Genomic DNA, 144,179 nt, shown 5'->3' on the forward strand with positions numbered 1-144,179 from the left:
TGACATTTCCCTTCAGCTTACATGCACGTATGCACACAGAGTGGTGGAGAGCACAACCAGCTGTTACAGGCCATGTTTGAAGTTGAAACTTGCAGTCAGTTGCACCTGTAGAAAAAACAGAATACCCCAAAATCAAGAACTTCTAGTAAGTTCTTTTATCATACTAAACTCTAAGGCTGAATCACATCCTACCAAGCAGCAGACACTGAAGTCATAGCTATGCCCCCCCCCAGGCCCCTGCTGTGATAAGTGTAGAGAGAAAGCCACGTCTCCAGAGACTAGTTCATGGCTTAGGCAGGATGAATCACCCCCTCTTGTCTGAGAAGCAAAGGGTGACACCTCTTTTATCTTTCTGAACAGTCTAACGCCCATAGTTATATGAGTTGAATCTAGGCTTTAAACATTTGTGTCATATAGCTATAAGACACAAGTGCTCACATTAAGCCAGCATGGCATGGCCTCCTTAACACTTTGCATAGCCATTGCTGTGAGGGGAACGCTTCTTTATCCCCAGATGACTCTTTCAACCATCCCCTTATGTGCAGATGTGAAGAGGACTGACAGTTTCTCCAAAGTGAGAGTATTTTCAAATGTCAAGAAGCTTTATTTTTTAATGTGTTAAACTGTATAAAATCCCCAGCTAATATAGCTCATAAATGGAATGAGACTAATTAGTAGGAAAGTAATGAGAGAGCATTTACAGAGGTCACATCCTAAGGTCCAGTCACAGCTATGGAAAATCTGGGAGAGGGGTAAAAACTGCAATCTACTTTGTTCCTGTAGCACTGGCATTCATAGTTGTTAATTAACCCCAGCAAGGGCAACTTTAGAATGGCGAAATGAGGAGAAAAGTGTTAAGGGACTATGAACTTTGTCTTTCCTTTCTCTCCCCTTTGTCTCTTGTCAATGTCCCCAGGAACAAGCTCCTTATTGCTGAGCCAACCTGCCATTGCATCCAATAGCAGGGCTAGGGCTCAATCCTTCTTTCTCTTTGTTACAGTCACACTCCAGGAAACTCTGGTTCAAGTGCTTTTTCCAGGAAAAACTCAAGAGCTACTAGGACACTACAAAGTTCTTTTGGCACAGGTCATGAAAGTTATCTAGCTGCCCAGTTCCTTTTTAAATAAGTCTATCACTCATCTGGAAAGGCAGAAAGAAGCACTTCTTGACTTTTAGATTTGGAAGGGTAAGTCTGTTATGGGTTTTTGAGCACTTGCATACAAAGGTGTGGAGAGTTATGTGAAGACTTAAAACAGACCGTGGAATTGGAATACCATCTGTGACAGCAGAAGTGGATGCTGTTGTACTGTCTGCACAGTAAAAGTTCCAAATGGCAAATTTATGTTCAGGGCTGCTTAAGCTTGAATAGAAGTATAAGGTCTCTTTCTTAACTCATCTGAGTCAGTAGGGCCCTTCCCTTGACTTTAATGAGCATCTATATTGAGCTGAAAGTCAAACCTTGAAATAAAACCTTGGCATCCAGGTAACTGAGATTTTAAAAGCATGAATTTACAGTTTGTCAAAATATCAAGGAGATACTGCTGATGAAACAGCATCTATGCTACGTACTAAATCACAATATACTTAGGGAAACACAGATGGCTCTCGAAGGAAAATGCCTATTGAAAACCAGACCCATGTTGAACTAGGGTCATCCATTTGCACAGCTTTTAACAGCCACCTACAGCTGAACAGCTACAGGCTCTCTCAGAACAAAGCAGAATTCAAAATGTTTGTGGCAAGTGCAACTGAAGGAACATGCAGTAAAATTGGTGTTCACTGAAAAAAAAAAATCTGTGTCTATAGAATGATTGAAGGAGCTGGATGGAAAGGGAGCAAAATGATGAGAGGAATAGATGCCATGGCGGAATCAAAATTGATGAGAAGTCAATTAAGATAAAAAAAATAGCACTGATGTCAGCTGTCACAAAAAAAAAAAAATTATTAACAAGGTGCCATGAAAAAAATGGTATGTTGCAAGGAACACAATCTAATCACTGTGCCAATCTGAAGATTACCAGGTCATTGTGGAGAAAAATCACCAACAGGCTGCCAGAGAACATTTTCTTCCTTGTTTCCTCTCAAAACCTGTTTACATTTGTTTCCTCTCAACTTTAATGGATGTGCTCTCTTCATCTTTTTATTTTTAGTCCAGTCTTCTTGAATATGTACATTAATTGCACCTCAGCTACCTTTGAATTTTTCACTAGCCTAATTACTCTTAGAGTTTTGCTCATGTTTAGGCTGAACTTTTTCTTTCTTTGCTTATGGCCATTACTTCTTTTTCTGTTTTCTTCTGAGACTTGGTGTAATTTCCTTCCTTCATTTACATTGTTACCTTGAAGATATTTACAGGGAATGTTCATTTTCTTCCTGAGGTTTCTCTTTTCCCCTGTGTCGATCCTTTCAGTTCCTTTCTTTTTTCTTCTCTCTCTAATTTGTATGCTCTCCACCTCTTATTACCAGTACAGCTAACATTTTGACTAATTTTTCATGCGATTTTTTTCTCATGTATTTAAGATTAATAGCTAAGTAGCAGAATTGACCTTAAAAATCTATGAGGGACATTTCCATAAAATATACTGGATAGTATCTCCTTTTCACGCTGCTTCATGCTTTAAATTTCCATCAATAGCAAGCTTGTATTGCTAAGCCACAATTGCACACACATACGCAAATAAATATCTTTAGCCTTCAGTTTTTGCAAGTAGCACTTTATATTCCCATTTCTTTAATTGCTCACTGGTGCATGTCTTATATTCAAACTGCCCAGACCTGCACAGGTTCTGCATAACTTGTGTTCATGCATGAGACCGGTGTGTGCATGGAACAAGGAGAGTCTGTGCTCAGCTAGGAAAGACTGGAATGGCATTCAGTGGGCATGTCCTCCTCCAGATGCTTCTGGGATGCCAGATCTGGTTTACAGGTTTGCATACTTACAGTATGTAAGTGTATATAAGACCTGCACATGGATGTCCAACAGGATTTTCAGAAGTGACTAGGCAGGCTCCTCATTTCCTGATTTTTACACTAAATTCCTTCAGATGTTTGCTGCCTATAGATTGCTGGGGTGGGAGCTGCCATTTTCTCCATGCAGTACTGAGAGCAGCAGAGCCCTGCTGTCACCAGTTCCTCAGCAGCACCGGCACGACAGCGACTAACAGCAGCAAAACAAAACCAGAGCAGTGCCCAGGGTACGTGCAGTGGGAATTAGCATGAAGTAGAAGGAGCCAAGTAAAAACACACCACAAAACTGGTTCATCTGATGATGAGGGAGTGAAGAAATGAGGATCAGAAATATCTTAGCACTTCAAGATGAGGCACTGTCTTTCTGTTCTTTGCAATCAGACTGATTAAAAATACCGCAAATAAAGGAAAGTGTTGAATGTATAAGAAGTGTAAGAATGTAATTTTTCCTTGAAATCTTTGGCCTCACATTTGTTTATAAAAATTATCAAACAGACAGAGAGCTGCAACCCGAGAATGTGTCTGTGCAGGTAATATAGTGCCAAGGAATGGGAATCTCGAGTCTGTCAGAAAAAGAATTGTGTTTAGCAAGGCACAAGCTCAAGAAGATACAGTTCCTTTGCCCTGAACCCCCTGCTGTCACTGGCTGCTGTCAACTGGAGGGTTTGATTTCAGTGTTGTGAGAAACCTTAGGCAATCTCACACAGTGCAAGTGAGAAAATGACAGCCCTGTGATGATGCAGCCAGTTTTCCTGATCAGCGTGATTGTATGAGAGCGCTGTACTTAGTTATATCGATTTGTCTCTGAGAGCTCTTTCTGCCACATAAATCTCATCGAAAATCTTTAAAGATCTTGGCCCCAGAAGGCCACTATGTTATTTTTCTCTGTAAAAAGAAGCAGAGCCAGGAATTCATTTCTCACTGTTTTAACTAGAACGGTCCAGTTATGAGGAAGGTGTGAATTCATCTGCTTTACATTTTGAAACATCTTAAAACAGTTCTGCACTTTGTGATTAACCTTTACTTCGAAGCAGTATTACAAAGAACAGTATTTATCTCCTCTCCCTTTCTTTCTTGGATCAAGAGGTTTGAATAAAGATAATCACCTTTCTATTGCATGGGGAATTGGAAAGAGCATTGTGCTTGTGCTTATTGTAGCTCAAGCCTTAAGTACAATAGGCACCACATTAAAAAGGTACTATTAGTTCAAAAGACTGGTAGTCCTTCCCTTATGGAAGTTTTCTTTAGATTGATTAAAATTATTGTAAAAATAAGTAACCACTTTAAATTAAGGATCAAGTCTTTCAACTCAGCCAGAGCTAAGGAAGTTCAAAATACAAATTCACATTAAGTCTCAATAGAACTATCAACGTCTGAGACATAAAATGTATCTTTATGCCTGGCAGACTCGTTTCTTCTAGCATATATAGAAGTAAATATGAGAAAATACAAGAAGTTTGACCTTTTTTTCACTTGACAAAACCACTTTTTTTTAGAGAAGTCACTCTTGAGATTGAATTATCTGTAACACAGGAAGAACCTGAACACCTACATGTATGTGAGTTTTAGACTCTTCAGGTACCGAATAGATTGCATAAAAAGGCTATAAATGTTTTAGTAACACTAAATATTTGGTAATATCAACAATTTTTTCTCTTTGATAGTGTAGTAAATTATTCCTTGGCTTGCTCTGTTGCTCTGCACAGATGCAGTGATCTGTACACATACTGTAATAGGAGTCTGAGAACTTAATTTCCTTCTTCTCTTTTTTCTAAATAAACTAACTCCAAGACCTTTTACAGCCAGAATGTGCCAAAGTGTCTTTTATTCATTTAAACTATGCATCCTAGTGTGACTTATATATAATTACTGTACATCAGAACAAAGTTAACTTCATAAAACTATGACATGGCAAGCAACATCTGATTAGACAATCATCCTCCTACAAGTGCAGAACCATTTGCAGCAAAGGAGGGTACTGCATTAATCCAGGACAATAATAGCAATTAATGCCATATCTACAAACTTGCTCCATTTGGGAGGGGACAGCTACAGTGTTCATTTCATTGAAATTGGCTTCATACAAAAGTACTGGTGTACCCCTCTGCAATAAATGAAAAAATCATGTTCTGCCTAATTTCCTATTATGTCCCAGAATACATTCACATTTGTGAGTTCTCTCCAAACCTTCTTGCTCTAGGTATTCTTATTCTGACTTTATAGTAAATGACTTGAAGTTGCTACCACAAACAGATGAGAAGTCTGATGTAAAGCAGCAGGGTTTCTGAGGACTGAAATCAGCAGTGCCTAACAGTACACTAGTTACAAGTCTACATTTAGTCACAAACAGAACTCTCATACCTGAAGCATATCAGCATATCTATACTAGCGTGGAAGTGTTTTTTAAAGTGACAGTTCAGACTGATTAGAGTTTGAATCCATGTTCCAGACTTGAAAAAAGCAGTGCATGAATCTTGCCCAGATTGATGTACATTTCTCACATTATGCACCAGGACTAGTGCCTTTAGTTTCCCTGAACAGGCAGACTAAATAATCATCATATGCAAAGAAATTAGAAGTCAGTTTCTGAGCCTCCAGGTTTATAGAAGTCAAAACCTTTTATTGGAGTAGTCTTTAAATCTCTGAGCTCCCCTTGACCACCCCTGATACGAATGGTTCAGGTTTATAGGAGAGATGTAAATAGGGCCACTAACACTTTATGACAGTCCAAGTTATATTTCTGCCAGGAGCAATGTTTCTCTAGCTGCCCCTCAACACTCCTTTACATTTCCTTCAGTGGCAACCCTCTTTGCACTTAGGTGAGACAAACACAGACTCTTGTCTCTCTCCTCCATGGCTGATTGTAAGGGAATGGAGGGGTAGGAAGAGAATACTAGCTGGTGGCTTGTGCATAGGAAAAAGGTTTTCCTAAAGCTACTTTTTGGGTCTTCCTTTCAGTGTTGGAGGAATGATATTTGTGTCTTTCTTTCCCAAAATCAACACTCCTTACACCAAACAAAAATGTGTGCCTTATTTGCCAAGGAGCAGAGAAAGCGTTCTGGTGGCGTCTAACTCACTGTTGTCCCAGAGAGACTCGGCAGTGGGAAGGCAGCCTAAATGGGGAAGTGTTTTCCCTTGAATAATCAAAATATCTTCTGGAGAAAAGGGCTTTTGGAGTTTACCAATAATTAAAAGGTACCTAGTGAGTGCCCAGAACTAGCTGCATCAGTGTAATGTGAATAGTCTATTCACACTTGCAGGGGTAAAGCAGAGAGCTGGAAAAGTACCTGCCAGGATTTCAAATGTCAAGAGAAAGTAAGATAAGACTGTGCAATCGTTAGCATAACAGCTTTTTATAAATAATGTATATATATATAAGTAGTTAATATCGGGTATAAATGTTTCTGAAAATATGTAGGTTACCCAGAGGATAAACGAAAGGAGATGCAAGAACAAGAGCTCAGTGAAATAAAAGTTTGCAGTTCAGCTTTGATCCGATTGGTCTGGAGGCTAGGCATGCAGGAGGGGTGATCAGAGCTGGCACAAAGCAACCACTGCCTGCAGGAAAGACATGACCTTCCAGTGGAGAGGAATTGAGAGAGAGAAAGGAGACAGCTGACAGGGTTTGATGATGTCTCAGCTGACATACAATGAGAGTTTTGATTTGGTTTTGCAAGGTAATGGTTAATGGTCTATAACATGGAATGCTGAGTATTTGGCACAATGTTTTATGTATCATGACCTTCCTGCCAGAGATCTTTATTCACACGTGTTTCTTTTATTTCACAGTCTTCAGGAGCAACATGTACTATCTGAATCCCTTTTTGTCCTCTGCTGCATTTAGTGCTGGTCATCAGACAGTTAATCTGCATTGCCTTTCAGGAGTCCCATCTCCCTTCTGCCAGGATCAATGATAAAATTTTGACTGTGAGAGAGCCCATGGGCCAGATGGATCTTTGGGAGCAAAACATTTGAAAGACTCTTTTTGCAATAAAGAGTACTTGCTCTAAAGACAAGCACCAATATCTTGTCTCCATGGTATTTGTAATCAATATTATATTAGAGGTTGATTAAATACAAAGATATTAGAGCGGTGAATCTCAAAAGTACATTTTTGACTTTTCTTTGTTTCTCAAAAACAACTGTAGAAATTATTTAGAGAAATGTTGACAATACCAGAAAACAACAAAATCAAAATAGCATTATAATCAATATCTCTGAAAATGCAATCCTGGCAAGGGGGAAACACCCATGATTGGATCAGTAACTGGCAGATGCTGCAGGTGGACAAGAATATTACAACTTCATGGCCTAAATGTTTGGCCCATTTATTCTGTGCAAATAATATAACATGTGGAATAATTTCTACACATAGCTTCTCAGACTAGTATCCTGAGTGTGCATAAAAGGTAGATGCCACTCAAAAAGGTGATGACATCCCTGGGAAGCCAAATAGAATGGCTTTAATCTGTTGTCTTCACAGATGTGTAATAAAGGATATGTCTGGTATGGATTTGACACTGGAACACAAAAATGAGCAAGAAAGAGAGTGAAGGCCATGTGAAGAGCCACAGCTAACCAAGCCATAACTCGTAGCAGGAGCAGGTGGCTTGGCCCTTTTGTCTCTGGATGACTTTTCTCTTTAGGCTTTTTGTCTTTGGCAGCAGTGGTTAAGTGGATATCTGTTTGAACACAAGTGATAAAGTCTGGGAGCAATGTGTGAGGAGGAGGAGGCAGAGAGAACCTGGCTCTGTACTCAGAACAGTTGAAAAAAGCTAGACCATCACAATGCCCAGCAGTGGCAAAACAAAGAGGCACCTGCCTCTATTTTTAGTTCTGACAGCTACACCTTGGGATGTGAGACATAAAAGTACACGAAGCAGTGCCAGGCTGAGGAGTGGTCCCTCAGTGAGCTCCCAGAGAACAGACTTAGGGGAATGCTGTGTTGGAGACCAAGCCAGTCAGACCCACACCATCTCCTTACAGCCCTATTCCAGCTTACTCACCTCTCACTTACCAGCAGCTCTTTTATTCAGTCCTCTTTTTAATGCCTTGTTACCAAAGTTTAGGTTTGTTCTTTGGGGGCATTTTTGGGTTTATTTTATTAGAGGAGGTTTGAGAGTTTGTTTGTTCTAATAAGCTGGAGTTGTAATTGGGAAATGGGTTAAGCTTGCTTCCAATTAAGATAATTGACATGAAATACCCAATTGCACTCTGAGAGAGAGAGAAATAAGTTCCCCAGCTGAGCTGTAGAAGAGAGCAGCTTTGTCTAACAATGAAGGTAGAAGCAGATGTTTAGAAAAACATGTAAAAGCAATCAGGAGGGGATTTACACATTTGGTTATTAATTAAGATGCATGCATGAGCAGCCAGCCAGCTGAAGTTCTGAGTTAAGAAAGGCAAAATTCCAACAAGGGGTACAAGGAAAGCTGTATTTAGGAAATTCCTGGGGTTTTAGGTTTTTTTTTTGTTTGATTGGGGGAGGGGGGGTGTTGGCTTGTTTTTTTTATTGTTTGTTTGTTTTAGGGTTTTGGTTTTTGTTTCTTTTTTCCTTCTGTAAAGGAGGAACAGCCCCAAAGGTTTTTGGAATTTTCAGACTAGGGTAGTCCCTTGCTTGCCCCTGTCTTCCTGACTCTGTTCTCTTGATCATGGCAAGTTTGTTTCTTTTGCTTAAATAAAGTAGGATATGGTGAGAAGGTCCTATCAGGCCATGAGTGCCTCCACAACTAGTAAAAATATAAATGGTTTTGTGCACTCTGTGGTTTGCCAAGGTCAAAAAATGTGTAATGAGTATTGGAGCAATTAGAAATAGTCACCAAGGACTTCTGATGATGCTCATGTTTGCTTCTGTGTGGGGAATAAAGGAAGTGGAACCAGCCTTTCTGATTAGAGGAACAGAGGTGCTTGAGGATCTGATGTGGAGATAGACAGCTGCTGAGAAACTGTTAGTTGTAGCAGTCAGTTTGGAGAAAAATGCAGGGAGTGGGTATTTGCTAATTACTGTCTATACTGCAATCAGGGAAAGATGTACTAGTGTTGACAAGAAAGCAGAAAATCTTAAAAGATTTTGGAATAGAATATGTTGGTTTGTTTTTTTTTTAAATGTGTGCCTTATCCAACAAACTCAAATTTCAATTACAGCGTTGAAAGGAACATTGCATGAGAGTAAGATTAGGAAGAACCAACACTGAATTTGCTTGGCTGCTCATTTAAGTGATCATTCCTGCAATTTTTATGCAAGCATTAAAGCATCTTAAATGTTTGCTCTTTTCTTTGGCTCTCTTGTTTGAGCTGTCCTTGAAATTCATCGAATCACAGAATAACTTGGATTGGAAGGGACCTTGAAGATAATCTAGCTCCAACTCCCTTACCATGGGCAGGGGGGACACCTTCCACTAGGCACAGTTCTCAGAGCTCCATCCAGGCCTGGCCATGAACACTTCCAGGGATGGGGCATCATCATTTCTTTGGGACACGGGTGCCAGTGCCTCACCACCCTCACAGTAAAGGATTTCTTCCTAACATCTCACCTAAACCTACTTTCTTCAGTTTGAAGCCATTCCCTCTTGTCCTGTCACCACCCCCTCCTGCAAAAAAATGCTTTCCATCTTTCATGGCCCTCCAGGTCCCTTCAGGTACTGGAAGGCAGCAATTAGGTCACATCTTCTCTGCTCTAGGCTGAACAATCCAAATTCTCTCAGCCTCTCTTCCCAGGAGAGGAAGTCCATCCCTCTGGTCATCTTGGTGTCTCTTCTCTGAACTCACTCCAACAGGTCAATGTCCTTCCTTTGCTGGGGATCCCAGAGCTGGATGCAGCACTCCAGGTGGAGTCCCAAAAGACTGGAGCAGAGAGGCAGAAGAGGAAAAAAATTCAACAAGAATTTAAAAAAGTAAAAGCCTGTTGGCTTTAATGGCTTGTTTAGCTAACTTATCTCTGTGATGACTTTGGTAGTATAAATGAAAGATTAATATTTGCAGGAGGTTATGGTTGGTGTGTTGCTTGTTGTGGGGGGAGTAATTTTACATGGATAAACCTGGTAAATTAATGTTGGAAAACCAAATATATTTTTTCTGGCTGAAATGCTAACCTTTATATGACTGACGTGCTCTTTGATATATTAAATCTAATAAGACCAGAAATATGACAGATTTCTCTGTCACATAAATAAAAGCAGTTCTGCTCTCAGTGCATGTGGAGGGTTGCAGAGTTTGTCCCACTTTCAGCAGGTGGACAACCAGGATGTCTTCTGCTGCTACTGCCATTATTTAGAGGATGAAAAGCCCAATCTGATGTTTTGTGAAACCCGCAGTGCTGCTCTGGTGCACAAACAGAGCCGAGAGACGGGGTCCCTGCAGCCTCTCTCAGGCGCTTTCACCTGTGTGTGTTTCTGTGTGTATTTCTGCTGTAGGTGGGCAGCACATGCTTCCCCCTGTACAGCACCGTGCTTGGTTTCCCTGGCTTGGTGTTCAGATAATGAGGTAAATAAAAACTGTAAACTTCTGTATTTACATCCTTGTGATCTCCTGTTTTTAAAAGCTAGTTTTTTGTTTTTGGTTTTTTTTTATGTTCATACAGATGTTTCCTTCTGGAGGTCCACCAAAGGTTGCAGGTGGATATTTGGGCTTATTTCTCATGAGTTACACAACTTAGTCCTTTCATAAACCCCATATGGTTTTCAGTGCTAAACTGTTTGGTTTTTGTGCTTCATTCTAATGCTTTTAATGTAGTACTACTTTGCTGTGACCTTTACTACTCTTTTCTTTGTCCTTGTCCTTTAAATATGATGGAATTTCTGGAGATAGAGACAGTTCTTTTACTAAGGGAGTATTAAAATGACGAATTTTCTCTTGGAGGTTGTTCTTCTTATGTAAAAATATACTGCAATTGACATTTGGACTCTCTGTAAGTGCAATGAGACTTTTTTTAATCTCACATGATGAAAGACAAATAACTGAACCGTGCTATTATAAATTATGTGATCTTTATATGCTTAAACAAAGGCATTCTGCATGCTTTACCTTGACAAAGCTTCTGCAGCCTTCCTGGCAAACCTTGGGTAGTCAAAATTAGTTTTGTGATCATAGACTAATATCCTCCTTGTAGTAAGCATCACTTAATGATGTCTTCTGGAATTACACCACTCTTGGGAGGCCTCAATGATCACAGAATAGTGATCCTGCTGCTTTCATAGCATGGTGCAAGCCAGACACTTAAGAATGGAGTTTCAAAGACTGAGTCAATTTAGCCCTTTGTCTCAAAGTCATTGAAGAATCTTTTCAAAGGTTTATCTTTATGATAGTGTTGTAAATACATAATGTAGATTGAGAGAATTAGGAAAAAAACAAGTTAGAAAAAACAATTTATTAAGTAATATCATATAAATAACTTGTTACAAAAATCAATTTGCAAAAAGGCAAATTCACTCTGTCTGTGAGAAATTGTTGTTCAAATTTGTTTCTCATCAAATCCTTAAATTTCATTTCCCCCTGCCCCCCAACCCCCAAAAAAGAAGCCAGTACAGTGAACAGGAAATATAAGGGAGAGAGTGCACACTTTCCATCTGACAAAACCAAATTGCCCATCCACGCTGCAGAAAAGATAATCCAGCATGGATCCCTTTGCAACACAGGGAAGTTCTAGGTGAAAACCTCTTGGGCGACAAAACTGTCCCCCACAAATGTCCCTCCCTGCTGAGCAATGACCAGATCCATCCAATGCTGAGGCCCCCTTGGCACAACCAGGGGATGACATCATGAGAGACTGTGTGGCTGGAGCATGCCAGCAAGTAAATCTTCTCAGGTGGAGGCATCATTTTCAATTTATGTTTGGAAGTATTTTTAATTTAAAAAAAAAATCAATACCAAAAAGCATTTATTTTAAAGGGTTTAAAAAAATCACAAATTGCAATAGGAGTCAGCCAGATTGATTTCGCTCTGTAACACAGTTAAGATGCACATAGCATTTATTATAAGGCCTTTCTTTTAAGTTTAATTTTTCAAAGCAATGAAAGTAACCACAGAATTAAAACAGTACAGTGATTCTGAAGTTTTTTGTGTCAAAATCCAGAACAATTTAGTGTTTGCAGCGTTCCTTCTGTTGTATTCACCTGAATCCTTAATAATTCTATAAGTTCGTATCTTTAATAAACACTAAAGTAATAGATCATAGAAAACTAAAAGCTTATAGAAAGTGTCTTGAAGTATATTTACATAAATAGTGCAGTCTCATAGGAAAAGTCAAAAGCTCATGGGAATGGAAAGGATTGCTGGACTTATGCCTTGTTTGTCAAATCAACATCATGGTAAGAGAAATTTAAACATAGCAGCTCCTCTTTCTTTCTTTCTTTCTTTCTTTCTTTCTTTCTTTCTTTCTTTCTTTCTTTCTTTCTTTCTTTCTTTCTTTCTTTCTTTCTTTCTTTCTTTCTTTCTTTCTTTCTTTCTTTCTTTCTTTCTTTCTTTCTTTCTTTCTTTCTTAATTTATTTTTAAAGAAAGCAAAAGATACATGAAGAAAAAAAGGATAAGGGCAGGTTCTGTAAAAACTCCTTTGAAATCCAGTAACCCTACACACAAGATGATAGCTTTGTGGCTTTTAAATGCCATGGGCTTGCCTTGCATATGACTGACAACCTGCCCTCACCCCCCACACAATTCACCTCCTGTTCTTCTTCCTGAAATGCTCAGTTCTCTGACACTTGTACTTCTTTTAACCCCAGCCATGGCTTTTGGATACCTACCACTGAATTTTATGAACTGTGCAGGAAACTGTTTTAGTGTATGACAAACACAAGTCTGGGCTCAAAAGTGTAATATTGCAAAATGATGGGCAGGATGAAGATTGTTTCTGCTGGCTTAAATAAAACTGCTGAGGGCTGAGAGTGGTATTAAAGCATTGTGTTGGAGTTCAGTGTTTTTCTCTCTTTCTGGAACAACACGAGTCTGTAGACATTAAATATGCTTTTGTTCCTCTTTAAGTACAGACACAATCTCTGAGAAGAGGACTCTTTCTAAAGACTGAACTGAAAGCAAAAAATATTGTGGCTTTGACATTTATTGGATGAGGCTGCTATTCCACAGGTGTAGATGGGTTGGAAAAATCCTGCCTTTCACAGCTTATTGATATAAGTCATACTCACTGGAAGTAGCACAATGACTGTTTCTTTTTCAGCTCTCATCTGATGGGGAAGCTCAGACTGCAGAGTTAATTGAAATGCAAATGGGCAGGGGATGGCAGCATCCATCTGGGACAGTTGCCTTCTGAAACACTTCCATACTTCTCACAGCCAAAGCAAACAAGGAGAGACCTCTCTAACAGGTGGTGGCAGGTAGAGCTAACACAATTGCAGAGTTACCTGCTCTGACAGAACCACTGTCAGGAATTCACCCTGCAGAAGACCATCGAGATAGTTCTGCTCCAGAAATTTAACATGTGCCTTTCTTTCCGAGAGATCTACATGGAAATGGCCTGGATTTAAGTTGCTTGGTCTAAAAAAAGATGTCTTTCTCCCTGACCATGCAGATCTGCCTCTGGCGTGTCAGTAAATCAGAAAGTGTTAGAAGTCCACTCTTGGTTCTGCTCAACATGGATAATTCTGGTTTTGAAACTGTAAAACTCTAAAGCCGTTTCTCTCTGCTATACTTCTCTGTGACTGTTCTGATTTTGTATGGTACTGCAAATGTTAATTTTCTTGGTTTTTTGAGATAATTTTTTTTGCTTTCATAACAGAGAAATGGAAAAGCTGTAAATTGTAAGGTGGACTGCTACTTCCTAAAGTGGATTATTTAAAGGTTGCCTCTTCCGTTCACATTTAACAGTGAAGAAACACCTGTCCGTAGGATGAAAAATATATCTGTTTCTTAGGAAAAATTTAGAAAATATTTCGGTGGGTACAGGTGACATGCTTTTCTACGACCTGCCTTTTCCAGCACATTTTTAATAGAAATAACAGCTGGGAGAGCCCTGTGCAGAGCTCTCTGCAAGTCTTTGTCTCAGCTCTCTCCCAAGCACTTGTGTGCACTGAGAGATGTCCTGGCACAGCTGCACTGGAGGCACGGGCTGCTGGGCCTCCCCACACTGGGGCTGCTGTGGGATAGAATTGGGTTTAACCTGAAGTAGTTCTCTTGGGGCAAAAAAAACCCCAGCAAACATAAAACAAAAACAACTCCCCACCAGTTTTCTGGGGTAAGGTGACTCTCTTGGGAGTTAAGATGAAATAGTTACTTTAGAAACCTTATTCCCATTCAAACGTAGAGATGTTATTTTCTGCAGAAACATGACTGGAATAGACTCCCAGTTCCCTGCTTCATGTTGACTTCACTCAATTGCTTGGCATTTTTTAATAGATTCCTGCTGTTAGGTCAGATGCTTTTCCAAATTAAAAGCTCACTGCATTTTTATCTCTCTACTTGGCTTAGCTAAACTACCTAATAATATTTCTTCTTCTGAAATAGGTGTGGTTGTAAGAAGAGCAGGCTTAAAACAGCCTTGAAAGCCACTTCATAGCTCATAGTCCTACAATTGGTTATCTACAAATGACAATTGTAGCATTGTGTGAAAGCACTGTTAAATACTCATTTCTATCGTCTAGCACACCACCATGCAACAAAGTGCAAAGAAATACTACTGCAAAGGTTTGTATTCACTGCAATATGGCACTTTCAATATTTAGAATGCAGTACTGATTTTATAAATTGCACTTTGTGGTACTGCCAAGCAAGAAGAAAAGAAAGAATTGAACTCTCCTTGCTGTGTGAGAGATGCTAAATCTGTTTAATTTGCAGGAAAGAAATAGACCTTAAAACCTAGATGCATAAATAATAATTTGGATGCAAGTTTGCCTCAAATTTTCTTAGAAGAATGCATTTTCTATTCAGGCACCATATTTGTGGTGACATAACATAATTTTATATATATAATATATTTACATAACAGGCACGAGTAGCCACTCTCTATTATTTACTGTGTCACTCAATGGACAAGATAAAACCAGCCTTGAATTAAAAGGAATAAAACCCCAAGCCAACTCAAAACTTGTGCTTGGACTGCTACTAACAATCACTAAATCAGACAAAATCACTGTACAAACATAGGAAAATAGTTACAAGGAGCTCACTGATGCTCCTGTCCTGTCATCCCACCCAAGAAGTGACTAATGCAGGGTGGCCCAGCCCCTTCAGAGCACCAGGGGTCTCTTCAGCCAAGTACCATCGCTTCCCTCTTCCCAGTGAGCTGGAGGTGGCTTGCAGGGCTGAACACCTGTGTGGCTTCACAGACACCTCTGGATCCCCTCCACACACCAGTCTGTTTCCATGAGGCTTAAGGAAGGGAAGGGACAGGTCACTGGCTCACTTCGGGCATCCAGCTGGATTCTGAGCTTGGGGCTATGTGCTGGAGGCAACCCCAGAGTGAGAGGTGAGAAAGGGATGTGTTAGGAAGCTGCTGGGGAGAGCCCCTGGAGGGATGTGGTGGCCCCACTGACTGTGTGAGGGCAGCAGCCCAAAGGGAGGCACCTGTGGCAGGTGGTGCTGAGCATCTGCTGCTCCTCCACATATCTGAAATCCAGATGGTCTCTCCTGTCTGCCAGAGCCAGCTTTTCGACAGATTGCTTCCCAGAAGTTCCGATTTCAAAGAAGCCAGGAAGGAAGAGAGCTAGGCTTTTAGCATCTTAAATTACTGAGGGGCCCTGAAGAGGACATAATCAAGCTCTAGCCATGCCATTGCCATTATGATGGGTGCAACAGCTCAGTCCCCACTACGTGATGGAGTTTGGAACCACTCTCTGTGGGACTTAAACACTCTGAGATGCCTCCACCATGGAGGCTGAGGGCTCTGGACCCTTGGAAACTCTGAAAGCATCCAAACTATAGTGCTGGGCATCTGCAAGCCATTAGCTGCTGCCCTACACCTACAGGTGTGCAGTGCTCGAGTCCTTTCCTGCCCAGCCAGGGCTGCAGCATGGCTGGCTCATCCTCTGCCCTCTCTCCACAAAACCTAAAACGCTTTCATTTTAAAAGTCTAATACTTGGAACTCTTAGTGCTCTCTTTAACTCAAAAAGAGTAATGAATTCCAGGGACTAATTTTTAACTACTCTTAGTTTTCTGTTTATGAATTTTTTTGTCATCTCACTTTATTTCTGGAGTAAATTGGAGCTGTTTAATTTTCAAAATGATTCATTAAAAACTGGGGGAGGAGGAAAATAGATCCATTCCTGTAATTCTGGTATTAAATACTTTTTCTTGAAGTAAACAAGAATAGTTACACACGAGGTTTTTAAAAATAATAATTCATTCTTTCCTTGGCACAGTGCCATGGGCTGGTTCCCTACTTTGGGACACAGGTGGCATTAAACTCCTGGAATTGGATATGCCCCATGGCAGCCCCTTAGGGTTTTCTCCAGAGAACCTCTCCTTGATAGCTGGATTTGAAGAGCAGCCACTACGTGTTTGGAAAAGCCAACTGAAATACTGAGTGGTGTGCAAGCTATAAAGAAAACTGTTTTGGCCCAAGATTATGGCAACTTCCCCCACCTCACACCTGGACAAAAATTACTTGGCTTGGCAAAGGAGATAAACACACACACAGAAACTTGTGGTTAAAATTTTACCTTTTGGTGAAGTCTTTGACAACCCTAGCTGAATAGTTTATTAAAAAAAAATTAGTTATAATTATAAACACCCCTTTTCAGGCCATTGGAATGATCATTAATTGTCACTTATTTGTTCATTCAGGGCTCAAGTCTGGAAGAAAAAAAAAGGAAACAACTACCCAAAAGCATGAAAAGTTACTTCCTCCGGCAGAATGCCAGCATTTTCCATTTCTAAAGCATTTTCCAAATGTCTTACATAGTTCTTGCAACATCTTGATGAGGTAGGCATTATTTCCCCATTTTACAGATAGCAAAACTGGGCAGAGAGTCAGTCAGGAATCCACCCTGGACATCCAGGCAGAGAAGGTCCAGACAAAAAAAGCACTTTCCTCCTCTGCAGTTGCTCTTTTTGCCCCAGAGGATGGCAGTCACCTTGAGGTCACTCCTCCTGCACACAAGAACAGGCAGGAGTAGCTGGACATGAACATCCTGACTCCAACGAGCCCAGCACAGTGGCCATCACTGAACTGATGTGCAGGTGGAGGCTGACTGAGGAAGTGCAAACAAAAGCACAGTTATGATCTGTTCCTTCCTCCAAGTCATGACCTAATCTGGAGCTGGATTCGATGCCTTTCCCTGTATCGCAAAGCGAGCCTGGGTTAGAATGGGGAAACCATCAAAGAATTATATATTGGGGCTACTGACCACACACACGTGCACACACACACATCTCTCCAGCAATGCTAGGTCCAAAGAATATATACAGAGCAGTCAATGAGCTATATATATGTGTGTGTTAGTATGATTCAGTGCAATGGGGCAATGGTGAGTTCTAGAGAAACGCTCAGGTTTAAATGACCATTAAGCCTCTCTACCCTCCTCATGAGTAAAATGCGTGTTTGATGTTCTTTTCTCAGCTTACTCTACTTGTATAATAAACCTTCATTCCATCACCACTACTTTTGACTATAATACATAGGGTAAACTAGGGTACCTCATTACATTGGGATGTGCAATACACAATCGACAGAGCAGTTGTCTGAGCTGAATAGTCTGAATACAAGTAAAAAGCAAGTGAGCTTAAATAGTAATATACTCCAATTTACAATATAAGCAGAACAACTAAAAATATTGCTCCCCATCTGATCCTTTTTTTTTTTTTCTCTCCACTACTGCTGTGCCTGTAAGATTGGCTTGGTAAACTGGATGCAATCAAAAAAATAAGGATTTTGCCTCTTGGAAGCTCATAAAATGATACCAGAGAAAGTTTTCTGATGGCTAACCCACACAGACTGCAGTCATTAGACAATTCAAATGGGTAGAATAGAGAACCCTTTCAAACAGCTGTGGAGAAACAGAAAGAAATAGCCACTTCACATATCCCAATGCTGTTTCTGGGAATGAGGAAGAGAAAAAAAAAAGAAAAAAAAAGAAAAAGACAGCATATTAAGAGTCTTTGTCACTGTCCATTGAGCCATACATATCTGCCAGCTTTTTAAACCGAGGTCCCCAGTCACTGAGGTAATCGTAGTCCTGATCTCCGTCCGTAGTCACCGACTCCAAGGAGCTGAGGGACTCGGCCACAGAACCATTACCTTCGTACGCGTAGGTTGCTAATGAGTCATACGGGGGTGCTGTTGGATCTGTATCATTTTCCTTTAACCTTTGGTTAATGAAATCTCTGACATCCGTGTTATCTCGCGCTGTTGCAGTCCTCCGCGGCATAAAAAGTGTTTCCGGCACAATGTCTCTGCGCAATTTGTTATCATCTATGGCTTCGGGATTCCTCAGCGTGCCGATATCAAACGCCTGGGTGTCTTCCTCTCCACCACCTTCATCGTTATAACTGACAATGTTGTCTCTGATGTCTTCTTTGGAAATTATCAAAGGCTCTTTTTTCCGCTGCCGTCTCAGTGCTGCAAACAGCACCACGGTAACTGCAAATAAAAACAAGAGCGAAAGACAAAGGGAAAGAAGGTTAATCCCCAACTCCATTAAAGCCCAGAAGAAATGCAGCGCCTCTGCTGGAGTTTGAAGTTTGAGAGGATGTTTTGAAACACTGAAAATGTGCACATCAGATTTTCAGGCTGCGCTTGCTCTGCCTGTGAGTTCCTTGGGAGATGAAATGGCATGGATACACAGAAGAAAGGAGATGTCAAGCTTGTGGGAAGCCGAGCAGAGTGTCTTTTTGCTGGTAGGCACTTTGTTACCCAGAGCCATATATTAATTTTGTCACCTTCAGAACAGTTTCATGAGAGCTGGGAAGGAAGAAACACTTTCTCCAGAGTAAGTAACATCAGGTATTATTTATGCTGAACCCCTTGGACAATATGGAACTTCTGCAATGGACAGGGATGGTATCTACTGAGCTTAGCAAAGCTGAATTTCAAGATAAGTAAATCCATCTTCCTCTGGGAAAAAAGCTTGGAATATGGTGTGGATTTTCAGCCAACACAAAGTCTAAGTTTTATTAACTTCCCTGGAATGCTTTTACAATGTACATCACCTTGAAAAGCCCAAAAATTAAATAATGGACTGATGAGATATCATAAAGGTATTTTCTAATCTGACAAAGGCAGATTTCTAGAATATATTTTTGTCCTTCATTTTAAAGTGTGTGTTTGCAGGCACATATTTTTCATTTATTTGGAGGGAAGTAACGGTTTCCATGACCCTGATGCGAATTTTAATACTTTTACTCAGTAATGATTTTCAGTAGTGATGGAGAAGTGGACACAGTGTGGAAAGGGTTATGGTCAACACTTTCCTATACAAGCTAGTTTCAGATTTCTTAGCTTGATTCTACATTAAGATGTAAAGAGCTGAATATTGACAAATGAACAGTAGCAAGGAGCAAGGATGTATTTCTGCTGTCAGTGTTGCTTTAGTAGTCTGAGGTCTGCAGTGGCCAGCATTCCAGCTCTGCTGTGCGAACTCCAAGAAAGGACACATCTTGCTGTCTTTACAGTTTTTCATAGCAAAGCAAAGCAGAAATGCCTAAACTCATTGATGTGAGATGATAAGGTGGATCACAATGATTCTTCATGTCAGCTTTGCTTCTAAAATGGCATGTGAGTCAAGCACAGTAACTGTTAACGAAATTTTTTTTCAGTCCTTTCCTCAGTTGTAACCTTTTAAGGTCAACATCAAGGACTAAGGGTGTCCCCAACCCAAAACTTTATTCCATTGAACCTTTTCGTTCTTATTTTCCTTTGACAGACAAATTCTGGTGGGTTTTTTGTTTTGGTCAGGGGAGTTTTTTGTTTGTTTTTGTTTGTTTTCTTTTTTTTTTTTTTTTAATAGTTTTTTTGGGGTTTTTTTAAATAATCAGTTCCCCTGCAGGAGTTTTTAGAGCAAAATACTGTCTGTAGGCGTTCCTGAGCATCTTGTAGATTGACTATGGTAGGTCACCAAAAAGACAGGATAAAGTAGGAGAATGATGTGCCTTACCACAGGAATACTGCGAATGAGGAAGAACATCTGTCAGTATGAGTTGAAAGGAAATGGATGGTGAAGTTGAAGAATTAGGAGAGGTGGTCCAGATTGCATTAAGATCTCAGCCTAATGATGAACATTTACTTATGGTGTCACAGAAGGGTCCTAGCTTGAGTGATGCTTCTTTGTGCTGCTGTGCAAAAATGTAGTTAGAGACAAGTGTCTGCCTCAAGAGCAAAAAGATGTGGCACTGTGTGGAAGGACTGGTGAAAGGTGTGTATGAAAGAAGAGAGATAGCTGGAGAACATTTGGGAGAACTTGAAAAACACGATGTCAATTTGGAATGGGCTCCTGGAACATTGATGGTAAAATGGTCTGAGAAAGCATAGCAATCACAAATTTTACATCAAAGAGTTGCTGAAGTATCTCATTACAAAAACAGTGTTACACAAAACATGCAAGGATGAGACTTTGATAAATACATCACATGTCTGATATGTGGATTTTACTGCTTTGTGCTGAACTTGCAGGAAAAAGAGCCCATCATAAGCTACATGTTGAAGTACATCACCTTTATTTGCATGTCCGTGTTCAGCAGTATCTGAAACCTCCTGATAAGGTGCTAAACTTACTCAAACTGCATATAAACCTAGCAATTTACAGCCACTTTTTGTTGCTGCTAAACTTTGAGTTGTGGTTCAGGTCTGCCCAGAGTATTGTTTTTCACTCAGTAGTGGCTGCACATTCAAACCCTGCAACCAACCTGAAAATAGAAAATTATATAGCTGAGTTAATTGAAAATCTGCTTATGGTGCATGGTGGCATGAGCAGTAATTGACATAAAGTGCTGCTTAGCACACAGAATCAATTATTTTCGATTGACATAAAACAGGAAATCGTTTAATGTCAGATTGATATTAATGAGCACAGTTGTACTAACGAGTGCAAGACTACCTGCAGCATTACATTACTTTTTCTGGTAAGGAACTTAATACAAAGTGAACTCAGCCCTTAGGGGCAATGATACCATGTTTTGAAAAATGAATTTTATGGTGAATTAAAGATCGGATTGTTACTGTGGGAATCTTTTCTGAAAATGGGATAGAGTTTATTTGAGCAAGCCATGACTATACTGTTAGATTCTGAGAACCATAACCTCATCTTTGACTCATTACTGGAGAGGGAAACTTTGTTAGAAGTAAAGATCAGGACGACTCTGCAGTGGTGATAAGCATATCCAAGGAAGACAGGAGTATGGTAAAATGAAGTAGAATCATGAAGGAAACTTTCTCTTCTGCCTGACCCTACTGTTGTAAAATTGGCCTGACTCCCTTCTTTCCTCCTAGCATCCTAGTAACAACCCCTAGAGAACAGCCTATGCTGTATTTTACAGTTGTCCCCAGATGAACAGATACAGATAATGGCTGAGTGACCACTGTCTCTGCAGTACAAGAGATGTGGAACCTGACAGGTATAGGAGAGATGTTACAAACTGTTCTTATTTTTAAATATATATACATAAAAGTTGACCACCTGTAAGTGCCATAGCCAGAGCTCTGCACATCCTCCACACTCAGGGTCCAACCTCTTTTTAATCACAGGTGGCTGAAATGGAGGACCCTGCAGCCTTTGAGAGAGTCCCTCAGGATCATTCAGCATCTTTTTCCAGCAGAAGAAAAGCACTGAGACTTGTTTCTCCTCAGTTTAGAAATGGGAAGTTAATTCTTCAAAACCAATTTATCTGCCCTCTTTCTATGGTCAACAGAAAGGGATGGACACCTGCAGAGGGTTACGAGTAATGTGTCTGGTCCTCCTCAGACACCAATAAAGGATGGGATGGGATGGGATGGGATGGGATGGGATGGGATGGGATGGGATGGGATGGGATGGGATGAATGTCTCTCTATAGGTGTATCTTTCCATTGACCAGTGTGAAGTCCAGCTGTCTCTTCCTCATATATTGCTAACTTAGATAACTAAGGTTAGATTGGTTGTGCCCTATACACCCCATCTGTAGCAGAGGAGGAAATACAATAATATATGTACAGGATAAGACAATGATGTCTTTACTTTTCCTTTGTCCTAGTCTCGGAATAATCATTATAGTAATGCAAAATAACCATGAAAGGAATAAAATATTCCTGAGCTACTTACCAAGTAATATAATGATGCAGAGAAGAATGGCAATAAGAGCCCCAGTGCTAAGACCAGTAGGATGAATCAAGGCTTCTGCATTACAGGACAGCATCTTTCCTCGATGGTCACAAGCACACACTCGAATAGTCACTGTTTCAGTGCTGCTCTGGATGGGGTAATCATTGTCTGATATTACCACTGGCAGGAAGTAGGTACTTGTTTCATGCCGGTTATATCTGGTTTTTCGAGTGAAAATCCCTGCTGTGTTGTCTGGAAACACAAAGCATGCATTAAATCTTCATCAGAAGACTGAAAGCAAGGATAAGATAATAAAGAAAAGTCTTTTTATAAATTCACCTCTGTTGTCCTGTAGTGTAAAGTTTGAGCTGCTGGCTGCCTCAGGAGCTAAGGAGAATGAAAACTGATGTCCATTGTAAGAGTCATCTTTATCAACAGCACTTAATGTTTGTATCAGCTGAAACAATAAGAACAAAATTATCTCCTAAGTCAGTGAACTTTATGTTTATTTATGTACTCTAAAAAAAACCTGTAAAAGCCATCATTTGTATTAATTTTTTTGTTCTGCTTCAAGGCAGAGGATGTTGCTATGGTGAGCTTAAGAAAAGTCATCCACATGCTGCAGATGCTGTTTAGGGTCACCATACTATTATATCCTATACCATCAGGGAGTGACATAATGAATTTGAAAGTTGGTAGGAAAATCATGTTGCTTTCACCAGAAGGCTTGGGTTAATGCCACTGCAGATGGGTAGGAAACCTTCGCATGTGACAAGGAATAGAGATGAAAGGTGAGACAGTCCAAGCTGAATTTATATTTATCTACCCTAATCTCATGTCACAGAAATTGTTTGGCTGAATCTTCCAAACCATCCACAACTTTGAACTACTTCACAATAGGAGTGGTAGACTGAGAGTTATCTAGCAGGATATAGCTGTATCACAGAAAGGACCTGTAACATTTACAGACGAGAAATTGTTTTTGAAGGAGAAGTGGAGGTGCCTGAAAAAAGCAAAGGATGAAAGAATGAAAATGAATGAGGGGTAACAAGGTGCAGTACAGAAAAGAACATTCAAAAACATACTGTCATGTCAGCTGGAAGAATACTGAGTGAAATCAGATACTGTGCAGCCACTGTTTAATTTTGCAATTAAGTTTGATGCAATGCAAAGTACATCGCTTGATGAGGTAATGCAAGAGTAGCAGCAAAACTCATTTAATTTGGAATATTTTCTTAGTACGAGCAGACAACACACCTGTTCTGCCTTTGCGTTTTCACAGACGAAGGTCTCATAAAACATGGCAAATTCTGGAGCGTTGTCATTTACATCCAAAACTTTAATGAACACTGGGACACGGCTGCTTTGTTTTGGGTTGTCTGAAATGACAAAACCAGAATGGAGATTTTATTTAGCCCAGTTGCTGACTCAGTGCAGCAGAAGAAAAGGACAGACTTGGAGGCTCATTGCCTTAATTTTTCTCACCCAGAGCACTTCACTTACTTTCTGTTGATTTCTGGTGAATGTAGTATCTTTACTCTAATTCTTTAGAATTAATTCTAATTCTAAACTATAGAATTAAGATGGAGTACAAGTTCAGGATTTACAAATTCCTTTGATCGTTCCAATGTTGATTATGTATGTATCTGTGATATACGTAAATATAATACTGGAACTAAATTAAATATATTTATTAGCCTGACTGATACTGTTTGGTGGCAGCGAAGTATCTAGAACATATTCCCTCTCTTAGCTGTCTAACAGGAAGAGTCATGGGGATGATATTGAGTGGGTTTTTTCTTCTCCACTTGTTAAATATAATACTCTGTGTCCTACAAATCTTGTGGCACAGTTCCTTAAGCTACCATGATTATCATTATTTTACAGAAATAGTAACTGCAGGTGTGATCACCGATGCTTTCTAACCTGTTGTGAATTGTTTTGTCTGATGTTCTAGAGTAAATACTGAACTCTATCAACTGAAAAACATGAGCGCTATATAGAACCTGCAGATCCCCCTATGTAAAGAATCTTTTTTTTTCCCTATAAGGACTGCATAATGCCAAGAGATTGAAATTGACAAAGATATTCCTAAGCATAGAATATTAATGAAAATACTGTTGTCTTTCTGGATAAAACAAACAAACAAACAACTGGAAGTGCAGCATACTGTATAGACCATTCCTTTTCCTCTTGGGAGGAGGCAAGGCTTTGATCAAAATGATACACAGAATAAGAAAGAAAAGCAGTGGCAGTAACCTTGCCTAGAGCCATGCATGGTAAAATAGGCAAGATTCTGAGGCAGAAAGTCACACCATAGCAGCCACTGACTCCTAAAATGTACAAGATCTGGTCCCAGAGAAATTTGTCATCACTAATCAAAAGAAACCCAGAGACACTGCTGTTGATCTGTCTCCTTTGTGCTCCATATCACACAATATCCACCAAGGAGTATGTCGGTATGGGAATGTGAGAGAGAGAAATCTGAGGAAAGAGTGTGATTGAGATAAGTTTAGATTAAAATAAATACCTTGTCCTCTCCTACATGAGGGCTCACATTGCATTTTCCCAATTTGATTTCCTACCCACGTTAATATACGTTATCAATGCATTTTAACCTATCATTCAAGTGAAAAAGTAGTGCAATAAAATATAGCAGATCTAAGACTCTGTATTCTTCTACAAGTACTCATTATAGTAGCTTGTTGGTTTTATTATTATGTTTATTCATTATAGTAGCTTCTATTTATTCATTATAATAGCTTGTTGACTTTAATAAAAGTCCTATTAATGTGTTTATCATCATTTTGGATATGTGAAAATGCCTTCTCCAAAATTGGCACTGCTTATTTGTATTGCAGAGCTCAGTCATTTGGACAAAATATTGTGCTTTAAGGCTCCACAGTCCCATTGCAGTTAATATGATTCCATTAGGCATAAACCTCTTTCTAATATCAGCCATTGGGCTAAATTCATTCGATGTATAAAATAACAGTTTATGTATAATATGGACTAGGCTGAATTCTTTGCTAAAATACATCAATAAAAGAGTTGAATTTTTATAACAGGCAGAAATCAAAGGCTTCCATTTGAAGTCACAGGACTACTGGCAAGACTATTTTGTAGGGCATACTTTTCTAAGAAATACATTCAAATATATTGGCAAACATGTTTCTTCTCCTCTGAAGAAGGAGAATTGTTTTATTTCCTGCTTTTTAAACCTAAACCTACATATTTTCATTTTACTTCTAGGTGCTTAAGGTTCTCACAATTTAAAATCATACTGTAATAAACAGAAGCTTCATATAAACTCTAGGCTCTGTGAACATAAGACTTTTCTTTGATTTAATGGAAATTAATATACATCTTCAAGTATTTTTTTCTTTTTTTGGATATTCTGTGGCATCATCGTTCAAATTATTTGTGCAAATTAATTCATGTAGGTTCATTTGTTTGCATTATCCTTTAATTACTGCTGGGCTGCATCTCCATAGACTCAACACACTGCTTAAATCTATTTCTCTGCATGGGGATATGTTTTCTGCTGAGCCAGCAACAAAACTGTTAAAGTGGTGATTTTTTCCAGAATACAGCCTCAAAGTCCTGCCAAGGTTTGACTTACTCATAAGTGTTAAGCAACAAATATTGAAAAACATTCTGGGAATTGTCTTGGGTAAATCAGCTGTAATTCTGCAGCTGTGACTCACTAGACCTGTGTCCTGTGTTTTAATGCCAGTTTGCTGCCTGACTGTGGCAGATGTACTGACCTGGTATTTCACCAGCTATTTATGTGCTGCAGTCACAGTGTGATTGATTCTCTGGGCTGCTGAGCAATTGCAGCTCATACTGGTGAAAAACGAGAACATTTAGAAATGGAGCAATCTACGCTTACTGACAATTCTAGACAAAGATAGAACAATTTCTGTATTTTTTAATTTTTTTTTTTTTACTGTGAAACAAAATCAAGAGCAGTCATCACTGAAAGATGTTTCTCTTTATGACTTTATAATTTATTTTTTTTTTCTATATCAAAGGGAGTACCCACCCATTTGAAGGCGTATCCTGCCTGTAACTTGACTGGATTTTTTTTTTAGATTACTTCAGTGAAATATACTTGGAGCTTGATGAGATAATGTCATTGAGAGTAATAAGTGATTCCATGGAATTTAGTAGAATGGGACTTTATGTAGCCTTGCTAAAAATTTCTGGGTTTGCCAGGAATAATAAGCAGTGGTACTTTCCAGTCTAGTCTCTTGAGACTAAAATTAGTGAAGTGTCCTGGATCGGAAAAGTACATTTCAACTGAAAAAAATTGCCTTTGGAAGACATCTATCCTAGTTATTCCAAATTTGGTCTAGGCTTAGTAAAGCACACCCTGGGATGCAGTTTGTTGCAGCCTGAAAAGATTCAGACTAAAGAGGAATGGTAATTAAGACAGAAACCTGTGTCAGACACAAGAGGTTAAGTTGAGAGGGTTTGGTGCAGTAGAAGGTCTGTGCTTAGGGGAGGAAGTAAGAAAGCAAATGAGTACTTCCTAGAGATGCTAAGCTGGCTTTCAGACAATTTTCTATACTGCATGTTATTTCAGCCCAGCTGGGGTGAATGCAAGTGTTCTTGCTATTGTCAATGCTAAATGTTCTTGCTATCCTTTTCTTTTCAGGCATTTATTTTTCCCTTCCGCTCTACCCAGGAGCTGCCTGTATAGTGTACAATTTTTGACCCTAGAACCCACCTTCAAGAACTTAATAGAAACACAGCTACATGACTAACATTCAGTGTTTGGTGTGCTGAAATCCTATACCTAGCATTAAAAGGTGCAAACTTTCATGAGAAGGAGACAACAATTAAAGTTCTGTCATTCCTATAGGCTCATACCCACTACTCCTTCATGTAACTCCATTTGCTTGCCTCAGTAGCATTGTTTTACATTGGTTTTCAGTTTTAAAGAAGACTTACACAATAAAGAAAGTCGAGTCAAGTAGTCTTAAGGTTTTACACTCTTCTCACTGTTAAGTAGACAATCGAGCCATACACACATACAAAAATAGAAAATGGAGCTTACATTGTCTCAGAAAAATCAAAAGCTTTTTAGCCTCTGAGTTGCAGAGAGACACTGACAGTTACAGAACTAGTGTTTATATTAAACTTATCTACTATTCCACCATAAATATAGGCACCGTGACTCTGTAAAAGCAAATAGAATTGCATTCCCTGATATTCAAGCATATGATGTACTTACAGATAATGTATTAAAACACAGCAGGTTGTTTATTAATGCCATCTCAAACACGTCTTTATCTTAGACCCTTGGCATTTCGACTTCTAAAATCAGCATGTCTAGTATTATCACAAGATCACTACTTTGGAAAAATCCTAAACTAAGTGACAGACTGATTTGTAGATGCAGCTTGTAATTTCAAAGGATGCACACAAAGTAAAAAATGGAGATGTATAAAACTGACTAAGATCTGGGCACCCAGCTCAGACCAGCCACTTTAGCCTTATTTGAAAACATCCAGTCTGAATGAGACTGAACTCAGCCAAAGAATGCAGTTTGGCTTTAAACCATCTGTTTTGTTGCATGCCAGTTTCAGAATTCAACAACCATGTTCAAAATTTAAAGTGGCTATAACTGATCAGAGAACATAGAACTGTCACCTTTTCTCCCTGCTAAGTTACCTCTTCATGAACTGTGTCCCTAATAAACACAAAACTGCAGACGACCTCTTGCAGAGTTACTGCTTCTTCATTAGTATTGAGTGGGCTATCCATAAACCTGACATGTGCCCAGCTGCGCTTTCCACACACTCAGCTAGAAGGCTAAATTCATTACATCAGGGACAGGAGTCGTATTTAGGTTTAACTTACTGATCTCTGCTGCTATTACTGTAATGTTGTGCCACAGCAGTGTTTCCCGGTCAAGGGGTTTTGAAGTGAATATCGAACCATTTCCTGAATTGATGTTGAATACTCTGTCCATATCAGTGTGGCGATCTACAGAGTACCTGCAAATACAGAGACAGGGGTTAGAGGAATGCTTTCCTTCTAATTTCTATGCTCTAAAACCATTTTCTAAGACTAGACATCAAACAGCTAGTAAATGGGGTTTCCTTTTGTTTTCAGCACAGGCTTCAGAGTCTTTATGTATTCACACAAAGAGCTAGTTCTGAGCTACTGGAAAATGACACATTGGAGGTTTGATTTAGAAGGTGGAGTATTGTCACCGAATAAATGAATTGCTGAGGAATTTACATACCTCTGAGAATCATCAAAGCTTTGTTTTTAGTGAAAAATGTGAAGTCTGTGTCCTGAAAGATATGAAGTTTATTTTAAGGCTGAGTTGGCTTTTCCTTTATAAAACCCTCTTTTTGTGTTTTGATATCTCAACTGTTCCAAATCATTTCTGGTACAAAATCTGACAGCTGGGGTACATTTGTACCTTTCACCTCCCTGTATTTAAAAAGGCTGCCCGCCCAAACCAAGTCAGCACGGAATAGAGATTCATTATTCCTCGGTACGTATCACACAAAGGTTTGTTGTAACTCATTAAAACTAACATTCTCAGCCCTGCTTGATGGTATTTATATGTGAAAAGGAATGCTAACAAGCTCAGGATGAGCTCAGAGTCTAAATACAGATTCAAATTTTCAATCTGATCTTTTGCTTTTTCAGCTGAACTAAATCCAAGTTTAAAAGTAGAACTCTCCAATTCCCAGGAGTGCTACCACCTTGATCCAAATGCTGTGACTTGGTTTCATCTCTCCTGAAGGGAAAATTGTTGCATGAATTATGGAGGTTTTTGACAGAAATATGTCTCTGATGTTGCCAAAGCAAGAATGCAATTGCATTATTCTGTTCTTATTTCAAGCCCAACTGTGTGCTCGTGTACAGTGCAGGACAGATCCTTAGGAAGCCCAGTGTGCTCCTCGCAGGCCACATGGATGGGGACAAGGCAGCTGCTGCTGTCCCTTGTGTCCAGACAAGGGTAAATATAACAGCTGAGCTGGTAAGCAGTCAGATGAAAACTGGGCCAGGAGAATGACTGGCAGAGTTTACTGCCACCACAGAATTCAAGGGAATGCAGAGGCCGAAGAAAAATTTCTCTCCCCTGCTCTGCCCTAAAGCAGCTGCAAGACACATCCTCTATTCTGCATGGATTGCCTGGTGCCTGTGCAGTGTCTCTTAAATTCTGAGAAAGAACTTTTATGAAAGAAGGAAGGAATAGAAGAAATTAGTTGAAATGTAATTCTGCCAAAATTTTAAAATGATCTAACTTCCTAATTATCTTGTAACTGATTTTTTTTCCCAAATAAAAAAGAGGGATATAATGCCGACAGCAAATTAGACTTATTAGGTCTTATTACAAAATAAGAATTTAAGAGAAGCCTACCTTTCTTACAAAAACAATGGCAAGTATTAATTATTTGCACTAAACTGAATTCCTAGGGAAGCAACCCAATGACATTTAAAGGTACGAGCACAATAAACTAACATATTTTGGTAGGACTTTCACGGGCACACTTTGCTAATTCTTCAGGAGTTCAGATTTAGTTTTCATTCATTGCTGTCTCTTCACTGCAGTACTGCAATTTTGGCTGCAGGAAGTCAGCTGTGGTGTCACTAACTTAGTTCCTTTATGCAGCACTGTGACGTTAACATCAGCTGGAAAAGTGCAAATCTAAACAGCACGTGTGAAATTGCTGACTTCGCTGAAATGCTTAATGGGAATAAGTTTATACAAACTGGTCTGACTTTTTATATTTTGACAAAGTATTTGATATGGTAAACATTTCATTTTAACTTTCATTCATTCGGGCTTTTATATGATATTATGTTGGAATCTTGTGAATTCAATTATTTTCAGATATTCTGCAGCTCATTTCCACACCTTTCAGCTGAAATACTTTGGTATTTCCATTTTGCAGTTAAATCTGGATTCTGTATTCTTTGAAATGAAATATCAGGATTTTCCATAGATTAGCTGTTCAGCTAACTGTAATACTATGTTTCAGACTTATTCAGCAAGACATTTAAATAAGCAACTAGCTTTAGGCATGAGCTTTCCGTTCATTGGGGTTTTTTTCTTCAATTTTACTTTCACTCCAGCTTCATCTTTTGAATGGACTTAAAATATCTTACTGTCTTAGCACATTTTAATGCCTTGGTGTACTGCAATCACTATCTTTGTAAGATTTCCCAAATTCAATCTGTGGTACGGTAGCTGGGAGAAAAAAAAAAGGTTCTGGACTTTTTTCTAAGATTACCAGGGCTGTAACATTGAGAGCTTCTTCTCCAAGGTATTAAGGATTTTAAAGTACAAGTATATGTAAAGCTATATGTATATTCAGTCATTTGTAAAGTGGAAACTCAAACTCATAAGAATAAAACCAGCAGAGACAGTTTCTTAATGGAATGTTAATTTTATTTCTTCATATCCCAAAGAAAATACATACAAGGTCAATGCATTTAAAGTATATTCCAATTATACCATTAAATCTGGTCTAGAAGGATGATTTTAATAAGCTAGACTGTCACTTCTGTTCTCAGTTTGCATAATCCAGTCTCTTTTGATCAAGGATTTTTAATTATGTTGAATTGGTGCTGATTCTGACTTCTGGATCACAACCTAATAAGAATTAAGTAGACAACATCAAACTAATTTTTACATTTATTTAATGAAATTACTGGTGTGTATTTGTCACATTTCAGGATTTCATCTCTTTCAAGCTTTGAGGAATTGACAAGCTAGGAAGTTAAAAAGTATCTATGTAGTCTCCAGTCTCTCCTTGTACACAACAGGAAGAAGGGAAGGGTAAAAGAGACAATCTAACACATGCAAATATGTTGTCAGTAAAACACACAAACAAAATTTAGCCTTACATTTGTTTGCAGATCATTTTCATCTGGGGTACTTTAGTAAATCAAATCACAGCAGGAAGACAGTTCCAGTGACTGATGAACTTCATTATGCCTCTGAGGAGTTACTATAGCAAAAGAACTCAGCTAGCAATTTAAAAAGATCTGATGTACAATACAGCAGCACCAGTTTCAGCATTGTTTTTTTTTTTTTATCAGTATGCAGAGGTTCATATTATTTCTGTGTAGATCAAACACAAGTAGAATGCAAAACTTTCTTTTTATAACACCCCTGGACTGTAAAGTGCTACTCGGGAACGTCTTAATATTACTACACTTGGACACATATTCAAATATAGCCAAACGTGTATTGGGTGTATTTTTGTATTTTCTTAACATCGTATCAGAGTAAAATTGACTTATAAGACTTAGACTGATGCAATTTAGCTCTACCAATACACAGGTCACAAATGGTTATGCAGCCTCACAACCAGGGCAGATATCCTCTTCATATTTTGCCATGGCTTCACTGTCTTTTGATGCTCAGCAGTTTGCTGTCTAATGTAACCACAAGTCAGGAAGATTTGTGGGTCAGGAAGGGATATGTGTGTGTGAATTTTTCATAATGCATTTTCATAATGATATTGTGAAGGTTTCCTTTAATGGAAGATCAAAGGGACTTTCATCTAACAGAGTTAGGGCTCAGTTTGTTTAAGAGGAGAAATCTTCACTCGAGGAGAGGGGAAAATGGAAGGTTTTCATTTTAATATCAAGTGTCTAAAGATTTTATTTTTAACCGTCAAGAAAAATTGACAAGCAAGTGACAAGTCGTATATATACAGTCTAATTGCATCTTCCCCAAAGCTCAGAGTGAAAATCGGATTTAGCATCTCTATTGCATGATAGAAAAAAAAAAAATTACCCTGTCAAAAAGATGCAGACTCAACCCATGCCCCTAAATTCTAGCAGATACCCAAGATATTAGCACCATAAAATTACATTTATTGCAAGTTAACATCTCTCAGGCTACTGCTCTCTACTGATTTCCTTTCTCTCTTACTGATTTTCATGTTTTTTTATTGCTATGTTTATTTCTATTACTCAAATCTCTTTCCGATTTTTATTTTTCTTTTCCTTGCACTTGGCTGTTGCATGCTATTAAGGCAAAAAGTAGACAAGCTTTCTGCTGCACTGCATCAGTTTTGACACTTCTACTAAATTTTGCTCAATAACTATCTGATACTAAAATATGCAAAGTACTTATACGGTATTAAAGAACTGCCCTTTGAAAGTTAGATAAGTTTTAGCACACACATTCAATTAATAGCAAAGAGCCGGTAGGCAGTACTCAACAATGAACAGCCTAGTCCCTATCCACTGTAAATCACTTATAATTAGGAGCTGGTGCTGGTGTGAAATGCAAATGGTTGTAGTTATCACCACAGGGAAGGAGGGAAGCATTCCCCTTACTCTCCAGTGACACTAGATATAAAAAAACCAGGTTTCCATGAAGAGTGCAAGGGGCCTGGGTGTCACCCCAACCAATTTTTCATCTTCATGCTAGCATGCCCATGCCCATGAAAATCTGCCACAAAAGATGTTCATTCTGTCCTGGGGCTTCACCAAAGTCAGCACTTGCTGTTCTTTAAGTGACTATGCTCTGCTGGCCCAGAATACCAGAGAATTGTGCATGTCATGATACAAATTTAAGAAAACTTTAATTAACATTAGAAGGCTTAGTCTTGAACAAGAATTCATGTGTAGAGCATGTTATGCAAAATGAAGATAGCTTCTGCCAGAAAAATTCTAGATATAGCTTGTTCATCTAGGAAATTAAAATTATAAAATTATACTATTTACTGCTCTCACAAGCTAAGAGCTTAAAACTTACTCATTACTGTAAGAAATCTTGATGAAAGATAATTGTTTGCAGAAGTGTAAAGTATTGATGGACTAGATTTTTATTAAACCTGCACTGTTCTATATTGATCAAAGGCTACTATTGAATTTCCAAGGTGCCCAAGTCAGAAACTTGCTGAAAATTGACCTGGATTTAATATTGCTGCACTTTTCAATTCCTCCTCTTGCTGCCTTGTCAGTAGCAATGAACTTTAATTAAAGAACACAACTATTTAAAACTTTTTTAATACTCTATCCAGTATGACTTAAGTACACCAGTATGCACTGAAAAAATACACAATTTACAAAAAAGAAGACTTAGGTCTTAGCTACTCCAACCTTAACATTTTCTCCACTTCCTCTAAGAGTAGTTTATTGATTCATGGCAAGTATAATTTATGAAGCTCACGAGACTGACTCTTATCTTACAAGCCTTGCACTGATACAGGTGAGATCAGAGCCTGGGTGTGCAAATGAGCTCATTTTGAGGCATTTCTACTTGTGATTTAGAAAAGATGAATGTGGCCTCTGTTAAGCAGGTCTGGACAGATGGAAGAAGAAAAGGCTGCTGAATCATTCCTCTGTCATATAGCCAAGAGGATGCACAGCTCTGCACTGGAAAATGTTAAAGGTGGAAAGAAAACACTAAGATTTACTTGGTGGTCTTTTAGCAGTAATTTTTTTTATGGTAGAAATAACCACATACATTAGTTACTAAAGAGATTAGGATATAATTAAAGATGCAAAGGCCATGCAAACACATTCACACATACCTAAATATGCTCAAGCTTGAGAGATCATTTACCATGTACAATACTCCATATTTAAGCATGCCCTACAATTCACATTGTTACAACTGAGCATTTTTTTGTGTGTGCTGACAAGACAGAAGCAAAATCAAGGCTGTAAAAAATTTACAGGCAAGCTGAAGTATTGTATGCTTACTTGACAGGGTTCTTGGCAGCATCTGGATCCTGAGCAGTTACTGTTCCTATTACACTGTTTAATGGAACATCTTCTTTCACTTCCATTATGTATGCTGGTCTGCTGAACATGGGGGGTTCATCTACATCCTCCACCTGAATTCTGACTGTAGCTGAGTCCTTGAATGGCCCCAAGTACAGGAATCGAGGGTCCACATGAGTATTGGTAGCTTCCACTTTGAGAATATACAAGTTTTTACTTTCGAAATCCAAGGCCTGGGAAGGAAAAATAAAGTTTAATAAGTCTATGGGGATTCCTGTGATTCTCAGCCAGATGAACAGGATGAATGGTGGGAAGTCATGGAGAAGCCTGTGCTAGATTACAGGAGCCTAAACTGGAATTAAAATGCCAACAGAAAGGAGAAAGTGTTCTCTGTCCAGATAATACATTAGAAAGAAAACCACTTTTACAAGGAATTCTGTGCCCGGAACTCCTAAACACCAAGCAGTTTTCTCATACAGCCTTAACTCTTCATGTCTGCTATTCTGTAATTTTTGGCATTTTGATGATTTCTTTTCTATTTCTTGCCCATAAGCACTGCACACTAAAAGAGGGAAGATTTTCTAGGTGTTGCTTATTTAGATACTGGCATTCCATCACCAAAATGAAGCCCTGTGGCATCTAGTGTCTGGATATCCATGACAAAGCCAGACATGATTTTATGGCAGGCTATGACCATAGCACACACTGTTAAAACTATGAAGAAACAGCATTTAGAGACTCTTTGTTACTACTTGGAGAAATGTGGGGACAGACAAGTCACCCCGTTTTTCCATTACGCTGTAGAAAATTCACAGCTTCTGTCAGCAACAGACAGAAATGCAAACGGAGTTAGACTGATATCATAATCAGACCCTGGAAGGCATCTCCTAAAAAACAAGTAATGACAGGTGTCGTACTGATATCAACAAGCAAGTGCATGTTCGGAGAATCTACACAATGTCTATCTAGTGATGGCTGAACTTGAATTGATGAAGGATGATATCTGTAACCTTATCAAGTTTGCCTGATAACCCACTGTAAACAATATTTCTCAAACCTTTTCTGACAACCAATGTGCAACCTAGTAGGTGATGTCCACTATGATCTTGCAAGGCATTGATTTTTGGTTTTTTCTAAAGCAAAAGCATGCTGATAGATATATTAAATTTTTACAAAATGTGAGTCAAAATAAATTTGCCTATGTGCTTTAATATATTATAGCTGCAGAATCAACATTCTCTTATAATGAAAAATAGGCAATGTGATACTCATCATTTCTGTGGTCTTAATACAGTATCTTCTACTAAGTGAGCAAAACCTGTGAACACCATAGGGAGAAAATCATAGATGGGTGGTGGAGCTTCCTTGAGTTTTTCTGTGAGTATATTCAGGCTGTAGAAATTTTTCTCAGTTGGACCCCACTCCTTAGGTAATTTAATCTCTCAGGTCCTCCAAAGTTTGTGCATTAGTTTAGTAAAGGAGGTATAAGAAGAAGGATATCAATTGCTTGCAGAAAATAAAATTTACATATGTAGAGATTCAAATAGATAGAATTCAAATTAATAAAACATACAGGTTGCACTAAAAATGAGAAAAAATATGTGCTAGATAAAGGTTTGACTGGTGTTTTAGAGGCTGGGATTAAGTGCGTTGCGTACCTTTTTCACAGTTATAATTCCTTCCTGTGTGTCCTTGTCCGTGGTAATTCCAAACATGTCATATCCATCCCCCTCAGTGATGCTGTATTCAATCTCTGCATTTTCATCCACGTCAGCATCATTAGCTTTTATCCTGCCAACCGGGGAGTCGAGCGGCGTAGACTCAGGAGCCCTGAACTGGTACGTGCCTACAGCAGACAGAGAGGGAGGTCTGGTTAGTCACTCTCAAGGTGCTTTGGACACCTTCTCTCAGTCCCCTGCCCATGCTGGGCGTGGGCAGGTGAGTTAGTGAGCCACTGGGACTACACACCTTCCTGGGGCAAAAGGCCTCAGCTTCTGCCATACTTTCATGTGGGTAAAAGAAAAGTTACTTATTTTTCTGTTTTATCATATGGAGAATGGGCATTTTGCTTTGTTACAAATATGTAACTTTAGCAACAGATGTCCCTTGCTGGATGTTCTCATGGTCTCTGTTGGCTGTATCAGAATGTGTATGAAAAATGCCTTGAGGCCAAAGGGCAAATATTAAGAACTGTCAGAAGCTAGCACAGCTTAGTAACATTAAAGCTGAATACGGATCAAATACCTATTAAAAATGTACTACATTGAACTTTTGTCAGAAAAAAAAACCCTCAACTTTTGGAGTTTTGGCATTATGAAGCTGTATCTTTGGCTTTTACATTGAAGACACTTATGTCCAGAGATGTATAATTAACTCATTGGGTGCAGAGTGTTATATTTCTTCTTAAGCTGCTCTAATTTAAATTGAAATTATTTGCCCACAGCTAAGAACAGACTTTGAACCTAAATGACAAGTTGCTTCCAATAACTTTCCCAGTGACTTAACTGCCAAAGCTCACTGATTTGTCTGATAGTATCTGCAATTATTTTCTGTAACAGCTGCTCTTGACTTTGACACACACTGACACTGTGATACACACATATCATACAGAGAGCAGTGGTTAGACAAAGTAAAAAAGGAAAATAATAGAGAGAGAAAGAAGGAAGTAAAAAGAGAGGGAAAGAGAAGAGGATGAAAGCTGAATCACTTTGAATCCCTTATGGCAATGAATGGTCATTAATATAAATTACTTTCTAAGAGAGCTTGTGCAATTGATTCTTATAAGCATCACACAGATACCTACCAAATTATTTGAGATAAGGAAAGTAAATAGGCAGGAATACTTAGTATATTTATGTACATGCTTTTGTTTCTGTATGCAAAGAATATAGGTAAGCTCATTGTAGCAAATGCTTTCTGGTTATAAATACTCATTTCTATAGAATTGCTCTTGGGATATTTTTGCACACTTAAATTTGTTTCAAAACTTCAATATATTAGATTACAACAGATACGTTAAAATGTAATCAATCATAAAGTCTGAAAGAAGTAATAGTGAACAAGAAATACAGATTACATTGATCAGTCATTTAATAGGTAGGAAAACCAGAAGTTATTTCTGCGCATTAATTCACCTCTCAGACTGCCAACTGCAACAAAAATATTAAATATTAATTTCCCAGTGATTGCAATTAAACTTGGCATGATTCTATTGCTTAGTTATGTGTTCTCTTTTGCTTTCCAAAAGGAAGTTTGATACTCGGTAAATCCACAATAGAAGAAACAATATCTAAGGTGAACAAAAAACAAAACAAGGACCATTTTTGTCCATTTTAATATTAGAACATAGAGTGTAAATATTCCATACTCTGGGGGAAGCGAGGTGGATTGTCGTTGACATCAGTCAGGGTGATGTTCACGGTGGTGGTTCCTGATAATCCTCCCATCTGGCCTCCCATGTCCTTTGCCTGGATGACCACTTGGTATTGCTCCCTGTTTTCACGGTCCATGTTCAGTAAAGCAGTTTTAATAATGCCTGTAAACATCAAAATTAAAGAGTGGGGAGTTCATAGGTAGTGACTTTGATGGAAATTCTTATTAAAAGAACAAATCAATCTCTGTGTAGTAAGTAAACTTTGCCCAGTACAAATATTTACTGTTATGAGATGGTTCACTAAATTACAGACTTGTCATGTCACATCTCAGGCTCCTGCCTATGTGACAGACACAGTATAAGTGGTACCTACAGAAAGATGTTCTACTTATTTGGGAACCATGTTATTTTGCATAACTATTTACCCTCTTTCAGTTCCATGCAAAAATCTCTCACTGAACTGGAAAAAGCTGTTTGCTCTTTATTTTGACAGATGTGGTAAAAAAAAAAAGAAAAGCTAACTTCAGCAAGACACTATTAAAGAGTGCAACAACACTAAATGGAAGAAGAGAAATTAAGAAAATTATGAGCATCTAAACATGCCTGAGTATATATACTTCTATTTATGCATTGACTGAAATGATTTGCCAGTTACTTCCTTCTTCAAAGGCACAAATACCAGTTATAAGGCCAACTACTACTGAAATTCAATCATTCAGATTTACCATGAAGCAAAATGTTTGCATTCTCACTGGGTCTCTCAAGGTAAGGACTGAGTCCTTTGTAGGCAAAAGGGGTGAAATTCAAGTACTGAAATCCATGACAAAATTCACAGAGGCTTTGAAAGAGACATGTTTCACTTTAGGAGTTCTGAAATTGATTTCCATGGCAGGAAGATCAAGACTGTGGTTTACTTAGCTTCCCGTCCCCCACACAAACCTCTTGATAGAGGTTCATTACTGGTGAACTCCCAGCTGCTTTATCCTTATTATAACTCTAGAAGAGCACATACTGTACTATCCAAGTCAGAAAGAGTGCTTCAGTGCAAAAATCCTGGCTTCTGTTATCTAATATCTTATGCTTAAAGGGAAGCTCCCTTTGATCTTGGCTCTCCCTCTTTTCAGAATTGTGTACGCCCTTTCAACTCACTTTTACTTTGAGACATAGAGTCCCTCCTTCCTTTTCCCTGCCTGAGACGCTAAGATTTATGTAAGAAACAATCCTAAACCTGATGAATTGTCTGGGATAATCTATTTCTTTCCTGTAAGGATGCTGAGGAGAACTGATTTCCTAGCTCCCCACAACCTAACACAGTGGATGTTTCCACTGAAGTAGTTTCTTGAGATAGTTTGTTTCTCTTTAGAAAACAGTCAAAAAGCTTGGGAAGAGACTATCTATGCAGCCAGGGAGTCAGTGGTACTCTGGATTCAGTCAGACAGTATACATATGTTGTACGTGCACAGATTCCAAAGCTGTCCGTTACTCAGACCATTAAAAATTCCAGTCACTGTGTATAATTTAAACATCTTCCAAAAACAGAACTCAGAACTTTGGGATTCTATTTGTGATCTTCTACTTTAACGCAACAGTCAATTTTACCTCTTCTATCATTACTCTTAATTAAGATTTCTTTCATAAAATTAGCATTAAAGTGATATGTTGCAGATGTACAGAAATTATAATCACTTTAAACAAGTTCTGAAGAAGCAGACAGAGAAAAAAACTCACCTGAACAAACCCTCAGTCTTAATTTAGCCATTATGAAGATCTATGAGAATTAAGCACTTTTTTCCACACCCACCTGTTTCTCTCTCTCATCTAAAAGCCAACCTATTTGGTTTAATTTAAGCATCCACTGCAGTCTCTGTACCCACTGCTTGTTAAAAATGATTGAAAACTGGTTCACATCCAGTACTAATTGTATTTATTAGACTTTGCTGGTAAGATTAAAATAATGTAGGTGTCATGTTTACCGATGTATCGCTCTATTAAATTTGTCAGATTTTGCACTGAGTAAGATGTAATCTCTTCAAAGTTTTTTTAGTAATAAATCCTAGCTTGGCTTAGGGTGTCATTTTGAATTACAGACATTGTTCTAGAATGACAGATAAGGTCCCCTGACCTGTCTCAGATTCAACGGAGAAATATGGTTGTCCCTGGAGAATGCTGTAGACAACTTTAGCACTGTTCCCATAGGTAGGATCATCAGCATCAGTTGCAGTGACTTGCACAACAAAGGTACCTGCAATGAAAAATTAAAGAAAACAAAAATTATTAGGTTTTTTCCATGGCTGGGATAGTTTATGATGTAGAGAAAAAAAATAATTCATGTTCAGGTCGGACTTGTGGCAGGAAGTTAGAAATATTCTTATTTTGTAGAATTTTCTCTGGTCATGAAGGACATAAAATGATATATGTCTTACTCTTAGCTCATTCAAACAGTTATTGATCGTGTATGTGGATCCTTCCTCGTGTTTCTCATGAAGGAAACAGAAAGGAACCCCTCTCCAGATATTGTAAGCATTCAGAATTTGAATCTCGGTGAAGAATATACTTTTGCAAATCTGCTCATGCTCGTAAGGTAGTTGATATAGGAATGTAAATACGGTTCTTCATGTGTCTTCTAGAGAAATAAATGGTGTTGAATCTTAGGCAAAGGGTTAAGAAGCATAAAAAATTAGCTTAGATTTTGGCATTTAAAACCATTTGTGAATAAAGTGTTTGCATATTAAAATGTGAATATTATGTTCTCACTTCACCAGATGAGTTTTCATCTATGTGACAAGTACCATGAAAGAGGGGAGACCGTATGCCCCAAAGTCTTTATTTTCATATTGTTTGAGCTTTATTTTAATCTCATTCTTGATCATGATTAATTAATGCTTCTCTCCCTGGACATTATTTCAAATTAGAAATGTGCTTCTTGGAATTCAACCATCCATTGCTCTCTGACAAAGAAATCAAAATGACCTCCCTAAGAATCAAAGAATCAAAACCTGTCAACTTCTCAGGAAAAGATCTCAACTTAAAATAATTTTCCAAAGAAGTTTTTTTTTCCTTTTGTCTTGATTTATTTTTACTGCTCAATATATTTTAAATCAATAGAATGGTTTCAGTGGACTTCAAGGGACTTTGGAGTTCTTTTCTTCTGCATGGAAACAACAACAAAGGTCATAGGAAGTTAATGGCAAATCTCAGAACCAGTGAGTGACAGAAATGTGTACAACCCCTTCTGCACCTGCCCTTTTCCATTTTGTTTATCTTCCTGAACTAAACAAGGGTTGCTGAACAGATCTAGGAGCAGTATTACATAGATGACCATGAAATACCATATTACTAACATGTATTAAATGCAGGTATCATGTAACAGAGCTCAACTCACTTTCACTGACATTAAAACAGATGGTATTAACTTGCACTTTTTTTTGTGGTACAACAGAGGGAGCATGTTTCAATCAGCTGACACCTCTGATTCCAGCAAGCTGTTGCCACTGCTTTCCTGGATTTTTATTTTTTTTTAATGCCTCAGGTGCTTTTAGACCAGACTCAATCAGGAGATATCTCTGTTCAACACCTGTAAACTCTGGGCCCTTCAATAACTCCACGGAAAGAAGCCAGACCAGACACTGAAACCAGTTATTAGTTAGCACCTACCAACATCTGACATTTCGGGAATGCTGGCATTGTAAACATCCTTTGTAAACATTGGCTCATTGTCATTGATATCATGGATCTTAATGATGAACTCAGATTCTGGTTCCACTGGTCTTCCAGTCCTTCTGTTTATAGCCTGGGCACGGAGTATGTATACAGGCTTTTCTTCCCTGTCTAGTCTCTTTGTGGCCTGGATGTCACCAGTGTTTTCATTGATAATGAAGAGGTCTCCTGCTCCATCTCCAGAAAGGATGTACTTAAGTGATCCATCTCCTTTATCCTGGTCTGAATGCAGCTGGTGGTGAAATGGGAATTAAAAAAAAAAAAAAAGAAAAAAAAGAAAGGAAAATAAATAAATATTTGGGACACAATTCTAGATACTTTAACCGATACCATGATATATGCTTTCCTATCAGTAATACCCAGCCAGAAGGCTGTACACTACTTTTGGGAAATGAGTTGATACTACAGTCGAAGCAGTGAATAGATTGAGTTGTGTCTTGATGTCAGAATTGAAATGGTCTGCAATATTATATGAAATTGCCTGAGGATAACCATGAACTGAAGCTGCAGATCACTTTCCCAAGCTAAATATACATCAATCAAATCCAGATGCTAGTGACTTAGGTGGAATCCTAGGAATATATAGGACAATGATATCCTACAGTGAAAAACCAGTGGGTTTGGGAATTGCAGTAAGCAAAGAATTAAAAAGTGGTCAGTTAAGTCACTTCTTGAATTTAAATTCTGGGTGCTTGGCTCTTATGCCTCATGGACATCATGTAATATATCATAAAGTACACAAGAAAATAACTTACCAAATACATACACAAACAACAGATAAATACATGTATTCACAGATCTGGTAAACTAAGGGCAGAGGCTGGCAGGTGGAACAGACCAATACAGCCCTGGAAATGAAGAGATCAGTTGCCTTATCCAAAGGGGCATGGATGAAGCTGAAACGTGGTGGGGGAAAGGGAAAGAAAAGAATGATGGTAACTAGCATACAAAGCATGAGCTGCCCGAACCATCATCTTTGATTTCCCCAGATGATTTCCACATCTCTTGGAATGTTGTTGAGTGACACAAAAGGTGTAGCTGATTAAATCATACCCTTATGGATATTCCTTGATAAAGCCTTATTTATTCCCCTGCCCTTAAAATCCAGGCTACTCAACTACAACTTATTTTATTGTTACATTAGAGAAAATAAAAATTAAAAAAAATGAAACATTAAAATGGCTTCCAACGTGAGATCCTAGGTAATAAAGTTAATGGGGGCAAATCTATTAGGTAGCAGATTCCTGGAAATAGTTTCTTTCATAGAGAAAACATATTTATGAGTCAGGAGAGCTGGATTTTCTCAATCAGCTTATCTTTTCCTGAATAAAAATTAGGGAAAAAAAACCCTGGTTGAATGTTTTGCAAAGCACTTAGCATTGCTGGATAGCATGCAGAGGGCAGTAAGATTTGTGGATTTAAAGAATCTTGGCATAGACTTCAGCTGTGCCTGGCTATGCCCCTGCCATCCTGGAAGGGAAGCCTCCAGCATGACCATATGGTCAATGTTTTGGGCTTCCTCCAACTTTCTGCTCAAATCAGAAACCCACAGACAACACACTTGGTGGCACAGTGCTCCACTGTGTGTGCATATGCCAGTGATCCCTAGAGAAAGCATGCTCCAAGCAGAAAGTCTGCCTTTAAGGGCAAAACTCTCTGTCACCACACATTCCAAGACTGCCCAATAATACAAAATATCATAACCGTGGCATGGTTAATCATTAGCAGACATGCTGAAGCATTCTTCTTAATTTTCTCCTTCAGGGAGAAAATTGGGCATTCTGTGTAATTTTGCACGGAGCCCTTTCTCTTGATAATAAGAATAGCAATAATTAGGTTCTGTGCAGAATTTTTCATAAACAGATTTCACATCCCTTCAGAAAACCAGTCAATACCATTTGTTCTGTTTTTTGGATAACAAAGTTTCCCAGAAGGCTAATCTTGAAATTTGGAATAGAATTTAGGTCTCTTGAGTCCTATTCAAGTTAGCCAATTTCCTTGGCCAGGGGGCCTAGAGGAATTATATTATTTAATAGACATTACTTCAAACTCTAAAAAACATCTATCAGACCAGCTTGTTAAGAAGTCAGATTAGAAGTCTACTGCTGGAAGTAATTTCAATAGGTTATTTGAATAGAACTTTCCTCAAAGGCAACCTGCAACAGAAAAGGCATGAAAATAATTTTGTTTTAAAACCACGCATTTTTATGATTTTTTTTCACATCAAAAATTCAACTTCTGTTTGCCTTGAAAGCCTGTTTAACTTTGTCTGTATCAGAACAGGACAAAAACAGCCCTCAGTAAGAGACTATCATTAATCTGTATGAGTCATGGAATAGTGCTGTTTGGAGACTTGGTAAAAGCTGAACTCTCAAACTCATTTTTATCATCATTTTAATTAAACTTGGTTTCAACGAACAAAGTAGCAAAAAAAGGTCAAGATATAAAAGGTGTTGGAACCACTGGGAATAGTTTTCCATAATACTGTAACTACCCCAGACTACTTAAAGATGATTTTTTCATCTCAATTGTTTATTAAATTTCCACTTCTCCTCCAAAATTAAACCACCTACGTAAGACCCACTGTGATGCTAGACACCAAGACAACGTACATCTCAGTGTCATCAACACTGAGAGTGAGGTGATCCTCATTCATGGTTCAATCTTTAGACCTCCATCTAAATCAACCTCTTTTGAAAAAAAAAAATGCTCCCTCTGACAAAATCCTTTCCAACTTCAATATCTTTACTTTTACAACTTTCCTAAGACATGACAGAACCAACTAGGAGCTCAGGTAGCCAGGCTGTGTGTGGATTATTTACTGTGAGAGTCTGACCTGTGGGAGGTCATGGCTTACATGTATATTACAGACAGCTGAGGCTGGCTGAATACTTGTTCTTCAAACCAACAATGAATGCACAGCATATTATCATGTGTGGCCTCATCAATCTGGTTCATAAAGCTTCTCCAAAAGTGTGACTGAAATCTATTTGATTTCAATAAAAGATGATAGCTCTTGCCATAAGGTTTTTGTGGGATAGGCCTGTATCACACCACCTGTGTAATTGCTGGGACAATAACTATATTACCTAAAGTTTGGATTTCATTCCCTTCTATTCAGGGAAAAAAAAAAAATAAAAAAGCCAAGCAGATCTCTAGAGAAGTTTCTCACAGAAGAAGACAAATATGCAACATTCCCTTGTGAGGAAAATATAAAAAAAATCATTTTAAATCACTTTATCTGTACTTGACTGTTTGCTTGGTAGAAAAGTTCTACCCAGGCAAAGAAAATCTTCTCTTTTTTCTTTTTTAAACGTGTCTGTTTATCTTGGAAGTAATATTTTGTTTGTGTGACTTATATGAAGAGGGAAATTGCTACTGTTACCAGGTTAAAAAAATAAATTTGAAAATAAAATTAAAGGACAAAAAATAGTGCAAATTGAGTCCTGAAGAAAGGCCTGGAGATGAGATGTACTTAAAAATACAGCTGAAGGGTTGCATATAAAACTTAATGCCATTGTGAGGTTATGAGAATGAAATGAATGATAGTAACAACCCCATTTTCCTTTTAAGTTGATGTTATTTCTCACTACCTGGACACCTCATTGCAAAGAAAGTTTGCTGTAATGAAGTATGTGCATAAATTATACTGCAGATGCTTTTAGCAAGACTGTTGCTAGCCAATACAGGATATTATAGGTTTACTCTGTTTACTCCCCATATTGCAAAAAAGGTGTCCATTATCCTCTGCATAAATTTAGTCAAATAAAAGAGCCATGGCAGATAGCCATGGAATAGCATAAAGTGTCTGGGACACAGCCCTCATGTAATCTGGGCTGTATCAGAAAACCATTCCACAAGACAAAGTTAGTGCAGCCAATTTTTTAAGTACTCCACTTTAGGACAGATTTTTTACTTCCATTGGAACCCAGTGTTACTCACTGGGTTCATTTCAGTTGGTGGCTGAACTGAGCAGTACCCCAAAGGTAAGCAAAATGATGAAGAACTAAGTCTATGTAATAAAAAGTAAATGCATCAGCAATTGCACTATATTAATATTGTAACAAATTGATTCATTCAAAATCTAATCTGGACACTCTTCTGACATTGTCCATCAATCACTGGCTAAGGCTAAGGATGAACGACAAATTAAAGATTTTACTATGCCCTAGGCATACTTTTACTCATTTTACTTTAATACTACTGTAAAGTGAACCATCTGGTTTGCTTTTAATAACTTACAGTCAGATAAAAACTCTCCAGCCTGTATCTTTCTTCTGTTCCTCCCAAATGTCCTGGCCCAAACCATTCAAATGCATCTGCCTGGACATGGGGAAGGCTGCATTCCTCCTGAAGGAAGAGGTGTTTGTTTAAAGTGCACTCAGGACTGCAGCAATAGCTCCTTGGATTGGACATTCTGCTTGTTGTCATACACGTAATTACTTTAAAGTGAGAGCTGTTGGCTTTTTTGTTTTGTTTTGGGTGTTTTCCTTAAAATTAGCCACAATCCAGAGTAGTCTTGATCTCCACAGCATCTCTGGCAGAGTCTTCCAAGATCTCCAAGGGTACTAGCAATGGACTGTCTTCAGCACAACATCAAAGAAAAGGGAAGTGAAATCTGCTCAAATTATTTTTACACAAACATTTTTAAATTTATTTCTGGACTGAATATATTGACAGCATTTGTGTTCCTCTCCAACAGATAGCACTGCTTCATTTTAAAGTAATGCTCCAGGAAAATTTTATGGGGATTTTAAGAATTAAGTTGGATCCATTCTACACACTCAGAAATTCCTTCAGCAAAGCATATGGGAAGAATTAAAGAGCATCTTCCAAGTGCTGTTGCAGTAGTACTATAAACTGCTGTGGTGCAGGGAATAGCAGCTCCCCAGGTGGGCAAAGGCAGGAGCTGGCAGCCATGGCCTGTCCCCCCACCCCAGACAGGAGCAGGCCAGCCAGAGGTGCCCAGGACAGCCTGGGAACCTCCTGGGAATGGTGATGGCTGGGCAGGGCTGTCGGGAGCTGGAGACTGGCCCTGCTGTGGTGTTTTTGGGGCAGGGCCATGTGGCTGAGCTGGGGTCCTGGCTCAGGGCAGGAGGACAGGGACAGTCAGGTCCCAGTGGTGAACTCGGGGCCCTTTTCTCAACATTCTCAACAATTCACCTGGATATGAAACTTTATGAAACATCAGGACCAAAACTGAATAATCGAAGTGAGATCCCACATGTTTTAATAGGTTAAAACTAACCACTAACTTTTTTGTGTGTTTAAGTGGAATACACCAGAGAGAAGCAGCTTTCTAGCACGGATATTTGTAACAAGGTTGTACTGAAAATGTACTTTTACAGCTGTGGTAATTAAATTCCAAAAAATTGAAATTGCAGGCCGTGACTATTCTCCAGAGTTAAATAACACCTCTCCTCTACCTCATTCTGTAGCACTGATTTAAATAGCATAGTTAATCTCATTTATGAAGTGGCTTTAGGTTATGAAAGACAGCTGTAAATTGCAGTTTAGGTCCCACTAATATCATATTGCTGGTTATGATACCTGGCAATTCAGTGGGTAAAATGGTTTTCTATTCACCCTACAGACCAAGTTCCTTTCCCTTTTGTGAATATTACACACTTGTCGCTGAATTTCAGAGCAGTTACTGAATCTCTGCAAAGATCAAAGTCAATTGACCTTGGGATATTCACACTGAACCATCAGCCTAAAACGTGCACAAATAAGCTGTCTGTTGAGTCTTATTATTTTTTGTGTTTTTATGTAATACTTGATATTCCGGTGTTGGTGTGGTCCCATTTTTGTCTCCTAACACATTAATGATATAGAGACCAACTTTATTATAGAGAACAAATAGTAAGCAAGCAGTCGGTAGTTAGCTAATGAAGAGAATCATGGTTTTACTCCTGGGAATATTCATAGCACATGACTTCACTCCAAATTTACTATATCCAAACACCAAAACACTGTCTAGTAATGAACAAATTCAACTACATGTATTGCTCAAGGTTACACAGTGCAATACTGAAGCATTTAGAAAAAACAAAGCATACAAAAAGAGACTGCTAATACTGTAATAGTAAAAGTATAAACAACCTTGCACTCTTCCTTGGCTCTCCTGGTGCTCTTTAGCCCTACAGCATCAACAAAACCCCTCAATTACTATAATAACCAACTCCTTTAGTATCATCAAATAATCAGCATCAAATTTTTCACTCTACTTGGTGACTGTGTTAAAAGGAAAATGTCACTGGCTTTGCACATTAGCTAATAAGTATTTATATGCATCTTGGTGAAGTTTAAGTACACATTTCTTTCTAATGCACAAAAAATAACCCCAAAACACTACATATGGGTTCCATATACCTCCATATATACAAAATATACCACGTATCATCAGGGCAAACATCTACACAAATAATTTATTTCAAGACAGAAAAGATCCTTTCTTCCAGAAGATATTCCAGAAGGTCCGCAAAGAGATCCAGCACCACCAGAAATACCAGATTTCCTACGGATGTGTGTGCCATGTCTTTTTTGGTCTCAATCATGCTAAGCTCTGGATCCTTGCATACACCATATAACCTATCTAACTCGTGCCTAAGCCAAAGCCACCTGCTTCCCTCATATCACTCACCTCACTGCATGGTGCTGGATGCTTCCCGCTCTGGCCCTGTTCCTTAAATCCTCTAGAAACTGCAAAATAGTGCTACTTCTCATGTTTCTTACATACTTCCTGGAGGAGAACCACCATGGGCCACAGTTGGTGGTGGTTTATATGTGTATCTGTGGAACAGTCACTTGACCAGCCATTCAAGGCAAAAAGTAGGTTTATTTGCCTGGTGTAGTTGCTGTTCTTCAAACTGCACATGAGATTAGTGATTTTGACAACTTTATTCCTCTATAAATAAGTTAATGGACTGTAGAGCTATGTAGAGGAGGCCAATGGGCAGAGATAGATGCTAGACTGTTGAACTTGATGATTAGATGGCTAGGTACTTAAAAATAATTTTGAAAACAATGGGAGAAAGATGCTACAGTGATTCCAAATCTTCTTGGTGCTTACAGAAACTAGAACAGATGATTCCTTTACATTCCTATATAAAGCAATTTGAAGATTATAATAAGATTTATACTCTATAGCCTCCAAAATCAAAAGACAGATGTTGAAATAAGATTCAAACAATGCCATTTTCAAAGAAAATAAAACTATTTCAAAAATTGACAAGATTAAAAAGAAAGGCAAACAGACCCTGTGCTATCAGATCACAGCACCATGATGCCTGATGTACAGCTGTCAAGAACAATGCTTTGACACAGGGGCTGTGTTTAAACTGCTACCATAGGTACTTAAGATAGATTCACACTCTTGTATCTCCTCACTAACCAGAGATCTGCTGTCCTAAGCTATCAGCAGTCTTCATTTTTCATCACTTTATTGCCCTTACAGATGTCACAGTTCATGGAGTAACTGAACTGGTTAACTATAGTAAATGATTAGTTTAGTATGGTGAATACAGGTCTATACCATAGTTAATACAGGATGAATATGGTTCAGTGTGACTGATTCCTGGGTGTTTGAGTTTATCAATGTAGCTTTATCTTGCTTGGCTCTTGCCATACCTAGCAAAGAAAAAGCTGCTACAGGTTCACAGTCCCTTTTTGAACTGGAGAGTAGAAAAGATCTTGTTTCCCAAACTAGATGTGCTGCTCTTGTGGCAGCATTATGTTTCTGTTTTTAAGAGTCTCCTCCCACATACATAAATTCTTCCTCATCCTGCATTTTAGAGATAATAATTCCATATGCTCTTGTTTTGTTTCGTGTTTTTTTTTTCTAGACTCCCTGCCTATATACAGCCTTTGCTTGCAAAATAGGCACTTCTGAGTCCTCAGCTGAGTCCTCACCTGTTTACAACCTCAGTATCTTGTTCTCAAGTCAAGTGGATTCCAAAAAGAGTCAGTGAAGAAAAAAGGCCAGATATGAAGGGCTGATGCTGCTAGCTGGTTTTCTGTAATTGCTGCATTTCAATTGGCCTTCCTTCTGTATGAATGGACATAGATCTCAGAACAACAATGTTAATATTTCCTATCTGCAATAGAAATTAGCACAAATTTTCATTGCTTTATCAAACTAGTTCTTCCAGGTTTTTTGAACTAAAACACTCAGGTTTTTTCTCCTTCTTCTGTTCCTTCTCCTTCCATTTAATGACCATGCATTTTCTATTAGATTTTATTCTTAATAAATCCTATTTCATGAACATTGTGGTTTTTTTCCTGTTTCTATTCCTTCCATTTTCAATAGCTCTCTTTTTCTACTGTAGCATGTTCTCATAATAAATGGTAAGACTGAAATCAAGAAACATAGAATCACTGAATATGTTGAGTTGAAAGAGATTTAACAGGATCATCGAGTAGTCCAAATCCTGATTGAAAACACCCAATCTATATAAAATTAATGAAATAGAGCACTAAAGAATTGCTGAGGTTATAAGAGGTTCCTGCATTTTAGTGTGTTGGTTTCTTTGGAGTTATTGAGAAATACACTATGTCTATCTGAATGTGCTTACATTTTTGATTCATAAGTTAGTTTAGCAAACGCAAGAATACCTCAAAACCTGGCTCATTCAGCTGTGGAATCCTATTAATATAGTAATACATAGCAGACTGTGTTTTTATAGAAAGAAGATATCTGCAAGATACCTTGTTTACAAAAAGTGTATCGATCCTGGTTGCATTCAAACAGGCAGATTAGCAGAAAAACTCAGTAAATATTTAAATAATAATAAGAAAAAATGGTAAAGGATATAGGAATTCAATACTTGAACTATTAAAAATAAGTCAAATACTTTATTAAGATAACCACCTCAGTGCACAACATGCAAAGGGTAAAATAAAAATATACTCTAAGGGTAACCTTTAACTTAGGTGCTGGCTTTTTAAAAGAAAAAAAGAAAGCAGTCATGAGATTCAAAAACAAGAGTAAAAAAGCTAAAATTGCACCCACTGCTAACAGGGAAAAAAGCTATAAGCATTCAGCAACAGCATTATCATCTGCTAAACATATTTTCCTGATATTAAGAATTGCAGGAGAATTAAAAAAAAACATAATGGTGATGCTGTCTTTCTGTTTCTTAAGAGTATCAAAATGTCAGGGAACTTTCTCATTCATTCACAAAAGTAGCAGTGACAATCTGTTCCCTTTAAATGAATGACACTAAGAGAGCCTAATACCAGTTTTGTAGAGATGAACAAATTCAGAAAACAAACACATCAGAAAGCACTAAGCATATTTCAAGATTCAGAAGCAACCAGGTACTCAAAAGGCAAACTGAATATAAAATATGGTGGCATTTGATTTCAAAACAAGTAGAACACTGAAGAGTCACTATAATAAGAATAGAGGGTGCTGGAGTGAAAAATATAAAAATAATAAGAAATATAAAGGGCAATGGAATAAGAATTTGTCATTAGATCAGAGACAAGATGGTAATGTGCTCTCTCATTTTGGAACCTCGGGCTCACACCCTTCAGGCAGGCTGGAAGTCTCTTTCTGTGAGGGCCATATGGGAGGCCACATGGCCTGAGAGAGACAGGGACTACAGTTTGGCTGATGTTGGGATCCTTGGTTTAAGGAATAGGCTGCCCAAAGTGTAGTTGGGAACCTGTTGTTCTGTTTTAAATGTATGGAGCTAAGAATAAACATCCATACTCTGGTGACTCACACCTTTATTACACACCCTTCAAAATCACAAATGAGTTTTCTAACCTGAAGTGCAAGCATGCAGCCACAGTTAATCAGCTTTGCAAAAAATCAACTGGAATATGTCAATCCTTTCAACATTGCCTGGGACCTCTCAAGTCTTCTCCCTCTTGGGTTCCCCAGCTGCTTCTGCTTTTAATTGTGATTAAACAGGGACATTGGCACAAGAGCTTTTGTCCTGTGCTGCAGTACAACAAACTAGCAATGTACCTTATTCTGACAGCCCTTCTCTCTAGGGGCAGCTGATTATCAGATCTTAATGAGTATCTGGCAAAGCTGCAAACTAGGTAAAGGTATCTCCATGTTGGCTTGAGCTGAGTGCTGTTTAGCACTTCTGTGGTAATGCACTTTATTTGTTCTTCTTCCTATTATCTCTAAGCCAAATTACAGCAGAATTTACAAAGTTTGCCCTTACAAAGACAAATAGGTCTTTAATTTGTAACGAACAAGAGACCATGGTGTCAAGTCTGATCTCTATACATATAGGCCCTTGAGTTTCCTGTCCTTTTATCAAACTTCTTGCTTTTCTTTGAAGTACTATATAACACTAGAAAGAAGCAGTCTTCCTTTCAGACTCTATGGAACTCAAAACAATTCTGACTCTGTGTAATAACTGACCTCTTACTTTAAAAAAATAATAAAAATTCCATGGTTATATACTGAATTTTCCCAGTTTTACTTAGAGCAGTTGGGTTTCATTATGCCTTTGAAAGATCAAAGAGCTCTCTTCAGCTAAACAGTAGTGATGGTAACAATACAGCATTATACAGACTTCTGCAATTACCCTCACAAAAGCGCAAAAATCTTGTTCTTCTCTCAAGGAAGGCCAAGGCAGTTTAAAATCCCTGTTTTATGCTTTTGGTCCATCTATTTAAACATCTGGATTTCTTTGTCAAAGCAAGAATTATTTCTTCTTGCCAGTATTTTCAAACTGTGGGGTAGCAAAAGGGCCTGATAAGACATGAGTATTTGCTTCAGTTGAGACATCGGCATTAACTTACTAAAAAGTATAAATGGCTTAGCCAACTCCAGACTTCTCACAGCCTAGCTCAGGTGCTAGGAAAACTCTTGAATAGCTGAGCAGAATATTAAAATAGATTTTTAAAAATTATTTTATCTAGTGTACACAATTCAGTGATCAGGAATGAAAATTCAGGCCTCTGAATTCTCGAAAGAGCTGTACCAGTCATTTTAGGAGATAGACATTTCTAGCACTGCAAATCTACCACATTAACTGGATAGTCAGTCATTGGCTTCAAGTGTTGAGTCTTAAAAGCTAAATGGGAGACTTAGTTGGAGACATCACTGATGATTTTCTTGGTATACAAAAAGAATACAAACAAGGAGTGAAGCACTTTTAAGAGTATCTCTGACAAAAACACAAGATATGCAAGGGAAAGACAGGCTTGTAGCCACAAATACACCGTCAAGTTTTAATATGGCCTTTGTCACAGTCTTCCTGTCTGATCTTAGACAGATCACTATTTGATACTTCTACATTCTCCCTGCAGTAAATCGTTAACAACGTCCAGTTCTGTATGTAATGATTATAACATGATTTGAGAACCTTGGGTGTAATTTGTTCTGTGTTTATGGAAAGACTGAGTATCATCTAACTGGAATCAAGAGTAGCAATACTAGGGCTTTGCCACAGCTTGCTGTATTTAGAGGGTGGGGCGGATGGCCGGTCCTTAATACAGCTGCAATGGTAGAAAATCTAATTGTTCTCAAGTTTTTGCTATTATCCCCCAGCTGAAGATTGCTGTCCAAAGGTTTGAGTGTGTAGGTACGAGGGTTTCTACATTCCGAGGTTGGCTATATTAGCTAAAGTAGCATTTTGAGGTATCTTAAAAATTCCTCAAAAAGGAGTATGTGTGTTTTCATATGAGAGGTTAAAAGAAATAGTGTCTGCTTGTAATGATATTCAATGGGAATACAATGAGTTCATAAAGGGATGCATGCCTAAACCCTATTTTTCAATTAGAATTGTACCTACAATTCAAGAGCACCAATTTTCTTTACAGCTTTTTTCCAAGTCAAAGGAAATTAATTCCAATATCCTGATATCCTTCCACTGACTATAATGGGACTTCTGTCCTGTATTGCATTAGTCAATTAGGAAAGGGAATTCATATAGTAGAAGCTGGCAGCAGGTATTCTGTTGAGATTAGGAGAAAATATTTTTTTTTAAGAGTACATTCAGCAAACATGAATTCAATAATAATTTTAGTGCATGTGCCTTAGTCTTTAAATTATGTGATGTGTATAGTTAGTGAAATAGGGAGTGTATTATATGTCTAGATTTATTTATCTTTGATTTCTCTGGGAATTTACCCAGAGACAGTTGATTACTCTTTATCAGTGGTCAGAATTATCTATTTAATCATTGACAAAATATTTTCTTTGGAATCATGAACTTTCAAAAATGTATCATAATTAAATTGTAAGCAAATACAGCACCTTAATTAAGGTATATCAGCACATACATTTCTAATTCTATGCAAACTTCTATTCTCCCATGGGAGTAGGGGAGAATCTATCTGAAGGATGAACAGCAAAACAAAACAAAATAAAAAAAATCCCTCCTTGGCCTAATATCCAGAAATGTTTTTACTGGGATATAGTTGAATAAAACATCAGGCTTCTTCGGCAAGTAACAGCTTCTGACTACTCCCTGATGGATGCGCTTGAAAGCAAATGCTCATCCTTTGCTTACTGACAAAGGTGACCCTTTGATATTCTGAGTGCTTGATGCTGACAATCAAACCCTGAAATGTGTGTATGAATTTTATATGCTGTATAAAAATGTGTGTGTCAGGGAGGAAGAAGGGGGATGGAGAAGGGAAGACAGACAAACACTAAAACAAATGAGAACCCTCATTCAGATTTAAATGGAGACTTAACAAAAAGGATACTAATTCATATCCACAAGTGTGAGTCTTTAATCTGTATTCATGCCCCTGTCATTTAGTTCTATAGGTCAGAAGCTGTGAAAAGGAGAAATATTTCCATTCAGTCATGTTCTCCATCTTTGTTTCTAAATCGAAGTTTGTGTTTATATAACCAGATAATCAAGGATTTGTGAGACAGTAGATGCAATATGAAAGGCCACACATATATCTGTTGGCAGGACTCAAGACTCCTCAACTAGAAAAATGTTTATGGGAAACGTTAGCCAAGTATGGCACTGAGTAGATTCTTCTTTCAAATAAGTATTCCTCAAAGTGCCATTAGTGAGGCTGTGAAGGACAGCTCACCTGAACGCAGCAGCAGAATGCAGACCCTTACAGAGGCCAGGTCAGGACGGCTAGGAGGTGGCTTAGCAAATAATCAGCACATCTAGGGGGAGCTTTGCTTTGGAACAGGTGACAAATCAGTCGAGATCTTGAGGATAAGGGGAGAAGCCAACACAAGACATCACATTAGGTATCTGCCACAGACTGTCTGCTCAAAGAGATGAAGCAGATGCAGCCTTCTTTAGACAGATGGAGGAAACCCTGTGATTGCAGGTCAGACTACTCTTGGGAGACTCTAATCATTCCTATGTTTGCTGGATGGGCAATATGTCTGTGTGCAAGCAACCCAGATTTCTGCAGAATTCCTAAGACAACTTCTTCACCCAGGTGATTGATGAGCTGACCAGAGGGTGTGTTGTGCTGGACCCATTTGTCATGAATAACGGAGAACTCCTCAGGGATATGGAATGGCACTTTGCCCACTGGCCCCATAGAGCCTTGAGTTAGGCAGAACATTCTGGTAGAGTAAAGCATTATCCACAGCAGAGAAAAACCAATAAATCAGGAGCCTTTTAAGTAAATTAGACACACTCAATTCCATAAAAATTTGGATGCATCTAAGGATGGTGACAGTGATGAAAAGTTTCTTTCTATAATGTCTGAAAAGCCATAGTCTTTGGGGAAGGTACTTAAATTCTGAAAATAGAGGAAGTCACACCAATTCAGGTTCGAGATCCAGCATGGCCTATCTAGGAATGCATATTAATTTTGACTGGAGAACTTGGAATTCTTTTGGTGAGAATACTTGTGTCTGTGCTCTCCTAATTATACAATATCTAGTATTCATGAAAGGAAAGAATTCTCTCTGAAGCACATATAATTGCTGTGATACTATCAATCTAAAAATTCTGAAGGAAATTGTTCATAAAATATTTCTGTAGGTAAAATAACAGATATTTATAAGGTGAATGGTGTAGATCCTGGCAGGATCTTCTTGCAAGTAGCATGAGGGTCAAGCTTACCTGAGTTTACAAATGCCACAAATATACATGCAAGAGTTTTCTTCCACAGGCATTAACTCTTTGCCTGCAACCCCCTTGGCAGTTGTTATTCCGAAGATGTGGGAATGATGTTATTCCCATTCTCTGAGTAATTTTAGCTGTTGTAAACAGCATTAACTGTGCTTTAAGCAACTGACCTGAAATGTGTAAAACTACACAAAGTGGAAAGGAACTATGAATAAATGCTCTGACACATCACTTTGCAGTTTTAAATCCTGTGCCAGTGCCCCAATCAGCTTGATTGCAAGGGTTGTTAGGTACAAGGAAGTATGTTAAAGAGCCAAAGGTACACATATGTTGTTTGGCTCTGTCTTTTGAGGAGAAGGTGAATTTCCACTAATGACAACATGATGCTAAACACATAAGTTATACAAATGATTTGACTGAACTTGATGTTGCCTTCCAACACGAAGATATAGAACGGGCAGAGATGACCAATACACTAAAGATGACTAAATGATCATTATGTGAGCCTGTGCAACACATTAAAACCTCCTTTGTTCCAGCAGACATCTAATATGAAACATCATTTGATGTTTCACAAAGAGACAAAGTATGAAATAATGCCAGAGGGACAATATTCCTATAAAGAGGAATGAGCTGAGCTCATTTCAGCTGAGCTCTCCAGGAGCCCTGCCCTGTACCACATGGCATGAGCAAGCTGGGGATAGAAGGACTGCAGTCTTCATCAAATTATACAACTCCAAAATAAACAACTCTTTCTAGAAAACAGTGGGAATTATAATTCTAACATAAGCATTTCTAATGTTTCCTCTTTGTCCTTTAATGAAAGTTTTTAACTCCCAGCTCGCACACTATTTTATTTCTATACAACCTTTGTTTTTCCTGTTTTGGGGCGTTTTTTTTTTTTTTTTTATGAAATTAGAAGACAGGAGAGAAAGGACTGATATCTTTTCCTTCTCTTTTCCTTCCAGAGAGCAATTCTTTCCATTTCTTCATCTGCCACCTCAGACTTTCATGACAACTACAAGCTTCACTGCATCCTGAAGTACTTGCAAGTGCATGCTGAGGTTTCTTTCACCCTGTTAATGGTGAAAGCAAGCCACAGTCTGCATTAGCGCATACGGATCAACAGTAGGCATTCACATCACAACACATTTACAGTTTGTGTTTTGAAATGTTACACTGACTGGCCACAGCTCTCAACCTGCTGCTGCCCCACTGTGAACTGATGTTCACCAGTGAGGGAAATGGCAGCAAAAGAAAAGGGAGCCACAGACAATATGTTTAATTTAATAAAGAGATTCCTCTATGCTCTAAGGTTCACTATATTTGGTAAGCCAACTGTAAACAACAAATGGTAGAGTAACAATGGTTGTCTTAGGCCTGAAAGAGGGATTTTGTTTTTCAGCTGCCCCTAGCCTTTAAAATTTATATTCATGATGTTGCAGCTTCATAGTGAGAATGCTACTGTGCTATAAAAAAAAATCCAAATAACAGTGATCTAAATAATCCATAATCAAGCATGAACTTCACATGTAGTCTTTCCCTAGAGAGGAAGATTAATATGTTCAGCTGTTTTTCTATAGCTGGAAGTCTAGGGATATGCAATTCAGGACTATGTGAAGACTGCTAACAAGAGTAGAACAGGATAATCTGTGAGAAGATGTCTTCCAAAATGTAAGCATTGGTATGAGTGGGTAATTAGCATGTGGAAAACAAAATTGTTTTGTTTGAGACACAAAAATGAAAAATAAGAATTAACATAAATATTGCCTTGAGGGTCCCAGGATTTGCTTGCTTCTGTAGGTGGAATAGGAAGAAGGGGAGGAGGTTCTGTATCGTTACACTGTAAGTACCATCATGTGCCATAATGTAGGAAATGTGGTTTGTTTGAAACAGATGGCTGTAAGGCTCTTTTTTTGTGTAATATATTTGGATACAAGGTTGATGCCAAGCAGATTCACAATTACGATGATCGTAAACATTAACCATGCTGTATTTCCTGCCTTTTCATTTTCTGAATAACATCCTTGCCCATCCCACCCCTTGCTCATTATCTCCTTTCTTAGCCCCGGTATGATGGTTCAAAACCAGCAAGCTGTTTCTGGATTGTCGTCCTGGGCCTCTAACCTCTCAGCTGTCCCTCATTACAGAGTTATCTCTATTCCACAGAGACCGACAGCACAGGGAACTTCTATCAGCGCCAGTAAATCTTTCAAAGAGGAATACAAGACAAGTGTGTTTATGTGTGTGCAATTCAATATAGAAATGAAGGGCACTTGGGAGAGTCAAGTGGTGGAACATAAAATATGACTGATGGATGAGGAATAAAGGAAGCGCAGATGCGCCACAGCATTTGTTCTACTTTTTAAGAGAATGACAAATAGTCAGCCTATTGAGGAGGGAGGCAGGTGACCTAATCATAGAAACTGGGGGGAGGGGGTGGCAGGGGGGTGGGAGAGAGAGGCTAAGAACTCTGATTTTTTTTTTGTTTTGTTTTGTTTTCCAATCTCAGTTTTGAAATTTCTGACTTTTATCTGTGCAGAAGGCTATTTTACCTCCCTGCACATCAGTTTTGTCACATGCAAAAGGCTGGTCTTAACGCTCACAGTTCTTCTGGATGCAGAATGCAAAATCTAGACACTGAGAGAGGCTATTCTAATAATCAAAAATGAATGGAAAATTGCTTTGAGATACTCTCTGAATAAATAGAAGTTACAAAGGCAACTTTTAACTTCAGGCATCGCAAAAATAGCAAATAGTCACTGTGCATAAAACAGGAAACTGAAGGCATCAAGCATGTATCGTAGTGCAAGTTACAAGTCAAGGAAAACAAATACTGAGCAAGTGTCTGCCAATGAAGCTGCACAAAGGATGTTAAAAGTGCAGATGGGGGACTCATTTTAGTGTGACTTTTCACATCTTGCTATTTTGGGGAACAAAACTTAAAGGTAAGTATAGAACACTAGCACACAAAAATCTGAGAAAAAGTGAAGATTTCTTTTGCTAGTTATCAAGCCACCCAATTAAGATATGATACCTTTTAACCACTGGAGTAATGTTACCCATTACTTCCTAAAATGCTGAAAAGGCATGGACTGTATTACATGACAGTAGTTTTCTTTGTTTAAGTAGCCCCTTGTGTGTGCTCACAGCCAGATAATTTTGCCTTGGTTTGTTACTTAGTCCTTCTACTTGCAATGGCTTGGAGAAATTCTGCCTTTTGTTCCATTTGTTTCTGCTGAAATACACTGCTGTGCTTGCCTTAAGAATAGTTGTAGCCAGAAGTAAAATCAGACAAAGGAAAGAAAAACACTGCTGAAACTATACTGTGATAAAATTTAGTTCATCCCCTCCTCAAAAGCAGGGTCAACAGTACCTTAAATCATTCCTTGATAGAGGGGAATTCATCTTTCCAAGAGGTTCTTTCAGCACCAAACAAAAAGATTCTGGGTTTGCCTACAGTAATACAGTTTCTTTTTTGCTTTGCCAAGCCACATACCAGCAGGAGTTTGACTTTATCTTCCCTGAAAAATGGAGTTGTCAGCAGAGGTTGATTGTTTATGATGGGTTGTACAGGTAGTAACATCAGATAGCTTCCAGGCGAGCATACTGCTTGAACTATATGAACATCAATAAGACACAGCAAAAATGAAAAGTATGTCTGCAAGTTTCCTGTTAGTGCCAGCCAGACAGAGTGTTACAAAACCATTCCACAGTTGTGCCTGTTGTTACCAGGAAAGCAAGCTGGTCCTTTCCATTGCAGACTGCCAGAAGCTGTTCCTGGGTTAATGAGCAAGATTTAAGACTTGTTCAGATCTTTCTTTGGTCCTAAAGAAAGAGGACTCCTACCCGTTTATGTAACAATCATCCTAGGTTTGTGCTCTAAACTCAGTGATGGATGCCAGTACATGGATTTTATGTAGGCAGTAGGACTGCCATGTCAAAGCTGTCAAGTGCATACAAATAGTAACTGTACCTGTGAGTATAATCTTGGAACAGGTCAGATGTTTTCTTTTTTTTTCCTCCCCTGGAATATCTGAAGATCTCTAGGAAACACAGCGTGAATTTTATATACAGTTGCACTACCACTTCATTGTTTGCCTGTGATTTAAGGCTGCATTCACCTCAGCCCTTAAAAATTGTACTAAGCAGACACATGTACAACTAGATCTCTTTTAAAACCCAACTTAGATTTTGCAAATTTTGGCTAGGTAGTAGTGCTAGACACTTCTCTACTTTGATGCTCATGTAATTATTTTATTTTTGAATTGAGTCCCTGCCAAGTGCTATAATTTCTGAACCAGAAGAAAAGATATCTTCAGGTTAAAATGTCACTGTGCCCATCAGTCACACTTCAGTGCATAGCTATAGTTCACAAGTTATTCAGCAGTGCAATGAATAATTCCAGTCTAGAACTTTTCTTCAAGTTCTCTATTATTAGGTCTGAGACTAGAGTGACTGGAGGCGTGAATTTCAACTCTTTTTAAAGAGACTTTATTTCACAAATATACAGGAATGAAATTCAGGAATACAAGGATGGGTAATAAAGTGATCGATGTGGTGCCAGAGCCACATCAAACATCAGTTTGTACTGACAGCACTGCAAGTGCCTCGTTGGCAGCTGCACATCCTTGTCCAGTGAGATACAGCTGCATGACTGGGCTGACAATGAAGTGTGCATACAAAACTGGGGAGCACTTTTAATAGCTGACAGTACCCATGGGCACCAAAAAAAAGGTTTCATATGTGCTTGGACAATTAACTCCTAAAGGATGGAAAGCTCTGGGTTCAATGAATAAAGAGTAAACAGGGTATAGACAACAACAGCACTCTGGTCTGTGACTCAGATGATGCTACAGCATTGTCTTCAGAACTGCCTTGAGCTCTGTCTTCAGAGAAACTACCTTTCTCTTTTATTATCCCAAGCCTGAATGCATACTCTTTCACTGTTCTTTCCCTACTCTCTAAAACTATTTTGATGTACTTTTTGTAGTTTAAACAGTCACAGAATTTTACAACTGTAATTTGGGCAGCTTATACAAATAATGCTGTTTTTCAGAATCTTTCACAACAGATTTATTACATCTCAAATTTTGATGTAGATGTTTGGATTAAACAGATGCTAAAAAAATGCTGAGGCAAAAGTGAAACCAGCATGAGTAAAAGATTTTTTTTTTGTAGCTTATATAGAATCTTTTCTTTCTATGGCTATGAAGTGAAAGCCCATCAGCTTCAACCCCTGAACACAAAAACCCCAGAAGATTAATGTCTGCCTGTTTACACAGTAAGGCATAAGCACAATTCCCTTTTATATACATACATTGCTATTGTTTTAAACTATTTTGCTTTTCACATTTCTTCTTTATATTCCTACCATTTTAAAGTCCATATTTAAGGTTAACATTTTGTCCTCTGAGAAAAAAAAATATGCTTCACAGAAATGTTCATGATCCTCATTTGCCCACATCAGTCAAGTTTAATTGCTCAGTTAAATTGCCTGGTTACCTCAATTTGGAGACATTTAGATGTTTCTATCATTTCCCCTCACACCAGTCCTCAACTTTAATAATAAAAGGCTGTTCTTCCATGCCTCTTGGCTAATTGTTCAGTTAAAAGAGTGTGAGCAGTTCTGGCATTTGAAAGATGTGTGAAAGGCCACTCGTGAATGGCTTAGGAACACAGAATCAATGACATTTATACATTATGTGTTGTTTCTATGCTTTACAATAGAAAGTGTAATAAAGTACAAATAGGTGGAAGAAGAACTTTTAAAAATAATCTCTTTTTTTTTCTTCCTCTGACTCCTGTTGAAACCGTCTTGGGTCCAACTAGACCATCTTTTAATTGTCTCTCAGCAAACTTATCCTGCAAGAATATTCACTTCCCCATGAGTCCCTCTGAATTCAATAGCTTGTACTCTAACCCTGCAGTGGAAAGAATGGGGGGCTGGTCATGTTTAATGTCAAAATTCACAGTGACAATGAGAGGCTGTAGGATCACCTCAGGACTATATGCTTTATCTTTGAACAAAAAGATCCCCATGACCCTGACCACCCTCAGCAGACTGTGAAAAAGGAGAGTGTGTGGAGGACTGCCGTCTTTCAATTTGCAGCCCCTTTTTTCGTCCTTGACTCCATGTTTAATACCTGTTTTTTTTTTTTCCTTCACAGTCTCATCTTGTGTTTTGTTTTTGCTCTCTTTTTGCAAACTTTGTCCCAACTCTTAACCTCTACCCCCATTTAATGGAATTTCCCCCTCCTTTCCATCTTGATTCCTCTTTGTAAAGCTTCCATTCTTTCCATCTCTGTCTTTCCAGTTCTTTCCTCTTATTGTCTTCTCTTTTGGTATATTTTCTTACCCTCTTATCTTCCTTCTTTACTTCTCCTCTCTGAGGACTCTCTGCCTTTGGCCTATTCCAGTAGACTGAACTCAATGGTACCTTTCATGAATGCTGATTATCCTGTATGGAATTCTATGAGTATTACACCAGCTGAGTAGCTCTTCATTTGAATCCTGCCTTGCAGCCATTTAGCAGGAAAGGTGTGTCACATCCAACTTTGACTGACAGCTGACTGGCAGGCGAGAAAAGCAGCCACCATCTCTCATGGGAATGCTCAGAAGCTTGCAGAGGGAGATAAAATGTCAAACCACTGTGATCTGCAGCCTTTGCTAAGAGGCTTGAGAGATCAAACTAGATCAGACACAACCCCATTTTAGTTTGGATAACCAAGCTGCTGTATTGTTTCTGCTTTCAATGTCATCATCAGTAGCATAATTTCTGCATTCTGCAAGACATATTCCTATAGACTGTGGCACCTCGGGCAGTATCAACTCCCTTTAGGCTCTTAAAGCAGGTGCATTAACTCTACAGCTCACATAAAGTTTGTTACCTACATGGGGGTCTGCTGCTCAGGGAGGCAGATGTTCTCAGAGTTAAGCTGTGACTTTTCTTTTAAATTTTTTTTTTACCCTTTCCCAACTGGCAGCATGCTTTGAGATTAGAAATTTTCAGCTGTCTGTTGCTTCTTAGTATATATGTACAGTGTGCTTCAACCATGCCTTGTAGTAGCAAGGTGGGTGGTGTGAAGGTCATGTCACACAGTCCTCAATGGCATCACAAAACCTCTTCAGAAAATGGCTGCAGCATTGTTGTGTGCAGTGGGTAATAAAAATGAAAAAAAATTACCTTTTGCTGGGTAGAGAGAATCCTCACCAAAAATGTAGGAACTGTGAATCCTAACTTAGATCTAAACCTCTCCTGGTTTATATAATTTGACTGCAGCAAAATTAGTGAGCACGAGGGAAAAACACATATCCCAGTTCAAAGCTAAAAATCTGGCCTATAATTAAGCTGCATTATTTCCAGACACAAAATAAAATGCAAAATCTTTAACAGAACTGCCAGTGATTTGCCATGGGACTTTCTGGTTAAACGAAGACCTGTTGATTACAATCTGAAGCTGAAGCGCACTAACCTTTCCGCTGAATTACTCCTCAGCAGAACTGGGCACACAGGAACACGAACTAAAAGTTGTAGCAGGCATTGTTCTTCCCCACTTGCTACTGCTGGCTTTCCAGTGCTTCTAAGATCAAAACATAGATGCATATGAAAGAAACTTACCTTGCCAACATATTGGTAGTCAGTTCCTGTGTATTCCTCCAATAAAAAGAACTGATTCCACATCCAGCTCCTTTTGGAACGATGGAGGTCTTGCCTGCTGTTTCCAGACAACACCAAAACCTTTTCCTTTTCTGGGAAGCCGCTAGTCCTTTTGGATAATGGAGTTAAGAAACTTTGGTGGGGCTGACCAGCCCAAAACAGCAGCCAGAAGCAATGGTAAGTTCTCATCACGGCAACACAAGAAGGTTTAAATAATGATTTTTTGTCTTGTCCTCAAATTAACCTACTTTACTGCACTAAATCCAATCTCATGCCGTCTTCCTTCTTTAAATAGTCTTTGCAGTCTCAAAGGATCTCTGAAAAGAAAAATAACAACTGTTTTAGCATTTCCAAAGGTACTTAAGTGTCATCACCGCAGCAAGTAAGTCCACAAAGTAGATGAGTAATATTGATTGTTGAAAACCTGATTGTTGAAAACCTGAACTATTTCTGATTCAAAACATTGCAAATGGTCCTTCAAATTATCTGAGTGAATCCATATCGAGTATGGAGAAGGAGTCATGATATTAGGGTGTGTGTGGGTCCCCTTTAACCCATTTGCTTCCCTTCATCGATAAAGGCAAGCCAGATATTTCTCTTTTTACTGCCTGAACTTTGGGATGTAACTGATTACTTTCTGACTGGGGATCTTGGTGAGATTACCATATCACATTAAAGAAGTGCTAGCAGAAGTGCACACTGTCTTCCCAGGAGGCATTCTGCTGCTATTGTTATGGACTGAAGAGATTGGACTTAAGTCCAGGAGTTTTCCCTCACATTTAAGGAGTTTTGTCTTTCACTCCATTAGAAAGGCCTGGCTTAAGAGGTTAGTGAAATAAATGTGTGTATCTGTCAATATCTCACACATAATAGACCTGCTAGTAGTTATTGCATAGAAAATGAAGTGGACACTTTGGTTTTCTCATTATCTACTGCCAGAGTTTTGAATCTTTAAATGCATAGTTATATATGTAAATGCTTTCACTAATAACTTCTAAAAATAGAAAACAAACCACAGCTAGTTCATTGCTACCTGTGGGGTTTTACTAGCTACTGCTTTCTACTATTATTAATACTAAATATCGGTGCACCTACAAAATAATTACAAAAATAATCTCTATCTCTGAATACCGCATAATTTTTAACATGCAAAAAGCTACAGTGGACAGTTCTTCTGTTTTTTAGAAAGTTGAAAACTCCTATTCAAAAGGACGAAAATATACTATGTGTCTCAGGTAACCAGTCATACAAAATGCCTAATGAACAGCTTCAGAGCATTTTATAATGTGGAGAAATCAGAATTAGTTGAAAGAAATATTTCACAACATATATTTTTATTGTAAACACTTCATTAAATATTTAGTTCAAACAAATCTATATCCACAGAGAAGGACAATTTGATTAATTTTTATTTGCTTTCTCACTGATGCTCTTTTTAAAAACATTTGGAGGTATTTTTCAGTATTCTGATCAAAACCCAATAAATCATTCTGAACCAGCTCAAAATTCAATACAGCATTTCTCAGTATTTGTAAATAAAGACTGTGGAATGACAATCTGACTCTACGAAACTGAAGAGAAAATTTTTGTTTGTTTCATTGTGCTTCACGGATCATTGTGTTACTTGGATCATATTCTACATCAAAGACCATTTTTTCTCCTATGTATTTGTCTATTTAAAGGTGTACATTAGACAAAATTTAGCCTTTGAGCTGCACTCAAGGAGTTACAGCACCTGCAATGCCTTGGGTTAGCTACTCTTCTGGCTGTCGTTGTTCTTGGTAATGAATTGGACGAAGTAACCTCAAGTTTCTTAGAGTTCCTGTTAGTAAATAATTTTCTATAAAGAAATACCATTTAGTTTTTATATGAATGGTAGGTAAGGGAATAGGATTGCTCTAACAATATTATTTTACTGTTTCAAAAGGTAAAATACTGTTAGGTAACTTCTGTGTTAGAAGGAGTAAGATTTTTAGCAATAAGAGGAAGAATGTAAATAGTACAATTAATTCTGACACAGTGTACTTTCTTCTGGAGAAGAGGAAAGGGTTGTAGTTAGCTTTCTTATTAGCCAGAGAAAGACAACTTGTCCTGCAGGTCATGAGAGCTGTGTCGACACACAGCTGTGAGAGTTTGTGAGAGACATGGAGCCCTGGGTGTATTCATACATACACATAACTGTACACACAGAGAGAAGAGCAGGAACAGAGCTGCCTTCACAACAAGACCTTTCCAGAGGAGGAACAGGAAAAGCTGGCATGACTAAGCTTTTCAATGTGTTCAACAATTGCTTTCAGTGCAACTGATGGAGCAGTGGCAAACTAATATGCAGTTTGCCAGAGCAGGACACAGGCAGCAGATTCAGCAGATTCAGGCACCAGGATAGGGAGAGCTGAGGTGGCTTTAACCCTCTCCATGTCTATAGTCTCTTTTCTCCTCCTGCAGTACTCTTCTGACCCATGTAAGGTCTTGTCCTTTATGGCTCTGCCAACATCGATTATTACCCTGGCTCTCATTAGACTGTATTCAAATGGACATCTTCCTTTATGTGATATGGAAAAGGAAATCGTGTCTCATACAGCATTTTTTACTTCCATTTTATTGCCAGGTTGCTGTGGGGGGAGGTTGGGACCTGCTCGGGTGAGTTATCTCCAAGCAGGTGCAGACCTGGTGAGCTGCCATGTGGCAGGATGTATGCATCACCAGGATGATCTGTGTTTGAAGGGCAGTGGTTCTGGCTGTGCACATGTGTCTTCTCTTTCTGGAGAGGCAGGGTCTGAGGCAGGGAGTGCAGCACATGAGCAAACTTACTACTTTGCTATTAGTAAGGTCTGCATGGATTTTTGAGGCATAAGGGAGTGAAAATCATCACCTGACAGGCTCCTCTAGTGCTCATCCCAACAATTCTATGACCAAATCCTGTGGTGGAGCTCCACACCTCTGCTCCTGCACATAACATTAGCTGAGAAATGCTGTCTGGAGCAGCATTACCTAGATGGGATTTGTGCCAGCCTTTTAAAGGATCAGTCCTTCAAACACCAATTGCCAGGAAACAATTATTCCTGTGGGGGAATTTTCTGCACTTGAAGTCAGCTATATTTCACAGCTCTGATGTCATGGGAAAGGTTTTATAGTGGCTCATGTTGAATTACAGCTTACAAGAATGATATCATAGCTGTGAAATACAGCCCTTTACTCTTGCCCGCAGAGATGTGTCCAAAATGCTGAAGTAAGGGCATGATCCCCTAATGTCCTTCTTGACTGCATAGACTTCATGATGCAGCAGAGCAGCTCAGCCCCAGCAGCTTTCCTGTGAGTGGCAAGAGAGGAGACACACCTTTACAGACCCTGGCTTTAGCGTGCAACTGGGGTAAGTACCAACTGCATCCAGGGTGTCTCTGCCCTATCGGTGCTGATTACTCTTTTAGGGTCATAGGGATAAATTCAGTAGAGTGAATAATAAAAAAAAAAAAAGAACAGAGCACTATACTCTGAGCTGAGCCTTTAGTAGAGCGGGCTCTTGTGGCTCTTAAATGCCATTTTGTGCTCCAGTCCCAGTGTCTCATGCTCCAGAGAGGTCTCTGCAATGGAATAGTTTTTCTCATGCAATCTCTCCTTATTCTGAAAACAAGTCATTCACCAGGGAGGTTTTATTTTCTTTAAGTGTAGATGTGCAAATATAACTGATGGGACCCGGGGAAGGGGGCTAAAATTTGTTTTCTTCTCATTGCACGAAGACAGGTAGAAAGAGGCACTTTAAACATGGCATTTCTCTCAACCATCAGCTGGTCAGGTGGCTGGGGAACTTGCTGTGTAATCAACTGTCAGGAATGAAAAACAATTTTAGTGTACAACAGCCTCAGACAACTGGCTTAGCTCTGCCAGCTCAAATATATAGCAAATCTGGGCTTTTTACAAGAAATAAAGGAATGTGCACATCCAAGCTTAAAAAAATCCCAGTCTGACTTTAGCTATGGTAATTATTAAGATAAAAACAATGTCACCTGCAGCCACAGAACTTTCTTCAGTGTGACAAGTTGCAGATTTGAAGTTTATGTTCATGCCTCTTTGAAAGATTTAAACCTCAGACAATTGCTTAATCACTATAAATATCAATTTCAAAATTATTTCCCCAGGTGATAGTAGTCATAGTTAGCCTTTCTATTCACCCTCTCCAATACTTCATTAATGTAATGTCTTAATGTGAGAACTCAGTGCAAATTTACATCCTTCCAGAGCAATATCCAAGTATTTAAGCTATAAATCAAAAAAGAAATGCATCCATTAGAATTACTACTATGAATCAGGGAGCCCTGCCCTGGAGATGCCTTTCTGGCACAGTGACAGGCATCAGGTACAGATTCCAGACATGAGGAGCCCCAAAGAGGCTCCACCTCTGCTCCTGCACAGCACTGTGGGTTGTAATGGACTTCCCAGCTGGTTGTTAAATAAACCAGAGTAGCAAAGACCACGAGAGGCATCAGCAAGGAGACGAAAAAGAGCTTTTCCTCATTCCTTTCTCTTCAGCCCCATAGTACTCACTCCATCACCAGCTCTCAAAGGAATATGCTTTCTAAAGCGTACTGGAGTCTGGACTTTAGGATAATTTCTTTTCTGAACCCATGCATTCCATTATGTTTCTGTATGAATTTATACATCCTGGATGTTATGGGCTGCTGATAATTAGATTTTAAAAAGCTTCTAAATAGGCTAGCAACCGTCAGCATCTCTGAAGTTTCTGATACAACATTTATTCAAACAGAAGTGCCAGTTTACTAGATCCTTTACTCCCTGGTCATTGGGGTAGAATTTCATTGTCCGAGAACTGCACACAAAGCTTTGCAGATTTGGATTAAGGTCCATCAGTACACTGGAATGAACATCAACTGTGTTTTGAAGAACTGATAATGTACTGCTGTTCTCACATAGAAACTGAATGAGGAGGTGAAAGTTAATATTCGTTTTGGCATAGCATATAGGAAACTGAGCACGAGAAATGTTTTAGGGCTCGAGGCATGTTTATTTATTTATTTATTTATTTATTGCTGTGACACAACAGATTGACACTATCCTTATGGAGTTTGCTTAAGTTCTTAGAGAAAGATGCACAAAGACAGAGAATAGATCCTACTCTCTCATTCTAGCAGATTACGCTGTGAATGCACAAGTATATGTACCTTTACTGCCCCCAAATCAGGTCTAATTTAGAGTTATTGCTAGAAAGATACAAACTACTCTCTGGCTTCATCATAATATGAAGTGTTTACCAGCAGTATGTTTGGAAGAAAAGGAGGGTTCTATCCTTGAAGCTCTAATTGATATTTAATTTTGTAGATGATGTGGGAACACATTAGAAATATTCTGACATTTTCTAGATGCTTACCCAACCAGCACCAATAAAGTCTGTCAGGCAAACTGAGCCTGCTTAAATCCCAAACAATTCTACGGAGCCACCTGGCAGTGACAGTATCTGGACTGCAGGCTCTGGATTCACAGCTTCCCTGTGCAGGAGAGTCACTTCCTAATCCCCCAGCAAGACCCTGAAGCGAGACGAACTCTCTGTACTCAAGCAGTCTTGCTGGAAGGACTCTCCCCTGGCTCAAACATCATGTGCAAGTGTTACATCTCAGGTGTGCGACAGGGGAAAGCATCAACAACTCATTGTCAAAGCCTGAGGAACCAAAGGTGAGGAAAGCATTAATGGAGGAGGAGAAAAAATGGCTAAGTAGTGACTTCTGCACTTACTGTGTCAGATGTGAGAGTCTGTGGTACGGAATAGGGCATTCTAGGTAAGGATCTGGTGATCTGTTGCTTGGATTTTACCTTATTGCAAGGCCAAGACAAAGGAGCAATGTCCAAGTCCCTAGGAGAATGTGAATGAGTCAGAGATGCCAAGACCCTAGGGTGTCCTTGAGGCTGTTCTATCTAATGTGAGGAATGTGATTCTGCTGGCCTGGAGACAAGACTACAAGGAAAATTATTAAGTCTTTAAGGAAAATCTGCAAAAAAATTACTTTCTTACCATGGAGGGGAAAAGGTTAAAGTGACATTAGTTGAATAAAGAAAAAAAAGTATTCCAACTAACTTCAATAAATAGAAGCTTCCAAATTTATCATATTCACTTATTTTCAGTGTCATATTTATATATTTTAATAAATCATATTAATACATTTTCATATATAGCAAAGAATTTCTTGCTGGATATTTTCAGTAATAGCTAAGTTTAATGTGCTCAGAAGCTGTAACACTGCAGACTTGTCCATAATTGACTTGGACTTAAAACGCTGTTGTTAAGTTTGGGCTTACTTTACAATTATGTCTCTCTTATGACCATTTAAATCTGAAAGTCTTCATCTAATAATTTTCTCAAATGTGAATAAGCTTTTACAGCACTGAAACTCAAATGCTTTTTTCTTTATTGTCCACAAGGCTTGCCTTTGTAAATACCAGTCATAAATGGAACAAAATGTCACTTTTCCAGTGTACAGATAACTGATGAAATTTTAATCTTCTGATAACTTTTTTTTGTATCTTTGTTATATAAACCTATACACTCTAGAGATCATTCCTGTAAATACACCATTGAAATAACAAAACAGAATAGAGCCAAGAGAGAATTCAAACTGAAAGATTTGTGGGTTTAAACTAGAGGTGCTTTATAAAGACATCAAGTACACTATGTAATTGCAGCCAGCAGCCGTTGATTATAATGTCTTTCAGTGTCATTTTTTTTTTATTCAGTTCCCTCAGCATGAAACAAGGTGCAGAACTATAAAAATAACTAAATGCAGCAGAAATACTAAGATAACTACTACCTCCATCCTGCACTGGGAACTATTAACATGGTGGTTTTGTACAATACAACTGATTTAATCCTAGTGGACCTAGTGAGAGCATCAGGCCTCACAAAAGCACACACTGACAAAAGAGGGGAAGTGAGACGTGTATCCCCTTCTTAAGTTCATGAACGGCTGTGGCAAAAGATGATGTACAAATTAATTCAATATCTGGTGAGTGAACTGATGATGGTGTTTGTCTGTCCTCAGAGATTTTGATTTTTTTTCCCCCGGGCATTTGAAAGAAGCCTTAGGGTCATCTTCCTCCAGAGATGCCCACTCTCAGTCTCTATAGCTGGCTACACTGGGAATGTATCTTTCATTCACTGAGCAGAAAGTCACAACACACAAGACAGAAGAATGGCACAGAAAAGTGCCATTGTTTTGATTGTATGACTGCATTAAGTGGCATTTCTGTGGTCATTCAAGAAAATCTGTAGAAGGGCTGGAACCTGGACCTAGATTCTTGAGTCTTACAGCAGTATTGTAATCAAGTCATTCTACCTGTGCTTTAAGCACCATGAGCAGCTTTGCTGCACAGTGCTGAACACTGGTATGAGTTGGAGGGCATATGGATAATGAAGCTGGAGCACCTGGAAAAGGATCTGACATTTCCTGGGTGTGAAGGCAAGAGCAGCAGCCTTACGTAGGCATCACAGGCTGGTCACCTCTGCGAGGAGAGGTATGGGAGAGGAAAGACAGACACAGCCCTAGCTGATCTTGTCCTCTTTGTGAGCTACTTCTGGGTGGTAACACAGAGCAGGAGCTGTTCTTGCTTCCAGCTTCTCTTGCCTTTTGCAGGTGGCGTAGGGACAGGCCTCCACAGCATTTCAATGCCCCCTGCAGCAGGAAGAACCCTGGTAATGCTGTGTTCTAATCTAAACCAGGGCAGGTATGTGACTAGCAGATAGTACAGACTAATACTGTAAATTATGTTTAAGTTGTTCCTTGATAAAGACTAAAACAGCCAAGCAATCAACTATGTTTAGTAGAAGAACACATCAATTGTGCTCCTACTGCTATACACATCTGATATGCATATTTTTTATTCCTGATGAATACCTTAATGGCAGAGAGTAGCACATGTGCATGGAACTACAGCCAGAGTTTCCAGCAGTACCTAAAGTAACTCTGAAGCCATAAAAATGCTATAGGAAAATCTTATTTCTTGTTGCAGTACTTGATTTAAGTCTGCAGTGTTGTAATCGTGTTGTGCAAGTTACTGTTTTTCTCAGATATGCAATTAGCTACTACCAAATTATAAGGTTGTGGTTTTCCCTAACCCTTTTTATTTATTTATTTAAGTATGTTAAAACACAGAATTAGCAGTCTCTTCAAAACAGGTGTGTCGTCACAAAGAAATTCAGTCTATCCTATGTATTAAAATTTAATGTCTGATAATAGAAACACTCTTAGGTGACCATCAAGCACGTAATTTAAAGTGCTTTGTCTCCCACTGAAAAAGCTAGTGGTCTGAATACTTGTTTTATTTCTGTTTAGACACTGGAATTTGAAGTCTCCTACACAGGCTCTTAGAAGCGATCAGTGACATTTAGGCTTTTCATTGTACAAAAAATAGAGTTATTTTAAACAAGACTCCAGTCTGGGAAAGGTATGGGATGCCACCACTCAAAAATATCTTGTAAGAAAACTGTTAAAAATCTTTGGATACATTAAAGAAAAATCTGGTCAGCTTCTCCCTTAAAACTGTTTCCCTCGCACTAGGGGAGATACCCTGTCTTGCCTTATTCCACACACACTCAGCCAACAATTTATTAGGTATCTACTCTCATGCCATCTGAGGAAAATTATCCACAAAGTCCCATAAATAAGACAGAACCACAGGCAACAGATCCTTTCAGTGCTGATCAGCAATTACTCAAAGCCAAAGTGTCAGCGATACTCTCCAAACACAGGAGAGAAATCTGGGCTTGCAGATGCTTTAGAGGCATTGCAGCTCTCCCTCAAGTATTGTAGTGTGATAATGAAGGCAGAGGCTACACTGCCACATGCATAGCCAGGAATAAAAGAAAGGAGGAGGTAGGGCGTCTTTTTCAATAGGCACAGGCATATCTTCTCATCAAAGACTGACTATTTTTGACAGTAGCAATTAGGCAGTTCAATAACAGACACGAGTAAAAGAAAATTCTTTGACAGAGGTGTTTTGTATGTGCTTTGGGCAGAGTGCATGTTATTGTAAAATATGATATTAATTGCTGAAATCCTGATTTAATTCCATCAGAAGAAACCCAGATACTCTAGTAACAGAACCATTTTAGCAAGTGAGGGCAAACAGGTAAGCAGAGTTCCCACAATTCTAATTTAGGTATGCTAGAATTTATGCACTTTTCCCGTGTACAAAAGAGATTATTCTTTTCTATTTTTTCTTTACAACTGTCTGTAACGTCACATTTCTAGGATAGCCACAATGCCAAATGGGATGGCTGCTGTCTCACTTCTTTTTTTCTTTTAGTGACACTAATATCTTTTTTTGCCTATGTTTCACAGTTCCCTGCTACAGTGACTCTCCTCACTACCCCTACTCCCAGTGTGCCCCATTGCATCTGTGGTAGAGCAAAGCAGTTGTCTTTCTTAAGCAGTTTTCTACTCACCAGATGCTGCTTGCATCTTCCTCTCTGCTAGAGGCTCAGTGCTCCGTACATTTTTCCTGACTTCTTGACAGAAACATATGCTAATTTCCCACTCTGAAGTTAGGCAAAAACAAATGAGGTGGGATATAAGGTACTGGAACCTGGGCATGATAGAAATAGCAATAGAAACTTTGAGTTTGCATTTGATTGTCAGGAGCTTTCTTATCTATCAGAGACTTTCTTGGCCATTTACCAACGTGAAATGGGTGCAGAGTGCTACCAAATCAGAAATGCATGCAATTCTCAGCTCATTGTGGGCAACTCCATCTGTGCAAATATGCTCCAATGGGAGAAGTCAACTAGAAAATACAGAGATGCCCATTAAGACTGATTTCATTATGAATGTGCTATTAAAAGAACTGTAGATTAGGAGGTTATGTCTCTTCTTTGATGAAAAGGTCTGTTATTTCTTTGATCACGATAGTAACTGGCTACACTAAAACACTATAGATTCTTTAAAAGCTTCTTAATGTTACCCTTATTAACTACGAAGCCTAAGAAGCTGTAGCAAGAGAGGAGAGCTAATGAAGATGGGCTGGCCTCCCTACTTAGATCTTTTGATCCTACTTGTGATCCTGTTAAGGATCTAGAAGATCTTCTGAAGCAGGGCTAGACTGGATGGCAGAGTGTTGAGGTAGCCACGAGGATAGCCCAGGAGAGCTAGCATGAGGAAGCAGCTGCAGCAGCGAGGGGGACTGACCATTTCTGAGTGACTTCAGAGTTATTAGGAACTGAATAATGAGTATTAAAATGGGAATAAGGCATGCTTGTGGTTCATTCAGGGTGAATAAATACCATGCTATGCTGGCAGGGATGTTCTAGCAATTTGACAAATAGGACATTCTGTTTCCAAAAGGATGATATTTATTCATTGTTCAAGTGCGTGACAGAAGCAGCTACACTCAACCTGTGACTTCAGGTGAGGCGATAAACTTTACCACTTCAGTGTGATGACTCATTATTTGACTGCGGTTTTGTGAACAGTGAGTGATGTTTCTGAAACTCTTGAAGTTTCTTGAATAGGAAACATGCATATTTGCTTTTCAAATCACTAATCTAAGAGGTGGCTTTCTTCTTTGAGAAGGGCCTTTTAATATATTTTTGCTAGTAATTTTATGTTTCTCAGAATATGAAAATGTATAAAAGAATAATGTTACTTGTGACTGAATGGCTTCTGAAGTATTTCATAATGCCACTTATGCTACTATTTCTTTGAACAACCTTAATGAGTTGCTTAATTAGAAATACTGAGGAAATTTGAATGGAACGATTTTATTTTTTTTATCTTGGTTCACACAGCTCGGTGTACATACATTGTGAAAATCAAATACTATACAGGTGACTAACCCCTTTGCTTGTACTGTTAAACCATACTCCTCTGGTGAGGAGTTTTCTCTGGGCATTGAAACCAATAAAATACATGTGATTAAATCCCTGTAAAAATGTTTCTTCTTAGGAATGGAAAAAAAAAAAAAGAAAACAACATCAACAGAAGTCAGGAAAGACTGCAATCTGACTTAAAAAAAATTGTGTTTCTGGTATTGCTAAATTCTTTGCAATTATATGTGGAACCTCTTTGGGATATAGAGAGGTTTTTTTGCAAGTGGAGTCTATAATGGAATTACTGAAATCTTCCCCTTGTGTAATGGAGGCTTTAATATGGTGCTTTATTTTTAAAATCTGTTCCAGACAGATTCTTTCCTATTGTTTTCCATGTAAGGGAACTGGAGTCATCCTTCAACTCTTAACTATATTGTTAATGCTAAATAACTATGTGATCATCATATGCAGCAAATTGGGGATTGGAAGCTTCTAGGACGGCTCTGCTTTTATGTTTTAGACAATTGAAGGAGCTAATCCTAAAACTACAGAACGAATGATTCAAGTGGTTGTTCTCAGTCCAGGATTCAGTACAACATTGCTCTGTGCAAGCCAATGAAGACAGCAAAATTGGCCTGTGCTCACCAGAGTTTTTGGTTTTGATTCTGAATGAATTCCATGGAGTTGCCAGGATTGATAGCCAAGATCAAAAACACTGGAGAAGTAGGCTGGGAGCAGCAGAATTAAAAGAAATAATTTCTGTATCATTTGAGCTTTTATGCCTGTAAACAGATGTCCCAGTTAAAAAAAAAAACAAGGAGATACTAATTTGGACAAGAGAGACTTACTTCTGTTTCCGAAAATCCTTTTAATCAGGCATTCCCCATAGCAGTTAATGCTCAAGAAAATTATTTCCAGTAAGAAAAGAAATGTGACCACCTAAGGTGCCAGTACAATCTCTGATGCTTCACATCAGAGAGGGGTAAATCATCTGTTGTTCCATCAATGGAAACATTCCATGTGTCTTAAGTACTTTCTTGAGCCAAATCTAAACTTCTCTGATACTCTTACAGAAAGCAGTGAACAGAAACAATCAGCCTCAGTCATGTTGAAACTGTTAAGAATTTTGTGTCAGTAGAGCCAGCAAGTCACTCCTAATTTTTTAAAAAATGTTTCTTAGTTTTACTATTGTTTCTTTCAATTTTTGTTACTCTTACTGGAAAAATTTCTGTTTGCCTGATTTTCATGACAAGAGCTTAAATGACTGGAACTTAAATACGACTTGAAGTGACCAAATGTTTGATGACTATATCCAGAGAAATCCATGCTTTTGCAACAAAAAATGCAATTAATTAAATCTCAGACATTTCTAAAAATTGGACTTATTTGCACTCAAAATATTTTCCACTTCAGTATCTTAAATATTACATGCACTTCTAGTGCATTTTGACTATCATCAGCTTGGGCTGCTTCCTTCTGGAGAGATAAAAGCCTTCTTCCTGTCAAGGTCACTTAGCTTTGATTCTGAAGTCCTCCCAGTTCCTGCTTTCTTGTTTCCTTCTCACCTCTAGTTATGGGAAAACTGATATAAGCCGAAAATTGTCCAATTGTCCTGCAAACATTAGTGTTAATTCACCTAAGGTACCCATACAGTCTCAGTTACCAAGGAGTATGATCACTTAATAATCTTTGCTGTATTTATTTTCAGTGTAGTACTGTGAGAATTGTAAAGCTATCATTCCTGAACATCGAAAGTGAATGTAAAGACCAGACCTTCAAAGACATTTAAAAACCTAAATCTTACTGCAATCAAGTCAATGGCATTTAAGCCTCTTATACCCTGACATTTTAGACCTAATGTAGAAACAGAAGATTACATGGACACCAAAAAATCTGAGAAATTATTGTAAACAGAACATGGATAAACTCATAAATACATATACATTTCTTTTTCACTACTCTTTAAGATTGAAGGCTTTTCTACAGAAGTCTCGACAACTTTGCTTTTAATGATCTCTTCTTATGATCTCTTCTTAAAGAAGCTGTAAGTCATTTACAGTTTTATGACATTTCTTGCCTGCTGGATGAAGACAAGTTTAAGAACAAAATTGAGGTTACACCAGCAGTTTATTAGCTCTATCTACACATAATGTATTGGATTGTCTTGTGACAAAATGTTGTTTCTTCAGTTGCATAACAAATCCATAATTTTTCTGTTTTAAACCAGAAATTAGATTCTTTGTCCTATTTAAAACCCTTCCAACTTAGCCACCACACAGGTGCTGGGTACACACAGGTAACGTGAGGGGAATTCTTCCCCAGAATTATCTGCCTCTTCTCCCTTCTCATAATCACTAACCAATACCCCTTTCTTCTGATTTACTGCAATCTGTTTCAGCTTGTAGGTGGTAATATGACTGTTTTCCAACTATGGGCACTTGTAAAACAGTAGGGATTACTCAAGATTCAGTCTGTCTATGGAAAAACAAGATCCAATCTACTTCAGTCGAAGATGTATGGTTTTAGATGTTCTTTCCTTTCTGTTTATAAATGCTGAAGTTTGTCGGAAACGTGATACATTGTCACTTGGTACCATATTCCAAGTGTTGAGCTTACAAGTGTACATATATGTATTTAAATATATATATATATATATTTAAGCCAGTATCTGCGTGCTGTACACTACTACCTAAACTGATAATCACTATTTTAATCATAAAGTTCAATGAACTTTAATTTCAGTGCTGAATAGTTCAAGTGATTCCTTAATGTTAGTATTCAGAATAGGATGAAGGCTAAAAACCACAAGTCACTCTTCCTCGAAATAGAAGTGTGACTCTATCAGATGTGAACAGCTTGAAGGAAAACCTCAGGTGTTGGGGGGAATAATATGGAACACTTTGACAGCAGTTTATTTGGCTGTAGCTGGAAAAAGAACGGGTAAGAAGAGTTTTACTGACATAAGCATTGATGTAATTGGCATGTACAAGACTGCATCAGCAGTACCAGTGTGAGCGCAGCTTTTATAGCCCTGCACCTTAGGAAATAAGATGTTACCACTGCTACCGAAAAATTGCAGATTCTGTTTCACCTTAACACAGGGCACTTAAGGCTTTGCCTGGTCCTGAGCTTACATTAGCTTGTTTTGGCTCAATCAGCATTTGCCCAACAGATGACTAATATTCAACTTATTTTGGGTGTTATCTTCATTCTGTAAAATGTCATGGTTTTACCCTAAAGAAATTACAGCATGTATGTTGTTTCCAACACCTCTTCAGTGAGTAACTGGTAGCTAAAGTTGGTCACAAATTTAAAAAGTGGTATTAACAGACTGCATAAAAAACTCAAGCAGCCACATGACTAAAGATATTCCTCCCAGTGAAGAGTTTAAAGTGCTAATTATTTGCTGTTGCTACTCATAAGAAAGGTGAATGTGATACAACAAAAGGAGGTAGATACCAGGAAGTTCATGAGTAACAAACTGGGTTGTACTATTAATGGGAATTAGCAATAAATAGATAATACGAACTATAAATATTAGCATTGTTGTAACTGGACTTGGCATAACTGTTTTATTAATTGTGATTTTACTATTGAAATAATAATTAGACTAAGAATAAACTCAAATTATCGGCTCTGCATAAAATGTGTGTCCTCCTGTGCCCATAACAAGATTTTGACTGTAATACTCTTTGTCAGATGGGCAATTTTTATGCAGCAGAAGTGTGGAAAAAGGGAAAATAATAAGTAGCAGCAAGGAGAAAGAGGAGTGGCAGTAAAGAGGCTTCCAGCTTGGCAGCGCTTCAGAGCAGGGACACAGCTGGTTATCCAGCTGTGATCCTGGGATGCAGCCAGCAAGGAAGACTCAGGGCACACCCCTCAGATGTACCTTTTCATGCATTTATATTAATCTCATGCCAGCAGCACTCTGACACGCCGACCGCCAATGCAGCAGCTGGGTTCCAGCCCAGCAAATTATTTGAGTGGGTGTCCCTCCCCTGTGCCATCCTTTCAGAGCAGCACTGAAGGAAGGGCACTGTGTGCAGTCATGAGGGCTGTGATTGCTCTCTTGGTCACAAGATAATTTTTGCTCTTGAAGCAGCCCCTATTCTCAGCAGTTTTGCACCACAGGGACAAGCCCCATGCCAAAACAGAGAGTGTCAATTCATTAGTCAAGGCTGACTGAAATTCGGAGCTGCATCTCAGAGGTGCAGTCCGTATGGATGCCTGAGGGAAATGTGGATGAGGGTGACTTTAGGGAGCCTTGCTTTCTGCCATGCTCTGGGGCCGGAAGTGTCCTCTGACAAAGCCTAGGCAGTCCTGAGGAGCTCTCTAGTCACCACATCAGCCTGGATTTTGCAGTTTAGACTCCACCTCTCCAAATCCAAGACAATCCCTGGACCCATGGCTGATAAAGTATGTGAGCAGAGCTGCTGAAATTCAGTCCCTGTGCAATGAAGCCTGAGGGAATGTGTCCTTCCTGATGGTGTCTGCAGCTTCTAAAGTTCCTTTATCAGCTCCTTAAACAGACCCTGTGGTAAATACAGGAAATCCGGGAGTGATGGCTGGGTCCCTATTCATATCCAATTGCAGCAAAAGGTGTGAGAGACAAGCTGGTTTCTTTAGTCATAAAAAAATAAAAAGTAACATGCCTCACTGCTCTTGAAAGCTTAACAGGGAAAGAGAGCATTTCACTTCAGTGGAATTGTGTACCCATTGAACTGACATGGTGGGGAAAGGGCCAGGATGCAGCTCCTGTGGGGACTCCCACTTAAAAGGCACTCAAGTCATGAGTCCTGAATAAGCATATGAAAGAAAATGAGTTGTCTTCAAGGAAAAAATGGCAGTGTCTGGCCTGCCTTGCCATTCCTTCTCAAATGGAGGAGTACAATATATCACCCCTGCTTAAACTCTGCATAATTTTTTAAGCTTAACATTTGGATTTATTAATAATGCAACTTCCCTGCTCCATTCCCCCAAGATAAGAATTCAATCTTTTTTTTTTCCCAGAAGCTGCATTTTTATGCATACTTATGGGCAGGCCAGGTTTGCAGAAGGTGACTCCTTACAGAAAATGTGTGGCTTCTTAATGTCAATTTGTTTCTGCATTTGCTGGAGGACCCTGTAGTAATCTGGATGAACACTTGCTGTAAATTGATAACAAGATATGATGTCCTAGAAAGTATACGCTAGCATAAAACATGAGGGAAAAAGAATCCTCATTCCTTTTTAAATTAGCCAAGTTGTTACAAAATGGAGAGATTTCCCTTTGTGTTCTGAAGTAATATATAAGGTGGGATTTTTTATTACAGTTGTTTGGTTAATGGGACGAGAAAGAGGCAGATAATGGATGAATGTGCTTTGTCTGACATGGAGGGATGTAAGCACAGCTTGTGGCTGGGGGTGAAAGAAAGATTAATTGTCAGTTGGTCTATTGTGCAAAATTTTGACAGACTTCTATGTAGTGTAGTGTGGAATCTACACTTTTTAAATGTCTTTTTCTTTCCCTAGGTGTATGTGAGCACAATACTTGTAGTGCTAGGTGTAGCAGGAACGACATTAAAATGCAAAACTGCAGGAAGAAAATCAGAAGTAGAATGGGTTGCTATTTTGCTTCTGAACATTTCAGAGCCTGGGAGGGATGGGAAAGAGATGGCGGACAACTTTGGTTTGGTCAAACAGAATTTCCTTCTGGGTTTAAAAAGAAGTGCATACTTCCATTGCATCTCTTTCACCCACTCTGAGGGGATGGTACCCCATGAACATTCCAGGTATCTAACCCTATTCCTCATCTGCTTGGCTGGGTAAAATCAACCTTGTGGCCATGGGTCAGTCCTCTTCTGCCTTTTGCCTGCAGCTGCTCTTGTTTAGCCATGATTAGCTTTTTATCCTGAATTGCTTCTAATTACAGGCTATTTTATCCTACTTTATTTTAATCCTAATAGTAGAAGGGCAAAATCCATAAATTCTATTTTAGACAAGGAAAAAAGATCTGAACAAAATTTTAAATTGTTTTTTATACTTATTGTTATTTATAGGCTTGATCTCCAACCCCATGCCCCAGCTCACCTCTGTACCAAACCACATTAAGCCTTAATGTGAAAATCTTTAGGGTGAGATCATAACAAATAAATAGCTGTTTACCCATGAGTCCTTTCTATTGTTCCTCTTTTGTGTGTGTTTGTGTGTGTGTGTGTGTGTGTGTTATAGTATCTCTGTCGTTTAACAGGATCAAAGTCATCTGACTTTTGTATTCTCAGAGCTGGTCACAGGCTATGTGAACATTTCTCAAATTCAGCCTTCCACCCAGGACGTGTACTAGCTCTCAAGGAGGCATAAAGGAAACATCCCAATCCAATGACTGCTGCAGATGTGTTCAATAAAAGCAGGGCTGTAACTACACAAATTACCTTTGCTAAGCTGCAGGGTGCTGCAGAACTGCTGGAATGAGTTTCTCCCTGCCACACTTTTCATTCTCTCTGCTGGTTGCGAATGAATACAAATTAAGAAGAAATCCCCAAAAGAGGTTATAGGCCTGTACAAATATCTTACAAGAGAATTGGGCTTCTCACGCAGGTCGTTTTTTACATTGCAGGAAGTTTTAGGAAGAAAGGGATGTCACCTTAGAAGCCTGCGTAGGGCAGGAATGCGAGATGATCAGACTTGCAATTTCATTACGAGTCTTGCAGTAATTGTTATTTTAATTAAAGTCCCAGCTCTTGGAGATGGGTTAATGTTGGAGAAATTCCATTTTCTTTTAGGAAAGCATGTTTCTAGACTGATGTTTGCCAAACAATATTTGGAAATATAACCTCTGTCCCTAGCCTGCTAGCTCAAATGCAATGAAAACTAATCTGAATGCACAATGTGTTTTCATTGTTTGAGACAAAACACCTCTTGAGTGGAAAGCAAAATTAATACACAATGGGGCTGGGCCCCAGACTTTCAAATGTGGCATAGTTAATACTGGATGTTTAAATCCAAGACCTGATTGAGACTGAGATTGAGAGTGGCAGATGGAAGAGGCTGTTATAAAAAGGAGGATGTGGTAGGGGTGCAAAACACTTCTTGTGACCAGAAGGAACAGAACAGTTGTAGCAAACTCAATCTGCTAGGTGTACGTCCAGGACAGAGCAAAAGCACGCTTTCTGCCAGGGAGTGAAATGCTATCAGAGAAAAATTGCTCTGTCACCTTCTACTGCAGAATCCAGTTTCTTGCAGAGATTGATCTACGCGATCTTTTGGCACCAAAATGTCATTAAACAGTGCATTCAAAACTGTATGAAATTAACTAGGTCCTGGTTTCAGTCCATAGAAAAGCTGTATTCTCCCCAGACCTCTATATCTGGCTGAGGCTCAGGCAAGTTCTTTCACCACTGGCACTCCCAGCTCTGAAGAGTTTTAAGAAATACACCTGCTTCTTCTTCTCTGGTAGTGGCTTAGGGAGGAACTGGGTATATTTTGGCTTTGTGGAAGCAGGATTTTAACCATTCTTCCATACTTACAGGTTTATTTCTCCTAGCAACTACTTTGTAGAGCCTCTCCTGCTGCAGAAACCTGGGGAACAAGACCCAGAGTTTACGTACATGAGAGAAATATGCTGCCATAGTTTATTTGTGGGTTTTTTGGTCTTTTTTTTTCCCGTCTTATAAATTTGCTATGCACAATCAATTTCAAAATGCCATAAAAAGAGCCAACATGAAAGAAATTCAAAACCCTTGGTGGAGTGTTGCTTTTAAAAATAACAAGATTTTGGCTTCAGGCCAACCATGCTGAGAACAAATGGAAGAAAAAGTCTCTTAAAATATTTAATATTACACAGTGGATTATATTGGATTACAAATAATCAAACATGTCTGTTTATTTTTAAAAAGACATTCGTGTCAAGTGCAGTTCTGTAGCTTTCACGTTTGCTTTTTACTACTCAATAGTATTTTAATAAAAGCCTCCTACTGGCCAGAAAATAATGCTTTATTACTCACTGGATTTTGCCTTTTTCTTATGCCTACTCAAATTCATAGGATTTCTTACATGGACTTCAAGACGAGTAGGATGAAATCTGTTTCCAATTAGCAAATTGTACTTTCTTCCTTCCCTACCTCATAAAACCTGTCACAAACCCATGGAAGACAGTCATGGAGTGACCTCGTTTGTTGGATAGAATCATTGGTTAAAACATGCCAATTTTCTGTAGTATCTGCCCTGGCATTAGGTAATTTGACGCCTTTTTTTCTTCTAAACATGGCTGATAACAGTCTCCACTTACATAGTTGGCAGAGTTTTAGGAACAAGCTTTATTAATTTCCGTTTTTAAAAGGATGAGCACATCAGGAAGAATGGGAGAACGGGATGGAGTAAGAGTGGCTGTTATATGGGATTTTTAATGAATTAGTGACATTTGAGGAAAAAAGTGGGTTCCTCAAAGTGCAAAAGCAACTTTTCAGATTATTGAAGTAATATTTGTCCAGCCATTGAAATAAAATAGCCAATATGATCAGTGTTCCTGGACAGAGAATTTGGACCCTGAAGCTCAGTATTTAAAGCCTTTGAACCTCTTCTCAGCTGCCAGCTGACCCTGGTGGTGCCAGAATTCCCCAGGCACTTGTACTTCTGTCATCAAAGCCCTCCAGGTGCGTGCACTTCTGCTTTTGAGAAAGGGGAAAATTATGCAAATCTGATGCAGGCAGGCAATGTGGCAGCTAACATTTGGCATGATTCACAAGCTAGACCCTCATCTTCCTATTTCCCCTCAGGAGCCTCAGCTGGGACATCAAACTGTGTCTACCAAATTGGAATGGCATGTAAGTCCATTTCCCACCTCCAGCCACTGTGATCTGGTGGGGCCCTCAAAGCAAAATCCTTTCCAGCCGGGTTGTGCTACAGTCGAGTACCACACTCTAATATTTATAGCACCCAGGCTGCCCATCTGACTGCACAACCACCACATCTGAGACCCTTCTCCAGCCTTTCTTTGGCGTGGTAGCAAAGGGAAGTTTTGGCTCAAGTTCTGTCTCCTGTCTGTTTTCCTTTTCCCTGCTCCTGCCTAAACGGATGCAGCATAAAGAGAGCTGCAGCTCTACCTTACACAACTGAATGGGCTCAGATAGAGGAGCAAAATCTTGTCCACATGTTCTCTCTCAGCTGCAGCTGTGTTGGCTTGGTTTTTGTCACCAAATGCTCATCTGTACACACTGCCAGGAGAGAAGGTTGTTAAGATGCACAATGCCTTAACCAATCTCAGTTGAAATAAACTCATTTTAGCTTGCAGATCTCAAAGCAAACCTATACAGTCAATACAAAGGAGGTGGGGAGGGCTCCCACGAAGGGGTCTATGTGAACAGTTCTGGGAAGGTGGCCTGCAGGTGGAGGAGTGAGGGGGTCTCCTTCACCAGCACAGCATAGCTAGAAGAGGATATAGGAACAAGACATCAGCCACATAGAAAAATGGGGGCTGATGCAGCTTCTGAGGAGAATAGATAAAGGGACTGAATTGTGCCTGAACTCCTGTGCTTGCTTGTATTTCCTGGCCTCGTATGCAAGATGCCAATTTAGCTATTAGGTTCTAATAACAAAATGGAAAGCTTTATTATAAATGATGAAATGTTCCATTAGAGGTTAACAAAATGGTCTGATAAACAAATCTGTTGTTGCATTTCATCTCCCTGTTAAGAAATTACTGGTTTGTCAGTTGTCTGCTTCCACCCTTCCCTACTTTCTTTCTGTATTTTTTGTTTGTAATGCAGTTGGTTGTATATTATCTGTCTTTTCTTTGAAGATAAAAAAGTATAACTAAGACTTAGCTACATAGCTTTAGCTAAAATATCTCCTGTTATGTTGCTGCTAAAACCACCACTCCTGCTTCAGTCATGCAGAAATGGATGAAATGGGAATCAGACTTGGGGGATTTAATTTCAGTGCCAAAAGACAGGGAGAGCCCTGGGGAAGCAGCACCATCTTTTAGCCTTCTGACGTTGACACCTGGGAAATTTGAGATGAATGTATCGGGTAGAACAGAGCTTGCACAACATCTCCGTAAAAATCCCCACTGCTTTCAGTTTCACTGAACACTGTACACTTAGGCACTTCTGCCAGAGTTTAAAACCACTTTATAGGCACTGAGAAGAGCCTTGCAACACATCTTTATGCTGAGTGCTATCTTTATTTAAAAGATTGAAGGGGGAAGGAGAAGAGGGAAGGGAAGCCAAGAGGGAATAGTGCCGAGAGAGACTTATAAAAATACTTGTGCAAGTTAACTTAATGGGAATTAGGCACCCATCTGACTTCAATGCATCCCGTGAAGGAATCTAACTCCTGTGGATGAACTCCTTCAGGGACTTTTCCAAGTCTCTTGAAGTAACATTAAATCTTTGTAAATCTTATACCCAAGAGTATGTCAAGTCTGAGCCAACTGTGATTATGGTTGAATGCTTCTACCTCTCACTGTAGCAAATGGGACTTGTGGCTATACAAGAGGTCAGCCTATCCAACTCTAAGGATAGTAAGGTTACCCAGTGAGCCTGGGTAACCCAGAAGCCTGCCACACTAGCTGGCCAAGTGTGCTCAGACGTGAAAGACTCCAGGTGTTCTGACTGTGTGTTCAGGCCACTGAGGGTGGCCCTGGGTGGCCTGCAAAAGACTAAGTCACCTCTGGGGTGACTTGCACATGCCACTCTGCAATAGAGCAGGAAGTACAGTCCAGCTCATCTTACACTAGCAATTAAGGTAGTGCTGCTCCTTGGTGTAGGTAGTGGCAAGGCAGGGAAGGCGCTGAAGCAGCAAAGACTGCAATGAAGCAACCTGCTTCTTCTGAAGTCTTGAGATACCTGGCAGGTCTTTTGTGCCCAAATTCAGAATTTGTGATGCTAAGTTGTTTTTCTTCTTCTGGTCTCTATGATTACACATCATTTAGTGGTTTAGTCTCTAAACCATGTCTTTCCAATTACAGGATATATTTTAAAATTTCATTGTCTCCTCAAAAATCAAACATCTCCTTCCCTCCAAGATCTCAGCAAGACCACTGGCAAATCCAGGCTTACGGCAAAAATTACAGAAAACACAAAAAGTACATGGACAACAAAAAATAAAGCAGGAATTCAATGTAGCGTACTGCACTCCCTGAGCACAACTATAAAGCTAGCTCAGTATACATGAGACCCTGTCAGAGCTTTTGAGACTGCTTCATACATTTTACAGTGTGCTGCAAAACTAGCAGGCTTGGCCCCAGTGCTTCTCTGATCACGAAGCCAAGAGAAAAGCAATAGAGAAATGAGAGCTGTGTTGGCTAATACAGTGAATGCTGTAGAACCTGCTGGAGCATTGCTGCTGCATGTACGAGTGTGTCTGTTTGCTCAGGTGTGAATATATGTATTAGCTCCCTTTGTTTACATGGAGGCTTTGGTTTCCCGTGTTTGTACAAGCTTGTTCTAAAGGCTGGCACATCTCATTTTTGAAGCTGTGAATCCTGCAAATTCTATCCAAGCACACTGCCAGCAATCCACAGCTGTACACAGCAAGAGCAACTGAATAAACCAAGTGTGACTGGAAGGAAAGCAAAGCTGCTTTGCTCTTGAGTGAGCTTTCTCTCTAGTTCTGTGAAAGACCCAATTTAGCAGAGCACTTTACTTTCAAACTGTATGCTTTTACTGAAGGCTGCTAGAGGACCTAAAGATAAAGATGTACCTGAATGTTTTGCTGAATTGGGGCCTAAAAAGGAGAGCATAACAGAGAAAATGTTGATCATTATCTAAGAAATGATGGGCTGGCATCATGCTGATAGAAGTACTTTTTCAGTGCACGTAAAAACAGTAGGGATTACAGGTGAGGAATGGATTTCTCCATCTTATCTCTCACTCATTGAAACAAATGGTTTTATGTTTCCAGCAAGTTTATTTAACTTATTCTTTCCAAACAGGCATTTCATTTTTGAGTCGGGTAGGAACAAAGGTGAATGAACTCTTCTGATTGTCCTGCAAGTTCAGAGCAGCCCTAGATTTTTCTCCAGTGACATATTTTGTCCTTGGCAAACCAGGAGTAGGATATCTGTTTATCCTCTGTGCTGGAGACTAGCACACCATTTGCTAAGTACAGCAGCATTTCTGAAACTAGGAAAAGCAAACAATGTTCTGGGAACATAAATGTCTTCCCTGGTTAACAATTTCCCTTGCAGAGAAAGAGAAAGGAGTGGAAAATTTGAATTTGAATGTGCCCCCTTACACACACACGCTTATACACCTCCTGCCAAAAGATGCATCTGGTTCTATAAAAATCCCAGATCCTCTTGCATGAATGCAATCTGAAGTCATAGGTTTGCATAAGAACCAAATCCTCAGTCAGAGGGCTGTGAAGTATCTGTCAGCTCATCAGCTGGATACATACAGAGAGAGCTATTTAGAGCTGATGTTGCTGCTTGGAAGACACGGACTTGGTTATCATTTTACTTCTGTGCACCTGTGTCCTATCTTGCCTATTTCATAATCCTTCCACTCACTTCCACATCCCCTTGTTTGAGCAAAGGGCAATTTCAAAGCAAGTGGCTGATGTTTGGGTGCTCTGACCCTTGGGCATGGCAAACCTTTACCCAGGGGCAGGGAGGCAGTGTGGTGTGGAGGTGCTGCCTTGTACGATGGGGAGGGAGGGGCCTCCCTGCAAGGAGAGTGCAGTGAATGTCTGGGAGAGAGGCAGCCAGCAAAGCCAAAGGGAGGGCATCTACAGGAAGGTAGCTTGGGAAAGGTTTGCTTTTATGAAGGAAGCAACTGCAGCACAAAAAGCACCATATGAAATAGTATTAGGCAAGATTCACAAGAACCTCCTACCCGTCTCAAGTGACGTATGCTTTGCATTCATTTCTGCTTCAAACAAACAACAGGCTTTGAACAAAAGACGCAGCTAAAACAATGTAGGTTAAGCAAAGAGGCTTTCAGAAATACTGCACCATTGACCATACCATCCTGCAAATAACCAGCTTTGTAACAGAGGGCAATAGAAACAATGACTCTCTACCCTTTTAGAAATGAAAAAAATGCTTTTGGTCCCATTGTCTCTACATGTCAGCTAGAGGTCCCTACAAACTGTCAGGATGTTACTCCGAGGAGACACTACAATGCCTGTAATGCTGGTGCCATCAGAATCTCTTTCCAGATTCAGGTGCTGGCCAGCAAACTTGAAATTGCATCCCACTGAGATGTTTCTTTCCCTATTCCACTGAAACAAATGGGGTACTGGTTCACTGCTGACTCTTTCTCAAAGTGTGGTATGTGGCAGTGATCTTGGAAACAGGTCTGTGAGGCGAGCTCTCCCATTCCTGCTCTGAAGTGTTCCAGCAGATTAAAAACAGTGGGATGGAGAAAGAGAGGTTGCTGAGCAGTTAATGGCACTAGAATGGAGAAATTGCACGTTGTGATGAACATTGCCAAAGTTTGTGACCTTGCCTAGCGCATGTGGTGCTGATTATACCAAAGGCTGAAGCAGATGTGAGGGAAAATTGAGTTTCATTTCCTCCCAGCTATCCCAGGCCCTCTTTAGTTAAGTGGAGGATTATGATGCTTTAGGAAAATAATGTATATACCTGTGTGGCTGTAATAATGATGGATGTTTTCCCCCAACCCAAGTAACTGTGATAGATGCAGCTGGCTGTAACCTATGATGAACACTAAGGTTAATTGGAAACAAGGACACAGCAGTACCTAAGTAGCATTATTCTGTGGCATATTCACATGCTGTCATTAATTTTCTTATTTGTTTGACTTTACAAAAACACATAGCAACAAAATCTGAAAATAATAGAAATAAGAGTTCTATTATACCTCTTACCAAGGTAGTACTGAGGATGAGGAGGAGCTGAATTAACCAAGTGCTTGCTGACATTATGCTTCTGTACAGCCTAACGCCTCCAGGTAATGGGAGAGCACGCTGTGCAGTGGCATTTGCTACATCTGTGCTCTTCTGTCTCTTCTACCTGGTTTGTTAAAAGATTGATTATCATAACACTTCCAGGCCATGGCTATTTTATTATAGCAGAATTCAACCTGAGTCAGAATTTGAACTCCTGAAGCACTGAAAAAGAGATATGGAATACAGGACTAAAGCCATTGTGCAGTGTGAGAATGAGCACAGGGCAGATGGAGTCTGTTGTCTCTTCTCTGAAGGTGGCCAGCACCTGGTGGAAGATCTACATTTAGAAGAATGGTCAAAGATCCCAGCAGTAGGCTGTTATGGGTAAAATCTGCTTTCCACGTGGGGAGCTACATCTGGTAGAGCTACAGACTTCTTTCAGCTCCAAAAATCTTAGGTATTACGGACTTTCCAAAAGTAGTTATGGGGACTCTGAGGAATTCTCATTCCCAGTTTACTGTTTGTCCACACACACACACCTTTTTGGACACTAGTGAAGTTGGGTTTAGCAGAATTATGTGCAGCAGTGGTTCTTGCAGTACATATTCCTGTTAGATGAAAAAAAACCCCACATTTCCTATACTCTGAATTTATACATTTAGGCATGGGGCCATAAAGCTTAGAGCAGTGGAAGGTTCTGCAAAGCAGCTATACGAGTAGAACGCAGCAGGAATTATAACATCGATGTGAATGAGAACCAATGAAACACAGACACCTGACACACAATGCTTGCCTCTGCTGATCCCACAGAGTTGCACAAACATGCAAGACAAGCCGAGCCCATACAACGTGAAACAATATGCACTTGTCAGAACACTCCAAACAAAACCCTACCGCACTACTCGCTCCCTGTCCAGCAAACAAAGCAGTGTAAGACCTTTTGCCTTATTATAAAAGTAAAAAAATCCATATCCATATGGAAAGTATCCATATTCTTATATAAAATTGATTTTTACAAGGTTTTATTTGAATGAATGGGAACAGTGTCTATTAATATGTGCATAAGGAGGGCTTTCAGTGCAAGCATGTTGAGATTAGAGGGAAAATTAGGTCCCAGTGATCCATCTCAAGTGAGACCATAACTTCTAATACCTTTGCAAGATTTCAGGGAAAAAAAAATCACATCAGATGCAAACCCTATTGCCCAATTAACGTCATGAAAATGGCCAAATCGTGATGTTTGGCCATCAAAAATAAATACACACACCAAGAAAAACCACAACTGTCTCTGCACTGCCTACAAGTAACTCTGCATGTGTTCTTTTTCACACTTGCACCCTTACAACATATTGCAAGCACATGAGGGAGAGAAGGAAATGGAAGCGGGGGCAGGATTCCTGCATGTTACAGATACTGCTAACAGGTTGTTTTTTTTTTAGTCTTTCCTTAAGACCTTCTGGTTGCTGTATTTCATATAGTAGAAAATTTCAAGATCGTTCCCTTGTTATCACTGATTCTAACAGCTATATGTGCCCAGATGAGACTATTTTTTTTTTGGGCATAGTCCTATTAGTGCTCTTAAACATGTCCTTCCATTTGCCTCTTTTGGCTCCATTGCAACACAAAACTGTAGGCATACTGCTAAATGAGGACATAAACTTTTCCAGACTTTTGCAAACAACTAGACTTCTGAAGAAGATAAATTGTTATTGCTTTTGCACCGCTCCTTTCTTGGGAAAAATGAAAAAAATACTGCCACTATGTCAGTATTGCACAGAAGTTTATTGGGTGAGTAATAACATGTCATTGTCAATCGAACTAATAAGCAACGGAAAAGCTGGCAAGTAAAATTCAAGCTCCTGAAAATAATTTCTGAATCCATTTCACATTCACATATTTAATTATTCATTAAAAGAAACCAGAATGACTGAAAGGATCACAATCCTTCTCAGTGGGCCCTAAAAATGAATCAGATATTAACTATGCCGGTGGTGGGGTTTTTTTGTTTGTTTTTTTTTTTTAGTGGAACTGTAGCAAGAAAGTAGGAAAAGTATAGGTACAGTTTGAGGGAATGCACTCCTAAGTCATTATTGTCATGTCAAAGATTCTAGAACAATGTATTTCCCGTATTTCAGGAGGGGTATCTTGACAGGGATGTATTGACTTGGGTAGACTTGAGTAGTACATCACCATGGTGAGGAAGATCTTGCTTTTGACCAGTATCAAACCAACCTATTTCATCATGCATTTTTCAGCTCACCAGTATGACCATTACATGATTCAGCATAAACCACACAGTACAAACTCCTACACAGTTGCAAAGCACTCGGTCTTTAAAATGAGTCCCACAAATCTTCTTGTCTCGGACTTCTATAGAGATTACAAAGTTAGCACTGCACAAAAGCAGCATAGGGGAGCCTGACTCATGCCAAATTGTGGCTTAAGAGCAGTTTGGGGAGCAAAAGTAAGGTTAAAGGTGGCTTTATGACATCCTTATATACTACTAGTTCTCTGTCAGTTTCTGCCAGGTCATGCCCTTGATCGCTTCCTTTCCTTTATTGCAATGTTTCTGTAATTTTTAAATTTCTTCTGCATCTTGTACTTCAGGTCTCAGGTGGTTTACAGGACATAGCAAAGGGTGAACTGTGCTGTGTGCTCCCACAAACTAGCTGTGTATTATGTAGAGACTTATGGAAGAGCTGGACTCCATGTCCCAAATGATTCCTTCTAGTGCTATGGGAATATAGCACTAGAAAGTACACTAGAAATTCAGCAATATTTAGCATAGTCTGAAGGCTATTTTAAGTTGTGCCAGCTGCTAAACACAGTAGGGATTCAACAGGGTGATAAAAGACATTTTAGACCAAGTCCTGACTTACATTCTCTGCAGGGAAGTAATACAAAAATTGCTAGGATGCTCTACTCATTCTGAGAATTCACCTATTTTGGGATAAGCCTTCCAGGGCTGAGTGAGGGCAGATTTATACTAGATGAATGGTGCAAATCTACAGTAATGCAACAGGGTCTGAATGTAGAAAGGGAATAACAATAGAAGAATCATTTAAAGCCAAAGATTGATATTTCAGACCTAGCTGGCTGGAGGCTGGGCTTTTTTTTTGTATTTGATTTTTCATTCATTAAACTGTTAACCCATTTTCAGTCCCTGTTAATGCAACTCAATTGCATCAGTGCTTTAACAAGCTGTTAAAGGAACCATCACATAGAAATGGAGAGGCAAAATTGTGTCCATATTACTGCACTTTGACTCTGAACATAGGCATAATGTACTGAGCATGATATAGTGCTCCTTCAATACTCTCACTGGGGGTAGTAAAAAGCAAAGCAAAGCTGGAATTTTTGAGGGAAAATCTCTAAGCTCTGAGCTTTATGTGTGACTCAAAAGCCAGGATTTTGAAATGACGCTAGGCAGCTGTAAATTGAAGCTGCAAGAAGCAGCAGTGTGTCCAGGTAAAAGTATGCTGCCTTATTATACGTATTGAAAAAACAACACTGAAAATCTTGACGAAGAGTTTGATGGTATCAGCTCTTGTGACTGACTACTTGTGCTTGTTAACTTGCTTGTTTTTGCACTTGAACAACAAAAAAAATAATCATCTTCTATGGCCTGCACATTGCTAATGTAAGTGGTGAAGAAGGGCCAAACCTACCCTCTTCACTACTCAAGGTGTGCACAGGCTGGCCCAACACATAGGCTCTGGAGCTCTGGAGCTTGCTCAGGCAAGGGCTGTAGTCATATAGAGGTATCTCTGCAGGGTTCAGACCAGGTCAGTTACAGGACATCAGATGGAGAAGTGTTTGACCCCACACTCCAACACAGAGATGTCCCCACAGGTGCCACAAAGCACACTTCATTTTCAAGTCAGTGGAGAAATAGTTTGAGTTTGTCCAGGCACCGAACTTAACACTATGCTCCATCAATTGCAATAGCTGGTAGGAGCAGCGTGGCGACATTCAGCTGGTGTCAAAAACCTTTTCAGCCATTTCCATGGTCCAGTCCTGTCCCACGGCTGAGTGCCTCCCCTGTTGATGCTCAATGGAACAACGAGGTATTTTCAGCCCCCCACGACCTGCCTGCGCTGTGTTTGCTCAGCTCTCCCTGCATGGAGGCTCCTCTTCTGTCAGAGGGATGTGACCTGACAATGGCCATGGCACGCATGGATCACACCTGCGGGATGCGGTACCCGGGGCCTCCGGGGCCGGAGGCACAGCCCAAGGGGATGCTCAGGCCTCCCAAGTGTGACTGCACTACGCTCTGGAGTAGTTCTCCTGCCTCACTGCCCTCGGAGAAAACCTTGCAAAACGAGGCACAGCAGAAAGAATGAAAAGATAAGTTTTTTTGAATCAAAATAAAAAAAAATTAAAAGCGGTGCTTCGGTGCACTTTCACCAGCGCATGTTCGCCTTTGATGGCAGGGCTGGAATTCTGGATGGCTGGTGCAGCATTCCCAGGCGGGAGGGAGGTGCGGGACCCGGCCCCGCTCCCGGCTCCGGCCCCGCTCCCGTTCCCGGCCCCGCTCCCGTTCCCGGCCCCGCTCCCGTTCCCGGGCCCGCTCCCGTTCCCGGCCCCGCTCCCGTTCCCGGCCCCGCTCCCGGCTCCGGCCCCGCTCCCGTTCCCGGCCCCGCTCCCGTTCCCGGCCCCGCTCCCGGCTCCAGCCCGGCCGCCACGCGGGGGAGCTCCAGGCCTTGCAGCGGCCCGGGATCAACCGGGCCTTGGGCTCGGCCCGCCGATATTCGGGAGAAAAACAATTAAATTTGATAGCTCTGATGGACTATCGGCAAATAATTCAAGAGTAAAAGGGAAAGGATCGCCACCGTTAAAAAACAACAACAACGCCAAACCAAACAAATAAAAGCGCCTTATCTCCCTCACTGATACACATTCTAAACTACAAACAGCTAATCCTTACACCGATTCCTAGCAAACTATTTATTTACCTGTGACAAAAGAGGGTGGGGTTTTCTTAGCATTTTAAACAGCTCAGCTGGAAGCAGGGAAATTAGCATGAAGTTAAATATTTGTGGGAGATTAATAAGTTAAAAGATTCCTATTTTCCCTGACATAAGACACTGGGGCCAATTAACCATTTCTAATTAAGCAGCCTAAAACAGGATAGCACACAGAAGAAATAGTAGCCAAACAGTGATGACCACACTGTGGAAGGGAGAAAGACTGGCCATGAACATGAGGTAAATAAATTTCTGATACAAAACCATAAAACTACTACAGCATGGAAAGGCAATACTGGGATAAAAGAATGAGGAGGGAAAATTACACTCAGAACGAAGACATTACTAAATACTATTCTCTCCAAATCCTACCCATTAAATGAGAAGCTTTTGTTCATCTAGACTTGCATCATATTGCATCACATAGCTCTGCTACACAAATGTGTAGTGGAATGAATTCCTTTCTACTCATCTGCCAAACTCCAAACTTCTGCCACTCTTGCTGAGATTTTCTATACAAAACAAAGTCACAAAATACAGTATAAAGTAATAAACATTTATTCAGCTTTGTCTTTGACTCAAAAAGTGACTAATCAGGGTGTCCCCAGACTGTGATTATGTGCGTTTTTAATACTCTGGATTTTTAAAAAAATTTTTTTTGAAAGTTTAGAGTTTTTGTTCTCTAAGCAGTTGACACTGCAGTGGGCAGCTTGTATGTCACTGTCTGCAGCGGGGAAGAGAGTTAAAATTTCTCTGAAATGGATGAGGTAATGTTTACAGACTCATAACCAGGCTGCTGCTGGTGCTGTTGTTTGCTCTTCAAGGTTGGGTTAACAGTGTAACTGCCATGGTGACTCTCTGGAAACCTGGAAATGCAGAACAGCACTTCAGCGACTAAGAAAGACTGGAACCTAGTGCTAGCTTACAGTTCTCCTCATAGCTGGGGGAAGAATTTGGAAGAAGTTCTGCAATCCCAGAGGCTGTCTTTATTTTCACATTGATGATTTATGATGACAATTTTCTCACGCTTTGTAATGACAACTCAGGTAAACTGTCTTGCTCACAACACAGAACTTGGCCACAATGGGGAAAAAAGTGCATTGCAGCCTCACATGTAGAACCTGACAAAAACCTTAAGATACTCTGACACTTTTGGGTGCTAAAAAAGCAATCTGAGTGACTTTCCAAATGACAAATGCTTTCCTTTGAGCCTAGGATGAATATATACATCAGCAGCTATTTTTCAACTGCTATTTTTTTCACAGTTCAGCCAACTTTGAATTATTTGTGTTGGAACAATATCTTAAGGAGACATAAAAAGGTGTGGGTATAAGCTACATAATCATGATGATCTTCCTTGAGATGTATGTAATGATTAGATCTTCCCTAAATCTCTGAATGACAAGCAACTGGCTATACATGTAACGGCTTCAGACTAGCTGGGTGTCTAAAATTATCCATGTGTAACCATTTGCAAGACTAGGCTTATCTAGGCTAATTTGCAGGCACCAGAGTTCATTCTTATTCTAGTTTAAGTTAATTTTTTTTTTGCACTTGTCTGGTACCTTCCTAGCTTTGTCTTGCCAGTGCAAAAAGAAGCAGCGACTTGAATTGCAATGCGGTTGGACAAAAACTCCAAACTCCCGGGATGAGAGAGATTTGCGCTGACCTCGCATGCACAGCTCCCAGCGCCGGGGAGCTCGCTGTCACGCATCCCTGCTCTGGTCCCCAGCCGGGATCAGGCGCTGCCTGCCATCCCGAGGAGCCGTGCTCTTTGTCTGCAGCACTCGGAAGGGCGAGCCCGCAGGGCTGCGCAGCCAAGCGCTCTGCGGAGAGTCCCCAGCCCTGGCAGCAGCCCCGCCGGAGCAGCACCTCATCCATCCATCCTGCTGATGGGCTGCTGCTGCTGCTCCTCCTCTGGGATCTCTGCCTGGCGCCGGACCCGGCTCCTGCGCAGGTACCAGCCAGCGCCGGGACCTGCAGCACAGCTCTGAGCCCCTCCACAAAGATGGTCTTATCACCTCGGCATCACAATCAACACTGCCGCGATCAAACACTGCCTGGCAGAGACATCTGCTATTTAAATGTATTCTAGCAGATGAAAGGAATGGAAACATAAAACCCAAACACTTCCCTTTTTTCCTAATGTAATCAGTATTTTTAAGGAGTTTATCTGCTTATTAATAGGAAGGTTTTAAAACATTTTGCTTGAGCTGACATTCTTTAATTATAATATTCACACTGCTGAATATGCAGTCACACCAGCAGAAGCTCTATTGTGAAAGAACACGCAGATTCAATCTGTTTCTTTCTCTGAATTTTTCTGACTTGGTCTTATTTTTCCATTCATCATTATATTTTTGTTTGCTTCTCACATTTCTTTTTAAATGTGTGGGTTTTTTCCTCTTACTCTGTTGTTCCACTTGAAAACACCAGGATTAGCATGCAGATGTTTTTTTTGATCTGAGATTTTTTTTTTTATAATTTCCATTTTCCACAGTCTATTTGGGTAGCTGGGGATTTTTTCGTTTGTTTGCTTTTGACCCTGTTTTGTTGGGTTTTTTTCTTTTTAATGTATTACTCTCATCTGAGTGTAAACACCTTCTGTTTGCTGTTGTTTGCTTAAATCAGCATTTTAGAACATTAACTTCTTCTAGTTAAATAGATCAGGAGCTATGCTAGCTCTGCCAATAATCTAATAACTTCCATGTTTTTAGTGCTTTGATAACTGTGAAAGCTTAGGTCAAATAGATATTGGTTTAAGAAGATTTTGGGGGAAAAAATAATAAGGTTTCAGCATGTATGTTATTTTTGGAAAAATTGTCCTGCAATACCTTTAAAAATGGCTTTTAGAATTCATGAAAGTTATAGGATTTACTGAACATAGATCAATGAGAAAAGTATTCATACTCCTTGCCAATATGAAAGGACCAACTTCCTAATTTTTATATAATTAAAAGGAATAATGACCTCTTTAAATGAGCTCCAGTTAGAATTTTGGCTAGGTTGTTATCTGCAGGCTATCATTCCCAGGAGTTGAATTACACTTAATTTTTAGAAAGCTGAGAGGAGAAAAAGACATTCAGCATCTTAGCCCAGGGAAACTGCCATCGAATGCTGCTTTAAGAACAAGAAGCAGAAAGAATACAACCCAAGCTGTTACCACCTATGAAACTTGCAACATCCACCTTCATTAAATCTATATTATAAACACTGAAGGAATGCCTTATCTCTTGCATTACAAGGAGTGATCAATGGATTTTATAGGGCTGGTAGCTCAAGATCAATTTTTAATGTCAAGAAACTAAAGTTGGAGGTGGGTGTTCTTCCATAACCCTGAACATTTCCAGTAACCAAGATATCCACCACTGCTGTTTCGTGGCTGTATATATTTTTAAGAACATCCATGCCTGAAGCATCCATAGATAGCACAGCTCAAATCCACACCATCCCTTACAAGGAAAGGCAAAATTGCCTGCAGTGATGTGTGCTGGGCAAGCTCAGAAATGCCACGAACGTGTTGTTTGGGAGCATGGCCAGGACAACAGATACTCCTGTTCATTTCCAAAGTTCATTTAACGCCTAAAACTTTGTATGGTCCCTCTTCTCCAAAATTACTTTGGTCCCTGTGGGGCCACAACAATTGCATCACCATGTCCTGGCACTCCCAGGGAGCAGCTCCAGGGAAGCTGCACAAAGCCTGGAGCTCAGCACTGAGAAAGCACAACATGCACAATTTAGTTACATCTTAGAAAGCATCTGCCACCACCTCTCCCATGCAGTGGACTTAATTCCTGGAAAGAGTTATTGGCTAAAGTTAAAAAAAGATTATACTGAAATGTGAATTGTCCCTTGAAGGTTTTTTACAAGTAAGCAAATGCAAATGCAAATGCAAATGCAAAAAAAAAAATAAAAAAGTTGATGCTTTTTACTTTGTTTCTAGACACCTCATTAAAAATGGGAACATTTTTAAGTGTTTAAAAAAGCTATCTTTTTTCCCACAAGATAAAGCATAAGGTTATCTATTACCTGAAGCTATAATCAGGTTAATATAACAAATCTGTTTTTTCCCTGCAATCCCATTTCTTTTTGCCCAAGTAATCAATTTTTGGTGACATCACATACTTCAAGGAGAAAACACAGGATGACTCTGCTACAGCTATACAGCAGAGCAGCAGAGATTTTTTTTTGTCTTGCTCTGCAATATGTAACTGAAAATGCTTTAGGGGTTAGTCAGCTTTCTTTAAAGCCTGGTCATTAAAAAATGTTTTCCCAACCTTTTTTATGTGTCCTATTACAAATAGTCAAAGGCAGAAGTTCCTGTAGCCATGTAGCCTTTGAACCAACAAAGCTGAAAAAAGGGCAATGCAGGCACCTCTCCCGTAGGTGTTAGTGGGAAATGTGGATATGTGCCATCTCATGGGAGGGACCTGGGTGGGTGAGACTACAGAGGGATTATCCAAAAGATGCCGCCTTCTATTTTGTAATCTAGTGATTTCCTTTCCCAGCACAGCAGTTTATTTCAAGAAGAGCCCAGTTTAACATCTCTTTGAACATACCATTATTGCTGAATGTATTGTAATTCTTGTTTGTGAAGCACTTGGACACAGAGGAACATGCAAGTGTTAAGTGTTACAGTCATTATCATTCACCTTTACTTAATATATTTCTGTTTTATTTAGGTACTTGTGACCAAGGCATCTGCGTGCCTTTGGCCAGGCTGCACACGTGTGAACTAGTGAGACCACAGGAATAGAAAAGTCCTGAAATATGCCTTGCTCCAGAAAGCTGAGAGATAAATTTGCTGGTAGTTACCAAGGAAGTTATAAAAGTTTGCAATTCAATTTACTGTATTGCCAACCCCAAATTAATAGTAAGCTGGACCGACTTAAAAATAACTTAAGATCATTCTTTTGTAATTTTTTTCCTTGGGTAAACTACATGTTTTCAAGGCCTTCTTCACGTGCAAGAGCTACAGATTTAACTATTTTAGTAAAATTCATGTATAATAACATCCTTACCTTAACAGGTCAGAGTTTTAAAGAAATCAATACTAAGACTGGACAACAAGGAGTGGCATACACAGTAAATTTTCAGAAGAAACAAATACCACCAAAACCCTAAAATATAAAATATTCATTAATTCTAGTCACATAAGCTGACAATTTCCTTAAAATCTATGAGTTAAAATCTCAACCTTGCAAATTCATAGAAGTCCACTGAAAATGTCACCAGGATCTCCAGCAGAGAGGGAGGACCAACAATTCAATTTAACTAAGAGTGATTGTAGGTCCTGTCATTTGGCCAGACAATCTAAACGATAGAAAACAGGATCATGTCCTTTCATAAATTTCATTTGGTATTCTTTTTCCTTGGAAGAATACTGATGTCCTTGTCTGATTAACTGAAACTTAAGGCTGAGTTTTAGATCTGACTTGGATTTAAGTGTAAGAAAAATATGTCTGTATGGAATGAATAGATACATGTATTCTAGGTGCATATACATCTATCTGTGTGAGCACAAGAATCAGTTCTACTTACAATTACATGCCATATAGTCTTTTTTCTACATGCCTGTGCTTCTGTTAGGGTGCATATCTAAAAAGCTTGAGCACTCAGACATCTTCAAACCTCAGTGTCCAGGTCTGCAAATGCCTATTCCAGTGAGTCATCACAAGCTTCATGAAATAATTTTCCATTGTAAACTTGCAAGTGATCTGCTCTGGGGTATAAAGACCTTAAAAGGCAGTGATATAATTCACTTTAGGAAAAAAAATTGAACTCAGCATGAGATCACTCATGAAAGGAAGGGCACTGACACTCAAACCTCGCATTATCCAATTCCTTCTTTAAAAAGTGGTCTCTAATGGGTGGTTGCAAAACTGTATATTTTGTGCTCCTTTCCTGTTCCTTCTCCATCAGAGGAGATATCACAAGTCAAAGTTCTACAATTTAAAAATGTAGCCTAAGTGCAGCAGGTATATATTTATATTCTGCAGGTCTTTCACCATATGACTAGAATGTGAGACAAGTGAATTCCACCCTGAGATTAGAGACTCCCCTGTAGTTCTCTGCAAATATGAGAAAACACAGGCTACAAGCTCTTTGAACAGTTTGAGGGCCCAAAAGTACAGGACATTTTCTCATGATAAATCAGCTACCTTAGAATGTGCTTTTTTTTTTTTTTCTTTCCCTTTTGAATCCTTTTATTGGTGCAATGTTTCTGCAGTGTAGACACGGTCAGCTTCAGAGGCTCAAGGCTTATTTGTCCATAGAACAGATAATGGATAAAGAGCAGCAATAAGAGTTTATTCCACCCACGTCACCAAGGAGCTTAGGAATCACTTGGCAGTGCCATCCTCCATGCCACTTCTGCTTCTGGTTCATGGGCCAGTGCCACTGAAGTTCTCAACAGATGATGCTATTAGTACAACCCACTGCTATTTATCTTTCTTTCTGTATGAAAGGGAATAAAATACTTGTTTTGCTTACACAGTCCCGTGAAGAGCCATTAGGTGGTACTAATGGTGCTTTTGACTGCTGGCATCTGCTCTAGATGGGGTTTGAGTAGGGGCCTTGAAGGTAGAGGGCTTTCAAACACACGTTTGCTTGCCAATCCCCCGAGGAATAACAACTACATTGCTATCAACATACTGAAAGATATGTGACACCAGCCAGCAAGCCAGGTACTCTCAATGGGGGAGTAACACTTTATTGACAGAGACAGGCATGTGAGGGTGAGCTGTGAAATAAAGATGTGGAATTTCTTGTGAGGCCTCTTAAAACACTATTACTGAAGTATCTTATCCAGGTAGCATTACTGAAAATCTTCTGGAGAGTATTTTATTCTGTCTAAAAATTTTGCTCCCCCAAAGTGATTTATCAATCCACCATAGTGTGGGGGAATAAAATAAATTCTAGGAGTCTCTCTTTTTCTTTTTGAAAATAGACAGAATTTTACATGCAAAATGCAATCATATTCTTGACAAATTCTTACCCTTCTACATTTCTTGTGTTGACATTGTGTATTTTTTTCCAGTGCCAGTGGCCTGAATAATAATGGTGTAGCACAAGCTAGACAGTCACACACTACTTCTCCTGAGCAAGACTCTGGGTAAAATGCTCATTCCTGTGTCTACAAGAGCTGGTGTTATAGTTTAATCTTCTAATTGTGTTTGGGGCTTTTTTTCACAATAGAAGAAAAAAATCCACTAGACAACCAAAATATCCTTTTTGATGTGAGATGGTTCCAGATCATTTTCCCTCTTTGCTTGTGGCTTTTAAAGAGATCATTTCTGCAAGGAACTAGGATTCAGCATCCTATTTTTGGCAAAGTGTCCACGCTTCTGACTTTGCATGGGAAGGGTTAGAGCTGAGAAAGCAAAGCTGAGTATTTATATCACATAGGTATGTGAGCTGTGCCTAGAGCCAAGCAGTACAGAAGACTTGCTGCATATAGGTACACACCCCGTTCTGCACAGTGGACAACAACCAGAAGGCTGCCTCCATGAAAATGTATTCTGTCTTTGTGGCATCCTTTCAGGCAGGCAGAAACAATGCATAGCCCAAATGCTCCAAAGCATCCTCTGCTTTGCAGTTGCAGAGGCCTGTTCATTAGCTGACAAAGGCAAATGACAGTTCCTTAAAGTTACTAGAGTTAGACATGGATTTACTCCAAATTAAGGACTTGGCCGAGAATTTTTTCTTTTTTTTTTAATGCGTTAGCAGATGGCAAATATGCACTGAGCACAGAAAAACTACTGGTTTTTGAGGGCAATGGTTGCTTGTGATGCTAATTTGGGGCTTTATGTTTATGCAAGCTAACCTGGAGGGACACATTTCAGAGCTGGGCTGAAGCTGCAGAAAGACTCAAGCAGCAAAGTGCAGAATACCAGTAACCCATTTAAAGCTGGGTGTGTGAAGGCAGGGCTATGTGTCTGCTCCTTCTGAAGAGATTCAGAAAATAGTGCAGGAGCAGATGTTAAGAGATCACAACTTAATATATTTCCCTCATTCAGTCCCGTCAAGATGAGACCATTTGCGAAACTTTCAAAATAGGAGGGTACTTGGCTTTATGTTTGGATTCAGGCTAGCTGACACTCCACTGCAAGCTGATATCCACATGTTCTCCTGGAAAGGATGTCCACATGAGAGCATTTTAGAGCACTGTTGTGTGGTGAAAATCAACTCGTAATGAGCATCCAAAAGCAGATGTTGAGAGATGTTTACAAATCAGCTGCTGACAGATTGTTTTCATCTAGCAGTTCTTTTGACAGTTACATCATATCCCTATCTGCAAACTGTGATGACACAGACAACCTTTCCCTCCAAACTCTGTTAACCTTGCTGCAAAAAGCAACCTGGAATAACCACAAAATAGCTATTGACCAAGGTTGAACAGCTTATGTAGTTCCGACAGTGTAGTCACAGAATAGGAATAAAATGAAAATCAAAGCTTAAAGAAGAGGTCATTTTCCTGGCAACAATCCTACCCAGAAATACAGGGGAAAGATGTGTCGTTCTCAGAGCAAAATTTATCCTGAAGTCACATAGTATGGTCTCCCGTGACTCCCAGCAAATGTTTTGTACCTCACTTTTTATTTCTTACTTCTTTCTGTTATTTTCTTTCAAGAACTGTGATTTTCTGTGTTATGCCTGATACCATGCTGTTCCTACACATTAGACATCCTTGTGTGTTATGGTCAGACCTGTTTTTTTTCCTATTTCTGATTAATTTAAGGGAACCAGGAAGCCATTTTTGTGAGTGAAAAAAATCACACTGACCTCACCTGCAAATTCTGTGCACAGAAGACTTTAAAACCACTCCAGTGGCTACAGAATGAATCACAATACAGCAGGTATTCAGCTATCTTTTTTAATAAATATGCTTTAATTGGACAAAAGTGTAGCTGACATGTTTAACTTATACATCTATTATAGGGTAGAAGTCACTTAACCACTCTCTTCTAATACAATTTCCTGTGAAGTTAGCCATATTTTGGTCAAATAATCCTGCAGCAAAGACTGATTTCTCTGAACATATTTGCCAGCTGGGACTCTATTAGGTTAGAGTACTGCTTCCCACAATTAGGACCCGTGGACATTAATGTCATACAAATAAATATGTGTTGCTGTAGAGTACTTTTGATAACTAATTCACTGCACAGATTAAGTATGAACTATCCACTCGCATTGTTGATTTCTGTGTCTCTGGTCACAGAAGTCCCATGATATTGCTCCTGCTCCCTGGCTACATGGCTGAGGAATTTATAATAATTGAGAGAGAGAAGAGAAAGAGGGAAGAGCTAACTGCTCTAAGTTCCTGGGCATGTCCACTATTGATAATTTATTCATGCATTTTCTTCTGCTTCCTTGGTCTGGTTTTTCAGCTCATATTTATCATTACAGCTCCTTGGAAGTCAATGGAATAATATTCGTTTGTCCTCTTTTGATTGAGAATATGACTGGATAAAATCTTTGTCAGAACTGAAGAATAAGCTAGAAATCTTAAGTGTTGTTAATCCAGCATCTAAGGGGCTTATTCCTCACAGGTACTGCTCCCTGATTCAGCACAATCTTTTGAGCATTTGTTTAAATCCCTCTGTCAATAATGACCCACAAGCACAGGCTGAAGGCAAGTGTCACAAGAAAATATTCTGACTGCAGTTCTTGGAGTCTTCCTAACAGCAGATTATTGAAATACGAATGCAGCCCTAAAACTTAAATTCAGTTTAGCACATCCTAAAAAGCCAGGAAAATGAGAAATCTTTCTCTGAATGTGGTAATGCTTGTTTTTCTTGTGAAGAACCAGCAGTTTTCAGATTATGGCTCTAGTATTTTAAAACTTAAAAGCCCTTAAGACCAAGACAAAAACCATGCTATTGATTATAAGGAAAACCATAGACATGATGAGAGTTCAAATAAAGTAATGAAAATCCCTAAATATCAGCATTTCTTCAGATCCTTTTAGTGTCTTACTGACTAGAGAAGCTCAGGAAAGCCAAAATAACGTCTCCCTTGCTGTGAGCCAGTGGAGCGAGCTCATAGCCCCTAGCTGACAATCTTTTCCCTTAGCTCTACACTCTATGACCACCACATCCAGCCCTTAGTGAAATGAATGTTAAATTCACTGAAGGGTATCAGAAATAGAAATACACAAGAAAAAAAAAAAGCCACACAACTTTCTAAAGCAGCTGAATTTGGAAAAGACTGTCTATGGCAGATTTAGGAAGTGGTAACAGAACAGGCCACTGTTATTTTCTATTTGAACATTAAAACAAAAATAATCAAAAATACCTTTGCCAGAAGTAGAATAAATTCCTCTCTGTTCCACTAAGCTGCATATCTTTGGCCTGATCCCTCTCATACAGGAGAGTGAGCAAAGTTTGGCCAGCAGATTTAGGCATCTACTCCTCACCCTTTTCCCACCTGGTAGCATGCTTCTTTCTGGGCTGCCGCTGTAAGAGCAAAGAGCAGCAGCTCCTGCTCTGTTGCATCCCAGAGCATAGCAGCAGAATCACCCTCTGCTCCTCTCCTAGCAGACGTGGCCCAGAAGCAATCTCATAAGCAGGACTGGGAGGCTTATAAGAAACTGAGACACTAGGACAGAGTTGCTACTGGTTGCACAAAGTAAATGTCAAACAGGAAAATTCTCCTCTGGGAAGGTATGTCAGGCGAACCTTAGTCCCATACATCTGGATTTTACTCCCCAAAGTAATGCTAGGTGGACAACATTCAGCTCCTGGTCTTGCAGATCTCAGCCTGAACTGTCAACTGCAGATCACCCTCTGTCCCAAAGGACTTCAGGGACAGTGAAGAGCAACTGAGCCCAGCATGAGACAAAAGCCCCTTGCAGGATCATGCTCATCACGGATGCAAGAAGCAAGTTGTCCCTCTGACACATGTGAGGGGCTGAGGTACCAACAGATCAGCACAACAAATTGGTGCCTGCAATATTCACATTAGCAACACTTCAGAGGCAGCAATAATAATAATAAAAATAATAAATAATGAAAATATAAACCTGGGTATGGTTTCTCTTACATGCAAATCAAGATTTAAATATAAAAATGATAGGCTGCTGTTAATCCTTCTTAGGAAGTCATAAATTGTTAATCAGACCTTAGGCAGTGTTGTTTAATACCAACTTTAATAAAATAGCTGCCTGAAGCAGAAAGACAGTTGGGATCCTGACTCTAAAACTTTGGTAACCTCATCCACTTTTTTGCAGCCTGAGGCTCTTACACTACCATTGATACTAACTCCTTTGAAATATGCTCATTTTTTAGGTTGCTAAATTATTAAACACCTTATTAGTTGAAAGATTAGATGGAAAAAAGTCATCTCTGTATGAAGGAAAATGGATTGGAAGAGGAAGGATAAGTTGAGGGAATATTTACATAAAAGATACAGTTCTGTTGTTGATATACAGAGGTAATCCATAATCCATAATTCATTTAAGAAATGAACCCATCAAATTACATAACTACGCATGACAAATTGCTACTGTTGAGCTATCCTACAATAAATTACAAGGAATCATTCCTGTCAAGAGTGTATTTTGTTTGAGACTAAAAAAAGCAATGTCGCTACAAGGTTGTTTTCCCTCGTTCCATAGGATTTGTCTGTCACACACAATCTCTCACACTTACACCATATAATTTGATCAGGGTAGAAAAAGTTCCTTTGTATGGAGTAACCACCAAGTCTCTGAAATTAAAACTGCTTTGAAAATTGCAAGAAAAGGGGAAAGGATGAAAAAGAAGAGTGTTTCTTCCTCATTATTTCTTAATACTATTTGTCAGTCAGGTGAGAAGATCTTTAGAGCAAAAAATAAGAAACATTAATTTCCTGAAGTGTGATGTCTTTTTAGTGTATGTCCAGAGCAGCTTGTTAGCATACTAATTGTTTCATTTAATATGCAATACAGAGCATACTTACTACTTTGAAGTGCTTATTCATGATGTCATGGATATTAGTGTATATTTCTTAATTACACAACAGAACAATCTTTCCTCTTTCAACCTACACTTTCTGCTGCTCTGATTGGTTTCTCTAACTAGCCAGAATAATCATTTTGCCACACAGAAGCAGAAAAGGAAAAAAAAAAAGTAAACTATTTTAAAAGCCATTTTAATTTAATAACAAATTGAGAGCTGTATTTTGTGTTAAATTAGCACTGCAAGCCTCATATCAATTCAAGGCAAGGTTCCCTGTTCATTACTGCTTAATTAATCAGTCCTGTTTCCATCTAAATGAAAAGTTTTCTCTCTTCCCTATCATCTCTAACATCTCATTTCAGGCAGCACATCAAGTTAATCTTGCTTACATTAGCAACTTATTTCTAATAGCTCAGTTCAATTATTTGGTGTGAGCATGGTGTTAATATTGCCAAGGTTGCGGGTTCAATCCCTGTATGGGCCATTCACTTAAGAGCTGGACTTGAAGATTCTTATGGATCCCTTCCAACTCAGAATATCCTGTGATAATTCATCCTATCCCAGTTTGCAGATGAATTCTGTTTGGTTGCTTTGCTTCGTTTTGGGCAGCTTGGAGTTGATGGTAAAACAGCAATTGCAAGAACGAGCTCATCCAGCTTTGTGATGAATCCACTATGTGAGGACAAGCACCTACTTTCAACACATTGAAGTCCTCTGAGCTTTTGGCTTCCTGGTGTGCCTTGTCCTTCCTCAGGCAACATGGCACTTAGAGACATGGTTTAGTGATGGAATTGACAGTGCTGGGTTAACTCTTGGACTTGCTGATCTTAGCAGTCTTTTCTAACCTAAAACATTCTATGATTAGAATATACACAGAGCTGAGCAAAGAATTATTATTTTATAAAACAACAGATGAGTATGAAACATTCCCACGGAAGAAGAGAAATCTGTAAGGGAAGGAGAATACAGAAAGTTGGGTGGTATCTGAAAGCATGTCCTCATTAAGCTTTATGCAACATATCCTAGAAATAAAACTGTGGCAAGCATTAGTCCTGCACTACCATCAGTAGTGTATATAAAAAAGTACCAAACATTTCACCCTGTGACCTTTGAAGGAAGTGAAGAATAGGACTTTAAAACCATCTAGTCGAATATCTCCTGTTTATGTTGATCCCACCATTGCCAGAGCTGGAAACTGCTGCCATTGCCATAAGCGGGTACTTTCTATCACCAGCAGCAAAGCACACTAACTCTGGGATTTAACAAAAACCTCTGGTGTTTTGGATTGCACAAGCTGGCCCCAGTCAAACACTTACTGAAGCTGCAGCTGCTCACACGTGCTAGTCTCTGCACTTGCCTTGCTCAGTTCAGCCTTCAGAAGTTTTCTGGCTGCTCCTAGTGCTGGGATGCCTGCCTGCCCATATCAGGATGCCTCTGGTTAACACTGCAACCTCCTCCAGGCACCACCACGGCTCCAGCAGCTCCATCCGTCTGTCCGCAGAGATCCACGGCCGCCGAGACGTAACAGATACTTGATCGGGTCAGGGCTCGAAACTAAATCTGAGCCTGAGGTGTCTGCATCACATGAAGGCTGGTTTTAATGCCAGCTTGACAAATATAAATACTTTTGTAATAGACACAAAACACACAAAAAATATTAAGTTCCAAGAGGATGAAACCTGTTTTTCCTGAATAATTCCAGTATTTACTTTTGCTCATCCAGGACTCAGGATGTTATTGCAACAGCGAAGAAGGATGTGCAGCATATTTTAACCTTCTAGATTTGCAGCAGCCAGCCTCTGACCTCACATTTACCAGCCTGGTTGAAATTACAACCTGCTGCTAAGGAAAACTCTGTCATACTTTAAAGTAACTCCAATATCAAGTAGCTTTGAGATATCTGACAAATGAATTACAGTGGATTAATGAGGAGTTGCTTCAGAAATCCTGCAAAAGAGACCCTTACATGTTACAATATGATAATACATTTCATTTAATAGCAATATAAATTATATGCTGAGAAAAGTGGGAGCTTGGTTTTGTGTTGTTTTGTTGTGTTTTTTTTTCCAAGAGGAACAGAAATCCTTCCTATAAATCAGAGTGCACACTTCTGTTTCTGATGGGAAACAATGCTCTGAAAAGCACTGAATTTCAAAGCTGCTTGAGATTAGATTGTCTGCAGAATTGTGCTGATGGCTGTAAATATTAATAAATATGATACACTGGGCCAGCTTTTTTCTTCAGATGCTTATGCTCTGCTTCCTCTTCAGTGCAGATGACCTGAAGACACAGGCACCAGGAGGAAGAATCTGAGCTAAGAGTTGGTTTTAGAGATGCAACACACAGTGACACTTGCACAAAGGAAGGATGTTCCCATTACATGCCAGCAGAAATAGCCAGGAAGTAAAAATCTCCTTCCAGTCTTCTCTATCCCCTCTGCAACTGCTGTTGGGAGCTGACAGACAGCAAAGAATCTCTCTCCATGCTGCACAGATGATCCAGGGCTATACTGTTGAAGGGGTGTCAATGTGAAATGATGGTTATTCCTTACACAGATTTTCTTTCCATCCCCATTTTGCATAGTCTATTATTTAGGGATAAAAATTATACAAACATTTAGCGATCATGTTGTGGTCACCATGAAAATAATTGTAAGGTTGTAAACACTTCATTACAAATCCTAACATCTTGGTCCAGAACGACGCTTAAGTATTCAAACAGCCTTGTGGACTTCAGTGCAGTTTATTGGTACTTTTAAAAGCAAACTGCTCTGGGACCAGGTATGATAAGTCAGAGAGAAGAACATGCTTTGTTTATAGCAAAAATAACTTGGTAATTATCAGCAGTGAGAAGGGAAATAGCATAGCAGAGCATTCATATTATTTAGACTTAAATGGAGTTTAGATTAAATACAGGGTTTTATAAAACTGGTTGGCACAGCATGAATTGCTTAAAGAGATGTGGCTGGTGGACTTAAGAGTTGCTTCTGCATCTTTTTCCCTTTCAGCCCTGACAGCTAAATTGAGCACCAATTTCACAAAAGAAATTTGCTCCCTGAAAGAGATTCTACCTCTATATATTCCTGCTTTGTGATCTGCCAGGGCACTCTTCACACTATGAAAGCGAGGAAATAGGTTCTCTTGAATTCTTCTAGAGCTTGATCAGTTTGTGAGGCCAGCTCCAAAAGCATTAGGTCATAGTAGGTGGCACAGAGCTCAGGACCTGGTACTACTTCAATCTAAACTGGCCACATAACTTGTAAATTTAATGTGTCTTTTATATGTGTCTTTTTCTACTTCTCCCTCTATTTTATTTACACTAAGATCAATACCCGTGTCAGGGGTATTGGTGTACACCATGTCCTTATTCAAGTAACTTCCCTTTGACTCACCTTCGTATCTATGTGCTAGGAATACTACTCCTTAGATGTTTACAAAGCAGGGGTGCTTTGAAATGAATTCATGCAGGCATGGACATGAACAAGAGATAGTGTGGTATGACCTCTGGCTGCCCCAAACCACAGGGAGCAGCATGCAGAATAGGCAGCCTTTTATGAGATTTTTTTTTTATCCCCTTCTCTCTCACAGGCATAAGTAGGTGGGAATGTATGAGGCAGGGAATGGTAAAGAAACTCTGGCCAGTCCAACTCGGCCAATGCAGGGAGTAAGGTCATTGCCACCTTGCTTGGGGACAGCTCAGATTACTTTCTCCTGGGAATAGGATACTCAATCTTGTCTCAGACAGTTCTGGAGCTACTCAGCTTCCCCCTTCCACACCACAGAAAACATGGCTGAACAAGCAAGCAAAAAACATCCAGAAAATCCTTTGGGGAAAGAATGTCAAAGCAGATGCAAGGACTCCTTGAGAAAAATAATTGGCTTTCTTTTGGATGAAAAAAAGAGACCCAAATCTGACTCCTTCTCCCCATCCATTCTTTGATCAGCTACAACAACTAAAGAGAGCAAGAGAGAGGCAAGCAGGTTGACTGCAAGCTGTACTTGCTCTAAGAGCCTGGTTCAGCATCCCTGCTGTGTTATGATCTCCTCCTGTGACCTTGGGCAAGTCACTCACCTCCGTGGTGATTTGCTTCCCCTGCAGTAAAACACGGACAATTATACAGGCCAGCCTCACAGTGGGTCCACGTGGTGAAGATGTGGAATTGTGGAATACTTGAACATCTTTTGAGTGAAGGCCTCATGACAATGGACACCACCTTGTCCCTTACTTGAAGTGAGACTCACGAATGCCCAGAGTATCTGTGGGTGCTTGGGGGGGGGAGGGATTTGCAGACTACTATAAGCTATATCATTTTCTTCTTGTCCGTGAAGATACTTTTGTCAAGTAATGATTGCCAGACTAATGACACCCTAAAGTTACAAACCACCGTGCACTCAAAGCGAATCAATTCAGTGAGGAAACAGATTTCACCTGAGTCCTCAGGGCAAAACTAAAAGCAACCGTGCTTTTAATTATTTTTGCTATGGTATTGGATCTAAGAGGATGAGGGAGGAGGACACATCTTTCTAAGAGAGAGGGTTTTCCCTGGAGTGAGACTGTCAGTAGGAAGGCTGGCCCCAGTGCTGCAGTCAGAACCCCAGATGGTGCCACAGGCACAAGTGGTTCTCCCACAACTCCACGGCCTCTCACGCAAGTCTGGATCACCATGACCTTCAATGCTAAGTGGAGTTACCATCAGAGGCAAGTAGTCTCTTTGAGTTTGGTGTTGCCCTCACAACAAAGCAGAGATACATGCTAATGATCGTGTTGATTAAGCAGCCTTTGTGCTTATAGAAGCTATTAGCTGCCGATTGTAATGAGGGAACAGGCAGCTCTGCTTTCCACCAGACAGGCACGAACCTGCAGTACCTGGGGAAACTTGACTAGTGTTTAATTTTTGTGCTAATTTTCAGTTCTTGCTGACCCTTCTCTCCTAGGTCCTCCTGCTCTGGCTCTGCGATTAGATGCAGAAGTGGGGATGCTGGAAAGATACACTACCTATTATCTCAGAGGCAGCTGTAAACGTTACAGCACGATAATGAAATTAGTTTAGCTGAATTATGGTACCCAGATAGTACAGGACGGATCTCATTCATAAAGTGCTCTCTTCTGTGCATTGTGGTGTGTCACTAGGGAAGCGCAGAGGGGTTACAATGGGTATTGATGTTGCAAATGAAATCTAACAGTCACATTCTCACTAGAATTAAGCATTTGCTGACTATATATAAATATATATGCCTATCCTGACAAGACAGGTTAATTGACCCACAAAATATTTGCCCACAATGCCAGAATAAAGCTATTATTGAACAGGTTACTTAAAACATATCCGGGCTGGCAGGGTTCTCGAATGAGACCAGCTGGAAACGTATACACGCTTTTTGTCTACGCGCCTGGTGCAGAGGAGGGTATGGAGAGGGTGTCTTGTGGCTGGGTGTGAAAAAGATAATGCAGCATCACTCTGTCTTGGATGTTTCAGTGTGGTGCTATCAAGTACTCTGGCACCATCACAGTTAAGCAATCACTTCTTTGCTTAAAGATTCCTTCTGGAGGTCCAGCATCCTAACTCAGGAAGAATACTATGCCAGTTGAGCCTTTTCCATCCTGACAGAGCACATAGGCTTACTCTTCTCCATCAGCATTGATCCTCACTGCTGCTCAGAGGGTTGCAGCTGTGGAGGAAACTGTCCATTCTGGTTTGTTTCTGAGAGAGAAAAATACTCAAGGAGCAGACTGGAGGTACCAACCAGTAACATTAATTCACACCACTCTATAAGCACTCCTGAAATTCAGTTATCCTATTTTCTTCTGGGAATGCTTCTGCTAACAAACAAATGAAAGCATAAACTCAAATATTTACAGTCTTTGTTTGGGCTTTTCAGTGCCAAATGCACAACCAGGAAAATAAATAAAGTGGAAGACAATGGTGGCACCTAGCCCCACCTGGAATAAGGAGATAGTCACGGGTACAAAGAAGAATAAGCCTTTCGAAAATGGGATGGGGAAGTAGCTGATGGGTGATCAGGACTAGGATACACAGCAGTACCCTAGAGAAGCTTAGGAACCAGAGCCTGGATGGACTCCCAACACATACCAGCCAGTCATAGGGGAAGAACCAAAAAGTGACTCAGGCTGAGATTTACGGCACAGAAAACCCAACTGGATATGAAGTACTCACATTCAAACTTTAAAAATGCTTTTATCCAGCACTTTCCCCACCTAATTCCACTGCAGCAACACTCACAGCACAACCTAGAGAGGACGATTTTTTCTGCTGATGTTTTATATTAATTATGCATTCTTCAAGGGTGTTTTTAAAATAGCGACTAATAATCTGTCCTGTACCTTTTGTTAAGCAATAAAGACAACTAAAAGCTGCATTTAATACTAATGTTCATGCTCCATCTCATTTCTCCCCAATCCCAAATGAAACAAGGCAAGATGCCATACCTTTCCCCTCACACAGCATAGTTTTTTTCAGACCCCTTGGAAAGATTTGCCATGACTAAGCATGCAGCATGAGCAAACCAGCTGCTACTGGATTTTTATCTCAACCAGAACACATTTAAACCTGAGAATGGTGTTTATACTGCAAACTGAATCCTGCATAGAGTCAGCAGAAGAGATTTGCTCTGTGTGCCACAGAACTCTTCACCTTGTGCACAGGATGGGGGACTCACTTTAGAGATTTACATTGAAAACATCCTGAATTTGGCCCCACTATGGCAGTCAGGATGACCAGAACTGAATTTATCGGCCGTTTCTAAGAGCTATGAACCCAAGAAGTTATATAGGAAAAAGAAAAAGGAAAAAAGAAGTAAACCCCAAATGATGCAAAGGCTTTGAAGACACAGGAACAGTTACTGCAGCTAACTATGTCTTTAAGGGGTTAATGAAGAAGTCTCCCTAACACCCAGCTTCCAAGGCAAAGCCTTTCCCACATGCTTATGATAATCAAAAGATACTGAAAACCAATTCTACTTCATTCTGGCATAATTGCAGCAGAGCCACTAGAGGAATTGTAACCATTATGTAAGACGAGGCACCATCACAGTGGGGCCTGCTGCTTCAAATGCATTCTACCCACTCTTTTTTATAGATTCAGCTACCTTTCATTTTAGTAATTAGCCACATTTCCAAGGAGATCCATAAGTAATTTCCTGCACATCTTGAGCCATAATGCACTAGATTGTACTAGAAATGTAAGATAACTTAAAAGTAGTCAACAAACGGCAGGTGAAACACTGAAAAGAGACCACCATTTCATTTAACAACAGCTAAATGTTGCTTGACCACCACACAGCACACAGGCATCCACCAGAAAACCTAACAGTGGTTCCCTTCCAACACCAAAATACTGCAGGGTTCTATTAATAAGCAGCATATCAGCGTGCTGAAAGATTCCAGTCAAAGTGATGTAGCACACTTGAAGGGACAGTGGTATGGAGGGAGGCTCCTGCCCAGAGGAACCCAGTGTGCACTTGAGAAGACGGCTGATCTTTTAGAGATCTCAGCTGGTGAGAGCACAGGCACATTTATAACTTCTATGAAGTTCACGTTAGTTTTGAGATCTTCTGTGGAAAACAGAGGAAAAAAATCCCACATTTTTTAACGTGTATGTTTTGCTTTGAAGGAAGTCTCTCAGCTAAATATTATTGAAACAGCAGATGGCAAAATGCAAACTTTATGAAAGGGAAGGCTTGCCCTGAGGGGCAGGTTACTGTTTGCATGGAAGAGCTATGCAAGGGAAGAAGGGAGAGAGAGAGAGAGAGAGAGAGAGAAGAGTCAGAAGTTAAGATGCACATTTCTAGCTGAACAACTTGGTTAGAAAATGATGACTGTGTCTATAAATGTAATCTTTGGTGTGCTGGCATGGAGATATGCAAGAGCTGTGAATTGGTGTGAAAACTAAAATACCTAGAGGGACTAATAAGTCCCTACGGGGACCCTAGTTACTTAAACGGCTGCAAAGGATAATTGCAGAGAGCTACAACAGGACTGAATCAATGCCATTTTCTCTGGGAAAAAAAAAAAGAAGAAAAAAAAAAAAAGTATTGCTGCTCTTATTACGTTATTCTGAAAAGACTGGCTGCTTTCCTTTTCCCTCCCCCAGCTCAAAAGTCAACTGCAAACCACTAGAAATATGTCCAGAAAGATTATGGTGCAGCTGAAAGCCAGAAGCATATGAGATTATATATTTACTGGTGCTGTGTCAGATAGCATCTGAGAGAAGAGGGGAAAGAGATTCAGCTTTGCAGTCTTTTATTAGCATGTTTGGGCTCTTTAAAGGAGCTATCCAATTGTGTCATTGCTGCCAGGCCTTTAAAACTGTGTATATCCATGATAAAGGAATCTACTTAATCTTGAACACAAGCCTCCGAGCCCTACCCGACTCTCCTGTGACATGCAAACTTATTGCCTTTAAACAGGAATTAGAAAAAAAGAAATGAATAGGGATGCACCATTACCCATAGCATTATATTGCTCAGGAACAGATGTTAATCAATTTTATGGAATGTTTTAAGCAACATGCAAGTACTTTTGCAAAGAACTGTCTGCATAATAGAGATTTCAGCCCAGCAAGTATAGGAGATAAGCCTTTATCTTGACTGCGTGAGCTATGTCTATTTTGATTAAACCAAAGAGGTCTGAACAATCAAGCAATTTTATTCACTTGGAATTATGTCATTTCCAGAATGATACTCCACATGGTCCTGTGAGAAAAGGGAATGGAAATAACTTTGTTCTTGATTGTAATGTTCTCCTTGCGCAAATGTTCATGCATGGAGCTCATGAGGTACACATGTAGGATGTACATTCCATCCTCAGAGATTCTTGAATAGACAAGAACAGTACTCTATTCCAGCTGTGCTAGAAGAACAGTAAATTTGGAGAAAGGGCTGACCTTATACTCTGTAAGTAATTCGTGCTACTCAATCTCCCATGCACTGCTAACAGAACTTTAAAATCCCACACCACACACAAGTAAAAGGAAAAAGGTGCCCTATCTTCTTTATTTGTATAAAAGTAGTAGCTATGCCATCGTGCTGGGAGTAATTTCAGTCATTAAACTTGTCGAACCTTGAATGTCATCAGGAATTACTTAGGTGACCATCCACTTGCACTGAAAAAGTACTGCATTTAACTCTCCGTAAAATATGGATTTTATTGCAGCAGTGACAGGACTCCTTTCCACAGCCATTGACCTCTACTGCTACTGCTTATCTCTTGACTCAACCTTTCGCATCAGAATACACAGATGTAGTATGCAAATCGTTTTCCCTGTGTATGCATGTAAGTAGGTGTTACATACATATGAATACATAAATAGTTCAACCTAGCTGACACAGAAAGTATGTTACCAGCTCCTTAGAAACATTTACTACACCATCAAATTTCTGCAATTACCCAACTTCTTTTCTCTAAAAATGCCTATACGCCTACCCTCTTACTTCCACCTCCTCCAGCACTCCCCAACCCGTTCTTTTATCAAATAAAAGACTTCACATTTGTCAATTCCTGTAACGTCCCCAGATCTGCTCGCTCTGCCCCCTTCTTTTCACTGAGGAAGCGCCTCATTTCAACTGTGCTCTACATTCAGTTCTGCACTTTGCCGCGGATTTCGCTCATGATCCAAAGGGTTTTGCCCTGTGTTCACTTCACAGCAACTAGGCATATCAAGAAACCGAGAAAGACTTTAAAAAATATTATTTTCTAGTTATTCATCCTTTTGCTGTTGTTATTGTTAATTATTACTGTTATTCTCCTCCAAGCACACACGACCCTTCTCCCGCTCTCACCACCTCTCCTCGCCCGAAGGGTCTTGCTGGCGATGACAATCCCCAGGAAAACGCCGCATCCCTTCTGCCGACTTACAACACCAGCGAACGTGGTCCCCACACGCCCCTGAGCGTCGGGCAGGGCGCGGAGCCCCGGGGAGGTCACCCCGGAGCGGCGGCGGGGGCAGAGCCCTCCGCAAGAAGCTGCCAACTTTGCAAAATAAGTGCTGTCCCCCTCCTCCGTCTGCCCCCCCCGCCCCCCCCCTTAATTAGCATTCCCAATAAGCACGGCAGAAAGAATAAGAAAGAAAAAAAAAAAACAAAAACAAAAAAAACAAAGCAGAAGGCGGCTGGCTGTTGAGAGGTACAAGTTGCCCCTCCAGGGGTGCAGAGCCGCATCTCCTTACCGGCACGCAGGGACGACGCGGCCGAGCCTCGCCCGGGTCGGCGGCGCGGCTCCCCGGCCCCTTCTCCCGCCGCTCAGCCTCCCCGCCTCGCACTAGGGCTCCCGCTCGGCCAGCAGCACTTTTTAACTCCGGCATGCAGGCAGCCCAAGCCGAGGGGGCTCTCTATCTGATTGGTTTCCATTCACTGCTCCTGATTAATAAAAAAAAAAAAAAAAAAAAAAAAAAAAAAAAAAAAAAAAGGAGGAGGGGGAGGGAAAAAAAAAAAAAGCCAAACTCCTCCCTCTCGGCTTGGCTCCCTGGCAGGCGCGCACACACACCCGCATATACGCGCACCCGCACCCCTGGCGCCGGCGCTGCGGCTGCCGGGGCCGCCGGAGCTGCCGCACCGGGGCCGGGGGGGCGCGGAGCGGGCGCGGAGCCGATTCCTCCGGGCGGGCAGGGATTTGCAACTGAATGCGGTGGGAGGGCAGAGGGGGAGGGTTGTGCCAGGGAGCCCCCCTTCCCCGCCGAGAGCAGCCAGCTTCTTCCCAATCGTTTGGTAGCGATAGCTAAAGCGGAATAAAATCGGGGGAGGGGGGATAAAGAGGAAGCAGAGGCACGCTCCTCTGTTGTGAACTGTGTGTTTGTGCTGTGCGGTTTCTCATCCTCCGAGCTGGTCTTAAGTCCTTCTCTCGACATCTGAGATGCCCCGCTGGTCTTTTCCCACACTTCCCAGGAAGTTCCTGGACTTGATGAATCAAGATATTCCGGTGAATTATTAATGGAGATGACACTTCGTGGTCGCATGTGGCGGTTTCTATGTGAATGGAAAGCAGCGGAGGGGGATTTTCCAGGTACCTGCCTTTGCTTGGTCCCTCTCTTCCCAGAGGGCTCCCCACTCAGGAGGTTATGACTAATCAATGCAGAACGGACTGAAATCTCAGCTTTTGCTGTGGGACTCCTGGAGTCCCTCTGCACACATGCATTTTGTACAACCTCTCTCCTCCCGCAATCCCCCCCAGCCGCCTAAATACAGCCTGAAATAAGGCTTTTAAATTTTCCTACTCTTTATATTAAATTACAAGATGGAAATTACCAGCCAGTTTATTATTTACCTGACAAGAGTCCACTCCAATTCAGATGCACGGTGTCCCCTTAAGATTCATAGCAAATGTTGCAAGAAGTGAAGCTTTCTGCCATTTGCCTCTCGCATCTCCACAGTCTTAGGTTTGACCTTTATGGTTTTTTCCCTGCTAGGAAATCTAAAGTCATCTTGTTTTTCTTTCTTTTTCTATTCCTTTTTCCTTCCCTAGCTCCTACCCACCTTTCACAATTTCTGCATGCTGTACGTCTTAAGGATGGGTTTGTGCTGGCTCTAAGCCATCTTTGTGTCCTGTTTCTGGACTATTTCAAGGCTTTTAGTATAATTTAAATACCCTGAGCACCAGGAATTCAGGTAGCAATCTTGCTGTTTGTGCTGTAATTTCTAGTGTTGCAGCACCATGTCCACAGCATAGCTGAAACTGGTGCTGGGCTTTGTTGTAAAATGTGAAATACATAAAATTTTCTTAAGGAAGGATGTTCTTTAATGTTTGATCTTTGTATACTCTCAACTCTAGTCAACAAGAAGGGAGATTTAATCCATGAAACACAGCTAACAAGCACGATCTAAGTGATGTCCAGGTGTTAGAAAAACAAATTACTTGTTGGTAGAATTGCCTGGTTAAGGGTTAGGACCTGACATGCTACGGTGATCTCAGACCCAGGGTGAGGTTACCAGAGCTTTGGAAGAAGGATGTTTCATTGATAGTGGACGCAAAGAATGCAGAATTTGTGAGCCACAAGGACAACTGGCAGAACTCCCAAGGTAAGAAAGAAACTAATAAAGCTAACTCAGCAATTTTGCTGAAATCAGCTCCAGCTGGGTAAAAGGTAATTCTGGCAGGGAAAGATCATGAACGCCAACTCACGGACCATCGACCCAAGAAACCCAACAACTCAAGAGAAAGATTGAGCATAAAGATTAATTAGCATGAGAAGCAAGAGAATCATTAACCAGTAGAAGATAGGATACTAACTAATAGAGAACTATGTAACTTGTTGCCAATGAACACTAATTCTTTTGTTTGCTGAAATGTATAAACAGTAAAATTTTGATAGCTGGTGTGCTTGATTTGTGGAATACCACCAAGCACCCAGGCTTGTGCAACTGTGAAATAAATAATCAATGCCTCTCAAGAGTGTATAATTATTGGCTTGTTGCACACCAGGTAACAAATCAAATTTTTGTGGACAACAGGCTCCCTAAGAAAGCCTTCAAGCTATTTCCCACAGCCATTGTGTTGGTAGAATTCTTCTTTTTAGTACTCTGTATGATACTACAAAAGGCAAAACGGTGTAAAGAAGCTGGATTCTGCTTTGCGTTTATTTGTGAACTCAAGCAAATCACCCTGAAAACCCACTTAGGTACCACTGCCATTATCTGTCTATTTTAGTCTTTCTACAGCTGAGTTTTTCCAGCCTGCAGACCATTCTGGTTGCTCTTCTTTGAACTTCCCCTAGTTCCCTCATTATTTTCTTTTTTTTTTTCAGCAATGACAGGTCAGGAACTCAGTGAATATTTGCAGAGGATTCCCACAGGAGCTTTCTGGACACAGTCTATCTCTCTTTATGACAGACCACATTTGCAGGCTTTCTTGTTCCCTGCCATATTGTATTGTCAATTCACTGCCCACTCTAACCCTGAGGTCTCCTTGGGCATTATTCATTCCTAGATGTATCATACTCTGATTAGCTTTAGTAAAGCTGCTTTTATTATTTTATTTATTTTATTTATTATTTTAATTTTAATTTTCTCAACCAGAGTGGAATTAATAATATCCAAAAAGGACTTTTGTATTTTTGTTAAAAAGGAAAAGTTAGTGCAGGAGGTGTTGTGTTCTCCATAACATATGCATAAGATATTTATCTTCTAATCAATTATATGAATTAGTGGTTCACAATTTGAAGTCCATAGCTGTGTGAAGAAGACTTCTTTCATTTTTGAGAGATATTGTCAGGATGATGCTTTTCTTCCTCAGCCATCTTCTATTGACAGCTATAATGATAATAGAATTAGCAGATTTGATCACATCATTAGTCAATGAAGAATCCTGTATACCTGATACATTAGCTGAGTGAAAGGCTCAGCTAGGATTGTGAAAATTGATCAAGACTGGCTGAAAACAACTCCTCTGCCATGAGGTGGAGAATATAAGAAGGTCCAAAGAAGAACTGAATGTTCACGAGTCTAAGACTCCAAGGCTGGAAAGGAAACAAACATTGTTTGTAGCTCTTGAGCCAATCTCGTTTTTGGAAATCAGAATGAGTACTCAAGGTAGAACGTACCATCTCAACGCCTGTCTTGTCAGTGGCTCTTCTCTTAAGCAAGCATTCCTGCCCATGGACTGATAAGAATTAGCTAGAGCAAAGATCCCAAGTGGCAACTTCTACCTCTGCAGTCTCTGTGGAATGCCCAAACCCTGCTGACTGTGACCCAAATGTCCATGAATCTCGGTCACCAGCACAAAAATGAAATACATTGTGAGCTAGGAATATATGGCAATATTCTCTAAGCTATTTAGATAGATGAAATGCTATTTCCAAATAATAGAAGATGTCTATGTGGGGTTTAAAGACTAAATAGCCACTTATGGTTCCATTACAAGCTGCAGTATCTATGAAACAATCTGAATGTCTCACTTTGTAACTCCACACTTCAGAGTTTGCCCAGCCTCTACCAAAAATAAAGGGGGACCTTACTCTGAATTTATAAAGGGGAAAACTCAATCTAAGAGAATTTCTCTTCACTCTTTTCTGCTTTTTTTTCTTTTTTTCCTAGAGGTGGGGAGCCTTGCTTTCTCAAGTCTGAATGGCACACTTTTCAAGTCTTTTAGCCCAGTCCTGTAGATCTATATGCAGTGATCAAGGGTTAGCCAGGCAATTGTGAGGGCTGAGATAATGTCACATTTTACCATTCCTCAAGCAAGATGTGCTTCTCATAGCACTGAAACAGCCCTGGTGTCTTCCTAGTCTGTTGCAAATACCTAAGAAACAGGGTAGCACAAACCACTTTCCCATCTTCTGTCAATTCCTCCTGGTCTGCTTGGCCACAGGAAGAGTAATGGTTTGCCCAATGGACCCCGGTGATTGCATGCAGCCCTACGTAGTACTTTTGTTCTTCATCTCTGAATAGTTCTGTTCTTTGTTGTTGGAACCCTGGAAACATGGAGTTTTGAACTTTCTGTGCTGTCAGGCACTGAACCCCAAAAGAACACTACTTTTGACCTAAGGCCTTGGAGAATGCTTCCAAAATTGAATGATAAAACTAGAACCACTGGTATGTAGTTTGAATAGAAATGTGTAATATCACATAGTGAAAAGTTTAGAATTTTAAGTTATAGAATATAGTAATAGGTATGGGACAAGATGAAGGTTTTAGGGTGGAGGTTCTCTTTCTTTCTTCTTGTCCCTCTTGAGTATAGGTAATACTTTTAAATTGGATAGAAAATCCTGCACTATGGGTCACAGGTGTTTAGTCATTAGGTCAAAAGTATAAATAATTTAGGTGTTAGTTTTTAATTGGACTGTTAGGCCTTAAAAGACCTTTTAACAAGCAAGATACATCACCATTTCTTCATTTTTAGCTTGTTAGCTAGAATTGCTGTAGCACTCATTGTAAATTAATAAACAACTGAGTCGGAACACAAAATTGCACCTCTTGTGCATTCAATCCCATCTCTGACTGAAGAGAAAAAAAGAAGATAAAAAGTAATACTTTGTCCATGTCCTTCTTGTCTTTATTTGGAGATTATTCCAATGAATCTGAACGCCTTGTTCTAATTTCAGTTTGTTCCATGTTTTAGCCCCTTCTAGTGAGAAAAACGGCAGATAGTTTTATTGGTTCCTTCATAAACCACATGAAGAACTACTCTATTTCTGCCTATTCCATAGATATTTTGGGGTGAAAAGATTCCCACTGTGAGATACAAAAGAACAAAGAAGCAAAATGTGAATCAGAGCTTGCTGATTTTGTGGAAACATTATGAAATCTGCCTGTTTTTTCTTAGCTTGCTCTCTGAACTTCTCAGCTGCTTCCCAAGTAGGGAACATGATACTGCAAATTCTTGCAGTTTCATGATTCCTTGAGTGTCTGTCTTTCCCCATTTCAGTGGTGAAAGTCAGGAATAATGGGAATTAGAAAAAAGTAATCACATTTTTGGTTTATCCTTGAAGTAGTTGTATTTATTCATTAATAGCGCAGTTCCTCGAGCAAACTGGAACTTCAGTCTATTTGTCTAGGTCGAAGATGAACATTTATTTTCAAAACTATTCTAGAAATTCAATTTCTAGTTAACTACCATGGTAGCTATTCCTCTGTTTCTCTAGGTACATGTAAACTGTTTCAAAGAAACACATTTTCCTTAAGGAATACCTTTGCTTCTGAGTTGAATAAACCTGACCATCATGATCCCTCACCAGTTTTTCCTTCAGTGTTTAATCCATGCCTTTTTTGCCTAGGGACGGCAAAAACAATTTCATTTTGGATTAAACTCGTACTGAAACAGATATTTTCAGAACTGTCATATACCTCCGAATTTCTTAGCTCTCCTAATTCCAGTGGTATTAAAATATCACAAGAACAGCTGTTGTTATGTTGCTTGTGGAGTCAGTAATTACAGAATTGTGTTGTGAAAGTAACAAGCTGAAGGGTGGCAGGTAAGTTTCACACACAGATAGTTTAAACAGGTTCAGCTGAACCAAGCCTTTGTATTTCAGGGTTCACCCCTCACTCATGGCAAGCAACCAAGAAACTCTGCTATTAAAAATAATGTAACAGCATCCTTCACCTTTTGCATTCCCAATATGTCGGATTGATCATTCCTGACAGAAGCATAAAAATGTCAGCGCAACAAATAAGATAGGTAAATAGCAGCTAATGCCTGGGGAGTTTCATTGCCTCAACAGGTACATGAAGTTATAATTGCACTAATCAGCATTCCTACAAGCAGCCAGCACTTCAACTTGCCATAGAAAAGGCCTGAAAGGACAGAGACTTCTTCCATACAAAACACCATGGAGATCAACTAAACCTCCACCAGTATGGTCTGTAAAAATGAAAGCTTACATCATTAGGATAAATGAGGAGCCAGCACACATCTGCATGCATGGGATGGCAGCAAATGAAAAATCAGATTCTATCCCTCTAGCTGAATAATCACTATACAATAGAATCAGTTCATGGCCATATTTCACTATATGTCATCCAGCTGCTGTCAGAATCTTGATAGCTTCCCTGGAACTGATACAAAAGGTTATCAGTGATAATCTGATGCTGTTGTTGCAGGAGTTGTTAGTCATGAACACTAGTCAGAATCTGGAGATAACTACCCTTTTCCAAATGCAATGCTATTGTAGCAAAATTAGAAAGTAATGCATTTTTCTATATTGGTCAAAGTTTTGGATGCTTTGGGAATACTTTACAAGATAAACATTTTTCAATAAATAGTTAATTTTCTGTAAAAAATATCCTTTAATTTATTGTATAACCTGCAGAACTCTTCTACATGATTGCATTTATTGTCACAAAGCCCCACTTTGGCTATGAAACCTATTATTTATTTATGTGAAGCTACCATTCTTACCAGTCCCCTGTCTGCTTGTATCCATCGATTCTCTCTTCTCTAAGGCTCGGAGTTTCTGTGTAATTTACCATGGTTTAACCAGTTACTTCTCACTGCCTGAGCCACGGTGACTGTCTGTATGTACTCTCCGATGGTAGAGAACACCATATAATTTGATTTTGTCAATCCCTTTTCACTGTGGACTGGGCTAAAAAGAATTATCTTCCATTTAATCCTGGCTAAAAGTGCCTCTATGAACAGGTACTATGCCTCATCTGATGTAGGCTACTCACTGTGCAGTAATAACTTGCTTGTGAGTCTGACATGAACATACTACGTATTTTAATAACTTCTGGAGAAATAACTGTCTTTTCACCTCAGCTTGCACAGTAGCTAGTGCAATGGGAGAAAAAGCACTAAAAAAGTCATGCAAATAATTAATACATCAAAATCACAGTGTATTTTTCAGTAGTGCACACATACACACATCCATTTGCAGATTTCCTGGCCCAAAGGATTTGTCACCTAAATAGAGATGAAAGGCAAATGCTGAAAAGGAAAATGAAGAGATGAAGTGAGTTAAGATTCATGCAGTGGGTCAGTTTAGATCTGGGGATAAAAATCAAACCTGGCTCCTACTCTGCTTTAGCTCAAACCAGTATTTTATTCTCAGAGTATTCAGAGTGCCTGTCATGGCTGGTTCCTACCAAAGGTTTCAATCCAGGTCTATCTTTCTCATTTCTCACATAAGTATTGCTGAGAACCACAGGTCACTCTTTTCCCCCAGGCTGATCATCAGTTCCTCCTTCTCAGGATGAGGATTTAGTCCAAATCTTCATCTTTCCTGATAACAATGTTGACACATACACTTTTCTATCTGCTAGGCTAGGTCATTTAAACAATGAATAGTAGATAATTTTTGAGTAGTGTTCTAAAAAGTGGTGCTTTGCTCTCCCCCATCTCCTCCACTTTTTGATTCATATAGTCCCAAGTATGTTCCTTGTGTGGCTGCAGTGACTTGTGAGGTTACACCAGCACTGAATTCTGCAACACACCCACACCCACCCACAAACCTCCCTTACACTAAGGCTGCAAATGCACATTGCATTTTTCTTGACAAAGCAGTTTAAGTAATTTATCTTTCCTCTACCTGTGGGGTTATCATTCCTGCCTCTGCCCCCACTCACCTCTCTCCAGATTTGTCATCAAAACCATCAATAGGATGTGCTGTAACCTGGTCACAGAAATCAATATGGTTACAAATTATTCTTGACAAAGTTAGTTTTTTAATTTGGACCATTTGAGTCACCTGTTGCAGTGGTAAATCTGAGTGGATCATGAACTCTGTGTATGTGCAGGAAAGTGGTGGTTGGGGGAAGTTTCTTAAATGACTCTGTGACTGGAAAAAAAAGTAGTGTCATACTACACATTAAGAGATACATTCCCTTTTCAGGAGAAGTTGTGTAGCAGAACAGTAATAAAAATGATGAAAAATCCCCAGGACACTTGTGAAAGATTGTTCTCTAGCTCTATACAGAATTTGAAGTGATCTAGAGTTTTGTATTAGCATTTACTTGAGCTAATCAGTGAATCTGCTGATGCCTTTCTACTTGACAACTGATATTGTCTTCCCAGAATAAACACCCTTTGTGGTTCTTTGTATGTTATTTGCTTTACCTAGGAACATAATTTGCTGTTCCTGATGTTTGACTGAAAGCAAGGGCCTGGCAAATTTTTTTATGACATTTATGATATTTTGATGACATGGGCAATTTTATTCTTCCCTACAGAAGGTCTTTTTTCGCCCCTTCCTTCTTCTTTTTGGAATTCCTCTCATCTACTTTGTCACAAAAGCCTTCCTTCATCTGAAGAGTGCAAATTGCAACTCCTTATGCCTCTGTTTGAAGCCACCAGACAACTTCGTGATTCCAGTTTATAAGGTCCATTAAACAGGATATTTTCATAGCTTTTGTCCCTATATCTTGTGACTGTAACCCTTGTTACTGTAGGAGAGTGACAGTAATCTCAGTCTGTATCATAAGAAGGCAGGGGTATTTTGAATTTAAGTGGATGTCTGAATTTCAAATGAAGGTGTGATTGCAGCTGAAAATGTACAAATGTTCATGCAGTATCTGTAAATACATATACTTTTCTTAGAAGGCTGCAAAATTTAAAAGATTTCCACCTCATCTGCTTCCATGCTGGTAACTTGTAACTCCTCATCCTAATCCTCCAGGGTTACTTACATGATTGCCCAGTCATTCTGTATCCTGGATCCTGAAGCCCTGGCACTTTCAAGGAACTTGTAGAAACCAGGAGCCAAACTCTTGGCAGAATTTTTTATGACTCCCTTCAAATGGAGTTGCACAACTACTCTATGTGACATTAGAAGTAAAGTCCCCAAGGATGAGGCAGCTCACTAATGGTTGCTATGAAATGCAAAGGAAATATTGAAATTGCATAATGCAGCTGGCTACTCAGCCTGGTATTAATATTATTTTGGCCATTTTTCCTTAAATGAAGAGAAGTATTCTTGCCTCTGTTAAGGATTTCCAGTCAGAAAGAGAAGCGGCAGCCTTTTATTTTGCATTTAATGAGAATAGTCCCCACTAGGAAAGAACATATTGTCAGGACCTTTTTTATTTACTTTCTCAATTAGTACCAAACTGTGATAGTAATTCACAAGAGAATTAATACACTGCTTTCTGCATTTCACTGTCTCCTTTTCCTGTAGCTATTTCAGGAACTGCAACGCTGTGGGATACACCTAGATCCTGTTAATAGGTATTACACTGAAAAGGAAAAAATTAAACATCCTCTACTAGATCCTCCTTCTAACCTTTTATTCCACCGGCCTTCTATTAGGATAGGAAAAATTTTAGCAGCAATTAGAGTATTGCAAGTGGAGTCTTGTAGAAAAAGATCATCTTGTAGTTAAATGGAAATAAGTATACTAGCAAGGACCCATGATAATGCAGGGGAAGCCAGTAGCTGCTTTGGGATTCTTGTTGGAAATCCTAGTTTATTGACCTAGGTTGTAGGTCTGCAAGTTAATAGAAACAGACTCAACTTTGGGCACCAGAGTAGTCCACCTAAGTCTGGAGTTCACCTTACGTCTTTGTTGAATCAAGGCTTAAGGTACTATGGGGATTAGCACTACAGTAAAGCTCCACTGCAGATTATAAAGAGTTAAAAAATCCTGTTTACGTGTTCTCCTTGACTTGGATGAGCCCACAGGCTTTGTTTCTCACTTGAAATACTGTATAGCCTGTTTGAATATTTTTGTAGTGCTTAACATTAGCATCTCTCACACAGTTTACATTATATTGACTTATGGAAGTCCCACTGTAGAGGATTGGGAAAATCTAGAGTTCTGTATTATTAGGCTCATGACAGAAAAAAGAGGCAATTATCTCTTGTTTTAAAAGCTCCAAAGTGTAATTCTTGCAGTTAATTCCTGCAAGGTTCAGAAATCTAGAGGGAGAATTTGGTTTGTGGTAGATATTTACATTCTCTTTGGATCAGGTATATATTTATATATAAGAACACTGATTTCAATAACAGTCTTGCACTTAAACCTCCAAATCAAATAGACCCTATGGGGCATCTGACGTTCATTAGTGAACTGTTGTTCGAGGTCCAGCTGAGTATATGATGCTATAGATAAAAATAAGTTTCTTGGCATGTCCTTGACCAAAAAAAAAAAAAAAAAAAAAAAAAAAAGAAAAAAAAGTTTATAAGGCTCTTTCTTACTAGAATTAATTTTGCCTTCTATTTTCTCCCATATGATTAGTTATATATTAGCTAACCACCACAGCAGGGAAAATGCCTAACAACTGCCTGGAGACATAAAATCGTGTAACACACACCCAGTAGGAATATAACTCATAGGAGCTGTTGGGATGGGGCTTTAGGAAAGAGCATTAATTTATAATTGGCCACTGTTCATCTGACAAAAAAAGAGAGAAACTCTGAGTTCAAAAGGGACTTCAAAATGTGAACCTGTCAAAGCCTGTGCATTGTATTTGCTCTGGATGGTGCATTAACATCTCTAGCAAAGCTTATGCTATTTTGAGTGATGGAGGGCCTACTGTGTAGGGCTGAGGAAAAAGAAATAAAGTTCTATATTAGTAAGCATGTGACTGGAAAAAAAGGCAATTATCTCTTTCTTTGAGAGCTACAAAGTACGGTGGTGGTAGCTTCTGACAAGAGTAAACTAGATGTGCACAGCTTAAAGGCAAACTGAGGACATGCAGATGAAAAGTTCAGCCCTTTTCTCATTCCCCCTCCTTTCTTTACCCACCCTTGTGATCTCTTTACTACAGCTGGAGAGAAAATCTGGGGCACTTGTTTCTTTCATTTCTTCCAGATTGTTATTTTATCCTCATTTTTGGTAGAGTGGTAATGATATCCAGTGGCTGCTTAGATGAATCACTGATAGATATTCCTTAGGGATATTCCAGAAAAATACATCCCAGCCAGGACTTATTTCCTAAGTCACAGCATGAATTTGAAACCTATATAGTCTGCCAACAGTAATCAGCTCCTGTCACTGGTCAGGTTTCCATTATTTTTTCCTTGGCTCTCTTCTTCAACCCTTCTATTTCGTCCACCCGCACTGGCAATTAAAGGCTGCAATGAACGTCTGATGCACATAAGGAGGTAAGAACACACATAGAATCCTTTCTTACCCTTGCATTTCATCTCCAGAATATTATGGTTCTTTCTGTCATTTGCACTCACTAGCTTATGCTAGCTTGATTTGGGATTTACAAGATACTTCCATTTCTTTTCTTGTGTAGTTTGCAAGAGAAAACCTGGCTCTCTGAAATCTGCAACGAGTAGGGGCATAGTCAACAGAAAAAAAAAATCAGAAACATTATAATGAAAAGACAGGTGAGCTTTATTCAGGGATCCAAAATCTTGAAATGAAAAGTGACATCTACAAAGGCTCCATATCCATGAAGGAGGTGAATACTGCTTCTGAAAGCACAGAGTAATCTCACCAAAGTCTGGTTTGTGTCACAAGATAACCAAAGGGCTTTGGGGGTGGTTTGTTGTCCTGTTACTTCTGAACCAGTCATCTGAACTTAAGCTGTGCTTGTTACCAGGATTGGTTTGGAACTGAGAACTGATTGTCGCAGAAGCTGCCCTGGACACATTGCAACATCTCCCTGCAAAATCTCCGAGCTGCGGCATTACCTTTTATGGAAAAGTTCCCCTTCCAGTAGGGCTTTTGGAATGGCACATCAGCTCTCCCTCCTCAAGAAGGCCTTTCCAGTTGGCCTTCGCCGACTGTGTCAGCTGCCAGGTAGAAAGCAATCCATCACTGCTTTCACTCTCTTACACAGCAGGCAAATTTTTAAAGGAAAACACTGTTAAGAGCTGGCTGAAAATAATTTCCCAAGGTTGCACGACAATGTATCTATTGCCGTAGCAGTACTGAGAGCTGCTGTGGCCGAGCTGGTGTGACATCAGGTGAAAGCTGCTGGGCTTCCTTGCGTGGGCTCATGCTGCTGGCACAGAGCTGGGGCAAGCCAGGCATGAAGCACAGGGTGGGAGTGAGGCTGCCTTCACATCAGCCTTGCCCAGCCTGTAATTCTGCATCCCGAGCAGTGGATCTGTGGGCTAGTTTGCTGCAAAACAGACATCTGGCCTGGATCAAGAACCGGCTCACAGTTGCTTATTTTTGGTTGTTGAACAGAGCATAGATTCACAGCAATGAATGATGATGCATTGGTACAGTGGCTGCGTGCTGGCTATAGGGCAACAGGCAACTGCTGATACAGCCAGCTGGTAAAAATTCACCTGTCACCACTGGCAGAGTGAATGAATACATTACATCCACGATCTGTGATGAACTCTGAAGCCAAATGTACTGTATTGCCAAAGCACTGCCTTGATACTTTGGGGATTTTTGGTAAGAGGCATCCAGCTCCTAGGGCTGCAGAGGCTGAGGAGGGTGTAATTACGTGTTACGCTTGGGAAGGATGCTTGGGAAATGCTGAAGGCTGCATTGCAGTTCACCATCCCAACTCCTCCAGCTCTGCTGACACAGCTCGATGAGAGCTGAACCAGTGAGCTAGGTCACTGAAGTTATTTTGCTATAACTTCTCAGGGTTGCTTTTAACCCCAAGCATTTGAGCGATCTGGTTTACAGAGCAGTCAGATAAACAGTTGCTGTGGCTCGTCAGGAGGAGTAAGGCTGCAGTGTGAAGTGAGAGGCAGAGCAAGTAACTGCACTGACCCAGCCACTCTGAGCTCTCTGGCAATCCCTCCGTGTCAGAGTTGAAGAATATGGTGTATGTTTTGCAGCACTGCTCCCAGAGGTATGAGCATCTTAGGAATAGCCACTTCTCACTGTACAGCCTTCATCTTAAAATAGAGCAGGCCAAAAGGATTTTTGTTTACACTAAAACAAAAGCTCTAGATGGAGCAAATTATCCCTGTAGTATTTAATTCATGATTCACACTCATCTGTGACTCTTCCAGCTTCTCTTCAATTAAAAGAGCATGTAACTGCACGTAAACATTTAGCCTAGTCAGATTTAGCCAGCGTTAAAGCTCAGATGCTAAACTGCTTGTACTTTTCAGTGGCATTTGGGTGGCAAACTCTTATTTCTTCCTTAAAAATTAATTACAGGATTCCAGGCAGGTTTTTTTTTTCCTTTTTATTTTATGAATGGTTCTTTTATTATAAGGATCAAATAAATATATGATTCTCCCACTAGTATTGCAATAACAACTCCATAAAATATTGGCACTTCTGTAACAAAAAAGCCACCCACATGAAATTTTTACCAAATCCTAGCTAACTAGTACATTTGCAGGGTGCCCTCTCATGATCAAAACCTTCTGTTATCATCTCTGTAGGAATGTCCCAATGAGGTCACATTACATTACCCCCTGCTGGGGATTTTCTCTCTCATGTCTCCTGCTTGGGGCTAAAAAGATTGTAAAATGGGTGTTCAGTGTCCCACTGAATTAGCCAAAATCCCAGATTAAAAAGCAGCGATTTCTACTTATTTTAATCAACTTTGTACCAGCCTTGTTCATTGTCCTTTCAACAAAAGAATTGTTTATCCCATTTTTTTATTAGATCTCAAATTAATATCTTCCAGGGGAGCCACAGAAATTAATTGGAATAATAAATGTACTCATACTTGCTGATGTGTTTTAGCATACTACAATTCAGATACCGTGCATATGAATAGTACTTCATAAAAGTTTGCCTGATGGGGCATAGGCTAAAAAGATACCTCTTTTTTCTTTATATCTGACTGTAGTCATGTGAATTTCTCATGTTATACTTCCCTCTGCCTTTCTAGGCCTTTGTACTGCTGATGAGCAGAAGGCAGAGGAGGAAAGGTCACTCTTCCTTTCCTGTTTCCCTGTCATCATCATCAACTGATGTAGCTGCAGAAATGATACTATTTTGTTTGTTCTCTCCCCTGAGACCACAGAGAAACTCTTCTGAATGTTAACAAAAGGCTCGAAGTATCTGTCTGATATGTGGAGAAAGGCCTCTGTCATCCTGTTTCCTGCTCCTTAATATTGAAAGTAGCTGCCAGAATCATAAGCCCAGCATGGTGGCTGTTGCCTAACACAGTGACTCCGTTTATTTTGTTTGCATGAAGCTTTGAAGTTGGATCTTCATGGTCCTTTAATCAGGAGAAAATCATTGAGTTTTTAGACTTCATTTTCAAACACTGAGTTATCCAAGAAGTGGGATGAAAGATATGGTGTGGAGCAGACAAAAGCTGAAAAACACAAATGTGATGTTTTCTACTTGTTTATTTGGATGACTAGAAAGTTGGGAAATAGACAAACTTTCTGTATCTCTCCTCTTCAGTGCTTTGTCCCCTGTTACTATGTGCGTGGTAGATACATTGCTACCTATCCGTGCCCGTGATCTGTTGTCACCAAGGTGTTCTTGGGCTGCAAGGCACTTTTTTGTGTTACTGGCTTTATAATCACAGAAAAAAAAAAAAAAAAAAAAGCTTGTCATGACTACTTTGAAGTGAAGAACAAATACTTCTCTGTCTGTCTTTCCATATTACCATACCACATTCTCTTTGCAGAAATATGTCCATTCTCTGGAACAGACTCACTAGTAAGGTGCAAATCCATCTCCCTGCTATGTATCCATTAAGTCCTACTGATATTATAGAGATATCTTTAAGTCTTAAAAAAAAAAATCCAGACAAACAAGAAAACATCACCCAAACCCTTCCTTGCTTTGTAAAATACTCACCCTATGTCCTTTATTAGCAATTTTTATTATAGTTTGAAAGATTATCACTTGCATCAGTTATTATCAGTCCCATTTTTGATTCTTGATTTTGACTCTGCCCCTTAATATGCTCGTAGGAGTCTATGTGTGCAGTATTTCACTTTGCTTTTTTTCATCTCCACCTATGAATTAAAAGAAAGTTCAAGTGTACCAATGTGTTTTTCTGATATTGGTATGACTGAGCGCAAGAGTGACTGATAGGTCAGGGGGTCATGCTCCCAGCCAGAGGGACCTTGACAAGCTGGAGAAATGGGCTGACAGAAATCTTAGAAAGTTCAACAAGGGGAAGTTTAAAATCCTGGACCTGGGGAGAAAACAACCCCATGCACCAATATATGCTGTGTGCCACCCATCTGGCAGGCAGCTTTTCAGAAAAAAAATAAAGGTTCTGCTGAAGACCAAGTTGAGCATGATCCAGCAACATGCCCTAGGAGCTAAGAAGGCTAATGTTATCCTGGGTTACAATCAACAAAGTATTGCCATTGTTTAGGGGGATATGATCCTTCCCCTTTATTCAGTGCTTTTGAGACCACACTAGGAGTACTGTGTATGTGGCCCTGGACACCTGGACTGTCTCCATGTGATCCTGCTTAAGCAGGAGACTTAGAGCACATAACCTCCAGAGGTCCCTTCCATCCTCAACCATTCTATCATTCTGTGATTCTTTGATTTGGTTATTCTCCTATTTAACCAGGCATGAGCAATCTGTAATTATGCAAAACAACCTAGTCCAAAACATTGCAAACATTCCAAAACATTGCCCCTGAAAGACCATCACCAAAGAAATGCTTCCATCATTTGCCAGGACAAATCTGTTTTCACTCCTGCCCTGCCACTGCATTCATATCAAGGACATTTCAACTCTGCAACAGAGTTTAAACGAATGTCAAGATTTCTCCAGTTCCATGGGCCCTTACTAGCTCCAATTCAGGCCATTACCAGTAGTCAAGGTGTATGAACAAAGGGTGAAGCTGCACATTTAAACAGCAATATTTATGTCGAGAATATGCAGTTTTACATACTCCTGCAGAACTGTGGAGAGCCAACAAGGTTACTCAGGTCCCTTTCCAGCTGACAGTGCTGCTCCACAGTAGGAAAATGAACGAGTAATGCCTCTGTGGCAGGAGTGGCATCTGCCCAAAGAGTGCACTGCAAAGTACTGCAGCAGATGCCATTATCTTTCTGCTTTTACCTATTCACAGGAAATAGAGAAACACTTCCCCTGTTCCCCTGTCCAAGGATCTCTGAGGAATCAGGCTGTAGGCTGCCAGTTGAATTATACTGTAGAGTGAGATGAACAATACAATCTTTTTATTTTATACAGCTCTATAATTTCCAACCATAAATTTAATTGGAAATTTTAAGGATAAGAGACTACTAAAAGTGAAATGGTTTAAAAGTTATTGACTGAAGTAAAAAGAATTGTGAACTAAACAGGGATCTCAATTGCGAAAAAGAAAATTAATCTATCTATTTAATTATTTGCATGGGTAATATCATAATATCTGAGCACTTTAGAGGTATTATAAATTTTCTCAGTTCACTGTAACTTCATCAGAAATGGTCATGTTATGTTCTGAAGTGGGACTCACTGAAGGTGCGCAACACTTCTGCCATGGAAGTATTTATTTTGGTAACTGCCCCCTGACAGGTTCAAATTTACATGAGTATGTTAGAAAGTTATTTGTCTTAGTTTATGTTCTAATCAAAATTAGGTTTAAAGTCTACAGAGCATTCTGCTTTTAGAGGGATTCTTCAGTTAAAGACGTAGGTAGAGCACCCTGAAATGTCTTGCTCATATGGATTCCCTTCCCTTTTTTCACACTAGAAGTATTTAAAACAAACTCTTCCAAAAACTACAGTAGTATGGACAAAATCAGAAGAAAAGAAAATATTTCAAGGATATTGCATAGATATGACACAACTTTGTAAGCCCTCCTCTAATGAGAGAAACTGATTCTAGATAAGCAAGTTCCCTGATGACACAAATCTGGGAGGAGTGGTTGATACTGAAGAGAGCTGTGCAGGCCTTTAGAAGGACCTCAATATGTTGGAGAGATGGGCGGAGTGGAACCTTCCAAAATTCAACAAAGGCAGGGTCCTGCCCCTGGAAGAGAATAACCCCTTGGACCAGCGTGATCTGACCTGCTGTAGAGCAGCTCTGTAGAGAAGGACCTGGGGTTCTGGTGGACAATGAGCTGTCCATGAGCCAGCAGTGTGTCCTTGTGCCCAAGAAGGACAAAGGTATCCTGGGGTGCATTAGGAAGAGCATTGTTGCCAGCAGGTCGAGGGAGGTGATCCTGTCCCTCTGCTCAGCCCTGGTGAGGTCACATTTGGAGTTGCTGGGTCCAGTTCTGGGCTCCTCAGTACAGGAGAGACATGGAGCTCCTGGAGCAGGTCCAGAGGAGGGTGACAAAGGTGGTTTAGGGCCTGGACCCTCTCTCTTACAAGGGAAGGCTAAGAGAATTGAGCCTCTTCAGTCTTGAGAAGATAGCTGAGAAGAAATCAATGTGTATCAGTGTCTAAGGGAGGGTGTCCAGGCTCTTCTCAGTGGTGCCAGGAGACAGGTGAAGAGTCAATGGGCAGAAACTGACGCACAGGAAGTTCTACCACAACACGAGGCAGAACTTCTTTACTCTGTGGGTGACTGTGCACTGAACAGATTGCCCAGAGATGTTTTGGTGTCTTCCTTACTGCAGATATTCAAGAAACATCTTGACACAATTCTGTGCCATGTGCTCTAGGATGACCCTGCTTGTGTAGAGAGGTTGGACCAGATGACCCACTGTGGTCCCTTCCAACTTGACCCATTGTGTGGTTCTGTGAAATTATTCTGTGCAAACAGTGCTACTTCAATGTACGTCTGTCAGTTTTCAGTGATTCACAAACTGCTGGACTTCCAGCTGAGGAGCAATTTCCTTTCTGTTTTATGTTTTTTCCCTACATTATGTGTTAAGTACTCCAAAATAAGCGTATTTTGTATACAAAAGTATTATGCATTAGAAAGGAGAGTGAAATATATTCATACAGTGCTTGGATTCTCATTGTTCCCAGTGATTTCAAATACAGAAGCAGTTAGCAGTTGAAAGGGAAAGGAAAAAAGAACAGGTGACAGAGATAGAAGGATCAGTGGACAGTCTGGCAGTGACACTAGATGTTCGAATGCACCATTGGTGTGTCTGCAATGCTGCTACAGGTGTGCAGATTTTGCGTGTTTTCAGATATGTTTAATACAGAGTGTTGCCACCTGAGATGAACTGAATATTTCAATCCCAGACAGGTGGGAAGCATGCTTTGCTGAAGCCTTTCTTGATTATCCTAGCTCATTATGTGCAGGTTGGCCCATGTGGGGGTATATGCAGTTGTGCATCTCAGTATTGCCAGATTCTGGGATTACACATAATGAATGGCAGAGCGAGAGAATAAAAGCATGTAGGTTTATATTCAGACTTTATTCAGGACTTCCAGTCTACTGGTTCTGCTGCACTGACTATATCTGAAAAATTATCATGAAAGGTGGGTTGGAGTCAATTCAGTGTGGATGAATAACCCACACTGACCTCCATGATGCTGTGTTAAGTTTAATGTGCCTGGTACTCACACTAATTGGGTGGAAACTTGATTAAGTATCTCCACACTGTGCTGAAGCCATGGGTGAAGCTGCAATGTCAAGCCATACCTGGAGATCTGCTAATGCCAATGGGAAGGACTTCAGTGGACCAAGTGCTTGCCCTGCAGTGAGCAGTGTCAGGGCCCAGTACTTACCATAATGTTTGGCATCTACGAAATTCCAAAGCTTTTGCTTTCTAGGAATTTTTATTTTATTAAGAGTCGTTCAGAAGGCTATGTTTTCAACTAGTTACAAAGGCACCATAACGCTACCTCAGATCTGGGAATCCTAGCTACTGATTCTCACTTGGTAGGTACAGTCTCTTTAAAACAGATATAGGGACATTTCCCTCTTCTGAAAGGAAGGTAGCCCATGAGCACTGGAGGCAAGGCTTCTTTCTTAGAAGAGGTTGGAGAATTGTATCTTGTGGATAAGTCACAGCCTTTCAGTGATCCATTCAGTGGTAGGATCTTCTTACCCTGTTGTCTCTTTTCATCAAACTCACAGGAATTTAAGACTGTTACAGCCTCTGCCCTTTTGTTCAGCTTGTCTGAATTTGGCCAATGAGTTCAAAAGTCATGCTAAGAACAAGCTCTCGGAGAGATGAATATCCACACAAACAGCAGAAATACTTTGGAAAACAGATTTGAAAATAATACCATGCTATAATAGAAAAAGCTGCTTTGGTTTGTGTGGTTTGTGAAGCATAGTAATGGAGTTGCTAGAACATGTGATCGGTCTGGGCAACAATTTCACTGAAGTACGATTTTATGAAATTTTATGGAGATAGAGCTCATTTATCTGTGATTGGTATGATAACTGAAGCATTTGTTTTAAATTTCCAGAAATTGTAATTCCTAGATATATAAATTCACCTGGCAGTCAAAACAGCTATTGGAAATCCCACAAATGTCTTGTTGTTTTTAATCCCATATCCAGGAAAGAAGCCAAGCTGTTCAACAGTTTGAGCACTGAGCTTTCTGAGCTCAAGAATTGAGACTGTGCTGGGTCCAAATAAGCAGTCTGTTGCTGCTGTCATTTTATTTGGTCAGTTTTACCTCTATGTTGCATTCTCCAATCCCCACAGCTGCTCATTTTAGTGGTACCAGTGCTGACTCAGCCAGCTGGGATGAAGTGGTCCTGCCTTTGTAACGAGGCAAGGAAGCACACAGGCAGGAGGAGTGGGTGTGAAGCAGCCTAATCCACTCTCATTGACACTGGTCACCAAACTGCATGCCATTAAGAAATTATGGGAACATCCCAGCCAAATCTAAGGAAAGAATCTAGCAAAAATGCTCCCAAAGGCTCTTGTGAGTGCTGTGAGATTGTACTTGTTTCAATGAATAGCCTGGGGTGGTCTGTCCAAACCTGACATAAAATGAATCTGACCTGATTTACGTGAATAATTTGAGTCGTAACTTCTTCCAGCTGACGACTAAGGCTCTGGCAAGAATGATCACATCATAATTTATCAATGAAATGGGCTTCCAGCATGCAGAGTCAGCAGGATCTGTTCCTTAGCCTGAGTAACACATATTGTTACTTCTTGCTCAGTCAGAGGTGAGATACTGCTCTTTTGGACTCGTTGAGCTCATCGGAGAGCCTGGGGGTTATTTAGTTAGAGTTTAAATAAAACTCCACTGGAAAGCCATTGCTGCTTTGGGACTTACCATTTTTCTCACATTTAGGTCTATTTCTGTGAAATGCAGTCATGCTCTCAGGTGTTCTTTCCAGGCTTTTTATATGGATAACCATGAAGGACTTAACCAAAGCTGAACATAGGTTTTTGTTTTAGTCTATATACTATGTGGGACACATATTGAGAAAGTAAGAAAATTACAGCCTGAAAAATATTCCAGGCTGGAGCTTTTCAGCTCTGTTCCCAGCCAATAAGCTGGTCCAGCTCAAAGCTAGGGAGAATTTCTCCCAGAGTGATAATTTTGTCAAAATAAAAAAGAATTAATAACAAAGATAGAACACCTGTTGTGGTGTGGGACCAGGCCCTGGGAATGGGGTGTCTTCTCTCTAAACCAATCACCTTTTCTCTACTCTTGGAGTTGCGAGTCATGCTATAAAACCAAGTGTATTTCTGAATAAACTTGTCTCTTTCTTCCTGTCATGAAAGATAACCATGTAGCTGTGCATCTTATTTCTGCTGCACTTAAAGGGTTAAAACCCCATTCCACAGCTACAATACCATGACATTATATATCTGCTTTTCTGTACTTTCTATAATTCTTGGTTAAAGCAAAAGGAAAAGTAATTTATTAATTTTCTAAGCTATTACCTCATTTGATTCAGGGTTTTCTCTTCACACTGTTTTGGCATGATCTTGGTATAAATTTAAATGTTTCACATACAGATGCCAACTTTTTACTAGCCTTTATGAAGATTTTTTTTCCTGCTACTGGAGAGTATGCTATATTTCTGTCATATAAGCATTTGCAATATCTTAGAATACCACAGTTGTCAGGGATGCAAAACTATTTATTTCTTTACTCCCTCGTTCATCAATGCTGAAAGTCACAAAGGCCACAACTGTCAGGCCCTTAGCTTCCCTGGCTGCCTGGGAGACTTGCCTCCCAAATAAGAGATAGTGACAATATTGTTCTTGAAGTCTGGTTTTGAAATTATCTTCAGTGCTGCATCATTTGCAATTTCAGGTAGCTAGTGATATGTTAGAAGATAATCTCTTCTCAGAGGTTGAAATGAGCCCCCAAAATGAAAGGGTTTTCTTGCTGCTAGTGGAATGTGTAAGACTCCTTGTGTCTACAGGCTTTGCTTGTCAGGAGTGACTATGGCTCTGTTTGGCTCATATAGACCCATAAATGTTCGAGCTAATTTTTGAGTTAATTTCTCTCTGATGAAGGAACAATTTGTGATCCCAAAGACACCCATTGATACCACAGCACCAAAGATGCAGAGTGATATGGAGTGTTTCTTTTTACTTTGATCCAGCATAAGAGCTAAAATGAGAATAATGTAGTTATGAGTACTTTTCTTTTCAAAACTTCTATATGCTGGTGGGAATGACTGATCTCCTTCATATTTTCTAAAGCTCTGATAATTAGGACATGGTGGGAATACTGCTGTTAAGCACCATATAAAGCCTAAGCACTGGCAGTCTTTAGGACATGCACAACAGATGAAAGGAAAACAATGGATGAAAGGAAAACAAACCCAGAGTTACAGATGGCATTCAGCCATACACTGTGGACTTTTTCAGGAGGAGTTTTTTCTTGCATTCAGCATGCAAAATGCACAGCCGGAAGAAACACTGTCAGCCACTTCTTCTGACCTCAGTAATCATGCAGGCCACAGGAACTTCCTAATTGACTTATCATCTGAGCTTGTCAGAAAAAAAAGACATCCCCCCCCACTCCTTACTCTGAAATACTTCCAGTGATGGAGATTCCACTCTGTAATATTTCTATCACTCTGATAGTTAATTATCCTTACTGCTAAAAAAGTCTGCCTTATGGCTAACTTTAATTTTGTCTAATTCTGACTTAAGATTTTGACTTTTCTTCTGTTTTTGTTTGCTCAGTTTAGATAATGAAGACGTATTTATAAAGAGAACTCATGTAGTTCTCCCCTGCTTTTGATCAAATCATACCTGTATTCCCTTGTCATAAGGCTAAGACATGTGGGGCATGTGTTTCAGTGAATATAAACATCCAAGCAGCTCTTCTCATAGCCTTTGTCAATTTAGTGTCATCTACCTCTAGTGTGGCTATTTGAGCAGGACAGTATTGTGTGGTCTCACACAATGTAAAAACACCTATATCCCATACCTTAATCTCAGCTTGCTTATTTACCCAACAGCAGCATGAATAATGGATTTTGTTTAGCAGAGGATTTTGAAAGAGCTGAATACTGGAACCTGTTAGTGGCTATCACAGAGCTTGAATAGAGTACTTACGTGTTTCATGAGGCATTTCATGGCTTGTAAAAACATGTGGCTAGTGTCATGAATAGTGTGTATTTGCTTTCCAACACTCTTGAAACACCTCTGTACAGGAATATGTCTTCCCTTTCTAGTTTACCACATATTCCAGCTCTTCTGAGAAATTCTTATGCAGTCATGCACTTAAGTATGTTAGTAATAGTTATCCTGGATTAATCACCTTGCAGAAGCTGACAGGTGCTCTCCTGCTTCCCCCTCTGGGACATTAAGTGCAATGTCTACTTCAAGGGCTTCAAGCTTGAGATGTCTTATTCTTGCTACTCCTCAGGAACACCAACTATCCTAACATTACCTGCTCCTCATTTGTTTTATAACCTTGTCCTACAAAGTCTTAATTTCTTTGGAATTTTCCCCTTACCAGCTTTAACCTGAAAGTGAGACATTAATTCCTTTGACTCAATAATTTACTTTTTAAGTCCAAGTTTCTGCATTTGGGAGTAAGAGATTTGGGTATACAAAAATGGCTCTTATGCATTTAAACTTTGTTTTATCAACAGCCAGTCATCTCATTCCCTCTCTGAGTTTGCTGAGCTCAAAGACAAGAAAGTGCTTGTTTTAAAGCAGAGAGTTTTTCTAAGGGTGACATTTTCCCTGCCCAGGGGTGCTTGAGCCCCTTTTCCTTGGGAGTAGGATCATAAAATAAGTTTTTCTCTTGTTATTGTAGGCCTGAGGGTTACATGGCATGTGGACCTGGGTCTTTCTGCATCTAGAGGGCTCTGCAGTATCATCTGGGTAGGGACTGTTAACATCTTGATGAAGAAAGATTGTGGTGAGAGAAGTTAGGCAGGATAATTGCAACACACAAGTAATTTGCCTTTCTTCCTTTGCTTTCCATTACAAATTTTACAAAATTTCTTTGAACTATCATAGTGCTCTTGGGGAGTTAAAAATTAGTCCAAAAATATCTATAGCTACTTTTAATTTTTTAAAAATTTTTTATTATTTTTAATTTTTTGGAGAGATTTCTAGGACTTTCTCTTCCAGCTGAGCATAACAACAGCTTTTGTCTTTTTATTTTGGCATCTCACTTCTACTCCCAGCTGGAAATGGGAAATATACTATAAAATGAAATTGAACAATAACAAGGACAAAAAGGGGAAAAAATAATAAAATAAAAAGAGTCACAAAGGGTTCAAATGTTGTGTTGTGTCTTCCTCCTGAGGTGGGTCTTGATCCTGCCAACTGTTCCCCTGTAAGAAGGTTTATGCCTGTGGGTGCTCCTGCTGAGTTCAAAGTTGCTCACATGAATAATTGATTGCAGGGTCTGGGACATAGTTTGCAATTCCTTTTTCAAGAAAAGTTCATTATCATCAGATTTCATCTTGCTCCAAACATTGCTGGGTTAGGGACAAGTAGGTCAAATGGATACCTGTTGGTTTTTTTTGTTGCAGGAAGACCAAGAAACTGGCAACCTGAAACAGTGATTTAATAATAAAAATAATGAAAAAAAGTCACTGTCACTCTTTTGTTGGGGTAGGATTTTATCAGAGTGGTGAGCTTTGAACAGCTTGTTCAACAAGAGTTCAAGTCTCAGGGGAAGGAGAAGAGCTCAGAAAAGCTTTACGTTTTACAAATGTTTAAGTGGTATTATTCATAACATAATACACTACCCTGGTGTGTGCTTCAGAGTTAGGCTGTTGCATCTTCTGCCATATAATTTTCCAGAAATCACACATCTCCAAATTTATATTCATGGTAATCAGAGCAACATAGAGAAATTAGGTAATAATTGAAGTGGATTTAAGCTTCTTCAGCACAAAGGATGTATTTTTAGCAGTTAGTGTAGCACATTGATACAAAACACCAACCCACAGAGGGAGAGAGGCGGAAAAAAAGTGTGGAGTTGTAGAGGATGTGAGAACGAGAAAAGAACAAAGGACTTTTCTCCAGTTGAATGCAAATGGAAATGACCCTAAAGATTCACAGAACACAGGCTTTCTCCTGACAATGAAGATTTTCATGCAGTGAAATCCATTTTTGAGACTCATTAGCAAATGCTGTGATCTTGCTTATTTTCTGTAGCAGTGTCTAGCTATATCAAATTGTTTAGGAAACCTCTGATATGACAGTGAATCAGGAGCTATTCCAGGTATTTCTGTAATTGGCTATCATGCTTAATTACAGATGTTTGTGTACAACTAGTTTGCTCTGGACTTGATTTTTCCTGCCTTTCAGTTGTTGCTTAGTATATGTGTTAGTTAAAAAAAAAAAAAAAAAGATAAATTAAACTTCCATAATGCTTTTGTTCTAAAAGAGTTGAAGATTTACAGAATGATGGATTAATTTAAGATGTACTATCAATAATGATTTAAAAACAAAAGGACCAGGCTATCTATCTATTGATCACCTATCCATCTCAAGGTCATCTGTCTCTGTCAGTGTTACTGGTCTGTTTTGGGTCTAATTGCAGTTCCTTCTGCATGGCAACTTCTATTTGCCACTTACTGGGTATGGCTTTGGTTGCTGAGAAAAAGGTCCTAGAGCTGTTCTCAGGTACAGCCAGTTTTGCACTGCTCTGCATGCTAAACCATGTAGCACAGAAATGAGAAGATGCAGTAACCTACAATCTTTGTGGGAACTTCATAAAGAAAAGCATCTGTCAGGACTGTAGGTCGGGGAAAAAGCCTGTGTTTTGAAGGGAAATGAGACATGTGGAAAAGTGTTGGTGCCATTTGGCATAGGCACCTGGTTGGTTTGCAAGACTACAGTAGCCATTGACAGCACTCACAAAAAGAGAAACAGACAATAGAGCCTGGACAACAGAGAACACTTACTGTGACAGAAAATCATTGTTTATCACAGGCTGGAGCAAGTTGCTTGATCAAGTTGTTTGTATCCCTAATTGGATGCAATATTCCTATTACCTGGATACAAAGACCCATTTTGAGCTTTCCTCATCTAGGGGGGACAGCAGGTCAGGGAACTAGTAGTTAGGATTTTTCACCTATGCCACTAAAGTTCTGTGGTTTGTGATACAGTTAACATTCTAAGATAAAGGAAACCATTTTTATCACTCAACTCTGTCGAGAGACTAAATATTGCTAATGAGGAGGCTGTACCAAATGTTCCTTCCAAAAGTTAGTTCTGTTTTGTTCAGTCATAGCTTTAGGCATCATCACCTGTTCTGCCAAGCAGGGTAGTGCTGTGCCATAAGAGCTTTTCATTCTCATTTCCATAGCACTGACTGGTAGGCAGGAAAGATCTCTGAAGAATGACTAAGATTTAATGACCCAATAGCACAAGTGTAGTTAACTTAATCCACAATACCTTGCAGCACCTGCATCATCGCAAGCACTTCTGTGTGCTTGGATGTCTTCTCATTAAATAAGCCACCTAACCAAACTGTGTGTGTTTGAGTTGCAATTCATTGCTCAGAATGATCTCTGTGGGGCTGTTCTTTGGCAGGGAATGCTCTCCTGCCTCTTCTCCTGAAGGCTTCTTCCAAGGGGCCAGACGAATGAGAAACTGATATTGTTCTGCTGCTTGGATCTCTGTCACTTTCCGTAAGCTCCCGGACCTCATTTTCATTTACTTGTTTTTGGGGGAAGATTATACAAGAAGAGTGGCTGAAGTCCAAGCTTCTCCTTTGTCCTGTGTCAATGACTACATGTTCTGTGGTGCTGAGACTTTCTGGTGTAACCTCATAGGAAGCTGAATAATTTCTAGCAGACAATAATCTTGCACATTTACTTGTTTCCCAAGTTTGTAAGAATTTAAATGTCAGCTAAATCTGAGGAGACACTAAATGTTTTTTCCATTTGATAGTTGGTATTATAGGAAAGGACCATGGGATTTCTAAATTAAAGGGGGAAAGTCTATTCTAGTCCAGACAGGGTTTTTTTCATCATTTCTGAGTGTGAACTAGAGAGAAGAAACTATTTGCTTTTTCATTTGATATTGATGTAGTCACACCAGCGCTCCTTGGTTGCAGACTAGAAAGAACAGTAAAACTTTTAAAAATCAAGACCTTAATTTAAATCTTAGCTAAATAAAAATTTTCATGCATGCTTTTGAAGAAGAAAAGACAAGCTCTGAAGGCTTTTTCTCTCTGTACGCAACTATCAGTTCTTGCGGTCCAAAGTATTCTCTATCAGCACTTCAGTTAAGCCTCTGTGCTTCTGCTGGCACTAACATTTTTCATTAGATTTCCCAGCGTTTGCACAGCACTGATTCACCTCTCTTGGTGATAACAACAGTCAGAGGGGCTAACTGGGACTAGCTGCTGGCATTTTAATCTTGCTCAGAGCAAGCAAGAGTAAAAATCCTGTCACTGCCTAGCCTGTGCTTATCCTCCCTGTGGTGAAACTCTGCTGTTGGCTGTAGTGCTGCAGAGCTTTTGAGAAACAGCTCATATTGTGAAAGTCTCTTGGCCCTATGACAAAGCAAGAGACCTTCTTTTGACAGGTTAAAATGCTTACAAGAGAACACAGATGTATATATAAGGGAATAAGCAGATCCCGAAGTAGCCTGAACAGGTATAAAGGAGAGTTTGCTACTTATTCTGGCAAAGAATGGATCTGCAAAGTCTGAACTTTGATATTTGTTTTGAGAGTTGAATAGATATTTAAATGAGATAATTTCACTCTGTGGATTTACTGGAGCATAAGCTAACCCTTCGTCACTTTTCTTATTAAAAAAATACAATTTCCATGGAGATAAGAAAAAAAAATATTTCAGAAGACTTGCATGAGGATACTTTGCTGAGATTAGTGAAGACTAAAGCACAGAATATGATAAGAATAGAATTGCTGGAGTCTGCTCTTTTCTCAGTGGGTGCCCATTCTCTTCTTTCCTCAATATGCATACCCCCCATAAATGTTAATGGCAGCTATTCACAGACAAGAAGAGCCCCACAGACTCCAACATATGCAACTCCCATTCACCATAATAAGCAGGGAAGTTTGATTCTCTCGGTGCCAGACTCAGGTCTCTCTGAGAACTTGTGCAAATAAGCTGTGGGTAGGGATACCCAAATAAGTTTCTAAAGAGGAAGTGAAGCTGTGAATTTGCAGTGTTTCAGCAGCTCCATGGTAACATTTTTGCATGTATACCCTTGTGCCATGGTAATTGTAAAGTAACCTGAGGTATTTCATCCTTATGTGAAAGAAGAGAAAGTATAAAACACAATGCATTAGTCATAAGTTTAAGAATGTGGAGAAAGAAGGTCAATGTGCTGCAAATTTATACTTTTAACTTGCCCAGCAAAACTCTTTAGGTGTCTATGGACTGAGAAGAGATCTAGGCAAGCAACTGAGATGGAAGAAGGATTTGGTAAAGGGATTGATTATGTGGTAGGGAAGCCCATTTTCTGAGGGTGTGAAGTTTCAGCAGCTCATAGATATCAAAATGTGGTTACAGACTATCTAGTGACTGGAAAATAAGTGTCCTCTCATCATGAAAGCATTAAGAAAACTGATGTGGATGCTGTGATTGTAGGATCTTAGAGAGCTGAGTTTTTCAATTTATCTTGCAGTGAGATGTTAACCAGGGGTCTACAGATGCTGTCCAGAAAGGATGCTGACAGATAGAAACCAAGATGATCATGGGACCCTGGGCAGCTGCATGTAGCACACCCTTTGGCTGGCCCTGAATTCTAACACACTTACGCTGTTGTTGAAAATTAGTAGTAGTCAAATGCAGGGATCAGGTGAGCTGAGATCCCTCTGCCTGTGTGTGCAGAGCTCTGACACTGGGTTTGGTGGACAAGCTCGAGCAATTAAGCTTGGCTTTTATTAGGAAAGAAGATGCCACAGTAGCTACAGCAGCAATTCGAGCAGCAGGGAACTGGGATACACTGCTAGCTCTGCCAGGATTTTGCTCCATTACCTCAGGCAAGTTGCTGAAAACTGTCATCAATTTTGGGTCCCTGGGTTTTTGAATGCCCAGCTCAAATAATCTGGGGTCTGACTTTCACAGGTGCTTTGGTACTGCAGTTTTCATTGACCCTGACTCATACCTTAGGTCTCTACCTAAGGCTTATCTGGCTCACCTGATGTATTCTGAGCCCTCTCTAAAAATTTTGTCATGATCTTACAGCGACTGAGCTCACTGTACAGAATCAATCCTGATTGTGATATCTGCCAAACACAGGTGTCCCAACATGAAACATAATTAACATTAAATCCTTTCACTGGAGATGCTATATGTGTCAAGTATTAATTTCTCGTTCACAGTCTAAGCATGAATTTATTCTTTACAGATTTTAGGTAATTTTTTGCCACAAGTAAGACAGTCTACTAAAAAACAGAATTTCATTTGGTGTTTCGATGATGTTCTGTTGCAGTCATCAATAACACTGCAAATAGCACTGGAGGGAGAAAAGGATAGGAAGCCAAATATCATTAATAATATCTGTAATATTCTCAATGTTAACAAATTATCAGCTGTATAAATTTTTAATTAATAGGCGTATGAGCAGGGATTTGGCTGTTAACAGGCATCAGTATTGATGTGTGTGAGTGAAGCATAGCAAGGCAAAGATCATTGTGGGGAGGATAACACAAACCATGCAGCTGTGAAAGACAGGTCAGCATTTTCTGGACCAAAAAAACCCCTCATGGACAAATCACATCTTAAGGTATAGCCCTCTAAAGTGAGAAAAAACCCGAATCTTGGTGACATCAAGTGAATCTTTTCATAGCAAAAGTGAATACATTTTGTTTGAGATTTTACTGCATTTCTGCAGAACCCTCTGTTAATTTCAACAGTAAGAAGGCATGTAAGAATTTGAGTGGGAATATGGAGAAAGAAGAGTAGATAGACCACCACAGGCTAGAGACCCAGAAAGTGGGGGATAAACTACTGTAGTCAAGATATAGTCAAGTGTTTCTTTCTGCTACTTTCACTAATTGCAACATTTTTGACAAGCTACTTGAAAAAAAAAAACCCAGTTAATTCAGTGAAAACCCAGCATAATGATTCAGAGCCTAGAACAATATTACTTAGTTTAAATGAAATGCAAATATTTGAAACTCAAAAATATTCAATAAAATCTTCAAATCTCCCTCTCCTGCACAACTTGTCAAAGTTTTCTTTTCCTATAAGTTTCTGAGTGACTTTGATTTTAAAGCTTGGATTTGTTCTCTGATTTACAGTGTACAGCATTTGCCCTCTATTTTTTTTTTCCATTCTACTTCTGTGAATCCACATAAACAACTTTTGTCTTTGGGTATCCTAAGAAAAATAGTGTTGTGTGTTTTGGTTTGGATTGTTGGGTTTTTGTTATCTTCATTTTTTTCTTTTTTTTTTTTCTCTTTTTTTAAGAAAAGGGTCTGGATGTAGAAAGAGGGAGGAGAAAACA

At 39.6% G+C, this 144,179-nt stretch overlaps 1 protein-coding gene across 2 annotated transcripts; it reads right to left on the reverse strand.

The window, feature by feature from the left end:
• Positions 1-11,314: 11,314 nt before the first annotated feature.
• Positions 11,315-114,562, reverse strand: CDH6 (cadherin 6). Of its 2 annotated transcripts, none has more exons than XM_014872403.2 (12): positions 114,369-114,562; positions 62,604-62,959; positions 40,890-41,184; positions 39,358-39,477; positions 37,230-37,397; positions 35,521-35,708; positions 33,842-34,095; positions 28,010-28,146; positions 23,399-23,520; positions 22,481-22,598; positions 22,142-22,393; positions 11,315-18,489 (listed from the first exon to the last, which is right to left on the reverse strand). In XM_014872403.2, the coding sequence occupies exons 2-12, from the start codon at positions 62,829-62,831 to the stop codon at positions 17,999-18,001; spliced, it is 2,373 nt and encodes a 790-aa protein (XP_014727889.1). In that variant the 5' UTR covers positions 62,832-62,959; positions 114,369-114,562; the 3' UTR covers positions 11,315-17,998. The 2 variants fall into 2 exon arrangements, with proteins under 2 accessions (XP_014727889.1, XP_014727891.1); XM_014872405.2 differs by lacking the exon at positions 114,369-114,562 and adding an exon at positions 113,983-114,075.
• Positions 114,563-144,179: the final 29,617 nt, after the last annotated feature.

Source organism: Sturnus vulgaris, chromosome 1 (genome assembly GCF_052056855.1).
Source record: "Sturnus vulgaris isolate bStuVul1 chromosome 1, bStuVul1.hap1, whole genome shotgun sequence".
NCBI classification, from domain to species: domain Eukaryota; kingdom Metazoa; phylum Chordata; class Aves; order Passeriformes; family Sturnidae; genus Sturnus; species Sturnus vulgaris.

Coding starts and splice junctions, on each gene's coding strand:
- CDH6 (XM_014872403.2), bottom strand. CDS start 62,831: ATGAGAACTTACCATTGCTTCTGGCTGCTGTTTTGGGCTGGTCAGCCC. Junction 35,709..37,229: donor TCCACCTCGCTTCCCCCAGA/GTATGGAATATT, acceptor TGTCTGCTGTAG/GCACGTACCAGTTCAGGGCT. Junction 22,394..22,480: donor TACACTACAGGACAACAGAG/GTGAATTTATAA, acceptor TTGTGTTTCCAG/ACAACACAGCAGGGATTTTC.